This window comes from Pistacia vera, unplaced genomic scaffold (assembly GCF_008641045.1).
Source record: "Pistacia vera cultivar Batoury unplaced genomic scaffold, PisVer_v2 Contig174, whole genome shotgun sequence".
Lineage (NCBI taxonomy): Eukaryota > Viridiplantae > Streptophyta > Magnoliopsida > Sapindales > Anacardiaceae > Pistacia > Pistacia vera.
In genome coordinates, this window is record NW_022195833.1 from 1,305,352 (window position 1) to 1,449,530 (window position 144,179).

The window sequence follows — 144,179 nt, forward strand, 5'->3', positions numbered from 1 at the left end:
AAAATATTATGGCTTTGTCATCGACTAAGGCATAATATATGGCATTGACACATGTTGGCAAGGAAGCTATGTGGCTTCGAAGATTAAGTTTAGAGCTTGGTTTCAAGCTTGATGCTGTGAAGATAGGGTGTGACAATCAAGGGGCTATTTAGCTAGCCAAGAATCCTGCCTTTCATTCGTGATCAAAACACATTGACATACAATACCATTTCATCAGGCAAAAGGTGGAGGAAAAATTGGTGTTGTTAGAGAAGGTTGATACACTTGTTAATGCTGCAGATTTTCTTAACAAGACTGTGAGCTTAGCTAAGATTACATGGTGTGTTGATGAGGTAGGCCTTCATTGTGTGAAGTATTCGCCAAGTGGGAGAATGTTGGAGTTATCAACTATTTTAACATTATTGGGTTACGCAGACACATTCGGGGGTCCTGCTGAGCGGGCGGGGGTCGTGGGGGCAACGCCTCTCGACCCGTAGCCGCTTTGGGCATTTTCCATGTATAACCGCTGTAAGATTCCCTTAAGTTATTAATTCCTTATTCGGTTGGGCTTAAGAATATGAATCTTTGTAAACTAGGTTTTGTCATATAAACCTAGTATATAAACATGTTTTTCTCTTGTTATGAGTGTGTTAGCAAATCATAAGACAATTCATTCATTGTAAACGAGAGAGAGAGGTGAGGAAATATTGCAATAATATTGACTCTGTTGGACATAGCCTATATTGGGTGAACCAAGGTAAATTGCGCGTGTTATTTTCTCTGTGTTTATTATCTGTGATTTGCTTTATTGTTGTTTTGTTCTCGTTACTGTCTCTATATCGTTCATAAACTTCAAAGCTTTAGGCTACCATTGGATTTCCTTTACAGATTTCATCTGCGCTTCATGTTTGCCTCTCCATCCTTTTTTTTTTTTTTTTTTTTTTTTTTTTCATCTCCACTTATTTAAAAATAAAATTTTGTTTTCTTAGGTTTGATGATGAATGTGCTTAGTGTATGAACTAAAAGTTATGTAATCACTTCTTTTGGATGTAGGGAAGCAGGTGTGATTATCCAAAATGTGGATATTACCTTTGGAGATGTCACTGTGAGCTTGAATGAGGCGCTGCTTTCAAAAAAGAAGAGATCACCAGACGCTTTTGTTTGCACACAAAAAGTTATAGAGCCGACTAGTGATTTTGTGCCTCTGCAAAGCCTGACAAAAGTAAGCATCGCTTGCCGCACTTACAAAGTATGCTTCTATTTTTCCAAAAAAGGTTAAGGACCTTTAACATGCTCTATTTATATAGCTTACATATGCACTTTCAGCTCTATATATGTTTCTTATTGTTTTTCAAAATTGTCTATCCTGTTAGTTTTTCAATAACTGAGTTTTTCTTCTATCATATTTTCTTTCCAAAAAATTTCAGGATACTTCTTTTTCTTTATTCAGTGAAATTCGAATGTTGTTTTTTGTTTATGTACCTTTTCACCTCGATTTTCTATAACTCTACCACTTTTTATCTCTGACTAAATTGCATTCGTGATATCATGTCTACTATCACTTTGGCATAGTTAGGCATGGGGAAAATTGGATTTTTACTGTTCGAGACATGGTTTTTATTTGCAATTTCACATTTATGTAGTTTTAGCTTGCATATTTCTTGGTTTGTGGTTTTAGGCAATGTTTGTAAGTAGTTTACAACCTTTTCGAGGTATATGAAAATTTGTTGGTTGTAATTCGAATATTTGATGCCTAGTTGTGAACTTTTTGCCTTGGTTTAATTAAGTGTGCATACGAGCCGAGTAATGGCTGGCTTGAGCTCGGCTTGGTGAGACAAGGTGTGAGCTTGAGCTCGGCTCGGTTAATTAATTGTATGGGTTGAGCTCGGCTCGGCTCGGCTCGTCAAGTTTTGAGCGAGCCAAGCTCGTTTGCATAACTTTTGTCTGTAATTCACAACGTGTTGTAATGGGAAATTAAGATTAGTTTTCACAGCATTAAAATTTATTCTGGCAAAGCAATAACTAGGTCCTTGTTGAGTTTCACTTTGTACAATACAAAGAATGTACTCATAATCAAAACAATGTTGTAATTCCAAAAGTGTTAGTGAGTATTATTTTGCTATAAAATACCACATAGTTTTGTAACTTAATATAAAATCAATGGAAAATAAGAACAGTTTAGTAATTTGTTATAGATATAATTTATATGCTTGTCAATATCTATGTATCTTGATCTTAATCAAGCTTAAACCACTCAATCAGCAGTTCTGAAGTAAAAGTAAAAGAACCACAATCAGTTTCAGACTGTAAAAAAGTAGACAAAATTCCATCTTCCTTCTGGTGTTATGCCTTTAAGCTAGGCAAGTTGAACCTTAAAATATAACCCATATGGTGGAATTCAAAGTTGACCATAGGGTAAGCATATTACATTTTTATGTCTGCTCCGATTTTCCCTTGTGATGAGGTTGATCCAATTATCAAATAATCAGAAACTTTAGACAAAATACCTATCGGGAAACAAATTTTGTAGACCATATTCCTTCATCAACACCCTTCTTCAACATCCTGTGCACATGTAAAACATCCCAAATCATTGAAATTTGCATACAACAAATATATTATATTCAATTTTCAGAAATCGTAACACATTACTGCCTAACCCAGCAACCACAAAGTATGTTCAATCTAATTCAACAGATATATCCACCAATTAATCATCAAATGTCTAACAATGCACCAGAAAAAAACTTCCGTGATTAAACAATCAAGCCCCAACAACTTAACCAAGTACACACATTCTCAAACTGAAGCTAAACCCAGAATCCCATTTCACTTACCGACTCAAACACACAAAACCCAATTACAAAACCATCTCAAAACTCACAAAACTCAACACTAACCATAGACAAAATACAAAACCCTGCCATTTTCAACAATAAAAAACTGCTAGTTGAGATAAAAACAAACCTCAGTTGGTTGCCACTTGAGCTCCAATAACGTTGATTTGATTACAGGGAGAAAAAGAGAAACAAATCATATAACAACTGAAGCAAGCTAGCATCAACAAATAGACCCACAACCAAAGATATTGCAGTTCCATTTGGCTACCAAATAGAAAAAAAAAAAAANAAAAACTTCCGTGATTAAACAATCAAGCCCCAACAACTTAACCAAGTACACACATTCTCAAACTGAAGCTAAACCCAGAATCCCATTTCACTTACCAACTCAAACACACAAAACCCAATTACAAAACCATCTCAAAACCCACAAAACTCAACACTAACCATAAAAAAAATACAAAACCCTGCCATTTTCAACAATCAAACACACTCCACATTAAAAAACGACCAAAGCATGAACAACGGTCGCTGATGTTTCAAAAGCAAATGAAGTTGCAGATTGACATTTCCATGTGGTATGAGGGAGTGTTTCCCACAGCTGGCCTTCACCTGTTTGCCAAGAGTGAACACATGCTGTTATATATAGCATCAAAACACATCTAAAAATTGTTACCAAAAAGCAACGAGCATCATCTTTCAGCAAACAGGTCCACAAAAGAAAAAAAAAAAAAGGAAATACCTATAGACTGAAAATGTATCGAAGCAATAAAAAATTGCTAGCTGAGATAAAAACAAACCTCAGTTGGTTGCCTACTTGAGCTCCAGTTGACGTTGATCTGATTACATGGAGAAAAAGAGAAACAAATCATATAACAACTGAATCAAGCTAGCATCAACAAATAGACCCACAACCAAATATATTGCAGTTCCATTTGGCTACCAAATAGAAAAAAAAAAAAAAAAAAAAAAAAAAACAAAAGCAAAAATGAGAACCATTTGGCAGTAGCAAACCAAGCAATTCATAACTATTAACTTTTCATAATTATGTGCATAAGGCACTCACCATTAATTCATTTCCATGCTATTTATAACCATTAACTTTCTTTCCCTATTTAAACCCTCCACTCAAACCATCTCTTCACTCACCAGACTCCAACTCATTTCCAAGAAACAACACTCAACAATCACTTTAATGGTTTAACTCATTTCTCATAAAAAGTTCAATATTTACTATCACTAATTTGTCAAGATTCTACCAAAACTTCATAGGATCGAAAGCTGAAACTGCTCATTTGTCTTCTCTTTCTAAACAACAAAAAGGAAAAAAAATTGTTTTAGTTTCAATAATGTTAATAAATGACAAATTAATACATAATTTTAATAAAATGGATTATGGAAGTATGAAACTTACTTTGTAACTTTTCTTGACTCCATAGAGATTGTGACACCAATCACCACCACAGAGTAGCACTTGCACGGTATCGGGAGACAACAATGATCGATAAGTGTCAATAACTCGACTCCCCGCACTGAAAGTTGCCTTCGAAGCAACTGTGGTGATTGGAATGACAAGTATTTCATGAGCCATCATAGATAGAATGCGATAGTTCGTTTGATTTACCTTCCACCATTGTAACGCATCAAATGAAGTATCATCCTCTTCCCATAACAAACATTTCTCCTCTAGATAACGATCTAACTCAGATTTCTCATGTTGCACCGTTTGAGTTGTTCTAACAAACTGGCAGAACCGTGAACTAGTACGTTTAGGGCGTTGTACATTGTCTCGTTGAACTTTACTGATTTCTATAGGTGGTTCACTGTTGGAAGATTGAGTTTCCGCTGCATATTCCTCATAAATCTCATACAAGGCAGCTTGCACTTCATCAATTTTTTCTTGTGCTTCTTCATCAGGATACATTTGTGGGTAGGCAAATTGTAGTAACCTCATTTTCAACCTCGGATCCAATACAGCTGCAATTGCCATTACGAAATTGCGTTCCCCCCAATACTTGTCAAACTTTTCTTTCATCTTTCCCACCATTGATCGAATAAAATCATCATCATCATAACACTTTTCATCTAGCAACTCTTTTATGTCAACAATTTCTTGCAAAAATAAGTTAGAAGTGGGGTACTCACTCCCTGATATGACATTAGTTACCGAGTTGAAAGCTTCCAAAATCTCACACACTTTCTTAAGTTTTTCCCAATCTTCATCTATTGGGGCAAAATTAAAGTTATTATCCAATTGAACTAACATTGGAAACACATCTCTGTATTGAATTGCAAGTGTCAATATCTGATAAGTAGAATTCCACCTCGTTTTCCAATCAAGTATGAGTTTCCGCTTGGGCAACTGCAACATCTGAACAATCTCTAAAAACATAATTGCTCTAGTCTCTGATTGCTTGACATACAAAATACAGTCACGTAGGTCTTGAATGAAGGGCTTAATTTGGGAAAGCCCATCTTGAACCATGAGATTCAATATGTGTGTCGTGCACCGCACATGAAATAACCTCTTACCACACACTAGCTTCTTGTTTCTTCCTAAATTCTCCCTCAAAATCTTCATTGCTGCGTCATTACTTGAAACATTGTCAACCGAGATACTGAACACCTTGTTTTCAATTCCCCATTCAATTAAACACTTATGAATAGTAGCAGCAATCTCAACATCAGGTCGAGGAGCTGGTATATGAACAAAATTGAGCACACGCTTCTACAACTTCCAATCATTATCAATAAAATGTCTGGTGAGAACCATGTACTCAAGCTTCTGATTAGAAGAATTCCATAGATCAGTCGTCAAACTAGTCTTGTTAATACTCTTGAGCAAATTAACCAACTTCTTCTTTTGTATCTCATACACAGCCTCACAATGTTGTTTTAAAGTAGTATGCGTTATCTTTTCCCATAGTGGCATACCACATTTTTGCATCATGTTAAAACCCTCCTCCTCCATAATTGTAAATGGATGCTTGTGCATAAGCACTCAGTTTGCAGCTAGTTCCCGCATCTTGTTCATATCAAACTTGGAATCTGAAAATACAAGTGCAGATTGCATTGAGATTTCATCTGTTAAACTGGCTGGCCGAAAAAATAACTGTGTTTGCGTCTGACTGCCTATTCGCTTCAAACATGATTTCAAATATCTTGCAAACTAAGTTGTGCTCTTGGTCTCCGTTATTACGAGCTTTGCCTTACAATGAATACACTCTCCCTTTGTGGAACCATCCGGTAGAACTACCTCTTTAAATTTATTCCAAACCGCTGATGTCTTTGGTTGCTTTTTCCTTTGAAAGGGATTAACTTGCTCCTCTTTAGTACGAGGGGTAGAAACATCAACACCATCACCGGGTGTGCCTATGGGTGTGGCATCGTCATCAGACCAGGTTTCAAAGATATCTTCTACTGGTTGCATTCGTGAAGTGGAAGGGTGCGTTGGATTGGGGGTGAATGACAGATGCTCTATTGGAATAAACAAATCCCTTTGCAAAAATAATATAAAGTCTGAATGCAATGTTGTACCAATTAAAACTGATTTCATTCCATAACATTTCCTATAAAGCTGATTTGGCAGCAGTGAGTTAAGATATAAATTTAATAACAATAAGATATAAATTGATGAAGTTAAGCTTAATACCAAAACATTGAATTAATCTAAGCTTTTGTAACAATTGCTGAAAACTAGTACAATGCATGCATAATAACAATAGAAAATTGGGCCCAAAACTTTCTTTTTATTATAAGTCATATGTCTTTTATACACAAAGAGTATTGTTTACAAAAATTCATTTTAAAAGACAAAACAGGGGAAACAGTGTAGCTATTGCTCCTCGCTTGCCGACGTCCCTCCGACTGCATCATCACCTAGATCCTGCATCCACAAAGGAAAATAACGGGGTGAGCACAAAATAATGCTCAGTAAGTAAAACCCTCTATCTGTCTGTCCCCGTATATATTACACTTAATTCTTTCCTTATACTATTTCTGTGTCTATTTCTTGTTTCTACTGAACGTCATGGCCTCATCTTACCGGAGGTACGGCCGGATGGTGTTCACACAGTACCATCTCACTCTCCATGACTATCGGGTGGAATTCACACAGTACCAACCCATTCTCAGTGACTACCGAGTGGAGATCACGAAGCGCCTACTCGGTTTTCGTAACTATCGGGTAGAGACCACCTAGCACTTACCTGTTTCTCATGACTTTTGGGTAACGATCACCAAGCATTAACCCATCTCTAATCACTGTTGGGTGAGGATCACAAAGCATCAACCCACCTCTAATAAATGTCGGATGATGATCACAAAGCATCACCCCTTTCTCTAATGACTAACCGGGTGGGGATCACAAAGCATCCACCCGTTTCTACTACTTATTGGGTGACGATCACAAAGCATCGACCCATCTCTAAGGGCTATTCGGGCGGTGATCACAAAGCATCAACCCGACTCTAATAACTGTTGGGTGATGATCACAAAGCATCAACCCATCTCTACTCCTCTTCTAATTCACTCTATTCTAGCATTTTTCATTCTCTCTACCCTTAGAGGAGTTGCATCCACCAAGCTCTCTACTCATAGAGTGATTCCATACACAAAGTTTCCTACTCTTTCTTAGGTCACTTTTCAATGCACAACTAGTGCCTATGGATGGTTCATCTCCACTAATGCACTTATGAGATGCCAACTTGCAATGTTGCAAGAGTTAAAGTTCACTACTCATACTCAAATCTCTATTAGGCATTTCATCAAACAACTCAAGTGCATTATAAACCTCTACTATAGCAATGAATCTAAAACTTTTTCTAACCATCCAAAATGGGAAGAAACCCCTTCACATAACCACAAAACCTGTCAAATAAAACACTTCCAAAAAGGGATCCACAATACCCCTTCAATTCCATCTCAAACTACCTTTCCAACCCAACAACTCATTTCTCATATTTGCAAAGTATAAGCAATCACAAGGCATAGAAATCTCATTTTAAGCCTCCATACATGGCATATCACATGTATATCACATACATACATCATTTCTATCAAAACCCTAATCAAGAAAATTCTTAAATCTCAACTTGGGTTGGGATTTACTTACCTTGTTATGGAGAGACTTCACCAACTCTTCCTTTCACTTGGTTTGCTTGACTTTTTCTCTACTCTTAACCAAAAGAACAAAAACCCTCAATATTCAATATATACTAAAACTCACAAAGCTTCACAACCAAAGTAAGAATCCTTACCTTAGGATGCCTTAGGTTGATTTTCTACCCCAAATCACTTCAAAAACCCCTTGGAACTCCTTGATCAAAAGAAAGAGAAGTTGAGAGGAAACAAGAGAGGAGAGTTGCGTTTTTGAGAAGAAGAATGAGGGGTTTGCTAACTCTTAATTCCTTTTAATGAAATTTATACCCAAGCATTCCCATTTTACCCTTACTCTTCTTTGGGAATTCTATCTATATCCTTTGATTCATTACAAACACACCCCCATAGCAACATATTCTCCATGAAAAATCCTTACAATTTACTCCCCACTTTTCCTGCTAATTAGGGGTAGAATGGTCAAATAGCCCTTAGGGAAAAAAATATCTAAAACTTAACAAATATTTTAATCGGCCTGTCGCCGCGGCGAGGAAACTTATGTCGCCGCGGCGAAACTGTCCAGCAGCTTCCCCATGGCTTTAACACCTCTTCGCAGCGGCGAAGATTCTTCTTCGCCCCGGCGAAGACTGAAACACTAAACTTCTTCTATTTTCCACCAATTTCAGGGCAAGTATTCAACACAACACTCAATCAAACAATATTACCAAAAACCAACTCAAATAAGAGTGAAAGAAGAAACAACAACTACGTACCTCAAGTGGGGCGTTACAGCCTTTGACAATCAGACTAATCTAATGAATAGTGGTTGAATTTTGGACATGATTTATGGTATTTATTACTATGGTTTCTTTTTGACTTGTAATTTCTCCTAGTTTCTTGAAGAGGACAAGCACTGGGTATATGACGCACAAAACAAACAGCCCATGCTGCTTTAATCAATTGCTTTATTTTTCACATGGTTTAAATTGAACCCATTAAACACTTAAAATACACAAGTCATAACCCAGTCACTGTAAATGGTTGGTTGTAACTTTGAATGCGAAATCATGAATTCTATTGATTCTAATGGAGGTTAATTTGGTAGCTCTGATTCTGATGTATTCAGCTTTAATTTATCATGAACTAGCACTGACGATACTGTCATATTGAAACAAAGAAAGAAGGTTAATAGTGGGTGCGGTGCGGTATGGTGGGTACTTGATATATATATATAAAAGAAAAAAAAAAGGTGAAAATAAAGGCAAGACACACAGAGAGTGCAATTCAGTGCTACTTGTTAGTGCGGGGTGCATATGAAAGAGAAAGAATGACACTTTTACTTTGCTTTTGAGCCAACCAACAAACAATATTTTACCCTAAATTCTGGAGACCGTTAAAATTTTTGTTGAACCCTTTGTGTGTTGAGGAGAGAGTATCATTGTATCACCATCAAGTTTTTCCAAAATCTCAAGTTGCCAGAAAAAAACATATGATCTCCAAGGTAAATTTCAGCATAATATTGTTTAAAAGAATTTATCGAAGAGATTGGAGAAATAATGCAAAGAACATGTAAGGCAATTCACATCATGTATTATTGATGAATAATGATAAATTTGATTGACTACCCACCAAATCGTCATACTCCACGGCACCTATCTTTCTATTCTCAATCAATCAATTCCATTAATCTTTATGGAATTACACTACATTAATGGTTTATAACAAAATAAAGTGGGTTGTGTATACCACAAGATCTAGGCCCAATTACTATCTTTAGGGTTCCATAAGATAATTTATTGGTTGAGTAGGAGAAAACAACAAAACCAATGAGATAATTTCGTAATATGTATATGTGGCTGTGGTAGCAACTAGCAACTCCCTCAGACTCAGTATAGTCGCCTCTCAAATCTCTTTCTCCTCACTCCTCATTTACAACTTTACAGGTATCATGTTTCCATTCTTTGTTTTATTTAACTAATAAGACAATTTTCTTGGTTGAAAATATGAATAAAACTCCAATGCGCAGCTTCTTTCAAATTCCCATATTCAATTCATCGTAGCTAACTTCCAGAGGATGATGACGAGGTTGATATAAGTGGGGTTTATTTGCTAAAGAGTTTAACATTTTAATTTAATGGTCATACTATTCGAACACATAATTATAAGATTTTGCACTTGGGAACTGCTACATAAACATAGAACTAACCATAATCAAACAATCTTACCTACTTCTTTCCCTGCTTTGGAAGACCTAGCTTGCTTAGAAGTGAAGAAGGGAAGACGACGGTGGCTGATGTTGCAGCTTCGTCGGCGTCTAAGACCTTACGGTGTGAATAAGTGAAGACAATGGTGGTTGGCTGGCTAATGTGGTTTACAATTTAAGAAGTGTAGATGACGGTGAAGATGACGGTGGCTGATGTTTCAAAGCAATCTGAAGATGTGAAGACTAAGGTGGCTGATTAGGGATTTTGCGACTGAGTAGTGGTAGTTTTGGGGGTTTTGCGACTGCTGTAGTGAGTGTTGTGGTTTTGTTTTCATTTTAGGGTAAATGTTATTTGAGGTGAGATCCCACGAACGATCGATCGAGTAACGAGCTGAACAACTCGACTGACGATGCGAGCTTCAGTAAAGATCGCGAGCAGCTCGATTCGAGCCCCAATCTGCTTGACTATTTTTGCGAGCTTCAACTTGCGCTCAAACTCGTCATCTGCTCGACGATAATCGAATCGAGCTTCCGCTCGTCACGAATCAATCGACCTAGGTTTAATTGCTAACTGACAATAAATTGTATTTTTCTTTTATAGGTTTGCTTCATTTTACCAAAACTGGAAGTCAGGTTCTTACATCAAGAGCATGTTCTTGTTGTGGAGAAACTTGCAGTGGGCGATTGGGAATGGAAAGTGGTTGGTTGCTTCTCAAGTGCTAACGGTTGGCGTGAAGTATCGAACTGGCTTTGTTGAGTGGATGGTTTTTCTAAGAGCCTCTCAGCCTTTAGTGCCATGTTATGTGTTTGATCAATTGTTAAAATACTTTGCACGCCCATTCGGTCTTGGATCGAATTTATCAATCCATTGACGTACCTAGCTGGTTGTTGTTCCTAGGTTTCTGACAAGTCATTTTGCGAGGAAAGTCGAAGAAACTCCTCAGTATAAGCTGTGACAGTTCTAGTTCCTTGGATGCGGTTATGGAACTTTTGAAATAAGAGCTGTTGGTAATATGGGGGCAAAAATCTACCTTTTAGCTTCTGCTTCATCTTAGGCTATTGCTTGATAGGGGCTTTACCTTGACGATGAAAAGAATTTTGCAATTGCTCTCACCAAGAAGACGTTCCCCCTTTTAGCTTATAGGCCACAATTTTGACTTGTTTTTCTTCCGCTATCTCTGCTATGTCAAAAAATCTTTCAACCTCACAAAGCCAATCAAGAAAAGCTTCTATATCCAGGTTTCCAGAAAAAGTTGGAATATCAACTTTTAGTTTGTATTCATCAACCTGCCTATTATACCTCCTCATGCCTCCACCATTTCGCTCCGTATCTCTGTGCAACATGGGTTCATCATCAGATCCATCAGAGTTGTCCTCGTTGACATGTCGACGTTGGTTACGACCCCCAACATGGTTATTCCTTCCACCATCATGGCCTTGAAAAATTGCAAGGTTAGTGATTGTGTTAAATAATGAAGTTTGCGATGTCGTTTAAGCTAAGTAAAAACGGTGTCGTTTTTGCGTATTAGTCCAAGATGATCACAGCCATTCATTTAAGGGAGATCTAACGGCTCTAGCTCAATTTGCAGTCAACGGTATAAAAGAGAACATTTCACACACTGTTTGCGAGAGTTCACTTTTAGGTTTTCTTTATTTTCTCTGTAAAAACACGATTGTAAACCTTGGGTTAGGGTTAGCCATTCCAGTTTGATTCTTCTTTGTGTAATCTATCTATAGTCTTGATTGAGGGTTGGAAATTCCTTCAAGGGTTGTGAGTACTCTGGTGAGTGTGCAGATTTACTAGTATAAAGAGAAAAGGGGTGAATGAGTGTTTGTGTTGTTGATAGAAAGGGAAGTTGATTGTAATCTGTATTGGTTAAAGTGATTAATCAAAGTGCAGCGAGCTCCATATTCTGGAGTTCAACGTGGATGTAACTTGTTCTATATAGAACAAGCAAACCACGGTATATCTTGTGTGATTGTTGATTTCTTGTCTTGTTTGTTTTGATCTGAAATTGATGTGGTGATTTGAGAAGATTAGGATTAGTTTACAACTGTGGTATCAGAGCCTACACTCTAGGGTTTAGACATCCTTGAAATCGATCCAAATTAGGCAGAATCGCGAAATTAGGGTTTTGACAAATTTGGGGGTTTTTTTTATTAGGGTTTTCTTGATCTCTAGGGTCCTTAATCTTGAGTCTTCGGTTAAAATCTTGAACACTAGAGGTGGTTTCGTGTCACAAGAAGGTCAAATCAAACAGAGTTAGTCAAAGATCAAGAAACTGAATCTTAGGGTTTCTCACTGGAAAGATGATGAGCACTACTACATGTGTAGAAATATCCCAATACGATGGGAAGATGGACTTCAATACCTGGAAGAAGAAGATGAAGGCTCTTCTATCTCACAATAAGGTGGGAATAGCGCTGGAGAAAGATGGAACCAAGTGGTCCGAGGAAAAGATGAAAAAGAAAGTAGAGATAGACGAAGAAGCTTACAATCTGATAATCATGAATTTATCAGACAGTATTCTGCGGAAAGTGGATGGTATAGACACACCGATCAAGCTCTGGGGTAAACTCGAAACTTTATATGCATTGAAATCTGCTCCTAATTTAGCATTCTTGAAAGGTGCTATGTTTTCTTACAAAATGGATGCCTCTAAGTCATTAGAAGAAAATTTAGATGAATTTCTAAAAATGACCCTAGTGCTAAAAGGAACTGATCAGGAATTAGGGGATTCTAGTCTTACAATGATTTTGTTAAATTCTTTACCCGATGAATATTTAGTAGTAAAAAATGCATTGCAGTATACTGGAACAGTCCCTAGTGTAGATCTGATAACGGCTGACCTAAAATCCAGAGAACTAGAGTTGAAAATACAAAAAAGAAATGGGAATAACCTCTTTGTAAAAGGCAAACAAGAAACTGGACACTTAGGCAAAGAGAATGAAAAAACTGTCCAACAGAATTTGGGTTTAAAGAATAGGAAGAAAAGAAACCCTATAACAACAAACCTAAATCAGAGACAAGAAAATGCTTCCATTGTAACAAGTCCGGACACATTAAAAAGAATTGTTATGATTGGATTAGGAAGCAAAAACATACCAGTACTGAGAGTAACTTAGCATCCTCTAGTAATAGCATTGAAATCACTGAAGCCCTTACTGTGTCTAGTTCAGAAATTGCTAATGAATGGGTGCTAGACTCAGGATGTTTTTTTCACCTGAGTCCTAACAAAACCTGGTTCCAAAACCTTATAACTGGTGAACCTGAAATGGTGTTTATGGGAAACAATCACTCATGTAGGGTTCAAGGGATTGGTAATATCACCATTAAACTTAAAAGTGGCAAACACATAATGTTATATACTAGAGCTTAAGCGTAATATGATCTCATTAGGCACACTGGATGAAACTGGCTGTAGCTATAGGGTTGAAAATGGTTGCATTACCGTCTACAAGAATGATCAAATTCTGTTTGAAGGTGTTAAAAGGCATGGTCTGTACATATTGTGTGGTCAATACCATCAATTAAATGTTAACTTTGCTTTTTTATCTAATAACATTTCAATTGCAGAAAAATGGCACCTGAGGATGGGCCATATAGGCCAAACTGTTATGAGCTATCTTAAACAGTAGGGATACTTTGGTAATGAAAATGTGTCAGATTTAGGACTTTGTGAAACCTGTGTCATGGGTAAGCAGCATAGGTCGAGCTTCCCGAAAGGAACTCACTTGTCTGTGAATTGTTTAGAATACCTTCAAGCTGACCTTTGGGGTCTTGAAAGAGTCAAAACACATGGGGGGAATAGTTATTTTCTAGCTATAGTGGATGATTTCAGTAGGAAGGTGTGGGTTTATCTCCTTAGGTCCAAAGATGAGGCACTAAGTAAGTTTAAGGGTTGGAAGACTTTAGTAGAAAACCAACAGGAGAAAAAAGTAAAAGCACTCAGAACTGACAATGCTTTGGAGTTCTGTAATACTGAGTTTGATGCATACTGTTAGAATTTGAGTTGGGCCTAACTCCTCACTCAAAAGGCCTTATTGAGTGGGAGGATTGTCCACTCTTATAAACCCATTGGCTTGAGTGTGCCTAGTCGATATGGGATCTCCAACACTCCCCCTCACGGTCAAGCCCATATGGTCCACTTGCCTATGAATGGAGGTAGTTTGGCAGCCCACCGCTGGTCAATCACTCAGCTCAAATGGGGCTGGCTCTGATACCATGTTAGAATTTGAGTTGGGCCTAACTCCTCACTCAAAAGGCCTTATTGAGTGGGAGGATTGTCCACTCTTATAAACCCATTGGCTTGAGTGTGCCTAGTTGATATGGGATCTCCAACACATACTATAGAGACCGAGGTATTATGAGACATAGGACAGTTAGGAGAACTCCCCAGCAAAACGGAGTTGCTGAGAGGATGAACAGGACACTGTTAGAGAAGGTTAGGTGCCTCATTTTCACAGCTGGACTACCTAAGTCCTTTTGGGGGGAGGCTTTAACCACTGCTGCCTATTTAGTAAATAGGACTCCCTCTAGTGCAGCTGGTTTCATATGCCCTGAAGAAAAATGGACAGGAAGAAAACCCTCACTCAGCCACCTAAGAGTATTCGTATGTGCAGCCCATGCACACACAACAGATGGAAAATTAGAACCAAGGTCCCTAAGATGTGTGTTTTTGGGGTATCATGAAGGGACCAAGGGATATAGGCTGTGGGGGAGAGAAACTCTAGGGGTTAAGGTCATCATCGATAGAGATGTTGTATTTAAAAAATGTGTGTTCCCTTGTAGGGTTACTAACACCAATGCAGGTACCTCAAACTACCAAGTGGAGACTCCATAGCAAACCGAGAGTACTCAGTTTGAGGTGGAGTCAACCAACCACCAAGAACCTAAAATCAACAATCAAGGACCATAATTTGAACCTATGCACACTACAACTGATACTGAACATGATGATGAAGAGGAGAATAAGGAAAACATTGAGAATGCCCAACAAGAAGATATGGCACAGTACCAACTAGCCAAAGACAGAACAAGGAGGGAAATAAGACCACCTGCAAGGTTCAGTTATACAGATCTCATCTACACAGCCCTGCTTGCTGGAGTAGAGATTCAGAGGATAGAACCTGACTCTTATGAACAAGCCATAAACTCAAAAGATAGGAAAAATTGGCTCACTGCCATGAATAAGGAGATGGACTCCTTAAGGTAGAACAAAACTTGGATTTTGGTCCCAAAACCCAAGGATGTCAAGCTAGTGGACTGCAAGTGGCTGTACAAGCTAAAGGAGGGCATTGACAAGTCTGACCCACCAAGGTATAAGGCCAGATTAGTGGCCAAAGGCTACACCTAGCGGGCAGGTATAGACTTCACTGAAATTTTTTCCCCTGTTGTTAAATTCAAAACTATAAGATTGATGTTATCTATAGTAGCTCATTATGATTTAGAGTTAGAGTTAGAGCAGTTAGATGTAAAAACTGCATTTTTGCATGGGGAATTAGAAGAACAAATTTATATGAGCCAACCCATGGGGTTTAGGGATAAACAGTTTCGTAATCATGTATGTTTGCTGCATAAATCTATGTATGGACTCAAACAGTCACCTAGGCAGTGGTACAAGAGGTTTGACTCTTTTATAGTAGGTATAGGATTTACTAGAAGTGAGCATGATAACTGTTTTTATTTTGCACATGTGGATACAAATCCTGTATATTTGTTATTATACGTTGATGACATGTTATTAATTAGTAAATCCAAGGTCCAAATTGAGGAGTTGAAAGGAAAATTCCATGCTGAATTTGACATGAAGGATTTAGGCTATGCAAAGAAAATATTAGGAATGCTAATAGAAAGAAATAGAAAAAATTACAGTCTAAAACTTCACCAGATGCCTTATCTATAGAAACTTGTGTTAAAATTTGGAATGAATGACTCTAAATGTGCCTCAATGCCCCTAGCTAGTCACTTCATCCTTAGTAAAGCCCAAAGCCCGAAAACAGAACCTGAAAGATTAAAGATGGAATCCATACCATATGCAAATGCTATTGGCTCTGTTATGTATTCTATGATTAGTACAAGACCTGACTTATCATATTCAATATCACTTTTAAGTAGATTTATGTCGAATCCTGGATGTGATCATTGGAATGCTTTAAAATGGCTTCTTAGGTACATTAAAAGTACTGTGCATGTTGGTCTAAATTTCTGTAAAAGAAACTCCTCACTTGATCTGGTTGGGTATGTAGATTCTGATTTTGCAAGTGATAAAGAATCCCGAAAATCCATAACAGCTTACCAGTTTACCTTGGGAGGCAACTGCATTAGTTGGAAGTCCCAATTACAGCCACTGGTAGCACTGTCCACAACAGAAGTGGAATATGTGGCTGTAACCGATGCATTCAAAGAAGCCATATGGCTTCAAGGGTTCCTAAAAGAGGCCAAGCTGCTGGATGGAACTGTGACTGTCTATTCAGACAGTCAGAGTGCCATTCATCTGGGAAAGAACCCCGTGTACCATGAGAGAACTAAACACGTTGACGTAAGGTACCATTTTTTAAGAGATATGATCTCCAAAAGAGAATTGAACCTACTGAAGATCCCAACCGAAAACAACCCAGCAGACATGGGAACCAAGGTTGTAACACTTGCAAAGTTCAAGCACTGCTTGAACTTATTGCATGTGGGATAACCTATTAGAACCAATAAGGAATATGGAAACTGCTTGTTGCACAAAAAAAGATACTGCTAGAAGAGACCGCCACAGACTTCAAGGTGGAGATTGTTAAATAATGAAGTCTGCGACGTCGTTTAAGCTAAGTAAAAACGCTGTCGTCTTTGCGTATTAGTCCAAGATGATCACGACCATTCATTTAAGGGAGATCCAACGGCTCCAGCTCAATTTGCAGTCAACGGTATAAAAGAGAACATTTCANTGACCAATCACATTAGAGCAACAATGGAATAAATATTTACAAGATTTTAAGTGAGAGGATTCGGCCTTTTACACCCCAAGTGCATCATCTTCTTCTTCATCTCTCAAATCCACCATAAAAGCCACTAATTCAAGCATTTTATTCTCAAATTTTCATAGGATTTCAAGTTGGTTTTCAAAGGAGATCACCATCCACACTAAAAGAAATTCAATTTCAGGGTTAAAGGTGATTTTCAAAACCCTAGTTTTTCTGATCTTTTAGTTAAAAGAGAAATTCATAAGTGGTTATATGTGTAAGGTAGAAAGGTAAACCTTTGAAGCCAAGTAGGAGTGCCTTTTGCTTTGACTACTAAGGTAAGGAAANTTAGGTTTTCTTTCTTTTCTCTGTAAAAACACGATGGTAAACCTTGGGTTAGGGTTAGCCATTCTAGTTTGATTCTTCTTTGTGTAATCTATCTAGAGTCTTGATTGAGGGTTGGAAATTCCTTCAAGGGTTGTGAGTACTCTGGTGAGTGTGCAGATTTACTGGTATAAAGAGAATAGGGGTGAATGAGTGTTTGTGTTGTTGACAGAAAGGGAAGTTGATTGTAATCTGTATTCGTTGAAGTGATTAATCAAAGTGTAGTGAGCTCCATATTATGGAGTTCGACGTGGATGTAACTTGTTCTATATAGAACAAGCGAACCATGATATATCTTGTGTGATTGTTGATTTCTTGTCTTGTTTGTTTTGATCTGAAATTGATGTTGTGATTTGAGAAGATTAGGATTAGTTTACAACAGATTACATCACGAAGTTCTCGATATTGGCACTCGGATCTCTCCTCTTGAGCACAGACTGCCTCCCAAAGGGTCTGCATTTCACGATCATCCTCATTAGTGAGTGTTGCTTTGTTTCTGTTGTCTTCCATACCAGGATACTAAGAGCTCTGATACCATTGACACAGACGAAAGCAAAGATGGGTCAAATATCATTCTGACGCTAACGATAACTTTGGAATCCACCAAAACTCCTTGAATCCACAAGGGGAAGAAACTCTCAAAGAGATAAATTTTATATCTCATCAGAAGTGCTTACGAGGTTCATAGTAATCTTTTTTTTATAGATAAGAGCTTACGAACTGAAATAAGGAAAGGAATAAAATTATTCAAACTAGACTCCTTAAATTAAGACAATTAGCAACCTAACTTAAGCCTAAAATGATGATAATGAGAAAGGTCAAACATAAGCCTAAAATAAGGGAAATTACGGAACTTGTAATAGCTTAAACTTAGCAAGAAATTCTGCACTGATTGAGGACAGAATTTGCAATAGATCTTCAGAGATCCTATATCAGTGAGGGTTGTTCAATAAGAATAGAAAAGGCTCCAGATATATATAGAAATGGTAAGTTGAGTGATCAGCGTGAGGGTTGTATAATACGAATAGAAAGGCCGCCATATTTGTATAATAGTAGTAAGTTGGTGGGATATGTTGTGTGCTCTGTTTTTACTGTCCATAAGCATCTGCCTACACGTGGGGATAACTGCTCACATGAGGCTAGATGCGAGATGAAAGGATGGTTGGGTTCTGATTTTGAGGAGCAGTTTGGCCAAATTGATTCGGACCATCTTTGGCTACTATATTTTTCTAGGAAGAGTAGTAAATGGCTCCTTCGTAATAGATATGACCAGATGGAGATTTCATTTAGGCGGGGGCCAGCATTGGAGATGAGAAGTTATGGGATCCATCCAATATATGAGGAAGACTTGCAATTAAAATTTGTTGAATATTTCATTTGGAAACTGCTTGAAATTGACCGGATGCAGCAATATGGCATTTTCAATGTTGAAAGAACATCTTAATAAGGTCAGTCTCCTTTTCTCTGTATATTTATCTCCGTTTTTGAACGTTTATTCAACAGTATGACTTTTTTGTTCTTAATTTTTTTTTTCATTTTTTTGTGTACAGAAAGCGCCAAATTTGAGAGAGAGATCTGACATCCATGAGATAGCTTTACGAAATGACACTGTGTTTAGATTGGTAGTTCCAGGAAGTGAAATTCTTCAATGGTTTAGTCATCAAAGTGAGGGTTGTTCAATAAGAATAGAAAAGGCTCCAGATTTATATATAAATGGTAAGTTGAGTAATAAGCGTGAGGGTTGTAGAATAAGAATAGAAAGGCCTCCATATTTGTATAATAATAGTAAGTTGGTGGGATATGTTGTGTGCTCTGTTTTTACGGTCCATAAGCATCTGCCTACACGTGGGGATAACTGCTCACATGAGGCTAGATGCGAGATGAAAGGCTTCTATATTTTGAGGAGCAGTTTGGCCAAATTGAGTAGGACCATCTTTGGCCACTATATTTTTCTAGGAAAAGTAGTAAATGGCTCCTTCGTAATAGATATGACCAGATGGAGATTTCATGTAGGTGGGGGCCAGCATTGGAGATGAGAAGTTATGGGATCCATCCAATATATGAGGAAGACTTGCAAGAGTTTAACAGAATAACTAACGAATCAAGATTTTGGAATTTGAATGATACTGATTATGATGGAAGCGGCAATTTGTCCTAAGAATTGATGCACAGATGAGAAGTAATGATATAAGATCCTGAACTTGTAATACACATATTCCTCTTAACTTTACGATTTCGGGTCGCAGAAAGTTACACAACCTTCTATCCTCTATGTCGATGATAATCTTTTATGTTGTTTCATAATTTTAATGCTTTTAATTAAATTACAGAGTTCACCAAGCCAGGTGCAATGGTGCATTATGCCATGCATATTGAAAATGTTTACAATATTCCTTGTTAATTTTCAATAATTAAGCAGTTTTGGTAACACATTTTAGAGAAATTATATTATTTAGCTGTATTTTAGGTTGTGAAATGAAAACTAACCTTTAAATGGAAAGAATTTCGCAAAATAGCTTAACCCAAGTTTTCTAATTTTTGAAGGACAAAATTGCACCTATCCAAGGTTGAAGACGCAAAAAAACTCATCCCCTAAATTTAAAAACTTTTTCACTTACCTCCCCTTAAGGCCTAAGCTAACTCTATTAATATTTTTTTTGATGGATTTGGGGTTATTATCAAACAAAGGACACTTTTATCAAAATCTTACAGTTATAGGACACAAATATTATAAAATAAATGAGAGGACACTTAACGTTGTAAAACCCTTAACTTTAACTAGGGTTGTGGAAATCCAGTTAACCGAACTGGATTGCCCACTTTTCAAATCGAATAGGTTTTTTTTATTCAAAGGGTAATCAAAAAGAAAATCGGACCAGATTACCTCTTGAACCGGTTACTAACCAATCTGAATTATCGGTTTAGTTTCCAGTTAACCGATTTGTGAACCAGTTTTATAAAATTATCCCTAAATCTAAATCTAAATATAATTGTCCTAATCTGTAAATTGCCGTCATCACATTCTCCATAATCTCCTTGGTGCCCATCGAAACCCTCCCTACCTTCAAAACACTACAAGTCCCTGTCCTCAAATACAACAAAGCCGACCCGCAAACTTTCTCAATCTGCTCCTTCCGGTTCTTATGCTTCAAATTCACCAGAACAAGAATCTTCTTCTTCTTGAAAAAATGCATCTCCAACAACTTAGGCAATAGTGGGACCACCTTTACACACCTTCCATCGTGAAGCAAATCAACCCAAATTAAGACAAGCATAAACCTACAGCCTCAAATATACAACATAAATTTTATAAAAATAAATAAATGAGAAGGAAAGGAAAATGAAAATGGTGGTTGTAAAGGGTGAAATCTGCTTTAGGCGAGGCACCATTAGGGGTGAGCGGTTTCGGGTACCTTGCATTTTTCGGGGGAACCGGAACTGGAACTGAAACCGAAACCGCACAGTGCAGGTTCCCAAAAAAAGGAACCAGAATTGGAACCGCGCAGTGCAGGTTCTTAAATTCAAGGAATCGGAACCTAAAATTCAGGTTCCAGTTCCTTTCCCGGGTACCCTAGAAAAAATCAATTACCCCCCTATTAGTTTAAAAATGACAAAAATACCTTAAAAGTTTACAAATACACCCCTAAAAAATTTTGATTACTCATTCATTTGTGTCCAATGTAACTCATAAGTCCTCTAATCTCTAGGTAAAACTTGAATTCAATCAATTCGTCACAATTCACATAAAATTTCTTAATAAAAACCAAGACAAACAATTATTCATCTATAAATTGTTAATGTTTATAATGTAATATAATAATATTGTAATTAATTAAGTAATTATTTAATTATAATGTAATGTTATAATTAATTAAATTTCTAATTATTTAATTAAATATTGTACTAATATTTATAATGTAATGTTATAATTAATTAAATAATCATACTGTAAATTTATAATGTAATGTTACAATTAATTAGATTTTTTAACCATTTAATTAAGTAATGTACTAATGACTAATGTAGTAAATTAATAATGTTTATAATGTAATATTATAAATTTATAACTAATAATCATTTGACTATGTATTGCTATAATTAATTAAGTAATTATAATGTAATGTAATGTTATAATTAATTACGTAATAATTTAATTAAGTAATCATTTTTTTATAATGTGATGTTACAATTTATTAAGTAATCGTACTATAAATGTATAATGTAATGTTAATATGTTATAATTAATTAAATTTCTAATCATTTAATTAAGTATTTTGTTAATGTTTATGTAGTAAATTACTAATGTTTATAATATAATGTCATAATCAATTAAGTAATCATTTAATTATATAATGTTATAATTAATTATGTAATCATACTATAATGTAATGTTGTATTGAATTAAGTAATCATACTATAAATTTATAATTTAATATTGTAATTAATTAAATTTATAATCATTTAATTAATATACTAATGTTTATAATGAAATGTGATAATTAATTAAGTAATCATATTATAAATCTATAATTGAATATTATAACTGATTAAATAATCATACTATAACTCTATAATGTAATGTTATAATTAATTAAATTTTTAATCATTTAATTAAGTAAGGTAATAATGTAGTAAATTACTAATGTTTATAATGTAATGTTATAAATTTATAACTAATTATGTAATCATTTAACTATGTAATACTATAATTAATTAAGTGATCATAATATAATATAATGTAATGTAATAATGTTATAATTTAATTAAGTAATTATTTAATTATAATATAATGCTTAATTAATTAAATTTCTAATAATTTAATTAAGTAATCATTTGTTTATATTGTAATGTTATAATTAATATTTATAATATAATGTTATAATCAATTAAATAATCATGTAATCATGTAATGTTATAATTAATTACGTAATCATACTATAATGAATTAAGTAATCATATTATAAATTTTTAATATAATATTATAATTAATTTGTTTATAATAGAATGTTATAATTAATTAAGTAATCATTTAATTATGATATAATGTTACAATTAATTAAGTAATCGTACTATAAATTTATAATGTAATATTATAATTAATTAAATTTCTAATAATTTAATTAATTATTACGCTAATGTTTATATAGTAAATTAGTAATTACTAATGTTTATAATATAATGTCATAATCAATTAAGTAATTATTTAATTATGCAATGTTATAATTAATTATGTGATCATACTATAATGTAATGTTATAGTGAATTAAGTAATCAGACTATAAATCTTTAATGTAATATTATAATTAATTAAATTTTTAATCATTTAATTAAGTAATGTAATAATGTAGTAAATTACTAATATTTATAATGTAATGTTATAAATTTATAACTAATTAAGTAATCATTTAATTATGTAATACTATAATTAATTAAGTGATCATAATATAATGTAATGTAATAATGTAATAATTTAATTAAGTAATTATTTAACTATAATATAATGCTTAGTTAATTAAATTTCTAGAATTATGTGAAAAATGTGTGTTGGGAAAACAACACAGACTGAGTTTCTCAAAGGGAACTCACCTAGCCACAAACTGCCTTGAATATCTACACTCAGACCTTTGGGGGCTTGAAAAAGTTAAATCCCATGATGGGAATAGTTAGTTTCTATCAATACTAGATGACTACAGTAGAAAAGTCTGGACCTTCCTCCTGAAAACCAAAGATCAAGCCTTGGCCAAGTTTAAAGAGTGGAAAGTGTTAGTTGAGAGCCAGCTAAGCAAGAAAGTAAAAACCCTAAGAACTAACAATGGGTTAGAGTTTTGCAATACTAAGTTTGATAATTTCTGTAGAGAGCATGACATTTTAAGGCATAGGACTATTGCTAGGACTCCTCAACAGAATGGGGTGGCAGAAAGAATGAATAAAACCTTACTAGAAAAGGTTAGGTGCCTTCTATTCACCTCAGGGCTACCAAGCAGTTTTTGAGGGGAAACTTTAGCCACTACAACCTACCTAGTAAATAGAAGCCCATCCATTGCCAATAATGGGAAGTGTCCTGAAGAAATCTGGTCTGAGAGGAAACTAGACTTAAGTCGCCTAAGAATCTTTGGTCGTACAGCTTATGCACACATTGTGATGGGGGGTGGAAGCTTGAGCCTAGATCCACCAAATGCATATTCCTTGGATATCAAGAAGGCACAAAAGGGTATAGATTATGGGATATGGAATCTCTAGGGGTGAAAATCATTGTAAACTGAGATATGGTGTTTAATGAGAATGAATTCCCTTGTAAAGCCACTACCATTGACCAAGTAACACCAAGAAACATTGATACCTCATCCACACCTACTGAAAGTACACAAATTGAGGTGGAGCCTATACCACATCAACCTATCCAAATCCAACCAGACTTGGTCCCTCAAACTGAAGCAGAAACAGAACAACCAAAACCTGAACAACTAGAAGATGAAGTTGTAGAAGAAATCTTAGAACCCCAAACAATGGATTTACAGCAGTACCAACTAGCAAGAGACAGAGCCGGGAGAGAGGTAAGGCCACCTGCACGATATTCTTATGCAGATTTAATCTTTATTGCTTTGCTTGCAGGTACAGAATTCCAAAGGACAGAACCTGAAACATATGAAGAGGCCTTGAAGTCCAAAGACAAAGACAAGATGAAAACAACAATAAGGGAAGAGATGCACTCTTTAGAGGTAATAATACTTGGTCCTTGGTACCTAAACCCAAAGACCAGAAGCTTATACAGTGTTAATGGCTTTATAAGATAAAAGATGGAATTACAACCTCTGACCCCCTTAGGTATAAAGCTAGGCTGGTAGCTAAAGGCTATACCCAAAAAGAGGGAATAGACTTCAATGAAGTCTTTTCCCCAGTTATGAAATACAAAAGTATCAGACTTATGCTCTCCATTGCTGCCCACCAAAATTTGGAATTAGAGTAGCATGATGTCACCACTGCATTCCTACATGGCAGCTTAGATGAGCCGATTTATATGTGTCAGCTTTGGGACTTTGTTGATTATAGGGTGCCAAATCATGTATGCCTATTACATAAGTCTTTGTATGGCCTCAAACAGGCTCCTAGGCAATGGCACAAAAGATTTGATACTTTTATAGTTGGCTTGGGTTTTAAAAGAAGTAGATATGACAGTTGCTTCTATTTTGATTTAGATAAGGATCTGCCTTTATATCTCTTGTTGTATGTTGATGATATGTTACTAATTAGTAATTCTAAGTCCAAAATAGAAGGATTAAAGAATAAACTTAGTTCATAATTTGATATGAAGGACTTAGTAAGTGCAAAGAAATTCTAAGCATGGTTATATCTAGGGATAGGGGGAGTAATGAGTTAAAACTTTATCAGAAAGCATACTTGAGAAAACTAGTAAACAAATTTGGAATGGCTAACTCAAAACCTATCTCTATTCCCTTAGCAAACCATTTTATGTTAAGTAAAAACCAATGTCCTAAAACTGAAGCTAATATGATACAAATGGAAACTGTCCCTTATGCTAGTGTGATTGGCTCTATTATGTATGCAATGGTTAGTACTAGACTTGAGCTATCATGTGCTATATCATTGCTGAGTCGATTTATGTCCAACCCTGGGAGTGATCATTAGACTATCTTGAAATGGGTTGTAAGATACATTAATAGTTCCTTAAGTGTTGGTTTAAAATACTATAAAAGAAATACTATGTTTGATCTGGTGGGGTTCATAGATTCTGATTTTGTAGGTGACAAGGACACTAGAAAATCCACAACAGCCTACTATTTTACACTTGGTGGAAACTGTATAAGCTGGAAATCTCAGTTGCAACCCATTGTAGCATTGTCATCAATTGAGGCCGAGTACATAGCCATAGCTGATGTGTTTAAAGAGACTATATGGCTATAGAGATTGTTGTCAGAAGCAAATTTATCTAATGGGAAAGTCACAATCTACTCTGATAGCTAGAGTGCAATTCATGTTAGTAAAAACCCAGTCTATCATGAAAGAACCAAGCATGTAGATGTCCAATTTCATTTTGTGAGAGACCTAATTGCACAAGGAGTGGTTGAATTGAAGAAGGTAGCCACTGAAGAAAATCTAGCAGATATGGGGACAAAAATCATTACACCAGCAAAGTTCAAGCACTACTTAAAGTTGCTGTCAGTGGAGTAATCAGGAGTGACCTAGAGCTATAAGGGATATGGTTTAGAGTGAGCTGCACCACTTAGGTTTCAAGTCTTCAAGGTGGAGATTGTTGAAGTGAATACCAAAACGATGCAGTTTTAAAGCCTAAATGAAACACTGTACTTTGATATATGTCTCTTAATGGTTCCTGATCGTTGGATCAAATCTGATCTGATGGTTGAGAAGCTACATTAATTCAACATTATAAAAGGGGCACTGCACAGTAAAATGAAACGGTGTTTTCCTCTTATTGAAGAAGCTTTACATTAGCAATTTTTCTCTCTGTTATAGGTATAAGATTGATCTTTGTAACTAGTGTGATTGAATGATTTGTTAGTCAATCAGGGGGGCTTCTTTGCTCTTGTTCTTGGGGATTCCAGGTGAGTATTTCTAGGATTAGTTACTTTGAAGATTAACTTGTAATCGGTGAGAGTGTGATTCGGTTTGTACTTGTTCTTAGTTAAATCTTGATAATAAGTAGTGCAATGAGCTCTCCCATTTCCAGAGCTCAACGTGAACGTAGCTTATCCAATTTGGATAAGTGAACCATGGCAAAAATTTGTGTGTTGTGATTGATTCTTGCTTGTCTTTGTGGCGTGTGTGACATATTAGATCTGCGGTTTTTTGTAGTTTAGTTATAACAGAAGTTATAAAAGGAAACAAACTATATGTAAACTGAATTTCTTTGGTTCTTCCTGAAAATTAAAGTTTTTTCAAACCTGTTTAGAAAGAATTCAGAGAAAATCAAAAGAAAATAGAGAACTTGAAATTAAATTGTTATTTACTTAATAAGTTTTTCTTCTCTTGGCCATACTTTGACTCTCTTCAATTGTCTCTTTTGTCCTTCAAAGATATCTCTCAAGCATATTCCGACTCTCTTCAATAGCCTTTCTTGCCTTCTCAATTTTGATATGGTGTTAGAGTATATCTCTCGAACATACTTCGGCTCTTCTGACATAATTCACAAAATTATTAGTCTAGAGTTCTAAAGTAGAAGTGTTTTAAAAGTAAAATAAATAGCAAACAAAAGATGTCATTAAAATCATTCAATTTCTAAAAGAAAGAATAAAAAAAAAAAAAATTAGGAAAAAAGTTCCGTTAGTTAGATTAAGATGGTAAATCTGGCTCTTTGTCTTCTCTTGCCTCTAGTGGTAACGTCCCAATTTAAATTTAAATTTTTATAATTTTTATCAAAAAATCAAGAATAACCATGTTTGTTTAGTATCATACCTTAATTGGGATGCAGTTTTATTTAAACAGATGAAAATAATTTGATAATTATCGATGTGAAACATACTTCATGTTTTATTTATTTATCCTTTTCGATTTTATTCTTACTAATAAAATAAGTGGGGTTGGAAAATCACTTCCCAAAGCAGAGTTATAATGAGGTTGTTGAAATAAGTGTAAAGAGCACTGTATTGTTTATATATTTTGTTTGAGCGATGATGAGGAATAATGATGAGGAGTATACACTACCACGTCTCTTTTCCTTTAGAAAATGTTATGGAGGTCTTTAAAGTATATGATAATATGCATAGTGTAGATGTAAAAATCTACCTGTACGGAAAGAGGGTATGATCCCATGAGGTTGAGGCCACTAGCGATCTGTTATACCTACATAAGTAAAGAAACACACGTGAAGTGACAGAAAACACCAAGGTGGTGTTTGCCGTAGGCACTCTGACACTCAAGTCAGCAAGGCTGAAAGACTAATTTAGTGGGGGCTAGGGAGTAGAGAGGTTACTAGAAGTCTAGTCGGGGACTGTGACTACGGTTGTGATGTGGAGTTCTTAATCTAGAACTCCGGGGTCTATAGGTGTAGTGTAATCTGCCTTGTGAGAAGGCTGACCTTTATTTAAATAGTGACTGTCTAGTCTCCTAATCCCAATGGGATTGGGCGTTCTCATAGTAATCCGTTCCCTCTTCGGATATATCCTCTAGTCCCATTATCCCGACATGAAAATGAGTCTAGGTATGACTCTGACACAGATCTTGGAGGAGTTGGGGTTGTAGCGGGCTACTTTTACCTGTGTTTGAATAGGAATGTGATCTGTAGGTGACCATGGGCCCTGAATTCGTTCATGGATCTAGCGAGTGGACTAGAACTAGGAAGTTTGTGTCCGGATGTTTTAGGCCGACTGTACCTAGTATCAAATGGGCCTGATCTTGGTGAGTTTTAGATTGTACCGCATCAGGATTGGGCTTGGAATTTTCCCCATTGTCAATCCCGTTTCCATATTTGGGCCTAGGATGAATTTTGGCCCTAACAGTTTACCCCCCACTCTCTGATTTAAGGAGTGCTCAACTTAAAGAGTAGGCGTCGCCTGATAGGCATTAGGTTGACCAATTAGCCGCATGGCCAAGTATGCAGTTGGGTCGGTTCTTCAGCATGATTGTTTGGCTAGACGAGGGCAACTCGTGGTTGTGCTCAGTGCCCCTATCCAAGTCGGGAGGATTGATCAGTCCAGTGGGATTTAGTCGGTCAGTGTTCAGGGCTGAATGTGTGAACAGTCTAGCGCACACGTAATGGCTCAAGGTGTCTAACTAGATACAGAAATGGAGATTAACCTGGTGATGGTCCGTTCACTCTGTCCAGCCGAATGGATGATTGAATGAGTCATGAAGGTGCATTCAACCAGTGCCGCCAGTCGAGTGGGTTACACTAGTTCCTAATTGGTTATGGCACTTAGGGGATTGGTCGAGTATGAGTGAACCGTTCGTCATAGTCGCTCATCCGGTAGGGGTGACTGAGTAGCAAAGCTTATGCCTAGCCTGCATTTGGTATGATCCTGGATAACCATGAGCTAGGTGATTAGGTGCAGTGACGTCAATCCCAGTCGGTCGGGCGACCCGAACGAATGGTTGCGCCTCGAGGATGGAGTATAGCTGGCATGAACATCCCTTGACACGTGTACGATCAGGATGTCCTCTAACCTTGGGCAGGAAAATTGAAAAGTCGCTACTTTCGATATCCAATTGGGTAGTGACACGTGTTGCCTGACAGATTTTGCTGATATAATGTCTGGGTCGCGACCGTTCGTTTCATTCGCCATTTTCCTTTTCCTTTTCTCTCTTTTTGACAACGTTTCGCAGGAAAGAATTTTTCGCGTTTTCTGGACTTTTTCGGTCGCTTTTTCACGGTAAGCATCTCTTTTGATCTTCTTTTTCTGATTTTTTGAATCGTTTTTTGTTTTGGTTTGCTTCTAGAGTGGTTTTTGGCATTGATTTTGGGAGTCTTTTGGTGTGTGGAGAGGAATTGGAAAGGACAAGAAGGTTTTTTCTTTGTTGTGAAAAGGTTTTTTCTTTGTTTTGATGTGGTTTTGGCTAGATTTTGAGTTTCCAATAGGGCGAGGTTGTGGTTTGGTTAGATTTTTGTAGAGGATTGGGGAGTGATTTGGGAAAATATTGATTGATTTCTGCAATTTTGGAGTTTCTGGGGTTTTGGAAAGCAAAGGACGACGAAAACAAGTTTGGGGAGGTCTTGGATTGGTTCTCCCGACTGGGTCGAGTGGGTAAGTCAGGCTTAGATTTCAAATAGTTGAAATTTTAGGAGAGGCAGGTCACCCGGTCATACCGGTCGAGTAGTTGGGCAACTGTAGGGGTAGCAAGACTCAATAGGTGCACGGTCGGTCAGGAAGAGCGAGTCCACACTCGACTGTCAGCTGTCAGATTGTCCATGAGCAGTCAGTTGTTTAGGACGAGTGAAACTGTGGAAACGGTGGGGTTCTGAATTGGATTCGATCGGTTGGGGAGAGCATGTGCCAATTTGGGCAGAATTTTGGAGTAGGTCGGTCGGTTGCGAGGATCGATTAGGATTCTAACTTGGGTTATGGAAGGTTAGAAATGCGTCAACGGGGATAGGTTGGTTAGTGTCGAAGGTCGTGTGGTAGGTTAGAGTGGGCTCTTAAGGTATTGCTCGGTCGGTGGTACAGGGCGTGCGATAGTCCGATACTTAGGATTTTAAAGATTAGATTGTAGGGTTAACTCGGTCGGTAGGGTAGGACGAATAGGTTGACAATGTCAGATTCAGAATTGGGTAGTTCGAGCGGGGCTGTGGCGGATGTTGGAAACGAGTATGAACGTGCCCCGACCATAGTGATGATGCCTCAAGGCTCCTTTCCAACGGGTGTACCAAGCGGAGTTACTGTAGCTTTCCTAAGGACGAGTGCTGCTGGTCCAAGTAGTTCGGGTAGGCATGAGGGAAATGGGGAAGACTTCGAAGGTGTTGGCAGTTCACCCTCGTCCAGTAGTAACTCTGAGGAGGAGCCAAGCCGATAGGGTAATGGGATCTTGGCTAGGGATTATCCTCCCGTGCTCAACGATAGCGACGTGTGGCGAATCTGGACTATGTATCACATTTCGGGTTCGGTGGAGATTCGGGTGCCATGGTCGTACGAGCGAGTTGATTGGGAGGCAAAAGGCTGGGTTAGTGTTTATGAGAAGTGGTTTCATGATGGGCTGAGGTTGCCTATTCCTCGCCTCATTTGGGAGGTGCTGAACAATTTCATGATTACCCCCTTGCAGATCATGCCGAGCGATTGGAGGTTGCTTATAGCCTTGGAGGATCTCTGTGTGCAGAACCAAGTGATGTTTAGGCTGCATGAGCTGTTGTACTTGTATTTTCTGAAGGAGAACGACAGAGAGGAGGGTCGATATCTGATTAATCTCAAGCATGATCAGTCTCACTTGGTGACCGACCTCCGTTCCAGTGACAAGAACTGGAAGGATCGGTACTTCTTTGTGCAGGGTCAAGCTATCTTTGGGGAGAGAGGCCAGGGCAATATTCCAAGCAGTTGGCGAGCCACTGGTGAGAACCTTTGTCTTTCTTCGTACTTTGATTACTAAATCTTATTGTGTTTTTTATTTGCAGAGCTTGAGTACAATTAAGCTGGGCAGAGCGGAGACGGTTTGGACGTGCACACCCAGAAGGTGCTAGCCATTTCAAAGGCGCAAAGGGATTGACGAGTAGTATTGGCAGAGGCCAACCTTAGGACCAGCCATCTCTAGGCCAAGGTAGAGGCGATTCAGCGAGGTAATCCTTTCCTTTCGTTGAAGCAGACTTGGGATGTGTTTTTGACCCGGTACTGCAATCTTATCATTTATGGTGAGTCCCGGCTGAACCCATTAATCGTTGAAGAGTTTGCGCTTGTAAAGACATTGATGAAGAAGTTGACCGTCCCCAGTGCAAGTAAGTCCATCGCTCGGCGTCGAGAGAAGAGGAGGAGGGAATCCTCGACCAGAGAGGATAGGAGAGCGGAGGATGTAGTGGTGACTGGTGACACCGCCGAGCCGTCAGCCCATCGCTGGAGCAGGTCATTCTAGACAGTGATCTTGGATGAAGAGACTGAAATGATCACCTTCCGTATTCCGGCTTCTGCTTTAACCTACTCTGACACAGCTTCCATGAGCAAATAGGATGACTCCTTTCTGTTCCCGACAAACGAGACCCGTTTGAACCAGATGGGGGTGGTCGCGACCGCTGATTGAGGGGTGTCCTGCGCTTTTCAGGTAGGGCAGTAGTTTTATTTATCTTGTTCATCACGGTTTGTACTAATGATATTGTTTTGTTGTGTAGACATTCACGAGCAGTCTACATTTGAGGAAGTTCGTAGTGGCGCAGGAGAAGAGGATACAAGATATGTCCAAGGCGAACTCTCGTTTGCGTTAAAGGGAGGCGGCAGCCCAAAAGGCCGAGCAGGAGAGCTAGCAGCGTCTAAAGGCGGCTGAAGGTGAGTTGGAGAGGCTGAAGAGAGAGTTAGTTGAGAAGACTGCAGAGATTGAGTCCCTCAAGGAGCAGTGCCTCACCATTGTTGATGATGTCATCATTAGGGCCTGGGGGAAGCTCATGGTTGAGTATAAAGCTGGGAACACTTCCCACTAGAATCTAGATGAGGACGTCTAGCTCATGCAGGAGATGCTGGAGGAGTGGGCTGAGCATACGGAGGAGTAGATTGATGAGAAAAAGCTCGATTTTGCTAGTCAGCCGAGACCATCGGTTATTGGGGATGTAAACGACCAGGTTGCAGGGACGGGTACTGGTACTAGCGATGGAGTGACCGAGTCGGAGATGGGAGAGACGACTCGCATCGATGACACTTAGCTTTATTTTTGTTTGCTCATTGTATTTTGGGGCCTGCGATGCCCTTTCTTGGCGTGTAAGCCTTTTATTGTATTTCTGAACTAAGTCGCCAGAGGCTGTTTATATGTTAAAACCTGCTATTCTGTTTTTGATGTTTTCTTTATGGGTGAATAAGTTGTTGATTGCTTCTTTGTTCGTAGATGCACTAGGGGTTGAACTCTTATGCTTGTGATGTGACCTTGGTGCGGCCTAGTGGCTGAGTTGTGTAGACTCTCTGCTAGGCTGGGTCGATGACTTATCGATTTTTGAGGTGTAAAAACCCTTCACTCGGTCTGGCTGTCTGGATGGGTAGCTTCATGAATCGAGCAAGGTCGGTCGATGACAGGTAGGCCGATTCGAAGGTGTGATTCCATGGATCGAGCAGGGACAATCCGCAGGTGTAAATCTGTGGATTAAGCAGGGTCGATCCGAAGGTGTAATTCCGTGGATCGAGCAGGGTTGATCCGAAGGTGTAATTCCGTTGATCGAGCAGGGTCGATCCGAAGGTTTAAATCCGTGGATTGAGTAGGGTCGATCCGAAGGTGTAATTCCATGGATTAAGCAGAGTCAATCCTAAGGTTTAATTCCATGGATTGAGCAGGGTCAATCCGTGGATCGAGCAGGGTCGATCCGAAGGTGTAATTCCGTGGATTGAGCAGGGTCAATCCGAAGGTGTAAATCCATGGATCGAGCAAGGTCAATCCGAATGTGTAAATCCGTAGATTGAGCAGGGTCGATCCGAAGGTGTAAAAATAATTTGATCGAGCAAGGTCGATCTGAAGATGTGAAATTCTGAATAATACTTTATTAAATTCGGGCCATAAGGCTGACTGTCTATGGGGAGGTGGATAGGCCCACTCATCCCTTTAAAAATAAAAGAAAAATAAAAAACAAACATTTAAACGAATGAGTTCACCTAAAAGTAGTAGCTTTTGAGATGGACTGCATTCCAACTGTTACTGATGTCTTTGCCTTCCAGAGTCTGAAGTCGGTAGGCACCCTTCCCCGCTTTTTTGATTATCTTGTAGGGACCTTTCCAAGTGGGTCTGAGTTTGCCAGAATTGATCTCCTTGGTGTTTTGAAAGACCTTGCGGAGGACCTAGTCACTGATTTTGAAAGTTCTGATTCTGATGCTGTTATTGTGGTGTCGGGTAGCTTGCTATTGGTCGATAGCGTTGCGGATGCTCTCCTGCTCGCAGAGCTCATCGACGGTGTCTAAGTTCTGGCAAAGGTTCTGGCTATTGATTTCCTCGTCCGCCCATTAGAGTCTTGTGGACGGAACTGATACTTTGGCCAGGATGACCGCTTTAGAACCTATGTTAGGGAGAAAGGGGTTTCGCCTATTGACGAGCGAGCTATAGTTCGGTAGGACCAAAGGACTCCAGGTAGCTCATCTGCCCATGCACCCTTCGCTTTCTACAATCGCTTTTTCAAAGTCTACATGATGGTTTTATTTGATGACTCGGCCTGGCCGTTGGACTGGGGGTTGCGGTGGGTGGAGAAGCTAAGCTTGATCCCCTACATGTCACAAAAATCCCTGAAGCCTGAGCTGATAAATTGGGATCTGTTGTCGGTGACGATTTCCTTCGGTATCCCAAACCTGCAGATGACATGTTTCCATATAAAAGCTTTTGCCTCTCTGTCCCTGACTTATGCGAAAGCTTCGGCTTTGATCCACTTGGTGAAGTAATCCGTCACAGCCAACATGAAGACTCGTTGTCTGGGTACGATCGATAGATTCCCCACTATATCCATCCCCCACTTCGTGAAGGGCCAAAGTGTGAGGATGGAGTGGAGTCGCTCAGGTGGGAGGTGTGAGACATGAGCAAATCTTTGACAACTGTCGCACTTCTTAACGTAAGCAGCTGAATTAGTGCGTATGGTTGGCCAATAATATCTAGCGGTGATCACCCAGTGTGCAAGGTTGCATCCCCTAGCATGGTTTCCACATTCGCCTTCATGGAATTCGGCGAGAACACGTTTGGCCTCCTCTGGGCTTGCGCACTTGATATAGGGACCCGAGAATGATTTCTGGAGGAGTTGGCCCTCATAGATGGTGAATCTGGTAGCTCTTACTCTTAGTCGGCGTGCTTCGTTCTTGTCAGTCGGGAGTTCGTTGTGCTCTAAGTACTTCACTATCGGGGTTATCCAACAGTCGGCTAGCTTAATATCCATTGTTTCCTCGGGCGACTTGTTTGGTGGTTGCTTCTTCCAGTTAGCTGGCCATTGCAGGAATAACAGAGGGATGGATGACTGGGAATAACATTGGAGTGTTGAGCCGAGGTTGGTAAGGGCGTCAGCGTGAGAGTTCTCCGCTCTTGGGATCTGGGTGATGGAGAACTCTTCGAATTAGGCCTGAAGTTCTTTGACCAGGTTCAAGTATGCTGTCATTTTCGAGTCGCATGCCTGGTAAGTACCTTGCAGCTGGTTGACTACGAGTTGGGAGTTGGACTTCATTTCCAGTCTCTTCGCTCCCATTTCTTTGGCTAGGGAAAGTCCAGCGATGAGAGCCTCATATTTAGCTTCGTTATTTGTGCACTTGAACCCACATCATATTGCCCGCTGGATGAAGTCTCCCTCTAGTGTAGTCAGTACTAGCCCGAGTCTGCTTCCATTCACGTTACTTGATCCATCCACTGAAAGAGTCCACTTGGAGGGTGACCCACTATCCATGCATAATATTTCTTCCTCTGCTCGCATGGTGGTGCTCGGGGTGAAATCAGCAATAAAGTCTACCAATGCTTGGGACTTGACGGCAGTGCGAGGCTGGTATGATATGTCGAACTCACTAAGCTCCACTGTCCATTGTGTGAGTCAGCCTGATAGCTCTGGTTTGTGTAGTATCTTCTTTAGTGGGAAGGAGGTGAGTACGACTATGGAGTGGCACTAAAAGTATGGCATGAGCTTCCTAGATGCATGAATGAGCGCGAGGGCCAATTTCTCCAAATAACTGTACCGTGTTTCTGCTTCGAGGAGTGACTTGCTGACATAGTAGACCGGTAGCTGCTTCGCATCCTCTTCCCGAACTAACACTACTGAGATTGCTGTCTCTAAGACCGCCAGATAGGTGTAAAGCTTCTCCCTGTCCACAGGTTTGGAAAGGAGCGGAGGGGAGGTCCAGTACCTTTTCAGCTATTGCAAGGCTTCTTCGCAGGAGGGGGTCTACTCAAACTTGTCAGACTTCTTGAGTGCATGGAAGAAAATGTGGCACTTGTCGACAAATCTGGAGATGAATCGGCTCAAGACGGCTACTTGTCCTACAAGGCGCTGGACATCTTTTATGCAAGCTAGAGATGGTATATTGAGGACCACTTTGATTTGGTCAGGGTTAGCTTCTATCCCTCGCTGAGTTACGATGTAGCCTAAGAATTTACCCGATGAGATGATGTATGAGCATTTGACCGGATTCAACTTTATGTTATACTTCCTTAGGACAGTGAATGCCTAGCTAAGGTGGTCAAGGTGCTAGTCGGCTATCAGGGACTTGACTAGCATGTCGTCGATGTAAACCTCCATAGTATCCCCGAGGTGTTCGGCAAACATCCTATTGACTAGCCGCTGATAGGTAGCCCCGGTATTCTTCAGACTGAATGGCATCACTTTGTAGCAGTAGGTTCCCCTCTCCGTGATAAAGGCTGTCTTCTCTTCATCGTCCGAGTGCATCAAGATTTGGTTGTAACCTGAGAAAGCATCCATGAAACTAAGGAGCTCGTGGCCTGCGATCGCATCAACCATCATGTCGATATGTAGGAGCGGGAAGGAATCTTTAGGGCACGCTTTGTTTAAGTCCGTGAAGTCGATGCAGACTCTCCACTTTCCATTCTTTTTCTTTACAACCATGACGTTTGCCATCCATTCGGGGTAGTGGACCTCTCTGATCATACCGTTGCTCAATAGCTTTTTAACCTCTTCATTGATGATTCGGTTGCGCTCTGGTGCGAATTTCCTTCTCCTCTGCTTCACTGGTTGGTGATTCGGATCTACTTTGAGGTGGTGGACCATGGCCTCTAGATTATTCCTATCATGTTGGCGTGGGACCAGGCGAAACAATCTTGATTCTGTCTGAGGAATTCTATCAGCTTCTCTCTTGTTTCGGGCCCTATGCGGGAACCTATCTGTGTCTTTCTCTCAGGATCATCCAGGTGTATCTGTATTTCATCCAACTCTTCCATAAATGGTTAATCTGGCTTGGTCGGAAGGGTTGGATGGGACTGTAATTGCTATGAAGCGTTACCTTTTCCCTTGAAAGCGTTCTTGTAACAATCTTTGGAAGCTTTCGGGTCGCCCTTGATTTCTCGTACTCCCCATTTGCTAGGAAACCTAATTGTTTGGTGGGAAGTGGATGCAACCGCTCGCATGTCGTGGATCCAGGGTCGGCCCAAGATGACATTGTAGGGTGAAAGGGCGTCGATCACTAGGAAGACAATTTGTTTGTTTACTCCACTGGCATAGATAGGAAGGACGATCTCTTCGATGGTGTACTTTTGCTCAAAACTAAAACCAACCAGTAGGGTCGGCCTTCTGTTGATGTTTTCTTCTTCCAGACCCATAGCCTTCACTGTTGCAAGGAACAGAATGTTCGGTGATGACCCCCCGTCTATGAATACCCTCTTGACAAGGATGTTAGCGATCTAGAGAGAGACGACTAGAGCATCATGATGAGAGGCAGCCAGGGTGACCGGCTTATCGTCTTCAAACTGAATTACCTGATATGAGTGTGACCAAGAAACCGGGTGGATGGACTGGATATCATGGTGGTTGTTGGCCCTAGCGTATCATTTGGCTGATGAGTAACTGACCCCGCTGATTTCTGACCCCCCGGAGATGAGTGAGCAGAATCCTTTTGGTGTGGGCTCTCGCGGGGGTGGAGATGTTTCTTTAGTGCTTTTCTGGCTGATGGTGTGCTTCCCTTTGTCTATCAGCAAATCTCAGAGGTGTCCCATTTTCAATAATGCGGCGACCTCTAAATGCAAGGCAATACAGTTTGGGGTGTCATGTCCATGGTCGCCATGGAACTCGCATCACTTGGTCTTGTCTCTCCTTGCTTCGGCATTGAGCTTACCTAGCCACTTAACACTAGATACCATTCCTTTCATAATCGCCACCACTTGGGTTGGTTTGGCATTGAGGTTGTATTATGGTGCTTTGTATCTGCTCAGTCCGACCTGTCTGTTGTTGGCTCTAGGTGGCTGGCGGTGGTATTGTGGTCGACGGTCATATTGTGTCTGGCGGTCATATGGTTTTCTTACTCTGTTCTGGTTACGAGGAGGGGGCTGGTGATGGGGTTCAATTGACTTAAATTCTGGCCTTCTATCATTCCGTCTTGGGTCATACCTAGCATGTATTGTCCGATTCATCTCATCTTCTTCCCATCTTATCTGAATCACTATTCTGGCCAAGGCGTCCTCCATCGTGGTGCAGCCAAGCTTCTTCAGCTCTTTGTATAACTCTCCATCTAGGAGGAGACCCTTCCTGAAGGCATCTACGGTTGTCTCGGGGTTACAAAAAGGGATGGAAATCTTTTCGTTGTTGAATCTGTTGACATACTCTCTAGTGGTTCCCCCCTTCTCTGGTATACTCTGTATAGGTCAGCCGATAGTTTCTCGAGTTTTTTACTACTAGCGAACTGCTACACGAAGGTGTCAGTGAGCTGTGCAAATGAGTCAATGGAACCGTTTGGGAGATTTGTGTACCACTGAAGTGTTGGACCAGACAAGCTTGAACTGAAACTCTTACACATGCAGGCTTCCCTTAGTGCTTGAGGTATCAAAACAGTGAACATTCGCTGCTTGTACGAGGCTATGTGATCATTTGGGTTAGTTGTGCCGTCATAGGGCTTCATGCCAGGGATGGTAAATTTGTGGGGCATATCGGCTAGGGCGATCACATCTACAAAAGGTGAATCGACGTAGTAGTGGGGCCTGCTCTTCTTAGTGGGGATCAGCATCCCTGGTATGCGCCTCATCACTACCTCTACATCGGCCAGCTTCTTGGCCAAAATCTGTTCCATGGGAGAAGGTGGTACAACTAGGTCGTCCCGTTTGACTCGGTCGGTCATTATATTCAGCAAATTTTGTTGGTTCATTCCGCGTGGTGTTGCCTGGTGGATCATTCCTTCATGTATCGCCTGGTAGATTGGATCACCATTCATTCCCTCTGGTTGGATGACTCCTATTGTAACTGATCGAGTGTTTTGCCCTACATAGATAGTTAGGGGGGTTGTTTGGTACTCGCTCGGTCCGTCAGGATGGATGTACTCGAGTGGGATGGTTTGATGTGGGTGGCCGTTCGACCCGCGAGGGTGAGCCGAGCTAAATGGATTTGGTGTAGGGATGGTTGATTGGAGGTGAGGTGGGATGGCTAGGATGGGTGGTTCTTGTTGGAGTGGGCTTTCTATCGCTTGGACACCTTGATCTTGTGATGGTTCGGCCGAGCAAGGTTCCGCTGGCAAATCTTTTTCCTCATGGGTCAGGACCGAATCATCGACCACTAATGAACATAGTTGACACGACCTTTTATTTAAGGCTACGAGTCTGGGCTCTAGGGTTTGGAAAGGTTGCATAGATGAAACCGAGGTGCGAAATCGATTGGGTGGTACCTGAGAAGGCAGAAGCTCAAGGTCATAAAATTGGCTTACCTTCTCTTTCAAAGACTGGTTTTTGGCCTTGATGGAGGCGTTTTGGGTCCGGATTGCAGTGTTCTCAGCTTCTAGTGCAGCCACCTTATTTGAGTTCTACTGCATAAGGGCAGTCAGAGCTTCCAGTTTGGCCTGGAGGCCGGGGTTAGCGTTGTCAGAATTGTCAGCCATGGAAAGTTCCTATACGTAGCAGGGTTTGTTGAACCGAATGATTGCTAGAGGCCTCACGGTGGGCGCCAAACTGTAGACGTGAAAATCTACCTATATGGAAAGAGGGTCTGATCCCATAAGGTTGAAGCCACTAGCGATCTGCTGTACCTGCATAAGTAAAGAAACACACATGAAGCGACGAAAAACACCAGGGTGGTGTTTGCTGTAGGCACTCCGACGCTCAAGTCAGCAAGGCTGAAAGGCTGATTTAGTGAGGGCTAGGGAGTAGAGAGGTTACCAGAAGTCTAGTTGGGGACTATGACTACGGTTGTGATGTGGAGTTCTCAAGCTAGAACTTCGGGGTCTGTAGGTGTAGTATAATCTGCCTTGTGAGAGGGCTGGCCTATATTTAAATAGTGACTGTCTGGTCTCCCAATTCCACTAGGATTGAGCGTTCTTGTAGTAATCCGTTCCCTCTCGGGACATATCCTCTAGTCCCATTATCCCGGCATGAAAAAGAGTCTAGGTATGACCCTGACACGGACCTTGGAGGAGTTGGGGTTGTAGTGGGCTACTTTTACTTGTGTTTGAATAGGAATGTGATCTGTAGGTGACCATGGGCTCTGAATTCATTCATGGATCCAGGGAGTGGACCTGAACTAGGAAGCTTGTATCTGAATGGTTTGGGCTGACTGTACCTAGTATCAAATGGGCCTGATCCTGGTGAGTTTTAGATTGGGCCGCATCAGGATTGGGCCTAGAATTTTCCCCACTGTCAGTCCCGTTTCCATATTTGGGCCAAGGATAAATTTTGGCCCTAACACATAGATAATCTAAAAAAAAACTAAACATTAAACTAAAAAATTAAATATGTGTCACCAAGAATGCTTTACATACAGAGAAAGTCTTTTCACATTGTGAAGCCTTATAAATAAAGGCAAAATGAAAAAGGAGGATCATGGAGTGTACATAATTTTGAATAAATTATGAAAGAGATATGATTTCCCCCATATAGTGCCCGTGTGGTCCTGCACTGTGGCGTAATTAACTTAACATTAAAAAGTCTTATTGAGAAAAAGGATTTCTTCTTTTCAAGTAGAAGTCAATTAGACTAGAATCAAAGAAGTCATAAGTTAAAGCTGAAAAATCTCAATTAGACTATGAATTTTTATAAGTACAGTAAAACCTCTGTATAGTGATATTGTATATAAGAATAACTTTTATATAGTTATAACAAATTTTAGTCTCAACTTGGGGTAGTTATAAATAAGAATAAACTTACATTGTAATAATTTATAGTTTTTCTGATTCCCGTCTTAAGAAAATTACCTCCACATAGTAATAATTATTTACGAATTGCCAAAAAAAAAAAAAAAATACAAAAACAAAAAAATATATGCTATGTTATATCAAAAGTTTAAGATGAAATAAAATATTTATCTAAAATTGTTTGAGACAATGATTTATGCTTTAAAGTTGTTACCATATCTTTTAACTTACGGATACGTAATAACTCATTAGCATAGACACTTTTTTGTTGAAGCCAAAATACTTTTAGCTTCTTGGCATGTTTAGAGCTTCTTACCACGAAATTTTTTGTATTTCTGCATTATCATCCTCATGATTATTTCCTTTCTCTTCTTGTCTGATTGCAGTAGTGACTACTAAAATAATGAATTGAAATCCTAATACATACTACTAAAACGTGAATTATAAAATAAGAAATCAAATTTGTCATTTCTGTAATTACATCTATACTAAGTTATAACCTCCTTATAATAATAAATTAGTTGTATCCCACCATTATGATTATAGAGAGATTTTATTGTAATAATTCACTGTTTTGAAACTCAGCCTGGCCCAGCTCGGCCGGTTTAACCGATCGGACCATAACTCGGGGCCTTCTCCATTATTACATCACTTGAATTTTGCTCGTTGAAATAAGGCAAAATTTGTTCTAGAAAAGCAAAACCTTTACGGTTAGATCACAAGGGTGTGTTTGTTGGATTTTAAACCTATAGGGACTGATGATATTTCTCAAGGGTGTGTTTACTAGATTTCAAACTTGCTGGATCACCGATTAGACTTCTAGTTTAACTGGTCAAACCGGCGAACCTGGGACCCAACCCCTTGGCCAATGACACCTTGGTTCGGGTTTCAGAACACTGAGTAATATGTTAGAAAAAGTAAAGATCTAAGTAATATATTTCAAATATATATCCAAATATTAAAGGCCCCTCCACAGTAATATTTAGCTTTTCTTCTTACTGGCACTCACCAAACTTGAGAACACACATACCTTTTGGTAAACTTGCTATTTTTACGTGAAAAAATTATAGAACTAACCTAAAATAGTAAATGAATCAAGAAGGTGAAAAGGTGAGACATAAATGAATCAAGGGGAAAAAGGATAAATATGAGTTGTACTTACTTTATAATACAGAGAAGTCCTCTTCCTTCCCATTAGAAACAGTTATCAGTTCAAGGTCAATCAATCGGTTGCTGCAAAACACTCAAAGCGGTAAGCTTTAACAACAGTTGCATTTTCATTGATCTATGATATCATATAGGTGTTCAGCAAGAAATTATGACAAAAAGAAGGAAATTGCTACATATATTTTCTCTATAGAGTCTCTCTTCAAAGAAACAAATTTTTATTTTTGTGTTAAGAAGCCAATGTATCTAATTTATTTGTTCTAGAGTAAAATAGACCAATTTTTACAAGGTAGGAGTTTGATGACAAATACTTTTACCAAATATATTAAATTTTTTTATCTATTTTTTTTTTTTTTTGTCACTTAAATTTGTCTACTATTTGCTCTGTGATCTTTGTACACTACTCTAAGGGACAGACATAAAGAGAGAAAATATTTACTCAACAGGAAGTTTGAAGCTCATTGCAGAAACTCATATTTCGCTCACATCTTTACTTTGGTAAATTACTCGGATTTCTTAAATCTATTATTTTTTTCTTTTTTAATTTCATACGTTCAAGAAGCTTATGCATATATGTTTTAAGAAAAATGCTACGGACACCGATGCTTTGCACCAAATTTTTACATTGAACGACGTGTCCACTAAATCAGATGAGTCACGCATCATGTTAACAAATATTCTGCGAATGAATGGTTGTCCATCAAATATGAACGATCGTCCATTGTTATTGGATGGCCGTTCATTTGAAATGGACTCCCGTCCATATTATATGGACAGCCGTCCATCTAGAATAGACACTCATTCATAGTTTAAACTAAAAAAATTTGGCCTAAATTGTTTATGGACATCCGTCCTCTTATGAGGATGACCATCCATAACTAAAAGGACAGGCGTCCATCTTTTAATTTTAACAAATTTTAAGGGATGACTGTTCACCATTTTTGAATGGCTGTTCCTTAATTTTGGACCTCGTGATATTACTTGCTTTTACTAGATGGATACTGTTAGAGTAGATGCCCTAGAGCCAATCAATTATTGTAGAATTGACTCTTTGTAATAATGTTCATTAATCAATAAAAGGCATTTTATTCTATATCGCGTAAATCATTATTATTGCAATATGTATTGATATATGTCCTTAGAATGGTAGANTTTTTTTAACGTAATTCTTCGTTGTAATTTTGAACACTTTGGATTGAATACTCTTTTAGTGAGATGAACACTAGCACTTTATCTTATCAGTTTCTCTGCTTTTCCTAGGTCAGTTTTCTGTTTCTGGGCCAGTTCGGTTTTACTTGAGATTACCTTACTTATTTCTCAGATAACCCCAGTAAAATTCCATCTGAGCTGAGCTCATCCTCATGCCTAAATATCTTTTAGGAATCTAGTTCCCACAGTCAAGTGGTTATTGATGCCATAATACATCAACTTATAATTAATGTGCTTATTTTAGTATGCTCTCTCTGCTCTCTCCTCTCTCTTAAATCTTTATAAAGTACAAGCTTTTCTTTGTACATGCATTGACATTACTCAAAAGATGAACAACTCAGTTATTGGTAACTAATATTAACATTAATTTCATGTTGTAGGTAGGCATGTCAAGCGCGAATTCGACTATGTCTGGACAAGCATTTGGGGCAAAACAATACCACATGTTGGGAATTTACTTGCAAAGATCATGGATCATCAACTTTACTACTGCTACATTATTGACGCCTGTGTTTATCTTCTCAACTCCTATATTCAAACCAATTGGTCAGGAAGAAGATATAGCAAGTAAAGCAGGAAATATCTCCCCCTGGTTCATACCTATCATCTACTCTTATGCCTTTATGTTTAACATGCAACAGTTTTTACAATCCCAGCACAAAAATATGATAATTGGATGGCTATCCGCCGCCTCATTTGCACTTCATGTTCTTCTTTCATGGATCTTCGTCACCAAATTGAACTTGGGGATTTCTGGCGCAATGGGTGCCATGATCATAGCAAGTTGGTTAGTGACAATCGCACTGTTCTTGTACATCTTCGGCGGCTGGTGCCCTGATACATGGAGAGGATTTACATTAGCTGCTTTCACTGATTTGTTTCCCGCAGTAAGACTCTCAATATCCTCAGGATTGATGATATGGTTAGTACGTATATATGCATCAAAATTTAATTCCTTCATACAAATAAATTCTCAATTAATTAAATACATATATCTAAACCCTTATATGATGTTTTTGCATTTTATGCTCAATAGCTTAGAATTATGGTACAACGCTGTTATAGTCCTACTGGCAGGATATCTGAAAAATGCCACAATTGAGATTTCTGCCTTCTCCATATGGTAAGTTATTTCCATATATTCAATTACAAATTCTGAATGTTATACAAATTTTTTAATTTTCAAGTAATGTTTCATGAAATTGCCACATTAGAAAACGCATTGAGTTTGGGATATGACTTGATATTACTCGTTCCATGTATGTTTACTTGTGTTTAAGATATAAATTAATATGATGAAATTATACTAAATCAAGTTGACTTAATTTGTAGCGTCAATATCATAGCTTGGGAACTAATGCTATGTATGGGCTTCGTTGTAGCTTGTGGGTGAGGCTTCAATTTTACTAAAATCCCAGTTATCATAGCTTTTTAAACTCATACTTATATATAAATATTGATGGTTACTTGATAATTACAGTGTTCGTGTTTCAAATGAATTGGGGAGTGGAAATGCTAAGGCGGCAACATTTTCCATCAGAGTCAACTTAACTACTGCAATTTTGATGGGAGTATTTTTTTGGATAATGTGTTTAGTGTTTGGTAATAGAATTGGCTACATATTTACAAGTGATGAACTAGTAGCAGAAACCGTTTCAAGTCTCTCTGCCCTACTGGCTTTCTCGGTTTTTTTAAACGGTGGTCAGGCAATATTAACAGGTATGTTCTATAATAATTTGATTTTAGTACAACAATAACTGATTTCCTGACCTTCTTTCCCCAGCCCTGGAACGACACCAAAAACGTTGTCGGTAAATGTATGTAGTTAGTGACGCTGTGTTGTCTTCTCCGACGCCCGCTGGTGCGTCTCTGAAGACAGGTTTTTAAGTAATGGTATTTCCAATTTTTTCTAAGCATTCTGTTTAATTTGTTAATGCAGGGGCTGCTGTAGGTTCCGGCCGCCAAACTATGGTTGCTTATATTAACATTTGTAGCTATTATTTTATTGGCGTGCCTGTAGGAGTTCTTCTTGGATATGTAGGTAATCTGAAAATAAAGGTAAGAAGCTCTCTTATCTTTTTCAAATTGCTCTTACTATTAAGTCCATATGAGAGAATTCTACAATATCTTCACTTTAAAATGATGGTTTACTTGGACAGTTGATAATACGCTAAAGAAAGTTGTTGATTCATTGACAGGGTATATGGATTGGGATGATTGTGGGTGTTGTGATTCAATCACTTGCTCTTGGCTACATAACCTCAACAACTGATTGGAATGAGCAGGTAAGATTAACTCACCAAAAAAAAAAAAAAAAAACTCAATTCTAATAACATTTCTAAATAAATGAATAAATGTGTGTAGGTTTTCTGGCAAATGATAAGACAACAAAGAAGAAATTATCGACGAATTTGTAAAATATATATATATATATATATATATATACAAAAAGAAATTACTGACGACAGTTTGTAATTTTGAACACTTTGGATTGAATACTCTTTTAGTGAGATGAACACTAGCACTTTATCTTATCAGTTTCTCTGCTTTTGCTAGGTCAGTTTTCTCTTTCTCGACCAGTTGGGTTTTACTTGAGATTACCTTAGGTGTGCTTGGTAGTTTTACGGTACGGATTATAAAAGTAAATCATCATAATGGTTTTGAGGGTAAATTACTGTAACGGTTTTGAGAGATTTTAGTAACGGTTTTTAAAACATTTAACCTATGTTTGAAAGTTTATTTTTCAATTATTCTAATAGTTTTTTAAAATGATAAATTTATATATATATACGCCCATAATAAAAACCTAACAAAAAGTGCAAAATATCAACTCTGAGTGTTTTTTCAGCTTTCGTAATCTTTTCTCTAATGAGATTAAGAAAGAAAATTACAAGTCTGATTCTTCACAAGACGCACCACTACCACCTGCTCCTGCTCCGTTACCACCACAGTTGAAACCCCACCTTGAAAGATCTGATTCATTGCTTGCTAAACATAAACAATCTACTCCCATTATTGTCTGTCGTAAACGCAGTTCTGTTTCTACTAAACCTTCCACTTCTTCTACATTTGCTCGACAACAACAACAACAAACTGATGACAAGAAGCCGCCTGCTGATATAAAGCAGCCCTCTGTAGAAAGAAGCAGCAGCTTGTTGAAGGTCAAAACAGAAGAGAAAGCTGTAACGACTGGTCCAAGAAGCTCCAGAAGAAGCAACATAAATCCAACAACCAATACTAATAATACCACTCTCCTCCTAGTAACAAAAAACAAAACGCCACCTCAGGTTCAAAAGCTGGTTCAGGTTCAGGTTCTGTTGATAAACAAGAAACTCCGATAGCAGATAAGAAGAAGAGTGAGGGATCAAGCACATTTATTCTGTGACCTTTTTTTTAGCAGCAAAAGGATTATTAATCGTGGAAAGGGGTTTTTTTGAGATAAAAATTAAAAACCAGTCAAAACACCCCAATTATAAACCCTTAAAAAATACATTATACTGGTTTTAAGGGGTTTTTAAACCAGTCAAAATCAGTCTATAAAAAATCTGGTAAGTAATGGTTTTTAAACACCTCAAAACCAGTCTAATTAAAAACTCTCCAAACCAGTGGAAAAAACACTCCCAAGAAGAACCTAAGGGTTATTTCTCAGTTAACCCCAGTAAAATTCCATCCGAGCTGAACTCATCCTCCTGCCTAAATATCTTTTAGGAATCTAGTTCCCACACTCAAGTGGTTATTGATGCAATAATACATCAACTTATAATTAATGTGCTTATTTTAGTATGCTCTCTCTTTTCTGTCCTCTCTCTTAAAACTTTATAAAGTACAAGCTTTTCTTTGTACATGCATTGACATTACTCAAATGATGAACAACTCAGTTATTGGTAACTAATATTAACATTAATTTCATGTTGTAGGTAGGCATGTCAAGCGCGAATTCGACTATGTCTGGACAAGCATTTGGGGCAAAACAATACCACATGTTGGGAATTTACTTGCAAAGATCATGGATCATCAACTTTACTACTGCTACATTATTGACGCCTGTGTTTATCTTTTCAACTCCTATATTCAACTAATTGTCAGGAAGAAGATATAGCAAGTAAAGCAGGAAATATCCCCCTGGTTCATACCTATCATCTACTCTTATGCCTTTATGTTTAACATGCAACAGTTTTTACAATCCCAGCACAAAAATATGATAATTGGATGGCTATCCGCCGCCTCATTTGCATCATGTTCTTCTTTCATGGATCTTCGTCACCAAATTGAACTTGGGGATTTCTGCGCAATGGGTGCCATGATCATAGCAAGTGGTTAGTGACATAGCACTGTTCTTGTATATCTTCGGCGGCTGGTGCCCTGATACATGGAGAGGATTTACATTAGCTGCTTTCACTGATTGTTTCCCGCAGTAAGACTCTCAATATCCTCAGAGTTGATGATATGGTTAGTACGTATATATGCATCAAAATAATTCTTCATACAAATAAATTCTCAATTAATTAAATACCATATCTAAACCCTTATATGATGTTTTTGCTTTTAGCTCAATAGCTTAGAATTAGGTACAACGCTGTTATAGTCCTACTGGCAGGATATCTGAAAAATGCCACATTGAGATTTTCTGCCTTCTCCATATGGTAAGTTATTTCCATATATTCAATTACAATCGGAATGTTATCCATTTTTTAATTTTCAGTAATGTTTCATGAAATTGCCACATTAGAAAAACGCATTTAGGTTGGGATATGAAAAGTATTACTCGTTCCTGTTGTTACTTTTGTTAAGATATAAATTAATATGATGAAATATACTAAATCAAGTTGACTTAATTTGTAGCGTCAATATCATAGCTTGGGAACTAATGCTATGTATGGGCTCGTTGTAGCTTGTGGTGAGGCGGTTCAATTTTACTAAAATCCAGTTATCCTAGCTTTTAAACTCATACTTATATAAAATATTGATGGTTACTTGATAATTACAGTGTTCGTGTTTCAAATGAATTGGGGAGTGGAAATGCTAAGGCGCAACATTTTCCATCAGAGTCAACTTAACTACTGCAATTTTGATGGGAGTATTTTTTTGGATAATGTGGTTAGTGTTTGGTAATAGAATTGGCTACATATATTACAAGTGATGAACTAGTAGCAGAAAACGTTTCAAGTCTTTCTGTCCTATGGCTTTCTCGGTTTTTTTAAACAGTGGTCAGGCAATATTAACAGGTATGTTCTACAAAATTTCATTTAGTACAACAATAACTGATTTACTTCTCTTCTTTCCCAGCCCTGGAACGACACCAAAAACGTTGTCGGTGAAGTATGTAGTTAGTGACGCTGTGTTGTGCTTCTCCGACGCCCGCTGGTGCGTTCTGAAGACAGGTTTTAAGTAATGGTATTTCCAATTTTCTAAGCATTCTGTTTAATTTGTTAATGCAGGGGCTGCTGTAGGTTCCGGCCGCCAAACTATGGTTGCTTATATTAACAATTGTAGCTATTATTTTATGGCGTGCCGTGTGGAGTCTTCTTGGATATGTAGGTAATCTGAAAAAAAGGTAAGAAGCTCTCTTATCTTTTTCAAATTGCTCTATATTAAGGCATATGAGAGAATCTATAATCTTCACTTAAAATGATGGTTTACTTGGACAGTTGATAATACGCTAAAGAAAGTGTTGATTCATTACAGGGTATATGGATTGGGATGATTGTGGGTGTTGTGATTCAATCACTTGCTTTGGCTACATAACCTCAACAACTGATTGGAATAGCGTGGTAAGATGAACTCACCAAAAAAAAAAAAGATAACTCAATTCTAATACATTTCAATAAATGAATAAATGTGTGTAGGTTTTCTGGCAAATGATAAGACAACAAAGAAGAAATTATCGACGAATTTGTAAATATATATATTATATATATAAAAGAAATTACTGACGAAATTGTGAAAGAAAACTAAACTGTTTTAACGAGAGAGACAAAATATGATGAAAGTTAAGATTGGTGATGAAAGAAATCAAATAGGGAAGCATTAAAAGTGCTTTCAAAAGATAAAAAGGTTCTTATATTCTGATTTAATTTTTTAATTTTTTTTTGCTATTTGGTTGCAATTTAAGGGGGGATTAAAATAATAGCAGTAAAAGTTGTTTAAAGTGGCAGAACAATTTATTTATTTGTAATTTTAAAAAGTTTTCTAACAGCAAAAATAACTCGTATTAATTACTTTGTTATTACACTCTTTTCTGTCATTATTATAATATCTTTTTGGTAATCTAAATAACTAACAGCACTTAAAAGATTTTATGATTAATGTTATTTCTTTCTCCAGGTGAACAAAGCATCAGAACGACTCAATATATTCAAAAGACCTTTGGAGGAATCAAATGGTGATTACAATATTGTTAATGAATAGGGTTTTACTACAATTTTAAACAAGGATGTTTAAAGTAGCCCACCTAACCTGTGTTTCTGTAAGGTAGTTGTGTTTGGTTAAAAGAACAAAATGTATAAGAGGCTCAGTTTTGATTTATGGTAAAATTTTAGTCAGCTTGTTCTGAAAGACAAAGCTTAAAAGAGGCTGTTTACGTCTTAGTTTATCTAGATTATTATTACATTATACATATAGAGCTTAACACTCAATTTATTTACATTGATGACTTTGGCATCCTGTATTTTGTACATCAGTCATCAGCTCTATTAATGATTGGACTTGACATGTCATGTAAATAAATTAAGTCAATGTTCCTCCACGTTTCTGGTCTCATGCAACTTGCAGAGCTTCAAATACATATTCAATTATGATTTATGGGTGAGAGGAAATTGGTGCCAAGTGCCAACGAAGAAATAGGTGAGGCCCCAAGATTTTTGTTTCCTCAATTAACCTTCACTTTTTTTAATTTTTTTTTTTTAATAGTCGGAGGTGTCCGGGTTAATTTGCATGTTCCTTGACTAGTCTCTTGGGATCTTAGAATTACCGACTTAGTATAAACTCTAATAGTCACCCTTATTAGCAGTCATGATTACTCAAACTTGGGTGATCATGTAAATTAGATCTTCATTTACTCTTTTACTATCAAATCACTTAATAGTGATTAACATTCCTCCGCTTCCTTATTCGTGAGAACTCAAACATTTCTACTTTTGTTTTGATTGAAAAGGTATAATTTTATTTATACTCACTCAAGCACGCAAATGACATTAAGATTAATTTGATTCATAATATACACCTAAAATTGAGGTGATTATTTGTGTTGGGTGTCTGTCGCACTAGTCAGTATATTATAGTCACCAAGTGATGTTAAGATTTTATTGTGTCAAGATTCCAAATTTATAAGAAAGATAAGGGTCAATTTTGTAAAAGAATTTTTACCCTTTAAAAAATTACTTCCTTTTTGTCTTTAAACTTTTTTCCGCTTTAGACACGAGCCTTTTCTTGCAAAGCATCAATTGATTTAATTACCGACGTTAATCCTATGTTTTGATCATCTAGAGAACTTCTTATGAAATACTTTTCATTAGAAAATAACATAGAATTAATCTCTAAGTTTCTCCCCCTTAAGCACAATGACGCCTATATGAAAGCCTTTCTCTAAACTACTTTCTAGAATTCTAAGATAGAGTAAACGACATTTTCTCACCCAAGATTTCGCGAATCTACAGTTTCCACCCCTGGTTTTATAAATTCCATTTCTCACCCTTATATGGACAGAAATCGTTTAATATGACAGTCGAAGGGTCAAATAGTCATTTGCACAACATCAAATCCGAAATAAAAAAGAAAATTCCAAATAAACCTCCACGTCTCAAATTTCTCTGCAAGTACCCTCCCCATCTCAAATTTCTTTCACTTCTCTCTTCTGAACCTTCATTTCTTTCCTGTAAACTCCTTCCTTTCTTTCTTCTCTCCTTCTCATCAAATCACTGTTACTCTTAACATCAATGCCAAATTGCCAATCACAAAAGCTAGAATAGGAACAAAACACTATCAACATTGGCCCAAATATCAATATCAATCAAAACATTGATGAATCCCTAGCACATACCCATAATTTCATCTGAATGAAACCATCAAACACATTAAAATGAGGTAATATAATGTTTCAAAGGAAAAATCATTTTTGGAGAAACCACGAATATTAACCATCCATATTAAAGCCCAAACAACACAAAATTCATATTTCTGAGAACCCACCTTAACAATTCAATCAACAATCTCTTTTCTAGCCACCAAGTCCAAATCAGGCCGCCGCGATTTGGCCAAAATTCAATCGTGACGAGGCCCTCATGCGGCGACCTAAACCCACGCGAGGGCCAATCAACCATAGAGAGAAGGAGCGAAGAAAGAAAGGAAAGACTGAAGAAGAAAAAAGAAAGGAAGAAGAGAAGAAAGAAAGGAAAGAGGAGGAGAAAGGAAGGAGTTGATCGGAAAGAAAGGAAGGTTCAGTAGAGAGAGAAAAATTGAAAGAAAGAGTGGCAAATAAAAGAAATAATAATGTGAGGGGAAAAAGGAAATTTAACTTTAGTGGATTGGTGGTTAAAAAAGTAATTTATTAATTTATTTTAAGGGCAGTTTGGTAATATCATTTTCTATATTTCATTAGAGTTCAAAAATTAGTAATGGTATTGATATAAGGGTGGGAATCTGAAATTTATAAAACCAGGGGTGGGGACTTGTGATTTTACTTTACCTTGGGTGGGAACATGTTCTTTGCTCTTCTAAGATATGCAAAACCTAGGTTAAAAGTATGTATTTATTAGCATGCATTACATGTAACCCTAAGTCACTAACATGTTTAATGACGATTCTAACATTTTCTTAATGAATAAGAATAAGAAATAAACCCTAAAACGTCTATTGTTTTTTGTCTTCTCTACGATGAGTTCAATTCTCTCCAGCAAATGAATAGAAAACTAAGATTCACTACGGCAAATATATTTTCACTATAGTGAAAAAGCTTCAGGAATTTGATAATTTATAGTAAAATTATTCAATAGAATGAATTTCTCTATACTTAAACAGCTTGACAACAATTGGCTTTAATCAATCAATTTTAGAAATTCTTCTAGAGCATATGCTTTATTTACATTATTTATAACTCTACATATACTTTTATTTAGGCCAAAATTCGATTGCCCACCCTAGGTTTTGTGAAATTACATTCCCACCCCTTGAATTGTAAACTACAATTTAATACCCAAAACTTGACATCGTTAAAGATTTGACCGTTAAATATAAACGAAAGAAGGGCATAATAGACATTTTAGTGCTTTGAAACCTTAACATGTTAAAGTTGTCAGGCCTAAGGGAATGTTGTGAATTATCTATATCGTACATTTTTAAATAATGATGGTTACTTAATAATTAATGTTCGTGTTTCAAATGAATTAGGGACTGGAAATGCTACGGTTGAGACATGTTCCATCAAAGACGTTGTTTACGTCTTAATTTTTATGGATGACACTTTGTTGACGAGAACTTAGACCAAACGAAATGTTTCCACTCAAGGTTTAGCGAAATGACAAATTCCCAACCCTGTTTCATATACATATTTCATATTCTTACCTTTAAATTAACAAAAAATTGTTTAATATAATGATTAAATGGTAAAATGATCATTCCAAATCCTAGATCACACTCCTCTATGAATGACCACCATTGCCAATGTGGCCGCCATCAATTTTTCATGGATCCCTGTCGGATTTCTCACCCAAATCGACAGGATTCATCACCCTCGACTAAACAATCAAACTTCGTTACACAACCAAACAATCAATCAATGAAATCAAAAGAAAAAAAAACCCAGAAAAATCACAAACGAAATCACCCAAATTGACAAGATTCATCACCCTCAACTAAACAGTTAAACTTCCTCACACAACCAAACAATCAATCAACGAAATCAAAAGAAGAACCTAGAAAAATCGCAAATAGTAGTCGTGCACAGGTGGATTGTGGGGCATCGACGGTGAGTGATGATGGCTGGATTGGGGTGTATGGAGGTGAGGAGATGAGGGGCTGGGTAGTTGTAGCAATGTGTGCGTGGTGAGGTCGTGTGACAATCATGATCGATTGTGTAAGGACGACTGAAGTTTGGCTTTTGCGACGAACAACGTTCGACGAGCTACTAGACGTCGAGGTGATGGGGGGCCAGTGATGCTGGGGTGGTGAGAGGTAGGATTTTGGGCGTCGGAATCGGTTGGAATTTGGCTTGAAAAGGAATAATCCTAAACATAGCGACGACCAGTGATTAGTGGGAGCAATGTAGCTGAGCTGGTGTAATGTAGCAGTAAGGTATTATGTGACTTATGCAAAATGAAGTTTGTGAACCAGAATTGTAGTTACTGTAACAGTTGTCCTGTAAAAGTTGTAGTTGAGTTGGTGTAATACAACAGTAAGGTTTTATGTGAGCTATGCAAAATGAAGATTGACAAACTGGAATTGTTGTTGTTATGAATAATTGCAGTTGAGTTGATGTAATGCAATTGTAAGAGTTAATGTGAGCTGAGAAGTTGTAGTTGTTTTGTGTGAGGAAGTTTGGACTGTAAAAAACTATAAGTTAAAGACAGTAAAGTCAAGTTGTAGGTTGTAAGAAGAGGTAGAAACATAAAGTGTTTATTTTAAGGGGAAATGCTGAGATGAGAACAACAAGTTGACAAGGTGTATGTGAATAATGGAGTAGAAATTTAGGATGAAGAAGTGTTTAGTTTAAGGGGAAATATTAAGCAAAGGACAATATCTGAATTCTAGACTTTATATGCAAAGTTGGAGAGTCATCTGAGTATAGTTGTAAGTACAGGTATAAGTCGAGTTGAGCTTAAGCTTGAGTGGCTTGTATCAACAGGCAAGCTGAGTTCGAACAGCCAATGCTTAGCTCGTCAGGCTCGTGAGCTTTAGGGAGCTCGAGGGTATATTTGAACTAATAGGAGGCTATATAATTTATAGTTTTTAAAATGAGCAATGCTAGTTTTACAAAGACACATACAAAGGGGGTATACAAAGACAATCTTCATCCTTGATTTTCATGATTTCTCTCTCTCTCTCTCTCTTTTTTTTCTGTTTTTTCTTTGTTTTTTTTCTTCTGGATGATGTCACTTTGTAACTCTCTTTGTATGGGTCTTTGTAAGGATAGCATTTTTCTTTTAAAATTGACGAACACACCCTAAAAAACTCTAAAACCCAAACCCACCATTCTTTTGTGCAAAGCCATCGCCCCAACACTATTCTCCTTCACGTTGCAAAGCCTCACGACTGTGTGACTAGCCACACCTAGCCACTCCACCATCTACCGCCACCTCTATCTAGCTCCCATCATCCCTCAAGTCAGATTACAACCGACTGCCACCAACAAAAGATTCACTTACCTCCCCTCTTTAAAAGCTCCAACAACCTATTCCGCCAATTTACAACCTTGTTTTGACTCTGTTATGGCGTCACTCTCGGAGAACATTCAACTTGACCAAGTCAAAGTTGTTCACTACTATGCTGCTGTGGCTCTCCTTTGTTGTTTGCAGTTTGCCGTCTCCTTCATTGCTTGCCCTCTTATTCGCCATTTGCCATTCACTTTGCTGGTCACCGTTCTGCTTGGTCTCGTCTTAGATACTATGAAAACAAACTCTACAATCTGTTTGAGTGATTGTTTGAGATATTCTGTTTGAGACATTGAGCGATCTTTTTATGGTCATAATAATTAATAAATACAAACCTTCTGACTTGTCAAGGTCAAATTTTGGGTTGTGATTTCCAGTTTGGAAATGTGTTAATGATTCTGTGGGTTTTCGTTGTTTTCGCCTCGAATAATTTTTATCATTCCATAATTTAGGTTCTTGCTTTGGTTTTAGCTCTGTGACTTGTAGGTAAGCTTTTGATTATGAACTGATTAGTGATTATTTCTTTGTTCTTTCAGTTAATTATGGTTCTAGACTTGTAGTGTTCAATTCGATTCTGGATTGTTTCAATGTAATTTGATTTTTTTTTTTTTCAGTTAATTTTGGTTGTAGTGTTCAATTCTATTCTGGATTATTTCAATGTAATTTGATTTTTTTTCAATTAATTTTGGTTGTAGTGTTCAATTTTATTCTAGATTGTTTCAATATAATTTGATTTTTTTTTTCGATTTTGAAGGTCTCGATTAACGCTTGACAAACAATTGCTTTACTTGAGCATCTGTCGAGCTTGAGCTTGAGCTTGAGTACCGCTTTATGGTGTCAAGCTCGAGTTTGATTTCAATTCCTCAAGTTTGACCAAGCTCGACCTCGAAGTCGAGTTCAATACTGTAGCAACCGAGCCGAGCTCGAGTAGCTACATACTCGGCTCGGCTCGATTACACCCCTAGTTGTAAGTTTGCTTTGGGTTGAATTGTAAAATTAGAAACTAATATAAAAACAGTGTGTTTTGTATCCAACAATTTAATCGGCTCGACTACACCCCTAGTTGTAAGTTTGCTTTGGGTTGAATTGTAAAATTAGAAACTAATGTAAAAACAGTGTGTTTTGTATCCAACAATTAAAAAAAAAAAAAAAAACCAACAGTAGTGCGCATTTTCTAATGAAAAATCCTCAAATTTTCTTTGATTTGTTTTTCTTCTCTGTTCGTTCTATACTCTAAAATTCTTGAGAATACCTTCAAGACCTCTTAAACAAGAACCAAGAAACCTTTGGAAATCATTTAAACTGACATTTGGGGACCTCCCTCTTTACCCTCCAACAATAGAGACAGGTATTATATCAGCTTTTTTGGTTGTTCCATTTTGTGGTCAATCTTGTATTCCAAGAAACCTAATTTAAAGGTTTTGGAAACAAAAAATAAATAAATAAATAAAAAAGGAAAGAAGAGAAAAATGATAGGGAAATAGAGAAATAATTTGTTGTAATTTTTTTTTTCAAAGCTTCATATTAGCTCTTTTTACACTATCTAACATTTTGATATTATAGAGGTTTTACGTCACCCATACTGTTAATAAATAAATTATTATCACGTAATTTTTTAAAATAATAAATATTAGTCATATTCATAATAAAAATTAATAAGAGAAAAAATACTTATAAATATGTTGATTGGTGGTATGGATAGCGTGATATCTGAAAATATTCTAAAGTTCTTTTTTTTCCCCTAAAAGAGCTGTAAAGGAAGAGAGAGAATGGTTATTTGTATGATTGGTCTCTTTTTTATTCGTTTGAAATTTTTGAGGTGAGCGCATGTCCATGAGAGATTTCAACTAGTTCAAAACTGTCAGTCTCTTCATATGTTTATGCTTAATGCAGAAGATCTCAATGAGTTGTACTTCTAATGATTTTTTTTTTTCTGTTTGTCCCATCTTTGTTTTTAAATCTTCCCAGAGAATGAGCAGGCATCTATGACAAGGAGACCATTTTTTATTTCTTAATTTCTAAAGCTTTTGCATTAATTAGCATGAAGCCACATAAATGGTTCCTAGTCAAGTTAAAAAAAAAAAAAAAAAAACTAAAGTACTCTTCTTCTATCACCCTGGATCTCTCCTTTGGGTTCTGATTCTCTGCATATTTATGTTTCTGTATGTGCTTCAAATACATAAAATAATGAAGTCAGTACTTTGCTAAACTTCCAAGGTGATAAAAAAACTGTTTATATAAACGCACATGCACTATATTTCACCCCCTTTCGATGAAAATCATCTGCAGATCTTTGAATGGTCGTTACAAAGGGGATATAGTATTATTTTAGTCTTAGATAAAAACCTGTTAAGTGCGTCTGGAAAGACATAAAGACACAGCTTCCCATGTTTCATGGCAGATTAATTAGGGCATGAATTAAAAATAAGGAAAATATATTCAAGATCGCTATTGTTCGGTCTGAATTTATAAAAATATAATTTTTTGAGATCTAAACAAATAAAAAAAGAAAACATATACTATAGGACCACTTGGAAAAATTAGTTGATCCTCTAAAACGAAACTAATAAAGTATCCTTCATGTTTTAATTTCTACAAGCCTTCTTGCACCGGAAACAAAAGATATAAGCGATTTGAAAGGAAGAGTTTGAGTGGAATAAAAAAAGATATGGAAGGTGGCTTTTCCTGCAATGTTAGCAAGGGTGACTCAATATGGAATGCTTGTGGTGATACAGGCATTTATCGGACGTATTGGCAAACTTGAACTCGCAACTTATGGACTCATTCAGAACATCATTGTCCGATTCGCTAATGGGATACTGGTAAAGTATTTCTTATAACAATATTTACTTTGATTTTTTGTATCATTTTTAGTAAGTTAGACCTTAAATTTCATGTCATAGTCAGGCATGTCAAACGCGAATTCGACAATGTGCGGGCAAGCGTTTGGGCAAAACAATAGCACATGTTGGGAATTTACTTGCAAAGATCATGGATCATCGACTTCATTACTGTTACAATATTGCTGCTTGTTGAAATAAAGAGAGTTTTGAGGAATCATATGATTGTATATTTCTGTGTGTAAAAACTATACAAAGGAGACTTCTATATATAATGGAGAAGGCCAAAGTTAATAAGGAAATACACTATATAGAAAGATTCTAACCTAGCATAATTACAGGAAATTATAGCTTAATTACATGAATAATCATATATTCTAGGGATATTATAAGATACTAATATATATACTAACATCGTCCCTCAAACTCTTGGTGGCGAAGTCAACTGGAGTTTGAAAACAAGAGATCACCAAGTCAACCAGGTGGATGGGATTTCGTAAAAATATCAGCAAGATTATCTTCAGAAGAAACTGAATGTAACTGGAGGACACCCTGCTGAAGATGATGGCAGATGAAGTGACAGTCAATCTCAATATGTTTAGTACGTTCATGAAACACATCATTATGCGCAATCTAGATGGCACTACGATTATCACAGTGAAGAGGAGAACTTATTGATTGAGGAACACCCATATCTTTCAGAAGCTAGCGTAACCACAAAAGTTCAGATGTCTTATCAGCAAGAGCACGATACTCAGCCTCAGTGCTAGAACGGGCAACAACAGAATGTTTCTTACTATGCCATGAAATCAAAGAAGTACCGAGTAAGAAATAATAACCAGTGGTGGAGCGACGATCAGTAGGATCACCAGCCCAATATGCATCAGAATAGGCCTGTAGCTTTAGAGAGGAGTGGGATGAGAAGTGCAGACCATGAAACAGAGTACCCTTGATGTAGCGTAGAATTTGAAGAACCGCAGCAAAATGGGTAGATCGAGGTACACTCATAAATTGACTGACCAGATGAACAGCATATGAAATGTCAGGCTTGGTGACAGTAAGATAAATGAGACTGCCAACTAACTGTCAATAAAAAGTTACATCTGCAAGTGGAGAACCGTTAGTGGCCAGAAGCTTAGTATTATACTCAAGTGGACTAGTGGCTATCTTGCTGTCTGTCAACCCAGCTTTGGAAAGTAAATCAAAGGCATATTTTGCTTGAGTGAGATAATATCCATCCTGATTTGAAGTAACTTCAAGGCCAAGGAAGTAGTTAAGATGTCCCAAATCCTTCATCTCAAAATTCTGACTAAGAAAAGTTTGAAGATCACGAATACCAACAATATCATTACCAGTAATAATCATATCGTCTACATAGAGAAGAAGAAGGATAGTACCTACCCAGTAGTGCGAAGAAAGAGTGCATAATCATATGGGCTAGAAAGAAAGCCTTGTTGAGAAACCACTGACTAAAATTTCTCAAACCAAGCTCGAGGAGCCTATTTGAGTCCATAAAGTGTGCGACGAAGATGAAAAACTTTATGTGGAGGATGCTCATGGCCAGGTGGAGGCTGCATGTAAACTTCTTCAGTAAGATCACTATTAAGGAAGGCGTTTTTAACATCCATTTGAAAAAGTTCCCAACGCCGGACAGTAGCAACTGCAAATAAAGATCTGACAGATGTACATCTAGCAACGGGAGCAAAAATCTCCTCATAGTCAATCCCATACTCCTGGGTGAACCCCTTAACAACAAGTCAAGCCTTGTAGCGTTCAACTGATCCATCTGCTCGAGTCTTGATTTTATAAATCCACTTGCATCCCACTGTAGCTTTACCACAAGGCAAGTCCACTAGATCCCAAGTATGTGTTTTGACAAGAGCATTCAATTCATCAGACATAGCTTGCTGCCAAAGAGGGTCAATACGAGCCTCACGATAATTGTGGGGTTCGTGGAGGGTGGCAAGGTTAGAGAAACAGTGATAATCACGAAGATGAGTAAGAGGAACACTTACCCGACTGGAACGACGAGGTTTAGGGAGTGGAGAAGACTGAGGAATGGGTGGTGTGGCAGGTGGTCCATCAAACACATCAACTGGATTGGATGCAGCAGTGGAAGAACAGTTTGAGGAGCTCAGAATCTCTGCAAAAGAGTCAGAAAATAGAGCAATAGAGGGATCAATGAATATGAGTGAGTGGTTAGAGGAGGAAGGGGAGAACGTGGATATGCTAGTAAATGGTTTGTGTTCCCAAAACTCCACATGACGAGAGACTCGAAGATGTTTGGAGATAGGATCATAACAACGATAACCTTTTTGAGTTAAGCCATAACCAAGAAAATAGCATAACCGAGAATGGGTTTCCAGTTTGGTCCGTTCATGAAGAGGAAGAGTAATAAAACAAGCACAACCAAAGACACGAAGTAAGGAATAGTTAGGAACCATACCATAAAGAAGCTCATAAGGAGATTTGTTGTGGACTATAGGTGAGGGTACCAGATTGATTGTGTACACAACAGTAAGAGCAGCTTCACCCCAAAACTTTTCAGGTAAAGAAGCAGAAAGTACAAGAGCTCTTACAATATCAAGGATATGACGATGTTTTGGTTCGGCACGACCATTTTGTTGAGAGGTATAGGGACAAGAATGATATGACATTCTGCCTTGTTGACAGGAACTCAAGGAGAGTTTTGTCATTGTATTCCATGGCATTATCTGAACGAAAAACTTTAATGGTACGAGAAAATTGAGTTTGTACCATTTTGTGAAAAGTTTGGTAAACAAGAACAAGCTCAGATCGATGTTGTAACAAGTATAGCCATGTATAACGAGAATAGTCATCAACAAAGATAAAAAAATAACGAGACCCCCCCCCCCCCCTCAGTAGGAGTGGGGGCAGGACCCCAAAAATCAGAGTGAATCAAATCAAAAGGTGCAGTCGAAAAAGAGTCACTTATATTAAAAGATAAATGAGTTTGTTTGCCAAGTTGACAGGAAACACAATCAAAAGACTCAAAACCTATAGAACCTAGGTGACCTTGGGAGGCCAAAAGACGAACACGAGGTATAGAGGCATGACCCAGCCAAGAATGCCATAATTGGGAAGAGATGGCATGAGCAACAATGAAGCGAGACAGATGGGATGGAAGTTGCAAAGAAGTGAGCTCGAACAAAAGTCCAATCTCACGGCTTGTCCCAATGAGTTGACCTGCCTGTGGATCCTGCACATCAACACCAGCATTAGAAAAGCTAAGCTGAAGACCTAATTCACAAAGTTGACCAACTGAAAGAAGATTTAAGGATAACTTGGGAACAAGATAGGTGTTGTCAACATATAAGGTAGGGGAGAAAATAGACCCAATTTGACTAATAGATAAATGAGAACCATCAGCAGTATATATGATAGGATTGGGTGACAAAGTAGATTTTTGTGAAAAAAGGGTGGAATCAGAGGTCATGTGATTACAACATGCAGAATCAAAAAACCAAGGAGATGTACCTAAGGTGACAGACAAAGCACTAGAAGACTAGGATAAAACCTGATGAATTAATGCCTCAATGTCAGTAGCAATAAGAGTAGTGGACACTGAAGAAGGCTCAACAGCAAAGTCAAGAGCAGAAGAAGCAGTTGGAGCCACAATAGCAGCTTGCAACAAGAGGGCCTGAGACTGATTTTTGTTCTTTAAATTTTGACATTCCGTAACAGAGTGACCTGGACGTTTGCAATATTTGGAGAAGACAGTCTTTGAGGACTGAGAAGGGAAACAGCTCAAGGCTGGAGAAGATCCAAAGGTAGTCTGAGGGATGGCAGCAACAACTGAATCTGGAGTTTGCATCTTCATGGTTGAATGACGATTTTCTTTGGAAATAAGTTCAGCAACTGCAATCTCAAGAGTAGGAAGAGGTGTGTAAAGCAAAAGAGAGGCCCAAGTAAATTCAAAATCCTCACGAAGTGCCATCATAAAATTCATAAACTTACGACGATCACAGTAGGTTGCAAACAACGCAATGTTATCAAAACATTTGAGGTGAGGATCTGCAGCAGACAACTATTCCCAAAAATTATCAACTTGAGAATAGAAATCAACAATGGACTAACCTGATTCCTGACGCATTTGATAAAGCTTAGTCTTAAGCTAGAACTGCAACGAAGCATCATGAGTGCAGTTGTATCGTTTAGCAAGAAAATCCCAAGCAGCTTCAACATTACCAAGCTTGGGAAGCAGGCTACGGATGGATGTAACATAAGTATTGATAAACGAAGACAATATTTTATAATGAATACTATGCCAATCTTCAAGCCGACATGCAAACTTATCAAGACTCTCACCATCTTGTTGCTTGGGGGCAAGAATATCACCAGAAACATAACACCACAATTTTCGTCTTCTAAGAAATACTTCCATATTTTGAGCCATCTAAAATGTTATCAATAGGACGAACAATGGTATCAAGGTTGGGAGAGGAGTGAGACATACCTTTTTTTTTTTTGGTCAATGGTCAACGAGTCAACGGTCAACGGGTGGACTTGGGCTAGACTTTAAACCAAATGGGTTGATTTATAGAAGAGAGAAAAATGGGCTGGGAAGGCTTACTTGGATTGGGCTTGAAGTTGGCTGTAATAGGCTTGAAATTTCTACTGGAGATGTGTGGCGCGTGGTCAGATGTGCAAAATATTTAGGAGGCACGTAGCGGCGCGTGCGGAAGCGTATCGGGAAAATTTTCAGTGTAGGGAAAGCCAAGGTTGGTGCAGAAGGAAACATCAATGAAACGACTTGCACGGACAGGAAGATCAGAGTAGTGGCTCTGATACCATGTTGAAATAAAGAGAGTTTTGAGGAATCATATGATTGTATATTTCTGTGTGTCAAAACTATACAAAGGAGGCCTCTATATATAGTGGAGAAGGCCAAAGTTAATAAGGAAATACACTATATGGAAAGATTCTAACCTAGCATAATTACAGGAAATTATAGCTTAATTACGGGAATAATCATATATTCTAGGGATATTATAAGATACTAATATATATACTAACAATATTCTAGGGATATTATAAGATACTAATATATATACTAACACTGCTTGTGTTTATCTTCGCAACGCCGATATTTAAACTACTTGGTCAGGAAGAGGACGTATCAAATAAAGCAGAAGATATTTCCCTTTGGTTCATACCGATCATCTATGCATACATTTTTATGTTTACAATCCAACAATTTTTACAATTGCAGCTCAAAAACATGATTATCGGATGGCTATATATCTGTCATCTCATTCGTTTTTCATGTTCGTTTGTCATGGTTGTTTGTCGCCAAACTGAACTTGGAGATTCCTGGTGCAATGGCTGCCCAAATAATAGCAACTTGGTTACTGATATTTGGAGAGTTCGTTTATATTTTCGGCTGTTGGTGCTCAAATACATGGAGAGGATTCACATTAGCTTCTTTTTCTGATTTGATTCCTGTAGTAAACTCTCATTGTCGTCATTAGGTGTGATGATATGGTAAGTATATATGTGCATATACTAGTTTCATTCATAAAAAGTAAATCTTATATTATTTTATTTAGTTTACTTCTAAATGCTTATATAAAATTATTATTTTGGTTTGTTATTTTCAATAGCTTAGAGTTATGGTACAATGCTGTTTTAGTCCTACTAGCAGGATGTTTGAATAATGCCACAATTCAGATTGTTGCCTTCTTCGTATGGTAAGTTATGTCCAAATTTTCCTTTTAAGTAATGTTTTATCAATTCTATCTATCATTATCAGATCATTGATCATCTATCTTCATCATTTATACACCACTGGATATGCATGTTCCTAATGCAAAAGTCTCACCGGAACAATGTCTTGCCGGGTAGGGTAATCTCTACACATCTTCTGCACCAATCACTGTAGATGGTAAAATCTATGGTTGATTCAAAAGGGATGGATCTTGTGAGAACCGAGCCACTGATAATCGTATGGACCTGCACAAGAGAAAGAACGAACATGAAAGCTTGGTGGACATTGGTGTGGTGTCTGTCATAGGCACTCTGACGCTCAAGTTAGCACAGTTGAAGGCATGTTTAGTGAGAGTTGAGAGCGAGAAAGGGTTTACCGTAATGTGGATAGGGTAGGACTAACACAAAGTGGTCAGAGCACAACTTTAAAGTTAGTCGGAACTCAGCTTTACGGCGAGGAAAGACGATGATTCTTGAGAGCAAGAATTTAGGAGCTAAAGCTTTAGGCTATCTTTTGCATGCATAATGAGAGACTTGACCTTTGTTTATATAGGAGCTCAAGAGAGCTTGAGTCTTGGTAGAACTTTGAGTCCTACTTGGTATGAGAGTCCGAATTAGGAAGGAACTTTTGTTTCTTGCCTCTATCAGTTCAAGAGTACTAATTCATGTAAGATACTGGATCTTGAATGAATTAGGAAAGGTGATAGGATTTTGATTCCTATTTTGGGACGAAAGTGGGCTAAGGGGTTAGAGCCCGATTTAGCTTAATCTTATAGAGAAACCCAACCCTTAGAGTGGCCCAAAGAGTAAGTTGGCCCAGTTTGTAGAGTGGCCCTGCTCGTAGAGAGACCCAACTCATAAAGTAGCCCAACTCATGGAGAGGGCTGACTCATGGTGTGGTCTAGCTCGTAGAATGGGTAGGCCCATAGAATGTTCTATCTCACAAATTGGGTCATCCCACAGGATGGTCAATTGACAAGATAAATTTAAGCGTAGGCCCAACCAAAATTGGGCTATAATATTTTTATTTTGTTATTAGGCGTAACGAGGTCCAGTACGGTTTTTGCCCAAACAATCACTAACAAATAATGTAATTTTAGTTCATTCTCATTTTCTTTTCTTTCTCAATCACATTCCATTCCTTTTGCCATCCAATCCATGAACCAACATGCCCAAAAAATTTTGCTTACATAAAGCCTTCATTGAGAAGAATGGCCCATAGTTTTTTTCTTTCTTCTCTGATTTTCTTTCTTTTATAACCTGAATCCATTTTATAGAATAAATTCTATAATAGTTATATATTGAAATCATTTTATGTTAGAACTCAAGCCCAAATGAGAGTTCAACCTAAAAGATCGGTCTGATAGGTGAGAGAGCCCCTAGACTTAAATACCACACTTGGTGGGTGTGAGATCCCGATGTGGGATCTTAACATTGCACCCCCTTCAAGAGCCAATGTCCACGACGGCTTTTACTCTATCGACATTGACCCGACTGTAGCCCTTTCCCTCTTTGGGTGGCTTCACTCACCTATCAGTTATTCGATGTATCACTTTCTCTTAACAAGAGCACACTACACCTTAATCGAGCGGGTATAGGCTGGGGTGGAATTTATGAATATCTAGCGAGTATAGGTTGGGGTGGAATTTATGATTATCCAGTGGGTATAGGCTAGGTGGAAATTGTGGACATTTGGTGGGCATTCTTGTGAGTAAGAGTGGGTTTTGTGTTGGGAAATGCCTACTCAGCTTTGATGATGGGCATATTGATTGTCGTGAAAATAATTCAATGATCCATGGAAAATGGGGAAGTTTGTACAAGGATACATATGTTAATTCGATGATCTTTTGAAAATTTTTATATTATTTTTTAACCCCATGCATATGTTAATTTAAATAAACACCACCACCCCCCCTAAAATTTTTTTTTATAAATTACTAGAAACACCCCACCCACCCAACTATTGCTAATAGCCGGCCACTATTGCCAGACGATGGCCGAAAGTCACCTAAATGGTGCACGACCGGTTGGATCTGGCCGATCATGCCCCGATCTGGCAAAAAACAACTAGATCTATGGGCAAAGATCTTGCCATTGACAGTGACCATATCTTGGCCATCAACGATGGCCTAATGATTAGACCTGGCAAAACGGGTGGGTGGGCTGGGTATGGGCCAGGTCAAACGGGTACGGGCCCTTATACGGGTCGATATATACGGGTCTAATATTTTGGACCCGTGCCCTACCCTATACGCGTATGGGTGGACCCGTTTTTTCTCTCTCTAGATTTTAGTTTTTTTTCACCCCTAATAGTTTTCAATTATGACAATTACACCCCCAAAATTCCTACAGTTTTAATTTTTTACATTTACACCCCCTAAATCAACTACTCTAAATTCAATTCAATTAAGAATATAAACAAATAGGAACCAAAATAAACAAATAACACATAAACAAACAATAACATATAATACAAAACTATAAATACCACCAAAATAAACAAATACAAAATAAAATACACAATTACACATAAACAAATAAAATAAGTCAATAAACTATAAATACCAACTAAATAAACAAATACATAATCCAATATTCAACAAAAACATTCTTAGGACAGCAAATGTTCATCCCACAGTGGGCGTGATAGAGTCTCTTAATTCCACAGTCTCGAGATCAGTCATGGCACATCAAGATCATCATCTGAATCATCATTCACCTCTCATCTACAAACAATGATCAACTAAAAATATTAATAAATGTAATATAAAATATAAGAATATTATGTTAACATGTTAGTTAGAAGAATTGAACTTTTTTTATTTCTGAAATGGCCACACTTATTTAGATATTCAACATCCAGTGCCTTGTCTAAAATACTTTGAGGACCATTGTTTTTCTCAAGTTTATTCAATGTCTATACACTCACTTCATTGAACCCCAAACACCAATTTAATTAAATCCAAAACCCAAGCTCTATATCCATCAATTAACACTACAATAACATGTCAAACTCTAATTTGATCACATATGCAGATATAAATCAAAGTTATATATATATATATATATTATATATATATTATTATATATATATATATATATATATATATATATATATATATAATATATATATATATATATATATCAAAAAGTAATGAATTATGTTATGCATCGAAAATGTGTATCTCATGGAAATAAAAGGGGCCACTGAATATTTAAAATGCAGTACTCAAGAACTCAATACAATTTCCACTCAAATTACCTTAACTTCCAGCATTTTAAAACACCATGAAATCAATTTTCTCAAAGACATTCCAGCTGGGAGCATGCAAGTGTATTCAACCAACCCCCCTTAAATCAAATACATAACTCAAGCATCTCCCAAATGCTGTCCAGCCGAGTGCATGCAATTAAAGTATCCAGCCAACATCACAATTTATGAAACAACCAAATGCATGCAAAATCAATTAGCAAGCAAATACATTCTCATTTTAAAACTCAAATTCAACATGCAGCAGCATAAACTAGCAAAATTTCATGCTTACAAAAAGATTCCAGTAGCCAAACATAATTCAACCAACTTCCCACTATATCCTAGCCGAGTGTAAGCAAATAGGATGTCCAACAAAACATTGAATTAAAAACACTATTAAGTCATTTTCTAATATAACCTCCAGCAAGCTTAACAATTAAGAAGATGAACCAACTCAAGCATTTTCTAATATCTTGTCCAACCGAAAATATATTTATGCACACAAAAATTTCCAACAACATCACCAAGAGACAGAGTAGCCGAAAGCAATGGAACTAACATCCCACAACATCATGTTTAATATCAATTTCTTTGCACAACACATGAAAAGCAAATCAAAACTTTAACATGCAAGGATCATTAACATGCAAAGACATCAGTCAACATTTTTAAGGAAAAACAGTTTTGGAAATATAAATTTCAGTGACTAGCAAATACATATAACCGATAATAATTGATTCCAGTATACATCCTTATACATTTAAGTAAACCCCACTTGCAAAACCCATCAACTAGGGGAACCCAACACAAACACACTCAACAACACAGATCGACGTACAAGGAAAACTCACACAAAATCTATCAAAAAAACAAAAACAAACACACAAAATCAGGGGTTAGGTATTCATTACCAGCCGATGAGGATGAGTGATGGCGACCGGCGACTGTGGTACTGCCGAACTAGGAATGGGAATGACTGACAAAGTGACGATTAATCGAAGAGGGAGACACCAAGACAGGGAGTTGAACTTTAGGCATGAAGAAGACTGATGACTGATGAGAGATTGAGAGGTAGGAGAGATTTGAGTTACTGAGAGTCTGAGAGATGAGATGCGGCCGCGATCTGAGACTGAGAGATCAGAGATGAGATGAGAGTGAGAGGCGTGAATGCGTGATAAAAACTTAGGGATTCAAATTCATTAGTGAACTGAATAGTGAATAGTGACCAGCAAATACGGGTGCCTGCGGGTGCCCGCGGGTTCACCCGTATAAATCATGAGTTATTGGACTAGGTACGGGTATGGGTCTAAAAAAAATGGGTTTAATATATTGGACCAGGACCCTATATTTTTTACCCGGGTACGGGCCGACCCGCGGGTCTAGACCCGTTTTGCCAGGTTTAGTAATGATGGCCAAGATATGGTCGTTGTCAACGGCCAGATCTTTAGCCGTTTCCGGTTAGATCCATGGTGGATCTGGCTAGCAACAGCCAGTCGGCACATGACCGACTAGATCTAGCAGGTCATGTGCCATTCCGACAATTTCTGGCTATTGTCCGATGATGGTGGCCAACTGCCAGCAGTAGTTGGGTGGGTGGGGGTGCTTTTGTTAATTTATAAACTTTTATTAAGAAAGGTAATTATTAAATGTTTTTAGTTGAATAGAATATAATTGGATTTTGAATTGAATAGTTAATATTAAAACAAATATGTATTTCACTGGATTGAATAGGCCAGTAGGATATGATAGAGTTTAAAAAGTGTACCAAACAGATGGTTAATATTTTTGTATACAATTATTTATTAATCATATTATATTTCATTGTTTAATTAATAACGTTTGGGTCTGGTTTTTATGGGTCAGGTTTAGGTAACACGATAAGAATAAAGATACGTTGACAGATACTTCTCACAATTTTCTCTCACAAACGCTAATGTGGCAGCTCATAATTGGCTTGGTAAGGCGGAACCCATTATTGGGTAGGTGGGACCCATGCGAGCTAACCAATTGTAAGCTGACACGTCGCGTTTGTGAGAGAAAGTTAGTGAGAAGAATTTGTGAGTATTAATGAACACGATAAATAATGTTTCAGTTTGGGTTTTCATACTTAGACCCAATAAACTAACGGATCAAGTTTGGTTTAGGAAAATTTAACTTGACACAAATACCACATAATACAAAACCATTTTAACACGACCTGATTGTCAAGTCTATACACAAGTCTCCAACCCCAAATTCAATACTTCAAAATGTGGGAAAATTCCCCAACTCAGACAAGTTGCATAATCCAATGGATCTACCTCAAAAGGGTGAAATCGTCATCTTCATATTGCTATTGTGAAACATAATCTACCAAATATGTCAAAACTAATTTATCTCGTTCCTTGAATCAACCAAACATTTGCTAAAAAATTTTAATATTACCCAACATTTTAATGTTTGCAATACCTTAAGGGTGTGTTTGGTTGTGGGTTATTTTACATTATTGAGGTAATATCATCTTATATTACTTAGATTACCATGTTTGGTTGTCAAGTAATATAAGATTATGGTAATCTTCCAAAACCGATATTAATTATTGTTAGTTATATAAGTGGTAATTTGATTACCTCTATTTTCTTAGACATTTTAAGATTGCTTGGTAATCTTAATTTTATTACAATTTTACCCTTAACTGTTAAAATTTTTGGACTATAATGCCCTTATTTTGAAATTAATTTACATGAACTCTACCATTAAAATTTTACCCCTAAATAATTAAAATTTTGGATTGTAATGCCCTTGTTTTTAAAACAATTTACAAGCCACCCAAGAGGATTGCCGACAACCAGCCACCACCGGCCAATGTCACCGGAATGGTGCACGACCTGCCGAATCTAGTGGGTCATGCACTGATCTGGCTAGAAAGATGGTCATGGATTTGGGCTTTTTTGGTCGGATCTAGACTTTTTCCTCTACGCAGTTGTCAGTATTAAGCCCGATTTGGGTTGATTTCGGCATCACCGTCAGCCCCAACCACCACCATCTTACTCCTCTCGTTTTCCTCTTCAAATCCCACTAAACCCCATCAGTGGAGCTACCCCTAATCGTCGGCGAAGCCCACTACTTTTCCGCGCGATTTCCTTTTTTCTTGACACTTTTCTAGCCGTGTTTTCCACTAGAAATCACCCCCATTTGCACTGATTGACTCCCATTCACTCTTCTTCAAAACCCCTTAAAGAACATTTCCGTTGCACTTTTCGATCGACGGCCGAAGGTGGTTTAGGCGACCGATAGTGGCTTGGCTGGGTGAGGGTGTTTTTGTTAAAAAATAAACTTTTATATGGCTGATGTGTTTTAGCAAAATCTCAAATGTAGGGGGTTAAAAGAATGATTAAAATAATAATAATAATAATAATAATAATAATAAATATTATATTAATATTTGAAAATGAGGATAATTTAGTAATCTAAATAATATACTCACCAATTTATTCCTCCCAACCAAACATATCAATAACATATCTACCAATTTATTCCAACCTAACCAAATACGTTTTTCTAAATATTTTTAATAATCTTTAAGGCAACCTATTTTTTCATTTATATAATATTCCCAGTAATACAATATTTTCTGAATCAAACACACTCTAAAACAAATGTGCTTTTAAACTTATCTATGGAATTAAACAATAGGCCTAGTTAGTAAATACGCGTATAAAACGAGTATTTACGCATTTTATAAAGGACTGCCGAATTATTCTCAAATTATTGGAGTATCCGTATAATTCGCGAATTTAAAAAAAAAAATAATAATAATTGAAACGACGTCGTTTTAAAAGGGGGGGAATAAAAAAACTAACCCGCCCAAAGACATCCACTTTCCCGCCCATTCCCCCACACCTGACACCTTTACATTTTAAACTCAAAAGTAATATGTAGAGTTCACGTTTTCACTTACCTCTTTGTATTCATTTTGTGATGAATAATTTTCTTGAATTAAATAGTAATTTGCTTAATTATGATATTGAGTCAAAACACATTTCATATTTTAAATTATTTCCATGCTATCTAATAAATTAGATTGGATTAATGAAATTAAAATAATAATTTATTATGAAAAAAAAAANAAAAAAAAAAAAAAAAAAAAAAATTATATTAATATTTGAAAATGAGGATAATTTAGTAATCTAAATAATATACTCACCAATTTATTCTTTTCAAACAAACATATCAATAACATACCCACCAATTTATTACAACCTAACCAAATACGTTTTTCTAAATATTTTTAATAATCTTTAAGGTAACCTATTTTTTCATTAATATAATATTCCCAGTAATACAATATTCTCTGAATCAAACAAACTCTAAAATAAATGTGCTTTTAAACTTGAGTAATGCTATAGTCACTGAAGTAGTGCGCCAAATTCATGCACCGAATGACGTGACAAAATCCTAACTATTGATTAATTTTGACTTAATATTAATCGATGGTCAGGATTTTGCTACGTCATTTGGTGCATGAATTCGGTGTATAACCTTCGGTGGCTGTATCTTTTCTGTTTAAACTTATCTATGGAATTAAACAATAGGTAGAATTTTGATAGTTTTTGAAACTTATTGGATCTGGGGAGTTTCACAAAAAAACTTCAGGTATGTTTAAAAATAACCTCTTTAGAAATTTTAAAACAAAAAAACAAAATAAAAAAATTACAGAGGCATTAGTAAAAACTAAAAAGGGCAAAAGGCGAAATGTGAGCCGGAATGTCGGTGGATGGTAGGGTTTCGGTTCCCGCCATAAAATTCCGGCAAATCGTCACCATAGACGACCCTCACTCTCTTACACTTAACTAAAAACTTCTCCTTTCAGTCTGGTTAAACCTCTACTCAACCCTCCAGCGCCTACAGTTCCAATGGCTTACGTCAATCACAACCCCACAAGTAAGTTCCTTCTTCCTTTCCCTCATTTCCTGGTAGTTTCCCGAGAAAATGTTGAGTTAACCACAGATTGTGTCAATTTATATCTTGTGGTCCCTGGCTGAGTTACTTCACTTCAATGTGCTATTTTGCTATGGTCATTTGGTTAACTAATTACTTTAAATTTCTTAAATTTCCATGTTTTTGGACCTCAAGGATTTTGACTTTGCTTCATTTTACCTTGCACTTGGTTATTTTGCTTGTTTTATTATCTGTTTGTTTCCGGATAAAATGTACTATGAGAGGCATAGAGAATGAACTGAAGTTTTGGTGCTAAACTTTATTGTGCTATGCAAAGTGTTTTGCTTTCTGTAAGTGAAAGCCAGAGAAAACTTAGATTATTCAGTGCTATTTTGGGGTTTTGAGATGTGGAATTAGCGAGGTCATAGTGAAATAATTTGTCCTCACAGGTGGCTTTTTTGGGATCTTGGGAAAGTAATTTCTGTGGTTTTTAGTTTCCTTTTTTTATTTTAGTATACACCACAGTAGAGTGTGTTTATATGCGTGAAGTGGGAATATTAAAATAAAGAATATAATATGAAAGAAAGAGAAAGAGAGTGGCCATTTATGTATATGGTTTGTCTGGGATTTTCGTGGCAGCTGTGACCCACTTTTATGTAGCACTTGTAATGGTTGTTAACTTAATAATCATGAACTTGGTTTGGCATTTGACTTGCTGTTTAAGAATTTCTTAGTCTTCAATAGATACTAGTAATGATTAAAAAATTATAACGGGACACATGCGCACACACACATTTTCTAGCATTACCGGACTGAAAGAAAGAAAGAAAGGAATGTAAAGAGTTTTAAAAATTCACATACAATTAAAAAGAAGCTACTCAGATTTGAAAAGCATATATTAAAGAAAACGCTTGGATTCTACTTTAAAAGGTTTTGCTGCAAAGAGTTGAGCTTTGCCTTCATAATATAATACCTTCTTGTGGGTCAATTTTTAAGTCTAAAACATCTTGAAACAAGAACTTCCATTTAATTCCTTTTCTTTGTCTCTTTATTTTTGGTAAAAAGCATAAATAAAAGAGTGATATCCATGTCTCTTTATTCTTTGGGCAGGATGGAAAAAAATTCTGTTTACTTTTTTTTTCCTTATCAGCAACTGAAACAGAGATGTAATTTCTATAAGTCTGACTGCTGTTGCTTTTTTTTTTTTTTTTTACAGAAGAGTACCCGAACCTCTTTTTATATTTTTTCCCTTGACTATAGTGGGGTGGGTATGAGTTTCTGTAATATTGAATGATTAGATGATGGTTACATCAGAACTTGTGTGAAGATATTTTGGTGCTGAAAAAATACATCGCCTTTTCTATGCTTATGCTAGTGAAATTTTTCAGTGGCAGAACTTGGTGGAATGGATGAAGACATAAAGCTTCAAATTCACTGTATGGAGAAAGAGGCATACAGTTATGTTTTGAGGGCTTTCATTGCCCAATCTGATCTTCTGTCGTGGGTATGCTATTGTGGTTTTGACCCATTATTTTTCCCTACAGTACATCTTTTAGTTGTATGAATTGCCTTCATCTTGCATGTTATATTTTGAATTTATCGTCATTGGTCCGTCATAATCACCCCCAAAAAAAAAAATAAAAAATCCTTGTCACTGCACAGGGCAAGGAAGGGCTTATTACTGAATTGAGAAAGGAACTTAATGTTACCGATACAGAACATGGAGAACTTCTTTTGCAAATCAACTCTGACAAGTCAATCAAAATGATAAGGTGTTTGCAATTCTTTTCTTATTCATCTTATTATGCTGTAGTATGTTTTTCTTATTTTTGATTATTATATTAACTCAATTTGTGGGTGATCTTCTTACACTTTGCTGATGGCACATTTGATGTAGGGAATGGCGGAAAGGTTCTCACCATGCTCAAGAACCACTTTATGGAAAAGTGAATGCTTCCAGCTTTCATCCAGGCTTTGCTCCTGATTCAGTTTGCAACACTGTCCCAAAAAGAATGAAAATTTCTCATGCTTCAGTCGCAAAATCTCAGAAATATGTTCCATATAGTCTACCTACTGCAGGAATGCAATCTCGGAAATGTGTGTCACACATTCAACCTTCGTCTGGAACTCTTCCTTCTCCAGTGCCTGTAAGTAGTAGTACAAGCTGAGATGGTTAATTATTTTTCATTTGTTCTCTGTTTCACTGTATTACAATGCAATCCTTTGTAAAAAAATGTGTCAAATATTAATTTTGAAAGGATATCTGACCCCACCAAATCCTTAAAAAAATGAACCTATTGCTGAATACAATGGACAGAAAACTGGAGACACATTTGGAGAAATTTTTTTAACTAAAAGAGGAGCCATGTATTAAGCATTAATGTTCATACATAGTTATCAGATTTTTTTCCTCATCTAATTAAGTCTAACCTATAATTTAGTATACTGCTCTGAAATGTGTCAAACTAAGTTCAATGAAGTTAATTAATGAGGTCCAAGTTTTTCAATTAAGGCCAAAATTTTACCATATAATATTCTTAGTATTATTATTATTATTTTAATCTTGTTTTGCCTGGTGAGACTTGAACTTAAGAACTGAACTACCAAAAATAATCTTGAATTTGCTGATTTAAATTTAGTTCCTATTAATCTAAATTTTGCTTCCTGTGACAAGAATTGGAAGTGTTAGGGTTATTTTTGGCAATGCAACCAATGAGATGGTTTGTGGATTTCATTGAATTGTCAACTGTTTGTTTTGTGCAAGATTGTTTTATCTTTGAACTTTGGATTTAAGACCACGATAATATAATAATTTGTTCTTTCTGTGTGTGAGGTATGGTTTATGTGGTATAGAGGATTTGAGAAATTGTATTCTTGATTGAATTTATGTTTACTTTGGAAATTTAAATGTTAGTGCGCAAGTTTTAGTGGAAGGTGACATTATAATTGGCAAAAGTTGATCTATCTAATCTTTTTCCCTGTTGGTGAATTAATAACTTTCTGAGAGAACTATAACTTTGTTAGTTCCAGTTTCAGTTAGCAAGTCAAGAGATATGATTCAGAATGATGATTATTATTTTTCTCTTTTCATAAAAATGATCGTTTGAATGATATTTGTTAGATAATTGTCCATTTTTACAGATTTACTGAGTTGTTACATATGATTCCAATTTAAATTTTTAGATATTTATTTATTTCCTTCATTATTTGTCTCTGATTATTAGATGAGTTTAATAATTTAGAATCTGGGCTCCATAGTTATGATATTTGCATGCATGGTGTCAATGTCTTCACTATGTCCAGGTGCAATTCAGGGATGATCAACCTAACCGTGAATTGGCTATGATCTCCTCTGGGAATCCTGAGCAGTCTATGAAAATAGTAAATCATAATAATCAGGCACCATCTGATGGCAAACGAAAAGTACTGGGGAAATCTCAATCAAAGAAAGGTATTGAAATTGATGCACCTCATGTTAAGAAAAGTTCGGATGTAATTGAGATCCATGCAACAGATAAGCTTATTCACAAGGTGAGGCTGAAAGCTTAGTGTTTGATTTTATGAGTTACTGATATATTAAAATTTCAATAGAGTTGGTCTCTAATTTAACAAAAAAATCTTGGATGTCAAAAAAGTAATCAGTAATAATCTATTTTGCCATGTCATATATGAATAGTGATCTACCGGATTTGGACCTTGGACCATTTTCTGAGAGCTTGGTAAAGTTAATACTGTTCATGTGCAGTCTATTCTGATTATTATGAATAGTGATAAACCAATATATCATAATCTATAAACCAACGAAAACATGCAGCTAAACCAATATATTAGTATGATATATAGAAAAACCGTGTTCACACGATTTTGAGGAATGCAATTGGTAAAAGTATAAAAGTTGAATTCATTAGAATTATGGAAATAGGCTATGAAAATTTGACATCTATGTGAAATAGGACGAACTTCGAGAGATTTGAGTAGGATTGAAACTTTAGTTGTCTTTAAGATTGGCATTTAGAAAATGTAGTTGTTATAGTGTTTCCCGGTATTTTACAGTTAGTTCTGATATTTGGATTATACCAATCTTAGTAGTGCAGCTTGGGTTGATTTATACTGATGCTATATAACTTTGTTTAACATAAGGCATGCTAGGAGCATGAATTGGTAAAATGTTATCTGGGTTAGTTTGATACAGTTGAGATCTGTAAAATACTGGCCAGTATTGATACCGTTTGATGCTACGAGTTTTACATTTCATGTTACGAGTTTTCTGTGTTGAACCCTTTTATGGGCATGAATACCTACCAATCTATTATTTTGCTCATTGCATCCTTTATGTTACAAGTTTCACATTCTATATTAGTTGTCTTTCTTTTTCCAATATCAATACTAGTATTGGAGGAAAATCCCTTTAATAATTTTGTAAATATTCCTTCAAAGCCACATAGGGAAGTTATTGGGGTTCTCATCTCCATAGAACAAGGCTTGGGTTTTTTTTTTTTTTTTAAATATGCCTAGGAATTAAAAAATTCACACACTCTTTTTCTCATTGTGTGCAAGTCTTAGTTATGAGCTTGATGCTTATTCCAAGTATTAGACTTTGTCACCTTATCTGGCAGCTCCAGCTTCTATAGAACCTGGTCCCAGTTGTGGTGTTATTACTGTTGAAGGAGCTGCTATGATGTGCAGAGACAAGACTTGAAGATAATTTTTTTATTTTTTTTATTTATTTTATTTTATTTTTTTTGGGGTGAGAAGAAACAAGAATTTCTTTTTTCTGTTTTTTAAGATTATGGATGATAATAGGCTAAGAAAACATATGGCAGCAGCATAATGGGTAAAGTAGAAGTTCACAACTTGAGTATGATGTTTTGTGGATTCTATTTTGTTTCTAGCTCAATTCACCCTTTGTAGCTTTTTTATTAGAGGTGGGCAAAAGTTGGGCCTGACGGTCCCAGGCCTGGGCTCGGGTGCAACTAGGACCAGTCCCAATTTGGGCCTGGTCCCTCAAATTGGTTGGGACCGGCCTGGGCCTGTCACTTTTGTGAGGGCCCGGACCAGTCCCAGGCCCTAGCCTGGTCTGTTTAGGACCAGTCCTATGGGCCTAAAAATCACAATTTAGCCCCTCATTGTAAAATTATTTTCAACCCCTAAATTTATTATGCATTTCATATATTATAAGGGGGTTTTGGTAATTGGGTCAGGGGGTTTTTGAAATTATCTGGGCTCGGGCCCTGGAGGAGGGACCGATCACCCTCCCCAAGGACCCGTTTTTGGGAAAGCTGGATTTTTTATAATCAATTAACTCTCCTGCTTAGAGTTGGAAAAGTAATCCGCTTGGTCCTACCTGACCCGGCCCGCGGCGGGTTGGTCCTAACTCGCCCGCCAACAAAGGCAGGCCGGGTTAGGCCCGCCATTTTTGGGGGAATGGTTGGCCCAGCCCGGCTTGCCAACCCTAACCCCTCGGGTTAGGCTGTGGGTCGGGCTGGGTTAACCCCCTTTTTTGATTTTGTTTTATTTAGTTAACTTTTCAAATAAATAATTAACGATTTATAAATAAATAAATGTAATTGTTTTTAGTTAACTTTTCAAATATCAATAATTCAATTAAATTAATTTTTTTTTATTAACATTTCAAATATTAATTCAATTTTAATACAATAAAATTGTAATATAATGAAACTTTAGTATAAGAATGAATTATATTTTATACAAGACATGGAAATTTGAGAATAAGACTTCAGTATTTAATTTTTTTATATTTTACGTACCATAAAAAATAATAATAGCAATGTGTCAAATATTACGAAGTTTTATACATTTTAATATTTATGATTTAGAAATATAGTTTAATATTATTGTGTAAAATTATTTGTAAGAGTTCAATCATAGTAGTTTAATTAAAAGAATTAAAAAAATGGGGGACACTTGAAAAAAATAATTAATTTTTTATTTTTTTTAGTTTTTTTTGGGCCAACCCGCCGGGTTGGCTATTGCAAACAAATAGCAACCTGCCGGGTTGGCGGGTTGCCATATAGCAACCTGGCCCGCACGGGGGTTGCTGGCGGGTTGGGTTCAACCCGGCCCGCCATATACCTGGACCACCAATATGGTGGTCCAGGTTGAACTCTCTTCATTGCGGGCCGGGTTAGGGTTGACCCGCCTAACCCGGCCCATTTGTTCCACCTCTACTCCTGCTCATATGCTGTGGCCAATAATGTTGTCCTATGTATGGGTAGAAGATTGCTTTGGTCGTCGCCATCTGTCACCTTATAGTGCATATCCGTGTATGTCACACAACCATATGCAGCAGCTGCGTAAATGGATTCCTACTTCCATGTTTATAGCACATGCCCATGCAGCAGTGTTGTCCACCTTGTCTAGTGCAGGACTCTATATTGCCAACATTTCTTGTAAAGAGTATTATTATGCTAAAGCTTGTATAGAGAAACAAATTTGGTGAAGTTAAAGTATACAATCTATGATCTCTTGTTTATTGTATGCAGAACCGAGGATGTTCTGTACATGGTTGCTTGATTTTAATAGTATGTTTGATCTCGTGACTCCTTTTGAAAAGCTATCCTCTACTTGGACTATATATCACTTGAATTTGTGCTGAAATTAATTAGTTTTAGCCTAGTCATTTTAGTTACTCAAGGTACTTGAAGACTCTTTAATTGCACCTTTTAACAGATACTGATTTTGGACACATGAATATGTGGTAGAAAATTTAATTTTGTTACTGCCTACTGTCTAAGTAAAGGTGCTCAACTTTCTGAAAGACTTCTGTCACTTCTATAAAATGTCATCTGTTTCAACCCATGGCTTACATTGGACTAACAACAGAAGAAGTTAGCGCCTAAGGCTGCACAGTCCGTGCAGGGAAATAGTTGGGCTATGACACTAGGCAATGCCTTAAATGAACCTGGTAAAGAGCCAGTCATTATTGGATACTAAACAAATGAAAGCCAAATTCTCTAGAAATTATGGTTTCATCTTAGCCACAGAGCTCTGTTATGCACTAAGATTCTTCTGTATTGGATTATGCCCATCCAGTAAAATTCTCACGAGTTTTGATTGGCAGAGGATCACTTTGATTAACTTTTTCTCTTTAGTGTGTGTATGTTGAGCGTTTTAGCATACTTTACACATTGATTATCTTTAGAAGTTCTTTTCTGTTGAAATCTCTGAACTCTTTGCATTTGGCAGGTGGAGAGGACAATTTATGGTACTAAAAACCCTAACCCAGTTCAAATTGAGAAGGCAAAGTTAACCCTAAGAGTATCCTCGATCCCCTCTTTATACAATCCATATGATGTTATTCTTTTTGCATATTGTTATCTGGTTGATAAGAGCTTGCTTGGATTTTCTATTTGTCACAATTAGTGATACTGTAAATTTAAAATTGTTTGTAGGAGCATGAAAGAACTCTCTTAGATGCGCTTGATAAACTTGCTGATGTGTCAGATGGTGGGAGTCACTTTTTCTCTATAACCTTGTTGTTTATTCTCTTTGACTTGTTTGTATCTGAAGTTCATGGACATATTTAAATTTCCAGATGAGCCTCCCTACGAAACGCAGCATCACTACTCCCACAAGAAGCATCCTGGAAATGGACAGGGAATGGAAGCACACTGCAACTTGTATAGACAGATAGGCGGGTTTCATGGCTATCATAGTGAGGCTTTTGGTCAGACGCAATCTGTCAGAATGGGGGCCCCTTTCCTGGGTGTGCAAGGTGATGAAGATACGCCTTGACCAGGCCTTGTACTTAAATGATGTAGATATGACACTGACCTCAGGCAGGGTTCATCATATGGGTTGTTCACAAACTAGTCATTGAATGGTGATTTTAGTATTTTGCTGTCGTTCTAGGCCTTTTCATTCAGAGTATACTTTTATTCTATATGACAGTGGCATCTAGGTCTCCAACTTAATAGCCGCTGATTTCAATTGAACACCAACTGCATGTGTACTTTTAACCATATACTTGAATGTGTTCATCACTTTTTGCAGATAGTGAGTCATATCTTGAGATTTTTCGTCTCTGCAGGTTCTTGACTCTTGGTTAAGTTCTAAAGCATTTCGTATAAACTTAATTGATTAAGGGCTTTCACTGGCTCCTCTATTAGCTGTGAGCACAATCAGAGATCAGAGTGCTATTGTCAACGGGACTGAGTGCCTCCTCACCTCAATCAGAGCTGCAGGATTCCTTTATTGTATGCATTGAGAATCCCCGTATAGAATGTGTTAATCTGGACTTTGTACATGCCTTTATTGCTGAGTGTTTATAATTGATAGATAAGAAGGTCCTCTAAGCCATGGAGTGTCTCTAAGTACAGGCCACCCGTATATCGGAGGTTGGAAAACAGAATTCATTTTCATTGCCAGAACTAGTTCTAGCAATTGTGACAAATTTATGAACCTAAACTATACAGCAAAACATGTTTCTACATGTTTTTCAGAACATTGTTTATTTAGTTATTTACTACCAAAAGAGTTTTCATTATTATTGTTTTTTGAAGAAGTGTTTCAAATATTTGATGCCAAATTTATTAGGAGAAACGAAAATGAGATGCTGGCAGATATGGGCAAGGGTGGAGGATAAAAGGTGTTGCTTTGAATTTGATAGTAACAGAGTTTTGTCATCGAAATGTACAGCCCTCTAACTATACATTGCACAGCCTAATTCTTCTATGAGCAATTCAGCTTCTCCAGGAAATTAACTCAATGTTAAACATTTAATTAAATGCAAATGCTTGAGAATTAGGTGTTTGAAAAGAAATCATGAGATTGGCCCGATGGTTAAAAAAGTTTACTTTTGATTTTATGGGTTTAAACCACCTAGGAGTCACCTACCTTATTTGTGGTTTATTTGAAACATTAGGTTTGTAGGGTGTTCGATGGGTCTCAGATATTAATTGAGGTATGCACAAATTGATTCGGACACCCGAGTAAAAAAAAAAAAAATTATGAGCAAATTGTAGTGTTGTGAGAGTTTTAAGCCCAAAATAAAAGTCATAATTATTTATATTGGACAAGATTGCCAGTGTGTGTTGGATAATTTCCATCATTACCAGTTAGCTAACAACTGATAATAAAATTAAGCGGGCATCTGTTTAGATAGTTAATTTGTAACATCCAATGAACATTATAAATTGACCTCTCTTCCTCAAGAATTTATATTCTCTTTGGTGAGTGGAAGTTTCGTCGAGTTAACTTATTAGAGGTACAAACAAATGAAGGTTGAAAAATTGTAATGATGAACAGAAATGAAGATTTCCATTTGAGATTGAAGCATACAAAACATACCCAGATGTCAATGGAACTTCATTATTGTCTTCCAGAAAACTTAAAACAATGAACAAACAATCAACCCTCCTTCCCATTTCTCCATTCTTCTAAACATAATCATCTTTCTTAATGTAGGCCCTCCATAATATCACATCCATAGCTAAAATCTACCCCCACTCCATTAGCTTTATTCTTTCCCATTTTACTAATATTCTGATTTTAGTTCAGCTACAATATTTACACACTTATATCAAAGCATTTTATATAATTATATAGAGTAAACAACTTTTTCCCACCCAAGGTTTGCCTTAATGACACTTTCCCACCCAAAGTTTATATTCCATTAATACCCAAAATATATTTTCCGATTCGGTGGTCAATAGAGAGAAAACTCAGTCCAAGCTATTGGGGTTTTTTAAGAGGGGATTCCGATGAGTCTTTTGGTGATGAAAGTTTGGATTCTGGTGGTTCGGATTTGTCGGAATCCGACTTGGGATAGACGGTTGCGCATTCCATAAATTGCTCGATTTTCAACGATTGATAGGGTCATCAAGAACAAGGTTTGAGGAGGTTTTAGTGAGTGATAATCGGAAAAGAGAATGGTGGTAGTTTGGGATCGCAAAGATGCTGGAATCAGGTGGCAATTGGTAGGAATATAAACTTTGGGTGGAAAAGTGATATTTTGAAACTTGTTGGGTGGGAAAGTTATTAAGGAAAACCTTGGGTGGGAAAAGTGTTTACTCAATTATATATTGTTATGGATGTGCTTCAAGCCTTCAACGTTACATATAAATCTATATTACGTATATTTTGTCAAAACTTTCTAACTTTACTGTTAATTAGTCATGGTGAATAGCGATCAATTTAAAAATAAATAAATAAAAATTAAGATTTTTTTACCTAATTTTTGACATTTGTGAATTTTGATTTTGAATAAGGATACCCTCTTGGTATGAGCTTCACATAAACTAAATACACTGTTGTGATGGGTGGTTAATAAAAAGAGTAAACGACTTTTTCTCACCCAAGGTTTGCCTTAATGACACTTTTTCACTCAAAAAGTTTCAAAATACTATTTTCTCACCCAAGATTTATATCTCGTTAATATCCAAAATACACTTCACTTTCTCAACCAGTGTTCTACAAGTTATCAAAAGCTTGGATGAGAGGGGTTTTGTAGAGTGGATGCCGGTGGACTGAATGGTAGTGACTGATTGAATATTTGCAGTCAAAATTAGCCGAAAATCAACTAAAAATAAGAAACTCTAGCTGTGCGATGACCAACAATCAACGAGAAATCAGGTGCTAGAGTGAAAAGAATTTTGTAGAGAGGAGACCGAAGGTTCAAATGGTGATGACGGAAAGAATTTTCGCTGCTGGAATCGGCTTTGGGTAGTAACAAAATATAAACTTTGAGTGGGAAAGAGTCATTAAGGCAAACCTTGGGTGAGAAAATTTCGTTTATTCTAATAAAAATAGGAAACTCAAATCTTAATTCTTTCATTTATTTATAATTTATATTTTTTAGTCTATTATAAAACTATTAATTACATTACAAGTCCTTGAAAAAGCTCGGATTAAAAGAGAATCTTGTTCTTAAAGAAACTGAACTCATGTATCATAGCGAAACTGTTTATACTTGTTGTATTTACTAAGAAATGTTATATATACGCTAAAGAAAGTATGTGTGACTCGTATTTAATTTTAGGTCGTCCTTACCACTCTTATGAGCATGTATGCTGCTTAAAACTTGTTAATCAATATTGCAATGTATTTTTTTCCTCAGATTAGGAAGTCTACCCATGTCAACGTCACTTCACCGCACTGAAAATTTTGTAACATTATTGTAGGCCAATAATACAGTAAAATATAAACGGTTCATTTACTCTTATTGTCTTATTGATTCATCCTTTCAAAAGTTTCTTCTTCTGATAATATACATTTTTTACTTATATACTTATCCAAGAAGACAACTCATTACTCCCCGGCAAAGTCTTACTCGTTCAGCACTATGGAATTCTCTTCTAAAAATTATCTCCATTAACCTCTCCCCCTTCAATCTTTTTTCAATGGCAATCCTCAGCTCCAACTTTCATTCCAAAAAGCTCTTACTTTTCCTCAACATCTCCTTCCTCTTCCTCCTCTCTCTCTTTCTCAAATCTTCAGTCTTTCCCCACCAATCCATTCAACTCAATTCTTTACTCCCCCGGCGAGAACTTGTCGCCGACGGTTGCGCCGGCCTCCATGACTACAGTGATTACAAATCTCAGTGTACGTACGTCAAGTCTCAAGTGGGTTGCGAGCCAAAAGGTTATATAAACTATCTCAGAATCTTTTACTGCACTTGTGGCCAATTTCCCATTCTTGGTCACTTTCTTCTTCTTCTATGGCTTCTTGTTTTGTTCTATTTAATGGGCGACACAGCTGCCAATTACTTCTGTTCATCTTTAGAGAGTTTATCCAGAATCCTGAAACTCCCTCCAACTATAGCGGGAATCACTCTCCTTTCTCTCGGAAATGGAGCTTCTGATGTTTTCGCTAGCATTGTTTCCTTCACGAGATCTAACGATGGAGATGTTGGCTTGAATAGTATTTTGGGTGGTGCCTTTTTCATCTCCAGTGTTGTCGTTGGAGTTATAAGTATTTTCACGAGTCCTCAGGAGATTTCAGTTGATAAGCATAGCTTCATCAGAGATGCTCTCTTCTTTTTATCAGCTCTTCTGGCTCTTGTCTTGATACTTCTTATCGGAAAAATCAGCTTGTTGGGCGCAATTCTTTTTGTTTCTATTTACTTCGTCTATATTTCAGCTGTTTCTGGTTCATATTTCTATCAGAAAAGAAAAGAGAGAAACATGAACCACCTGTTTGATGTTCCAAGGAGTACTTTCTTTGTAAACAGCGAGGATGAATTTGCAGAAAGAGGCATACCATTACTCGGTTATGTAGATGACGAAAAACCAATTTTAATAGAGATCAAAAACAGCAGCCTGCAAAATCAACATCATCATGAGCACGATTTATCCTTTTCTTATTACTTTCTCAAGCTTTTAAATGTTTTGGAGTTACCTCTATACTTGCCAAGAAGACTCACAATTCCAGTTGTTAGTGAGGAGAAATGGTCAAAAACATATGCAGTAATTTCAGTAACACTGGCGCCACTTCTCTTGGCAGCAATCTACAACACCCAAAGGGAAAAACACACGGGCTCCAGGATCAGCCTGGTGACTTTCATGGCTGCAGGAGTGATTGCAGTAATTCTCGGGAATCTTGCCTATGTCACTACAAAAAACTCAAGTCCTCCAAAAAACTGCTTGCTTCCTTGGCTGGCTGGTGGGTTTCTGATGAGTGTAACATGGACATATATTACTGCGGAGGAATTGGTGTCTTTACTAGTTTCAATTGGGAATATTCTCGGAATAAGCCCTTCAGTTCTTGGACTTACTGTTTTAGCTTGGGGAAATTCACTTGGGGATTTGATATCAAATGTTGCAATGGCGATGAATGGTGGGGCAGACGGGGCACAAATTGCGATAACAGGCTGCTATGCGGGGCCAATGTTCAACACACTAGTGGGTCTTGGGATGTCACTTGTTTTTTCATCAGCTTCAGAATATCCAGCGGCTTATCAAATTCCTAAAGATCCTTCTCTCTATGAGACTTTAGCGTTTTTGATTGGAGGTTTGCTCTGGGCACTGGTAATTTTGCCCAGAAAAAGTATGAGGCTGGATAGGTCTCTAGGGTGTGGACTTTTGGCCATTTATTCTTGTTTTCTTTCTCTGAGGGTGGCTAGAGCTCTTGGTATTCTAAAACTTCACTGATTAATTTTGTATTTTTGTCATTATACATATTTTATAGTGATTTTACTATCATAAAAATCAACACGTAAACCAAGCTACTTGGTTTCTTTGTTTATTGTCTTATAGCTACAAGCTTATAATATTATATTAGAATTCTCTCTATTGATTATCACATCTTATTATAAGGCAAACTATTTCAAAGATTAGAAGCAATTTGTTGGCCCACATATTAAAAGGGTATCAAGAAACTTCTTAATTATCACAATTGTTCCTATTTGTAAAAGAGGAACTTATTTTATTAATTAATTAGTAGGAGTAATTGGAATCCTGAAAAATACTTTTGATATCATGTTTGTTATAAGAGTAGACGACTTTTCCCACTGAAGGTTTGCCTTAATGACACTTTTTTCACCCAAAAAGTTTTAAAATACCACTTTTCCATCCAAAGTTTATATTTCGTTTACTACCCTAAATAGATTTTCTAATTCGGTGGCTAACGGAGAGAAAACTCGATCCAGGTTGTTGGGGCTTTTGAAGAGAGGATGCTGGTAAGTCTTTTGGTAGTGGTAGGTTGGATTTTGATGGTCAGGATTGGTTGGAATCTGAGTTGGGAGGAGCGATTGTGTGTTTTGCAAACCGCTCGGTTGCCGGCAATTGGCAGGGCATACGGGAGCAAAGTTTGAGTGGTTTTGATGAATGATGATTGGGAAAGAGAATGGTGGTGGTTTGAGGTCGCAAAGATGTCAGAATTGGCTGGTGATTGGTCGAAATATAAACTTTGGGTGGGAAAGTGGTATTTTGAAACTTTTTGGGTGCAAAAGTGTCATTAAGGCAAACCTTGGGTGGGAAACAGTCGTTTACTCTTTGTTATAATTTTTGGTTTTTATTGTAAAAAAGTAATAAAAAAAAAAAAAAGATTAATAGTATAATAAGAACAACTCAAATAAGTTAAGCTAAATTGTTGGATAAGTTCACCTAATTAATTTGTTAACAAGAGTGAGAGTCACTGTCTTGGTGGATATGAATTGGGTATTGAAAAGAGGACCACTCAATATGTATAAATAAAAAAATTTTGGTTAGCAATTCTCAGCCGTATTCTCTCCATTCTCTTGAGCAACATCAATTTGACTTATCCTCATAATCACACTTGTCTTTTAGTATATTATGTGAACTTTGTACAACACTTACAGAAAGAAGGCTTCTCTTCCAGCCTCCACCTTCAAGGAGAGTTTCAAGCTCTGGCCTATTGATAACTTGTTCAAAATTTTGAACTTTTAGAAACTTAATAACCTCCAAGATTAAGTTGTAAATTTGGGTTTAAATTAATTTAATAATAATTACCTACTTGATAACGGAACCGATTTACGAATCCTAAATCATAAAAACAAAAGGTGTACCAAATTCATAAATAAACATGTCTTTGATAAACCACACTAAATGACCGAGTAATCAACTAGAACTCTAAAATGTATTACTCAAAAGTCATGAGTTTGAATAGGGGTGATCATTGAGCTTTTACTCGGTTTATAGTTCTATGGCCTAAGAGAATTAATTGAAGTACGTGTAAGTTGGCAAGATTCCTCTGATCATAAAAGAAAAAAATGCCTTGAAAACCTGAAAGATTAATTATTTTCATGATTGTTAAATTTGGGTTTAGATTAACTTAGTAGTAATTACCTGCTTGATAATATTATAGGATTAATGATAATTTATGAAGCTGTTAATTGTGACATTGAAGCTAAACATGAAGCGAAATAGGGGAAGTAAAAGGTGAGCCCAAGAAGAACGTGACATCAAAGTTTGGACGATTCTAGCAAATTGGTGAAGCCAATGGTGCATGAACCACGTGCCAAATTAGCTAAATGCCTCCTGCTCTAGACTACCAATAATTGTTTTTCAACGCCACATCTATTCAAAATAGGACAAAACATATGTAAAAACAATATCATAAAGAAGATTAAGTTATAAAACAAGTAGATAGCACTTTATTATCTACTCATGATTTAAAATATTAAGGTTAAACTCTTACCTAATTTAATTTTCTGGGGAGAGTTAAAATTTAATGTTTGAATAATCGAATCCTTTAATTATTGTTTAATATTCTAATAATTATATCACAACTTTTTTTTTTTTTTTTTTATACCAAGAGTGTCCGGGCCAGCTTGCTACACCTCGACTAATCCTTGAGAGCCTTGAAGTTAACGGCCGAGAAACCTTCAGTAGTTACCCTTATTAGCAATAAGGGAATCGAATTCAAAACATTGAGAATACACTCAACAATCCCTATCGCTTCACCCAGTCACCTTAATCTTGGATTAGCCTTTCATTGAATCCATTGTAATTTAAAATCATTATCAACCAATCATCACCTAATCTTAGATTGATCTCATTAATTATATGTCTTTAGACCTTAAATAGGTTAGTATATCTCATAGATCCATTAATTCTTGAAACGAGTTGGTACTTTAATCGGGTTGGTATCTCATGGGAGTCATTAGACCTTAAAACATATCAATCTCTCGTCCTAATCTATAGTTGGTTTCTTATTGAATTTATCAGACCTTAAAATGGAATTTACATTTTTCATAAGGGGACGTGTTAGACTAAATAATAGTTGGTCTTCCCTAATAGCTTAAAACTTTTGGAGCAAAAGTTACTTAAATATTTATCTTAATTTATTAACTTTATTAACTAAATATGTAAAATCTCTAAAATTATCCCTTTTTCAATTATATTTTATTCAATTTCGTAATTATCTTTATTAAAATATGTTGAGATAATCTGCACTACTATCACTCAAATCATCCACCAAATTCACACACAACACAAAACAAAGAATGTAAAGAAATCAAGAACAAGGACACACGAATTTTTACCGTGGTTCGCTATTCCTATATGGGATAAACTACATCCACGTTGAGCTCAAGAAACTCAGGAGCTCGCTGCACTAAAGATTAATACAACCTGATACAAACAGATTCTAACCCAAAATCACTCCAAAGACAAACGTATCTCACTCTCACAAAACCTGAAATTTTCTATGGAACTCTAAATCAAAGCCTCAAGACTCAAGGGAAACACAACCCTTACAAGTGATTCAACCAACCACTCAAAAATTCCAGCCAAGAAGAAAGAAACGAAACAGAGCAGATGTTCTTACACAGAATACACAAAAACTGAAAAAAATAAAACCCAGCAGCCAAACTGAAAAAAAAACGCAGCAGCAAGATAAAGTCCTTTGCATTCTGTTTTTGGGTAGAATGGATCCTGGCCGTCAGATTTTAATGTCCTTCAGGTCTGGTTTGTTTGTGATGGCAAGAGTAAAACGACAGTGTTCCACTAAATGCTAACGGCAGCGTTTTGTGGCTTCACTCTAAAAAATACATCATGGTGTGTCTCATTTTACCAAGGGGCCTAAGTGGATCGGAAATTAGGAATAATAATATATGGATGAATTAACGAATATAAAAAACTTAAAAGCTTATTTCAACATTTCTAAAACTTGAGAGTAATGTATGTTCTAGAAAATTTAAGTATATTCAAATAGTATTAATTCGAAATTAAAATATATATAACCTATTTTGAAAGATAAGTTATCCGAAAATATTTGTACTGGACAACTTACTGAAGAGTGGGCTCAAGCAATTTGGTTCTTGCTAAATGATGCTCTGACATTGTAATTATATCATGGTCTATAGGCATGGCCCATTAAACTTTTCAACGACAAAGATAAATAGTATTAAACCTCGTATTTTGCCGTCTTCGATTTAGAATCTCTAGTTTGGAATATTTTAAGAATAATTATGGGCGTTTCTGGCCTTTTTAATTCCATGTATCATTTGTTTATTTTAACTAAAATGTATTGTAAATTTCAAAAGCTAAGGATACGCTCGTAACAGGCATTAAGAAATTGATATTTTACTATCACAAAATAAACTAGTTTTTTAGGTGGTAACCGAACATTGGAAACGTAACAACTACAAGTGGTATTAGAGTAAGTCACGTACTTTATATAGGAGTGATTAGTTTTGAGTATTCTATTTTTTTAAGAAACCAGAACTGGAACTAGAATCGATTAGTTCTGATTCCTAGAAACTTGAAATCGGAACTTGAGACATAGGTTTTGATTCCTATTCTGGGTACCTTGGTAATTTAATTACCCCATACTTTAAAAAAAAAAAATTACAAATACATTCTAATATTTTACAAAAATACAATTCAGTCTGATTTCTACACGGGTACCCGGACCTCTATTTTGGTTTCGATTTCGGTATCGGTTTCAATTTCGGTTTCGGTTCTGAGTTCTAGCACTGTAAGAATCGGAACCGGACCTAAGATTCCAGTCCAATTTTTCAGAACCAGAGCTGGACCTAATGGGGTTGGTTCTAGTTTTGGTTCCCATTATCCATGCTCACCCCTACTATATCATTCCCCAATTAATAAAGGCAGTGATTTGGTTCGATAATATGGGTCTCATAAACTTATCATAAGAGTAAATCGAGGTTAGAGATAATGTTGGGGGTTAATTGGATTGAAAGTACGCCCTTAAAAACCCAACCAAGCAATGTGTTAAACAAATCAGTAATAATTTCGAACATGACAAGGTCATCACGAATTGGGTGGAGAGAAGTTACTATCCCACATCGGATAAACATAGATTGTGTTTTGCATATTTCTTGTATACATAATATCACCTAATGGGTTAGTCTTTTGGATACTTAATAAGTATTTAACTCATAATAAGGGTATAGAGAAGACACATTGATTCTCTTGACAATTCAAGAACATTGTTGTTTTAATAGCAAAATAGTCTCTCGTCTCCTAATGAATTCAAGACACATTGATTTTTCAGTAGCAAATCATTCCTCACATAAACAAGCGTTATTAAATTTTGTGTATGAATAAAATATTTCTGTGAAAGTCTAAATTACCCTCAAATTAATATTATTAAATTTTGTGTATGGATATAATATGTTTTAGTAAACAAACACCTTTTATTGATAAACAAACATTTTTAATCACACATTTTTTTATTAAAAAGTTCATCTGATGACAAAGGGTCTTATTTAATACAATGAAACTTCTGTTATTTCCTTTAATTTTTTAAAATAGTGTCTCCATTTAAAAATAACCCTTTCTTTTAAAAAAATTAGGAAATACTAAATAAAAAAATAAAATAACAAATTATATTATGTAGAGTAGAAAGCCTTTTCTTTCCATTACAAACAAAAACTTAATTTTAAAAAATCAAAGATTATTAAAAAAAGAAACGTAGGCAAGTTCAAAAGTCAATTGTTCGTGTTTGAAACAATAAATCATTGGTTTGCTGTGCAATTTAATGACAATACAAACAATTAAACTGATAAGAGTAGGTTGATGAAAGTTGATACTGGTAAATAGGGTTATAAAAAATTATACATCGAATGACGTGATAAATCTTGATCATCGATTAATATTAATTTTAATAAATTAATGGTCAAGATTACGCCACATCATTTAGTGTACATGTTCGATAACTGTAACATATATAAATATATATATTATATATATATATATATATATAAACCTCATGATACCAAAATAGCCCTTAAACTTAATTAAGTTTTTTTTTTTTTTTTTGGTTTATCACATTTCTCCCATTTGTAAATTAATCTTGGTACTTTTTTTTTTTTTTTCCCTTCATATTCATGTATAATTACTTTGTTCATAATCTAATATTATATTTTCATCAACAATAAAAAGAATGAAACTAAGATGGACCAATTAGGGCATGCATGGGCTCGGGACAAAGAGTTGGATTGAACCAATTGTTTAAAAATATTTCACACAAATAATTAGCCAATCCCATGCGGGTTACTCTTTTGCAGAATGGGCCTTGCCGAAATTAACATAGTCTTTTTTTTCTTTTTTCTTTTCTTTTTATATGATATATAAAGTATATTAAATAAATTAATGTTAATGTTTTATTTTATTGCTAAAATGTTATAAATGCCATTATTGATAATATCATATTGTTCTTATATAATGATCTATTCTTAAATAATTTATATATTTAAAATGATAATATCAGTAGAAATTTTTTAATAAATTTTGAATATTTAATTTAACTTTATTATCCAAAAATAAAAAATATTATATTCAATAATACTAAAATTTGTATTCATGCGATGAAAATAATTATGTAAAATGATAAATTGTTAATTAATATATATTTTCCATTCAATTTTATTAAAAAAATATAATAATTGTTAGTATAAATTACTTAAGATAATTATTATTGAAAATAAGATGATAGAATTGAGATGATTAATACCAATATAAAAAATTATTATTATTTAAATAAACTTATATATTCATTATTTTATTTTATTAATATTATAAGGTAGAATTTTCAATTTTAAGTCATAACATAAATATAAATATTGTTAGCTATGTAATATTGTTTTAATTTAATATATAATTATAACTGAAAATTTATTTACTTATATTATAAAGAGAATTTTAAAGAGAATTTTAATAATTGAAAAATAAATATTAAATTAGTTTTAAATATTTTTAATTAATCTTTTTGATATATACATTTTTATCCAGTCCCATGTTATGCCAAATATAACATACACTAAAACAAAAATGACTTATGGTAACATACAAAAAATGTTGTCAAAGGTAAATGGTAGCATTAATGAGTATGCTATTACAACTTATGTTACTAAAAAATGAGGTTTTGATAACACTTAAAAACTGTTATTATTAATTATTTTGTTGCACTTATTGAAAGTTATAAATGAACTTTCAATAAGTGCAATAAAGGCTATTGTTGAGTATATTATAACACTTATTTATAGCTGCAAATTATTTTAGCTTACACTCTATAAATTAGATTTTTGTAACATTCTTAAACTGTTATAGGTTAATTTTTTGTAACATCCTTAAAATGTTATAGATAACAAATCTATAACATTTTTTAAATGTTGTAGATAGGTTTTTCCTAACATTGTTAAAATGCTATAGAAAAGTTTTTAATAACATTTTAAAAGTGCTACTAAAGCTTTTAAAAATGCTGTAGATAGGTATTCTTTGCATTTTCTAATCTTGGTTGAAATAGTTTTACAACTCTAATGATAAATTTTTAAAAGCACATTTCATTGATAAACGTTCATATATGCCTAACAAACAGTCATTCATCGTATCTAATACCTAGATGATTGGAAAATTAACTATGAATAATAGTTCATACTTTCCGATCATTCAAAAAATCTATCAACAAAAACCACCATATATATCATCTTCAATTCCCATGTGCCACTAATTTTTACCAAAAAAGTCTTCGATTTTCTCAACCTACAAAACTATTGAAACAAAAATCATCTGAATTCCCATGTTATTCTCAAGGATGACATTACATATATTGCAAATTTAAGAAAAGATAAAAACAAAAGCACGCCAAACATTTATTGCAAAACAAGGAGGAAAAGAACATATTTAAATCTCTAACTTCACAATGACCAATCCTAAAAATTTCCACCAAGCAAGTTTAAATGATCTATCAATATTACATGTTTCTTCAAAATGAAGTGTTATTCATGTTTCCCGCCCATTTTTCATAATCATGTTACAAGAAGCATGAAAGTATCAATAAGAATGCAGAATCAACAAAACTTATCTCCAAATCATATTATTACCAACAACTCTAAAAGCGAAGAGATAATGGAAAAGAAGTTACCTAAAATTAGTTTGGAAAATCCATGACAACTTTGTTAGAAGGTTAAGCAATTGTACTACCCACACAATCTTCAATATAAACCATTTCCGATGCAAGCCTCCACAAAAATGCAGTAGGTACCTTGGCTATATCAATTCAAAACCGTTGTTACAGGTTCTGGTTCTAGGTACCTAGGAACCAGAATTGTCAGTTTCGGTTCTGGTTTCGGTTCCTTCAAAAAGTGCAGGGTACCTGGAACCGAACACACCTAATAAATCTAATGCCTTTTTCTATTTTCAGGAGATTAGGGATTGGTGAAGTGAAGCCAACGACCATATCTTTGCAGCTTGCAGATAGATCCATCAAGCATTCGAGGGGCATAGTTGAAGATGTTTTGGTGAAGGTGGACAAAGTTATCTTTCCTACAGACTTTGTTATGTTGGACATGGAAGAGGGCAAAGAAATGCCTCTCATTTTGGGGCGACCATTTCTGGCCACCGAAAAAGCCCTCATTGATGTGCAAGAAGGAAAATTGCTGTTAAGAGTCCAAGATGAAACAGTGAAGTTCAATGTTTTTGAGGCTATGAAATTCCCATCAGAGTCAGATTCATGTTTTAGTGTAGATGTGGTGGATAGACTAGTAACAGAGGCTATTGAAGAGAACACCCCTCAACTACCTCTAGAAGCTTGTATTGCCCAATAAAAAATAATAGAGGTAGATGAGCCAGCGAAGAATGAGTGTGCTAGATATTTGGAAGCACTTGAGCCGATAAATGCAAGCCAAGATCCAGAATTTGAAGAGTTTGATATTGAGAAAGAGAAGGAAAAGGCAAGAAAGGAAGAACCTCCAAAATGTGAACTGAAGCCTTTACCTTCTCACCTCAAATATGTGTATCTTGGTGAAGCAGAAACCTTCCCAGTGATCATCAATTCAAGGTTAAGTAAATTGGAAGAAGAGCGGTTGATTTAGGTGCTTAGGGAACATAGATTAGCAATTGGATGGACTATTTCGGACATTAGAGGCATCTCTCCATCGTTTTGTATGCATAAGATACTCATGGAAGATGATGTCAAGCCTAGGGTACAACCACAACGGAGATTGAATCTTTCTATGAAGGAAGTGGTGAGAAAAGAGGTGGTGAAACTTTTAGATGCGGACATAATTTATCCTATTTCAGATAGTCCATGGGTAAGCCCGGTGCAAGTGGTTCCAAAGAAAGGAGGAATCACAGTGATAAAGAATGAAAGTAATGAATTGATACCCACTAGGACACTCATGGGTTGGAAGGTGTGCATTGATTACCGAAAATTGAATAAAGCAACAAGGAAGGATCATTTCTCACTTCCTTTCATCGATCAAATGTTGGAGAGATTGGTGGGGCATGCTTACTATTGTTTCTTGGATGGTTTTTCAGGTCATAATCAGATTGCCATTGCTCCTGAAGATCAAGAGAAGACGACATTCACTTGTCCCTATGACACCTTTGCGTATAGAAGGATGCCCTTCGGGTGGTGCAATGCACCGACCACATTTCAGCGATGCATGATGTCGATCTTTGGTGACATGGTGGAGCGGTTTATAGAAGTCTTCATGGATTACTTCTCTGTTTTTGGTTTTTCTTTTGACAATTGTTTATCTAATCTTTCATTTGTTTTGTAGCGATGTCAAGAGATGAGTTTGGTGCTCAATTGGGAGAAATGCCATTTCATGGTACATGAAGGAATAGTACCCGGTCACAAAATTTCAAAGGATGGCATCGAAGTGGATCGGGCAAAAACTGAAGTGATTGAGAAGCTGCCACCACCTGCAAACGTTAAGGCAGTTCAGAGTTTCTTGGGGCATGCGGGGTTCTATAGACGATTTATTAAGGAATTTTCTAAAATCTCTAAACCCCTTTGCAATTTACTGATTAAGGATGTTCCTTTTGATTTTGATGATGAATGCATGCATGCTTTTCAAACTCTTAAGAAATTGTTAATGTCTGCACCTATTATTGCAGTTCTCAATTAGGGACTACCGTTTGAATTGATGTGTGATGCTAGTGATTTTGCACTAGGAGTAGTTTTAGGACAAAGAAAGAACAAAGTTTTGCATGTAATTCAGTATGCTAGCAAGACAGTCATTGATGTACAGTTGAATTACACCACTACTAAAAAAGAGTTGTTAGCCATGGTTTTTGCATTTGATAAATTTCATTCTTATTTGGTAGGTGCTAAGGTGATGGTCTACACGGATCATTCAACACTCAAGTATCTGTTGGCAAAGCAAGAAGCAAAACCTCGATTGATAAGATGGATCCTATTACTACAAGAGTTTGAGTTGGAGATCCGAGATAAAAAAGGGTTAGAAAATGTGGTGGCGGATCATTTGTCAAGGGTTGAATGACCAACCTAGGAAAGTGAAGAGGAAACCCAAATCAAGGAAACATTCCCGGATGAGAAATTGATAAGAGTTGAAGAAGCACCTTGGTATGCAGATATTGCAAACTACTTGTCATCGAGAGTGCTTCCAAATGGCATGACCTTCCAACAAAAGAGGAAGTTTTTCTCTGACTTGAAGTATTATTTCTAGGAAGAACCATTTCTGTATAGACACTATGCTGATCAGATGATACGTAGGTGTGTCCCGAAAGAGGAGACGGAGAGTATTCTACGACATTGTCATGAAAGGGAAGTGGGTGGTCATTTTGGAGCAACTAGGACAGCAGCCAAGGTCCTTCAATCTGGATTTTATTGGCCAACTATATTCAAGGATGCCTTCCGGGTAGTATAGGAATGTGTTCAATGTCAACGGAGTGGAAATATTTCAAGGAGAGATGAGATGTCATTGAATAACATCCTAGTTGTTGAGCTGTTTGATGTGTGGGGAATTGACTTCATGGATCCTTTCCCAAATTCTTATGGAAATGTGTACATTTTGGTAGCAGTGGATTATGTTTCAAAATGGGTGGAAGCAGTTGCATTGCCATCCAATGATGCCAGGGTAGTGGTTAACTTTGTGAGAAAGAACATTTTCTCAAGATTTGGGGTACCACGGGCAATCATCAGTGATGGGGGGTCTCATTTTTGCAATAGGCAATTAGACGCCTTGTTAGGAAAATATGGAGTGAAACATAGAGTGACCACACCATACCATCCTCAGACTAGCGGGCAAGTGGAACTGTCGAACAGAGAGTTGAAAAGGATTTTAGAGAAGACAGTTAATGCATCCAGGAAGGATTGGTCACGGAAGTTGGATGATGCATTATGGGCATACCGCACTGCAGTCAAGACTCTGATTGGTATGTCTCCATTTAGGTTGGTATATGGGAAGGCATGTCATTTGCTAGTGGAACTCGAGCATAAGGCATATTGGGCCGTCAAGCAGCTAAACATGGATTTACAAGCTGCTGGGGAGGAAAGGATGCTGAAATTGAATGAACTTGACGAATTCTATCATGAAGCGTATGAGAATGCTCGGATATACAAAGAAAAGACCAAGAAGTGGCATGACAAGCATATCAGGAAGAAGAACTTTGAAGTGGGTCAGAAAGTGTTTTTGTATAATTCTAGACTTAGGCTCTTCCCTAGAAAACTTAAGTCTAGATGGTCCGGACCCTTCATAGTTACAAAAGTTTACCCATATGGGGCGGTGGAGGTTTCACATGAAGAAAATGGCACATTTAAGGTCAATGGACAGAGATTGAAGCCATACATTGATGGGGTGATGAGTTGCAAGTCACTTCCCGTCCAACTTGACATCCCAACATGATGACTTGAGAAAGTCGAGCTTTCGACTATAAACAAGTGCTTCTTGGGAGACAACCCAAGTGTTTTCATTTGTTGTTTGTTTGTTTGTTGTTCTGAATTTGTTTAGTTATTTTATGATTTAGAATAATGTTAATTTCGTATGTTTTTGGGTGTTTCAGATGAATGATTGAATTAAGGCGAGAAGCGAAAAATTTCCAGTTTTCGCCGCGGCGATGTACGCTTTGCACAAAATGGAATTTGAAAAGTTCCAGACTTCGCCACGGCGAAGTATGCTCTTCACCGCAGTGATGTTTTCTCTGGAATTTTTTTCTGTGGCGAGACAATTTTCTTCGCCGCGGAATAGAAGGTATTGCGGAGTTGTACTAAGGAAATTTCACAATGGCGACGTTTTCTTTGGAATTTTTCACACGGCGAGAATTTTTCTTTGCCGCGACATCGACTAGATTTGCAAATGAATGAAGAACTTCACCGCGGCGAAGTCTGTTTTCTATAAATACTCGCTTCATTTTCATTTTTTCGCAAAAAAATCTCAAAACACACCTAAGAGCCAAACACTTCTACCTTCAATCCAGAGCTTCTCCAATGAATTTTCATCCCTATACCTTACTCCTTAACCCTTACAAACACTAAATCAACTCATTTTGGCAAAGATTTTTCGCAAAATTTTGAACAAAATTTTGGAAACCCTTGGTTTCAAAAATTGGGGATCTTGCAATCTGGGCCGCAATTGGTGAGATTGGTGGTGCATTCATCTTGGGATTGGTAAGATTTCGAGTTCTCTAGCATTTAAATTGATCAATTTCGATTATTAGAGTGTTGATTTTGAGATATTGATTGATTGCGTTGAGTTGTGATTTTTGGTGAAGTTTGTGGTTTGATTTTGATTAAAGAAGTGTGGATTTTGATTTGTGTGGTGTTGAGGAAGTTGGGTTTTCGATTTGGGAGTGTTTTGTTGAGTTTGGGGGTGTTGGTGCAAAATTTTGAAACTTTGGTATATATTCAGGAGTGTTTGTGGTCAGTAGTAAGAGCACTTAGCGTTGAACTGTCTGGTTGAATTCTTAGTTTGGGGGTACATTTGAGTATTCACAGTGAAAACCAAACATGCCAATCAAAATAGCTTCCAAGGGTAAAGGAAAAAGGAAACAAGTAGACAATAGGTTTGTTAGTGAAAAGGCTCGGCAACGTTATGAAGGTGCAATCAAAAGAAAAGATAAGGGGTTTATTGCCGAGTGTGGATTGAGAACTGTCCGTGCAGAAGAGTGGAGTCAAGGGAGAAAGTGGAACAGCTTCATGAGTGACCCCGAACATTTAGCCATAGAGCCGATAGTGAGAGAGTTTTATGCCAACTTCCCTGAGTGTAATCTTGGGCATGTATATGTGAGGGGTATTGATGTGCCAATCGATGCGAAGGTGATCAATGATTTCTATGAACTACCTCCAATTGACCGTGATGAGTGTCAGGAATTTAAGAAGTGACAGTTTAAGGAGGAAGAGATTCTTAAGGTCATAGCAAAGCCGGAGACCCTTTGGGAGATTCTGAAGAAGGGAAGAAAGAGCATTAGGGGAATGAATTTGATTCCTATGGCTAGATTATGGCAGTAATTTGTGTGTACGAGGATGATGCTGGAGACACATTATAGTACAGTGACTTTTGAAAAGGCATTGTTGCTTTATTCCATTGCCACCGGAAAGAAAATGGATGTGGGGAATATTATCATGAGGAGTATATAGCACGTAGCCAAACCAGGGCGAGGGAGCTTCCCCTTCCCACATCTTATCACTGAGCTGTGCACTCGAGCGGGAGTCGAGAAGGTGGATGATGAACCACTTATCCATCCTGCCCTAATCCTTGACACCAACTAGTATAACAAGCATCTTAAGCGTCCACCCAGAGAAGGACCCAGATCCGAAACAAAAAGACAAAGAACCATAGGAGCTGCCACATCATCCAGTTCAACATTCACAACAAAGGAGCTGCTGCAGCAGATTTTGGGTAAGATGAAACAGGTGGAACGACGTCAAGGTTGGCTGGCAGAGCAGACCTAGATGCTGTATGATATGCAACATAGCTGTTGCACCAAGCTAGACATTGATACTTCAAGCTTCCAATGGGAAGATTGGGATTCCGAGGAATGGAATGATTCCGAAGTAGAAGATGACGACACCGAAGGAGAGGAGGAGGCCGAAGAATGAAACCTGAGCACCTGTTTTGTAGTTTTCATTTTCAATTGTTATTGTCTTTTGTTTTGTACATTGAACCTAATTTTATTTTTGTTTTTTATTGTTAATTTTTGTTTGAACTTCCTAGTAGTTGTAAAGGCGAGATTAGGTTGTAATATTTTCATATTAGTCAATGAAATTTTCTAACACAGTGGACACCACAGAATTTCAATTGTTTTACAAATTATGGTGATGAGAAAGCCAAGGAATGGGTGTACATGCTGTTGAACGAAACTCTGACTTCATGGATTAATCAGGGAACTATCTCGTACCTTTGTAAATTTTGTTTTTCTATTCCTAAATTGTGCATAATGTGACATTGGGGACAATGTCATCTTTAGTTTGGGGGTAGGAAAAATTTGAAATTTTGATTTGTGTTTAGTGTTTTCATGTTTTGTTTTGTTGCGCCAATGATGAATTGCATAAGTCTATGATGAGAATAGGATTGTTGGGATTTTATTGTTGAAAAATGTTAAGAATTGCTTCAAGTTTAGGTTTGTTACCTTGATTTAGCTTGAGTTTTGTTGAGTGGTCAACCACCATTTTCATTATTTTGGCATGCTTAGATTCATTTTATGTGGTTAGGCGAATTCTTGATAATGTTGGTGGACTCTAGAACCTAGTTGAGAAGTGCTTGAAGTGAAATTCTAGGAATAGACATTATTGAGGAACTGATTTAGGCATTTTTCGAAACGTTTGAGCCTTTCCAGCTGATTATGAAAGTTATCTGATGCGTGTTTCCTACAACATGCAAATGTAGCAAGTATACTAATCGCACAAGTAATATACTGATGAGTAGAGTATCGTTCCCACGAGGATTGTAAGCAAAGCAAAGAGTTTCCTAATGTTTTCTAGTTGAAGCAATCGAATTCTTTGGATTGGTGGGAGCAAATTCTAATTAAAAACAACAAAATGAAATTTAAACTAAGATTAAAACTTAATTAAGAAAGCAATATGAAAACACGGAATATCAATTCAAGTAAAACGGGTAGGGTTTTGACTTCATTTGGATTTTTATGGGTTAAACCTAAAATTACACTACACTCACATTCATACGCAATGGTTGTAAATCGAACTCACTAGTATGTTAGACATACCCTCTCAGGCTATGCCTTCCTATTCTTCCTTATTAACCTTCCGCACCCAACAAAATGAAGATTAATAATTCCAAACTCATTAAGCAAAAGAATCCTATAATGATTTCATTAATTCTTGAATCTATCTCTAGCATCCAATACTATAATGGTAATTACCTAAGAAGCCTAACATGATTCATTTCTCAATCTCATCATGTTCATCACATACAACATTAAAAAATCAGAGTAACACACAACCAAGGCATATTCATATGAAAATAACACAATCAAACCCTTAACCCATTTAAAATCCAAACTACCATCAAAACCCTAACCCAAAATAGATTAGTTCATAACTAAATCAATAATACAAAAACGAAAATAGGAAATAAACATGTTCAACATAATAAAAATGAGATAAAGGATTAGAAATCTCCCCAAAAGATGAATCCTCAAGTTAGAAATCGAAACTTCTTCCTTTTACAAATCAAATTGCTCAAAGTTCTTAGAAAAGTGCAAAAGTGGCTAAACCTAAAACAAAAACGAAGACCCTGGGCAAAAAGACTAAGTTTTTCTTTTATACTTTGTCCAAATAACCTAGCCAAACACACCCAACACGAAACTGTGCGTTTAACAAAACTGAAATAAGTGACTGTCGCCGCGGCGAAGAATGAAGCAGACATGCTCGTCCCTGGCTTACTTCGCCATGACGAAGAAAATTCCTTCGCCGGGGCGAAGCTTCTTGAAGAGTTCTGAATTTACAGAACTGCCGCTCTGCTTGCTTCTCCGTTGATTCTTCGATTCTCGGTGCTCTCCCTTGGAAACGAGCTTCATCGTGCTTTATCCTGCTCCGAAACTCTCCTATCTTCTGAGATCCGCTAATTTCTGAGTCAAAACTATCCAATTTTGTAATTATTTGCTCAAAAAGACCATTTAAACCTGAAAAAAGAAAAGTAAAGAATTAAGTAACAATTCAGGTCAAAATGCACTAGAAAGTACCTGAAATCCGACAAAAAGGTAATATGAAAAGTGTATAATTCACGGATTATCATTATCCCTAGTCATCCATTTGAGCCTTATAAAATCATCATTGTCCTATTTTTCTTGTGCAACCAATAATTCCTAAACCCTTCACCCTAAACACGTTTCACAACCCTTAAGAGAATTCTGAACCTAATGCAAACACAAAGAGCTTGGATAGTTGTGTGAATCATTAATGAACTAAACGAATAGTTTGAGGGTCGTAAGAAGGGAAAACAAAAAAAAAAAAAAAAAGAATTCGAGAGTTGCATTTCAGAAGCAAAAATAAGAAGTGCACATGTTTGAGGGTTATAAAATGGTTGACATCTTGAGCGGTGGTTGAGGAAGAAAGTGGAAGTTGATGTAGGTCTTAGTGTTTGCTTAAAGGAAACCAAGTTCTCTTGCTTTGTTTATCTTTTCCTTTTCTTTGGAGCCAACTGATTGAGCCTAACGTTACAAGCCTGTAAAGACCTTTTGATCCTTAGTGATGTCTAATCCTCATTAGTGGAGAGTAGTTCGATACTTAGGCTTATGGAGTCTGCTGCCATTTGATAAATTTTGCATTTCTGCATAAAATAATCCAAGAAGTTAGAATGGGGACTGAAGTGGGGATCACCTACTCAGGTGACCAATAGAGAAAGATAGTCAAAGCAACTTATAACTTCTTGGAGTGTTGAGCATTTTCCAGTAATAATTTTTCAACAATTTTTGAGACTTGTATAAATTCTAGGCAGTTCGTTGTGTTTGAGTCTAAGTCTAATTTTTCTCATTTCATTTTCAATTTTGTTGTTTTGTGTTTTTGTTGGTTAGTTGTTTTTCTTTTAGTCGTGTTTTGTACCTGATGCTCGGGGACGAGCATGTCTTAAGTTTGGGGGTATTTGATAATCTAAGGATTATACTATTTTATTTAGGCTTTTTGGCCAGATTTTGAATACTTCTTATGTCGTTTTTGCCTGAATTGCAACTTAATTGCACATGTTTTATGTTTCAGGCCAAAACATGCACTTTGAGCAAATAATGAGCAAAATCGAGTTTCTAGACCCAGAAGCAAGCGAATCTCAGAATTCAGGGAAGTTCTGAAGCGAACTTGAAGCACTATAAAGCTTGTTCCCATTGGAGAGCATCAAAGATTGAAGATTCGAGCAAGGAAACAAGTGGAGGGCAATTCCATAAATTAAGAATTGTTCTGGAAGGTTCACCGCAGAGAAGTTTATTCTTCACCGCAGCGATAAACTCTCCGGAATTCGTTGCCGGGCGAAGTTTGTTCTTCGCCACGACAAAGTCTGTGATTTTCTTTTTTTGTTAAAACACACAGTTTTTATTTTAGTTAAGTTTTTAGGTTTTTGGACCGACTATATAAGAAAAACCTTGACATTTTAAGGAGGTTCATCTTTGTTTAGAGCAGCTTTGACATTTTGGGAGAAAAAGAGAGAAGATTTGAGATTTAACCTTGTGGATTCATCAATTAGGGGAGATCTTTTACTCTCTTTTCTTTGTTTCAACATGTTGAATAGTGTGTTTACTGTTTTTCTTGCTATTTATGTTAATTTCGTTATAAACTAACTCACTTTGGGTTAGCGTTTTGATGTAATTCGGATTTCTATGGGTAATCAATAGATTATTGTTGCTTTTACATTCTATTGCATGGATTGTGTGATTATTTTGATTTTTATTGAATTTATTTGTTGAACATGATGAGATTGAGAAATTAATCATGTATGAGCTTCTTGAGTAATCACCATTGTTGTATTGAACATTAGAGATAGGTTTGAGAATCAATGAAATCAACCTAGGATTCCATTAGCATAATGAACTTGGATCTATTAATCTTCAATTTGTTGGGTGCAGAAGCTTAGTAGGGAAAAATAGGAATTCATAGCCTGAGAAGGTATGTTTTACACATTAGGGAGTTCGATTCACAATCCGTGCATGTGAGTGTAGAAGTAGCATAATTCGTAGAATTAATTCATAAAGTCCTAATGAAGTCAAAACCCTAACCGTTTGTTTTACTTGATATTACTCTTGCTTTAATCTTGCTTTCATTAATTAGCTTTTTAATTACATAGTAAATTTTGGTTTCATTTGAGTTTAAGTTTCTCCCGTAAATCCAACACTTTTTTATTTCTCCAACTTGATGACAATTAGGAAAATTAATGTTTAACAACCAATCCTTGTGGGAAAGATACTTTTCTTATCACTTTATTACTTTTTGCGACTAGTGCAGTTGCTATATTGCATGTTGTAGTTACGACGCAATAGTATATTTGCAATATGAAAATATGTATGCGAACTAGCAAAGAGGCGAAATACCCGAGGAAGTAGCATCAGAAGAAACAAATGAAGACTTCAACTCTTAGAGTGCACTTAATAGGCCGAAAAGGACCCGAACCCGAAGCACAACCTCCTCTTCAGAAGCATCAACAATGAATGCACTGTCCTCCATGTAGCTATAGAGTAATGAGCTTCACCAATATTTGGGAACCCCCGACATGCTACCAGCAGATCCACAACAAAGAGCCAACTTTGATGTCTTAGAATATTGGAAAACCAGAAAATGTATTTTTCTAGTATTATCAAGATTTGCCCTGGATGTTTTCTCAGTTCCTGTCTCAACAGTCTCATTCGAACAAACATTTAGTGTAAGTGGAAGAATTTTAAATGAAAGGAGGACTAAACTTTCACAAAAAATGATTAAAGTCCTCACATGTCTTCGAGATTGGGAATAGTCGCGCCATCAGGATTAATACGAGGTTGTCAACGATACTTTAATAGAATCATTTCAATTTTGTAATATAGATGATACAGATGAGGGAGGTCCTAGTCAACCCCCAAATTAATTGTTTTATAAATTGTAACTTTGTAATTTGTAAATTAATTGTCAATTATTGCACTTTTTTTTCCTTACCAAGTTTTTGTCCCAATTGGGTTTTTTTTTGGTAAGGTTTTTAACGAGGCAATAATTGTTGTAATTTCTTATTTTATTTTTTGATAAATGAATAAATTTGATTTTTCTTATATTACAATTTAATTGTATTAAAATCAAATTAATAATTGAGATGTTAAAAAAAAAATTAATTGAATTATTGATATTTGAAAAGTTATCTAAAAAAATTATACAAAAAAGTAAAAAATAAAAAAATTTCGGGCCAACCCACACCAAAACCCGCCAGGTTAGGGTTGGCGGGCCGGGCCCGGCCAACCCTTTTGGCCAAGAGGGCAGGCCGCGTTAGGCTCGGCCCACCAATTTTCTTAACCCGCCACAGGCCGAGCAGGTTATTTTTCCACCTTTACCTAGGATACCAAAGTGATGCCTACACGTTGTGGGAAGACTTCTGGAGAAAGTTTCAAAGTATCATCCCTTCTTCTGATTAATTAACTTATAAAAACCCTAAATCAAGTATCTTTCACTGCGATTCATGTGGGATGTAAAAAAATCCCAACATAAGGTGCATTAGTTCTACAGGGAAAGAGTTGTACCTTAAAACCTTCCTTATTCTTATATATTCTATTGAAACAATAAGATGGGTAGAATTTTCTATTAAAAGAATAAGTTACAACCATTTTTTGTATTTTATCCCGCCCTTACCAAATCTCTCCCATAATTAGAGTTTCGTATAATCTCCTTTCTTCTTCATATAAATGCGCTCTTTACTCTCTTGTAGAGCATCCAAAACTTCATTAGTTAAGTTTAAGAAGCAATGGAGAGGCAAAAAGTTTTGGATGTACTAATTTTTAACAATAATATTTGTCTCTATAACTGTATAATATTATAAATCATAATTATATTGTAATAAATATCGAAATTATATATATATATTTCATGCACAATAAACCTTGGTGGGGTTGTGGTGAAAGGATGAATCAACTAGCCTAGTCAAATTTGTTTGGTTTAAATATCAGTCATTCATAACTTGTCTTTAGGCTATTATTAAAATTAAATTTTTTATATTTATGTAGTTGACATGAATTTTTCAGACGTTAATACCAAATACGTAGTCATAAAGTTGTTGATTTGACAATTGCCATACAATTAACTCTTCCCCAGCAAGCGATCCAAGAAAATAACCCTGACCTGAGCAGTGGCGGACTTAGGATTTTTGCCCAGGGGGGCCCCCCTCGCTCTGCCACTACTTGCCAATCAACTAGTGAAAACATAAGAAAATAACATACAATTCACAAGGAAACACAAGAAAATTGTTACGTGGAAAAACCTCTTCAATGTGAAGAGATAAAAACACCACGGGAATCTAACGATCCACTTAAATCTAATATAATCAAAAGAGTTTACTAATGCGTATTTTTGACAAACATGCAAATGTAGCAAGTGCATTAGTCGCAAAAAGTAATAAAATGATAAGTAGAGTATCGTTTCCACGAGGATAGTATTACTAAGTACCGATTTCTCTAGTTTAAGTCCTAATTGAAGCAACAATAAATTGGATTGATGGAAAATTAACGAACTAAATACAATTTAAGAAAATATAAATGAATTATAATGAAATTAAAGCAAAACCCAACAACTTAACTAATTAAACAAAATGCTAAAAAAAATGCTAGGGTGTTGATTTCACCTAGATACGCTAACCCAAATCATAGAATCTATTACCCAAGTTCTAATTCTTTGATTGAAAATCGAATTCTCTAAGTTGTAAAACATATATTCTCAGGCTATATTTTCCTACTTATCTCTATTAAGCTTCCGCACCCAACAAAATGAAGATTAATAGTTCAAAGTTTTTTAAGCTTTATGGAATTCTATCTAGATTTCATAAATCGGTAAACCTATCTCTAGCATTTGCTTAATCTACAGTATTTATCCCAAGAGGCATAATCACAAATCACTTCTTAGTCTCATTGTGAACAACACACATTTGAATGGTGATCAAGCATCCAAAAGTCATTAAGCAAAGAGATAAACACTCAATTATAAAATTAAAACTCAAAGTAAATCAATTCATATAAATTTGAATCATTGTATCAAGGTTACATCAAACCCTAGCTAAACAACTCAATTCATACTCAAAAACAAAATAAAATAAAATAAAAAACAAGCTGAATCAAGATTCATCATTGAAAAACAAGCAAAAGATGGAGAAATCTTCTCTAATTTGAAGCCCAAATCTTCAATAATCTTCTCCTTCCAAATGACGAACCAAGACCCTTTTCTTTCATTTTCGTGCTAATTTATACCTCTTTCACTTAAGGACCAAGCCCTAGTAAGGCAAAACGCGTTGTTTTATTTTTCACAAGCCCTAGTAAGGCAAAACGCGTTGTTTTATTTTTCACATCTGACGCAGTTTCGCCGCGGCAAAACTTTTTTCTTACCATGGTGAGAATCTTTTGAGCCCAATTTTAGCATGAAAGAGTCTGAATCTGGAAAAGTGTTAAACATATGAATTGTAGCCCTTTAAATTATATTTCTACTCGTTCAAGAATCAGCGCAATCCGAGGTCTAAAGCTCAAGTTATGGCAGAAATACTGAAGCATATCCAAAGATGTTTTTCTTCAGTTTCCAACATTCTGTTCACGACTTCAAGCCAAGTTTTCACCCTTGTCCAGTCAGAATTAGGAAAAACCCAAAACATGAAAGTTGTAGCTCTGGTTCTTAGATTTCCAAAGGTTCTAAAATCAGGTCATTCTAAGTTTCCAAGCTCAAGTTACGTAATTTACGCTCAAAACTGTCATTTATGCTTAAAATCATCGTTTAGGCCTGCAAAGACAAATTAATAGAATTAGGTAACAATTATGGCCCAAATTGTATGAGAAATATCCTAAATCCTATCGAAATTTAATGCAAAATCATAAAAAAAAATATGATTATCATTTACAACAACCACAAATCTACAAAAAATATTCTACACAAATTTAGAACTAAATCACAACTCTAATAAAAATAAAATACATAACGGTTTACAAAAAGATGAATTACAATCACTCTAAATCCAAATCCGCATGTAAAAGGAAAGTTGAGAATTGGGGAAGAAAAACTTGAATATGACAAAACCTAAGTTTTTAATTTTTTAACTTTTAACTTTTCTTTTTTACCTTTCAATAAAACTTTTCAATTTATTTTTTATAGTTGAGGGCAGGCCTGGGCCTACCCTCAAGTCAATGTCAAAACGTATAGTTATGGATCTGACTCACCCATGCTTCCTCATGTCACATTTTAGTTTCCCATACATCACCTTCCAAAATTAAAGGCAAAATCAAGACTTTTGTTCCTTTAAACAAAATCTTCAAATACTTTTCCATTTATTTATTAATATTTAATCAAACATCTTTTTCCTAATTGCGTCTGTTGGTGGACTTTGATTCTTTGTTTAAAAAACAAATAAATAATTTTTGTTTAAAATAGAAGGCTCCAATGATTATAAAAATTTAGGCTTACGGTTTATGTAAGAATCGAAGATTAAAAATTTAGTTAGAACTTATAATATCATTTACAGTAATTTCCATTTTGACTAAATTTGTCAAAACCTAAATAAATTTAAAATTTGTGGATACTGATAAATTAGATGGGGTTGAAAATCACTTCCTTGCATCTTGGGTGAAGAACGTTTGCATAAAACTAGAAAACAAATCTATACGGACTAAACTCAAAGTAAATAATATCTACTCGGTTGGACTTAAAATCTGACAATTGGAATTAGATCATATTTGAGATATATCACTAGCGAATGGAGAAATTCAATTTCTAAGACTTTTAGTTCTCTTAATTACTAAATGTATTTACATACCATATCGCTATCCTACCTTTTAAAATTTTTTAAAAGAACATAAGGGTGTATTTGTTCTAGTACTTTGAGTAATATTTTTGAAATATTATTGTTAAGTTGAGTTGGGCTATTATTACGGGGTAAGATTTGAAACTTAACAAGAAAACCCTTAGATTTATTAATTTAGATAAACACCCCCAATAATAAAGAGTTCATAAATTGACAAAAACAACCCACCCACCCACAGTTGCTAGATTCCGACCGCCACCACTGGAATCTGGTCGGAATCTTGTTTTATTGCGCACGATTGGCCAGATCTGGCCGATAATGCGCCGCTATGGCCTTTTTCGGCCAAATCCACCACATATTTGGCTGAAAAAGGCTACATCTACGGCCGGATTTGGTCGTTGATGACTAGATTTGGTTGTCAATGACGGGCAAAGATATGGTCGTCGTTGACTGTCAACGACGACCATACATTAGTCATCATTGATGGCCAGATGTGGCCAAAGATCTAGCCATCACTAGATCTTTGGCCGTGGATTTGGCCTTTTTCGGAAAAGGCTAGATTGATGCACTATTGGCCAGATCTAGCCTGTAGTGCACCATTACGCCAAATTTCGGCCACCTTCTGGCAGTAGTTGTCGGAATCTAACAAATTTGGGTGGGTGAGGGTATTTTTGTCAATTTATAAAACTTTTTTATTGGGGGTGTTTCGTTAAATTAACAAAGCTATGGGGGTTTAAAATAGTTGAATATTATAGGATATGATTTTGAGAATAGGGAAACAAACATGCATTTTTTTCAGAATAGGAATATAGTATTTTGAAAATAGCCAAACAAACCCAGCCTTAATCTCTTACTGATTTAATATTTTTTTTCTTCTTGTACTCATTACAATCATCTTGTTTGCATTTAGTTTTTGCAATACAATGTCAATAAAAATCATAAAAAATTAAAGACCTAAAATTGATATTATATTAACGAAGTTGAGCTAAATGATATAAATATAATTCATATGAGATTTTCATTAATACATTAGATCATTCTTTTCGAACGAGATACCATATCAGCATTATAATATACATGTTATAATTTGAGTAGTATAATTGCAAGAAAATGAACTAAGAAGGACTGAAAAGAAAAAGAGCATAATAAAAGGGGAAGAATAAAAGAAGCTGAAATGAGAAAACTTTTATTAACTCTTCTCTCAACTTGTGTTGTGTACGAATACAAGGAATAGGGTTGTATTTATAGGTGAGTAATGCTAGATGTACAAACAAATCTTACAAAGATTTGTGTACAACCTGATGTGGCAGAAAATGAATTGAAAAGTGAAAATATGATGAGTTTGATTTTTTGTATTCACTTTCCATTCATTTTTTGCCACATCAGTTTGTACACAAATATTGTAAGATTTGTTTGTACATCCAGCATTATTGATTTATAGGCACTCATGACCAACCAACCTCCCCAATATCCAATAAGAGCAAGCTAAAGAGTAAAGCATGTGTTAATCACTCATGTTGACACATATTCATAATAACATGTGGAATGTGGTGGATAAGCCACCATTTATAACTCACCTTAGATTTTCAACCCTTTCACATAATTGTGCTTAACCTTACTTAAGAAAAACCCACTGGGATAAAAATCTAAGTAAAGAAACACAATTCTATGATGAATTGTAAAGTGGTGTTAGACGTGCTTAATACTGCCTTATTAAAAACCTTGCTAGAAAAACCCAGTGGGACAAAACCTGGTCAAGGGAAAAAGAGTACAATGCACATATGTGAAACAGTCCAAGAATCGAGCAGGAAAGTTGTTAAACTTTCCAAGGAAACAAACAGAAAAAATAACCAAAAAACAAAGTATATGAGTTTGTTATTTCTAGAAAAGTGTTTATAATTTTTCATACATTGAGCGTGAAGGCAAAATGCCTTTTTATACTAATCCTAGGTGACTAACAGCAGGTGGCAGTCTTCTACACAATACACGTGAGATGTTAGGATTATAAGTGTTCAAGAAAGTTGCATTTATAAACTATACATCTTGACCATTCATTTAATCTTGAAAGTGAGTGATCTTGATTGCTAAGGATTGTTCTGCTCGTGATCATAACATCCTCCCTCAAGCTGAGCAACCTTGTTATAAAAGCTCGGATGAACAAAAGCAGAACAATCAATTGCAGTATAATGTCCTAATCAGTTTTGATTAGACAACATTCTTTTTCAGGTCAGACAGTAAGCTGTGACAAACACCAATTGATAGAGAGATAGAAAAACTAGAAGAAGGGTGTGGAGACAGAATGTCCTCCTTTAGACCTGCAATATAATTAGCTTTAGACTACAGGTCCTTCCTGGTCTATAGATCCTCTCTGGACTATAGGTAATTCCTGACTTGTAAGTCCTCCCTGAAGTTGGCAAGAGAAATTAAATGAAGTTTGTCACACAACATTTGGAAACGTGTGATAGGTAAGGGTTTAGTTAGGAAATCAACCAACTGGAACTCTGAGGCAATGTACTGGACAATCAACTTTTTTGAAAGAACTAAATCTTGAACATAATGCACATCAATTTTGACATGTTTAGTTCGAGCATGAAATGAAAAACAAGATTTGCAACAAGTGCATTTGCACTTTTGTTGTCACACTATAAGACAAATTGAGTGGGGACAGAACTTGCAATTCTTGCAGCAGCTTTTTTGTTTGCGAGAAACCGAGCTAACTAAGTTGCCAAAGAGACATATACAAAATCCACTAGTGGACTTCTGTCATCAAGATCATTAGCCAAATCCGTATCTGCAAAGCCTTCTAATACCAAGTTTTTAGAATTATGAAACTTTAAGCCAACATCAAGAGTTGCTTTGATATAGCCTAACACTCTTTTGCAAGAAACCCAATGAGAGACTGAAGGATTTTGAAGGAATTGACTCAACCTATTCAAAACAAAGGATAAGTCTGGTCTAGTCATGGTTAGATACTGCAAACTACCAATAACACTTTTATAGAGGGTTGGATTTTCAAATAAGGCACCTTCATCTTTGACTAGTTTAGTGTCAGCAGCTATAAGAGTTGAACTAGCATCAGCATCAAACATTATGACCTTTTTAGTAAGTCAGCCGCATATTTAGATTGATTTAGGTGAAGACCAGCAACAGTTCGTAATACCTTAAAGCCAAGAAAGTAACTTAATTCTCCTAAGTCTTTCAAGGCAAAGGTTTGATGCAATTCATGAACTAGCTGCTGAATATAGGTAAAATCATTACCTGTAACCAAGATGCCATCCACATAAACCATTAAGTAAACAACTTTTGCAGATGAGTGATGAATGTACAAACTGCTGTCTGAAGTAGAGTTATGAAAATTGTTATCTAGTAAGGCTCCTTCGAGCTTCTCAAACCATGCCCAAGGAGCCTGTTTAAGGCCATAAAGAGCCTTATTTAACTTACACACATGAGCAGGTCCGTTAGTGTTAATAAATCCAGCCAGTTGTGTCATGTAAACTACCTCTGTAAGATCACCATTCAAGAAGGCATTGTTGATGTTTATTTGCTTGATTTTCCAATTGAATTGGATAGGTAGAGATAGAATGATTTGAATAGTGCAAGGCTTTACTATTGGAGCAAAAGTTTCAAAGTAATTGACTTCAGGAGTTTTCTGAAATCCCTTTGCAACTAATCTAGCTTTGTACTTCCGAATGCTACCATCCATATTGTATTTAATGTGAAACACCCACTTGTTGTCCACTAATGTCATTTGATTATCATAAGGGACTAATGTCCTGGTGTTCTTGTCTTGCAAGGCATCATATTCCTTTTTCATGGCTAAAAACCAATCTGGTGAACTTAGTGATTCATGAATATTGGAAGGTTCACTGACAGTAGAAGGTTTGCTAACAGGGGTAGTTGCCATTAGAGCATCTGTATTTCTTGCTCTGAAGTAGTGTCTTAGACTTGGTGAGCATAGGATGAGTATTGGCAGTTGTTGACTGTGAAACTGATGGAATTTTGTTTAGAGGCAACTGAACTTCCAAGTGAATAGTAGGAATTGAAATGCCATCTTGTATAACTTTGTACATTCCCTGAGATTGGTTTTCAGACTAATTTTTTTATGATACTGTAGCATCATTCGAGGCAGATAAGGTACCTACACTTGCTACTTTCGGAGATTGATTAGAAGCTGGTACTGGAGATTCATTCATGAGGTGATTTTCTGATTGATTTTTAGAATGGCTCTTTTGTGATGTTGCAAAATTATTGACTGCTACACTTGAAATATCATAAAAGGATTCAATAGAAAAAGTATAAGTAGGTAAAGCATAGGGAATCTGCTAGTTGGAAGAGTATATTATTGGTTCTCTTGATTACTGCGATGAGCTGAAATTGTTCTCCGGTTCCTTGGCTAGAAAATTTGTTTCATCAAAATCTACATGTCTTGAAATATATACTTTTCCTGTCTCACTTAAACACAAATAACCCTTATGAGAAGCACTATATCCAATAAAGATACATGGCTTAGTGTGATAGTTATATGGCCTTAAATAGGGAAAGCACTTGCAGCCAAATACTTTCAACAGATTGTAATCAGGTGCTTTATGAAATAATTTCTCAAAGGGGGACACATACTGAAGTACTAGAGTTGGCAATCTGTTTATTAAGTAAACAACAGTGTGAAATGCATACCACCAAAATTGAAAGGGCATAGAAGATTGAGCCAACATAGTTAAACCAATTTCTATGATGTGATGGTGCTTCCTTTCAACTTTCCCATTCTACTAGTGAATATGAGGACATGGATGCTAAAATTTAATGCCATGGGAGTTTAGGTGGTAGCATGCCGAATGCACCAAATTAATTAACCTTACTAACCTAACTACTAAATTGTATATAGGGTGAGCAAGGGTTGATCCCACAAGGAATGATTTGATTAAATTCTATATTCTATGCCAATAGCCACAATGAAAACAACACAATACAACCCTAAACAGTGAACAGGACAACACAATAGAGAAATAAAAGGGGGTGTGATCAATGCAATCTAAACTGAAAACAAATAATGGTAGAAAATATCAGATTTTCACACCAGTTCTCGGTTCAAGATCCACCTAAACATGCATTGGATATACTAACTGTAACAGTATTCTATCTCGTTATTATGGAACTATTGACCCTAGGAAACAACAAGCTCTGTTACACGAATTTTCCCTTAATTGTCACTACTGAAATAAGCTCTTCAAGTAGATCCTAGCCCTTGAACAACCTAGAATAAGCTCTCTAAGTTTAATTCAATGGCAGCCTTAAGAAATAGGAAAATAGATCAATCTAAGCAACAATCACGCAAGCTCGGATTATTTAACTTAGGCTATGCTATTCAAGATGACAGAATGAAAACTTGTCCATAATCATCTATCATCATGTGTTACTCATTGAATAGAAAAAGGACAATTACGGATCACAATTCCTAATTCTAATAGATAAAATTTCAATTAAACAACTCAGCAGGTCATTACTAAATCACTCAAACAGAAAATTATAAACAATTAAAACAGAATAACATAAACAATTCCAATAAAAACGAGATTGAGAACAATGTTACTGAAGTTAGGCTACACCAATGACATGAATTTAGGCTTCAAAATCCCCTTGAACTGAAGAAGAAAGATCAGCCTCACATCTTGACGTAGAAAGTAAAAGAAAACCGAAAAAACTAAAAACTACTGTTGTCTCTTCTCCCCTCTTTTTAACCTAACAACTCATCAATAAATAACATGTGTTTTCCTTAATTCTACCCCAAGAATCATGGAATTTCTTTCCTAGACGTTTCCTAGAAGATAGACTTCTAGATTTGTCAAAATCTTATCAGATATGGAAAACAGAATTCGTCTCCAGCTTGCACCAAGATTATCGCAATGTAAAAGATCTTTTATGGGCTTAGTCACCTCATAAAAATTGTAGTCCAGGATGTGTAGATGAATCTGGGCTTTTGAATCACCCGCTTTCGATATCTGACACTCCAGTTAGGCCCGTTCGAAGATTCAATACTTAGCCAGGAAATCCTTCCGCGACTAGGATTCCAGGTCCAGTTTTACAACAACTAATGAAGACCCAAACGAACTCGGATTCTCGCCCATAATACCGTCCTGGAAAGTTTAATTTGTCAACTTTACTTTTTCTGAAGAACACTTTTGCAATTGAGAAATCTGACTCCATGAAAAACCTGAAAAACACAGCACTGGTCAGAATAACAAAAATCTGGAATTTCCTAATCTTTTATCACTTATTTCCTAAAGTCTATCCAACTATGCCAAACTCACAAAATAAACTCTAATCAACTCAAATAGGCATAAAACATAACAAAAAACATAATATGCAAGGAATAAAAATATGTAAATTACACTCTTATCATTAGGTAAGGAAGAAAGATGTGGAATTCTCCTCCCCAATCTGTTTGCATACATTTCAGTTTAGTTTCAAGTTGTCTTTCAATAAACACATGGAATTGTGTAAATATAGGAAAAGCTTATGATTTTTACTTTAGTGGATAAATCCAAGAATATCTAGTAAAATCATCCAAAAACACAATGTAGTATTTGTATCCTTCCTTTGAAATGACTAGTGAAAGACCCCACAAATCAGCAAAAACTAATTCTAATGGCTTTGTACTTATTGTTGCAGATTAAGGAAAAGTTTGCTGATGCAACTTTCCAAATTTACACGCAGAGCTTTTTTGTAATATTGACTCTGAAGAGGCAAACTATTTATTCAAAGTAGTATGTACAATAGCCTGAAGAATCTTAAAATGGGGGTGGCCAACCCTCATATGCCATACAACTGAATTAGAACTATCTTTAATAGTAGTAGCAGCATTTGTTGAAAGCAAGCTTTGAGAACTTGAGTTATTAGATGAAGAAGCAATATTTGTAAAATTAAATGAAGCTGATGTGATTATTGTTGAAGTAAAATCCACAGGTTTGAGTGCTGAAGTTTTGGAGTGTTGCTCCGAGAGACATGTGAGTGTAAAATCAACTAATATAGTTCACTGCTAAGCTTGCCATGTAGCAGAACTGCTTGTGTCACCTTGTCCTTGACAATGCACAGATCTGCAAAAAACTCAACAACAATTGCATTGTCTTTGGTGAATTTTGATATGGTGATTAAATTTTTTGTAATTTGAGGAACAACTAAGACATTATTCATTGGTATTTTGTTAGAAGACATTAAGGTAGGAAAAGAAAAGTCACCAATATAAGTAATAGGAAGACATTGATCATTTCCAACTTGCAGCTTTTCTGTTCCACAATAAGGATTGTTGTTGTCAAGATGCTGAATAGTTGAGTTAATGTGGCTAGTAGCTCCTAAATCAAGATACCATTGAGAGTCTGCTACTGAAATTGGTTAAGCAAAATAGGACATTGGTGTAACATTCAGAGTAACTTGCTCGGAAATTGGCTGTGATGATTGAGTTGAATTGAGCCAAGGCACATATGGTGATCTGACTTCTTTTGAGAATCTGCAGAACCAGGATCTTTTTGCAAGAAATACGCTTGATTAGCTTGTTTTGAAGATCAAGATTAGTTAGATTCGACGACAAGAGTTGCTATTGAGTAACTCGTGGATGCTACGGCTGTTGAAATTGATTTTGATTTTGAGGAACATTATAAGAAAGTTCGAGCCTATGGTAACACTGGACAACTATGTGACCACGCTTTCCACACACTTGATAGAAAATTCTAGGCTTAAGGAAATTCCTGCCTCTTCGTCGTCCAGAGTTTAACTTGACTCTTCTTATGTCTTAGGCTATTAATGTGGTGTAAGGGTAGAGAGAAGAAGGTGATATGTGGTTGGATGAGGTTTGAGTATAATTTTGGATAGGAAAGGTGTTATTTGAGGGATTAATGGCCGATACTAGTGAGTTATAGTGAGTTAGTACTGAATATGATGTAGGTGAAACATATTGTGCTGGTGTTCGTGTAAGCATTGGTGCAGGATATTGTGGAATTGTGTTGGTGTATGGTAACTGTCCAGAACTGATATTGTGGTAAGGATAAATAGAATTATGTTTTTGGACTATCAGGGCAGAATTATCATGGTACAAGCTACGTGCACTATTGTACCTTTCTAATATGATTTCATGTTTATGAAGCAAAAATTGTGCTTCCTAAAGGTAAGGTCATCACCTCTTGCTGATAGATGCACTAATACGGTATCATAATCAGGGCCTCAGTCATCTAAGATATAGGCTATTCAAAACAACTCCACTAGCTGAAAGAGAATCAACATAACCTTTCATCTTTAGCACAAACTCATTAATACTTAATGATTCCTTCTTTGTGTTTTGTAACAAGTTCCTAAGGTGCATTGTTCTAGCCTTTGATTCAGCAATGAAGTGATTTTCTAATGTTTTCCAGATTTCAAAGGAACTTGAGCACTTAGCAACATATCCAAACATTGATTCAGAAATCGAAGAGTACAACCAGCTCATAAGGAATTGATCAATTCTCTTCCATAAAAAGTAATCAGAGTTAGGCTTCCTTACCAGATCTCTAGTTTCATAAGATTTACTCAGTATAAAAGGTTCAGGACAAGGCCGCTCAACATTGAAAAAACCTTCAAGCTGAAACGATGCAAGAGCTGGCAGCACTTGAGACCTCTAGTAATTGTGATTCTTTTCTCCCAGTTTTACAACAACAATAGGTAAGGAGTTCGGAAAGCTAAAATTCTTTAATTGATCGTTGCTGTGAACTATCTATTCTAGGTTCGTCACCTTAGGCCTTCTCTTAGAGCTAGAGAGACTGTTGTCATCCATATCAGTAGTAATCGAGTAGCTCTGATACCATGAAACAGTCCAAGAATCAAAGCAGGAAAGTTGTTAAACTTTCCAAGGAAACAACTAGAAAAAATAACCAAAAAAGAGAGAATATGAATTTGTTATTTCTGGAAAAGTGTTTATAATTTTTCATACATTGAGCGTGAAGGCAAAATGCCTTTTTATAATAATCCTAGGTGACTAACAGCAGGTGGCAGTCTTCTACACAATACACGTGAGATGCTAGGATTACAAGTGTTCAAGAAAGTTGCATTTATAAACTATACATCTTGACCATTCATTTAATCTTGAAAGTGAGTGATCTTGATTGTTGAGGATTGTTCTACTCATGATCATAACAGTCCACTACAATAATCCTTTCCAAACTCCCCCTAATCGATGCTTACCCTAGTCAATGCTCCTTTTCATAATGACAGAATTAACGTAGTTGCTTACTGAGTCGTTGCATACTAATGTCAAACACTAACTTCTCAAACGTTGATGTCGGTAAGGTCTTAGTGAATAAATCTACAAGATTATCACTAGAGTGTATTAGCTTGACATCAGTCTCTCGACTTTGCTAGAGTTTGATTATAAAAGGACTTCGATGAAATATGCTTAGTTCTATCTTTTTTGATATATCATCCTCTTACTTGAGGAATACATGATGCATTGTCTTCATTTATAATTGCAGAAGTATCTGAGGTACATGGTAACACTACAACCAAAAGGGCTTTTAGCTACGATTTTGTTAGCAATGATATTGAAATTCGTCGCCAAAGGTAACTATTAGCGACAAAATATGAAATTGGTTGCTAATAGTTTTGCGGACTTTCCAATCCTCATACAAGATGGCGGGAAGCAAATTGGTGACGGGCTTAGCGATCACATAATTCGTCACATAATTTTTTACGACGAAAATACAAAAAGTGACCCTCAAGTTGGTTTCGCGACTAACCATATTTCACCGTGGATACTTTTTAGAGACGAAAATATACAAAACGTAGCCAAAATTATTTAGCAACGCAAATGCATAGCGCGATAAAATGTGTTGGGCGACAAAAATATAGAAAGCGATGCCAAAGAGACTTTGCTACGCGACAAAAGGCCTGTCATAACACCTTTTGGTGATGAAAATATAAAAAAACAACACAAATCTATTTGGCTACACAACAAATAGTTTGTCGGGAAACATTTTTGACGACGCATATATAAAAAACAACGCCAAAAACGTATTGCGAGGCAATCTATATTTCATCGTGAAAACATTTTGTTGTCGATTTTCTTAAAATTGTTGCCATTGGTATGTTAGAATTTAATTTTTAATGAAATTTTATATTTATTTGACAATAACTAAAAGTGTAAAGCCAATCAGTAATAAAAGAAATCAAAATTAAAAACAATGTCAATATAAAAAATAATGTTGTAGAAGTTTGGCTCTTGAATTTGATATTCGAACATGTGCTTCACTTTAAGAATGTTGCCAATATTATATGATTTAGCTTTAATTCTTAATAAAGATTTATTATTTCACTTAATTGTTTGGGTTGGTTGTTATATAGTACTTATTCAAAGCCTTGATATATAAACATATTTAAATTTTTATGAAAAGCTAAAGACAATGCTCTTATTATTATTATTATTATTATTATTATTATGTAAATACGAAAAGCACCATGGGGTAAATTGTTTATCAAGTTTCCAGAGTTGGTAGCTTATGTTTGGCACTTGTTTGTTGCTGTTTATTATTATTATTATTATTATTATTATTATTTTATTTTATTATAATATTGTTATAATATATATTATAATAAATTTATAATATTATTTAATATTTATATTTAAATGTTAAATTTAGTACATTAAATAATATTTATTAATATTAAAGCAAACAAATTAAAATTAATGCACAAAGAAAAATCACATCACAATTATACAAATTAAATTTGAATAACTATAATAATTATTATTAATTCTCAATATCATCTTCAACTTATACATCTTCACTTTCAGTGGTACAATTTTCATCACTCATCTCATTTTCACTATCATCATTTATGAAACCGACACCAACATCACTAACTCTACCACTTGGCTCCACAAATTAAACAACCTCTGGTTCCAAATCCACCCTGCAAAGTTCTTCTTGTTCATTAACTTCCGCATCAACATGAAAACTAATTAATTCATCTGAATTATCAGCTAGATATACATCGTGTGTTGTCGATTGATCGTCCTCAACTTTATCGGGAATGTCGTAAAAATGCCTATGTTGCACCTTCTGTATAACTTTCCGATCGGCCCCTAACTCAGGATCATCAATGTAGAAAACTTGTTTAGCTTGATATGCCAGTACATAAGGATCATCGCCATACCATTTGTGACTCACATTGATGCTTGTAAAGTGAAAGTCCCTTCACACCCATTTCTTTTTAGGGCCAGTGTCAAACCAAGTGCATTTAAACAAAATCACGCTTCTGTCATAAATATAATTCACTTCAACAACTGAATCAAGAATTCCAGAAAATTCCATCATCTCATCACCACCACCACCATTATCGTCATCTTTAAGTTCCTCATACACTAAGACACCACTATTTTGGGTTGTGAGTCGATCATCATGATCTTTCACAATAAATTGTATTCCATCAACAATACAAGCAGTATATTTAGACATTTGTGTTGTAACTACTCGTAACAGATCAACCATAAAGCAAACACAAAATCACAAAAGGATTCACACACACACACACAACAACAACAAGATTTACCATGGTTCACTTGCTCGGATATGAGCAAGCTACGTCCATGTTAAGGTCGGGAAACCAGCGAGCTCACTGCACTATATTGATCAAGATTACAGAACACAACTCGACCAAGAATCAAACCCTTACACAGACTTTCCAAAACCCGTAACACCCTAGAGAAACAGATCTAACACCCAAGAGACACTACAAACCAGCCACTCAAACACCCTGCAAACCAGCCACTCAAACACCCTGTTACAAGATTCAAGATCAAGACTATACCCAAACCCTAATGGAGGCTATTCGTTTTACAGGAAAAAGAGAAAAACATGAAAAAAGGGTTTCAACTGTTGAGAGGAGACTGTTGCTATGCTTTTATACTGTTGACTATCAGCCTGATTTGCCACTGTTGGATACTCAGCTAGCCAACGAACAGGATTAATCTTTGCTTGGCTCAAAATGACGTCATCTCACTTAATGATAAAACGTCACCATATGAAGCCAACACTCTAACAATCTCCACCTTGATGGGTTCATTCGTGACTGTAGTGCAGCTTACTCTTTATGGAATCCTTCATTGCTCTGTCACTCTGGTTTACTGAATGAATAACAAATTCAAGCAGTGCTTGAACTTGGTATGAGTGATTGTCTTGGTACCTATGTCTGCTAGATTTTCTTCGGTTGAAACCTTTAGAAATGCTATCTCATCTCTTGAGATCAAGTCCCTTACGAAGTGATATCTCACATCTAGGTGTTTCGTACTTCATGGTACACTGGATTCTTGCTCAAATGTATTGCACTCTGACTATCAGAGAAGATGACAGGCCTCTAATTTGTTATCTTGGCTTCACTTAGAATTCCTTATAGCCAGATAGCTTCTTTGAATATGTCAGCAACAGCCACATATTCAGCCTCAGTAGTGGATAATGCAACTATCGACTGTAATTGGGATTTCTAGCTAATGCAGTTGCCTCCTAAAGTAAAGTAGTATGCAGTTGTTGATTTTCTGGTGTCTCTATCACCTGCAAAATCTGCATCTACAAAACCTAACCAACTCAAGTGAAGCAGTTCTTTTACAGTAATGTAGTCCAACATTTAAGGTAGCATTTATATATTTCAGAACCCATTTTAAAGCAATCCAGTGATCCATACCAGGGTTAGACATGTACCTACTGAGTAAGGAAATTACAAAGGCTAAGTCAGGCCTTGTGCTAATCATAGCATACATAAGAGATCCTATCACATTTGCATATGGGATATGTTCCATCTTAATCATTTCAGGTTCAGTTCTAGGACATTGTGATTTACTCAGTGTGAAGTGGCTAGCCAGTGGGATTGTGATAGGTTTTGCATCTGCCATTCCAAATTTTTCTACTAGTTTGTGCAGATATGAACACTGGTGCACTCTCAGCTCACATTTGTGCCTATTTTTGTCAATTTGCATTCCTAGGATCTTTTTAGCATTTCCTAAATCTTTCATTTCGAACTCAGCACTCAATTTTTCCTTTAATCTACAAATCAGGGACTTAGACTTGCTAATTATTAGCATGTTATCCACATACAATAGTAAGTACACAGGCAGGTTATCACTTAGGGAAAAATAAAAGTAGTTATCATATTTACTCCTACTGAAACCTATACTCACAATGAATGTGTCAAATCTTTTGTACCACTGTCTGGGGGATTGTTTTAAGCCGTATAACAATTTTAGAAGAAGGCAGGCATGGTCAGGGGTCTTTGGGTCTATAAATCCTACAGGCTGGTTCATATAGATCTCTTCCTTAAGATCCCCATGGAGGAAGGCAATAGTCACATCTAATTGCTCAAGTTCTAAATCTAGGCGGGCCACAATGGAGAGCATTAATCTAATTGTTTTATACTTAACCATTGGGGAAAAGACTTCATTGAAGTCTATTCCCTCTCTTTGGGTGAAGCCCCTGGCTACCAGTCTAGCCTTATACGTGAGTGGTTCTCTGGTTGTTGCTCCATCCTTCAGTTTGAACAGCCACTTACATTAGATTACCTTCTGCCCTTTTGGCTTTGGTACAAGAGCCCAGGTTTTGTTCACCTTCAGAGACGTCATCTCAGCTTCCATGGCAGCCTTCCATTTATCCCTTTCCTTAGAGTTTACTGCTTCCTCATAAGTCTCTGGTTCAATTCTCTGCAGTTCTGTACCTATAAGAAGAGCAGTATAGATAAGGTCAACATATGAAAACCTTGTGGGGATCCTTACCTGTCTCTTGGCCCTATCTCTTGCAAGTTGGTAATCTTGCAAGTTTTCAGGCTGAGTTTTTGTATCTTTAGCTGTTTCTGTCTCATCCTCTTGTTTTGGATCATAATATCCAGCTTCTCCTCCAGGTTCAGGAACAGCTTCAGTCTCCTGGGTGTTTTCAGGATCTTACAGTGGTTGAGGTTGGGCAGGAAGCTCCACCTCAATTTGTGTATTCTTAGGCTGATTGGAACTCTCCCTTACACTTGGATTTGGACCTACATTAGAGTTAGTACTTTTACAAGGGAAAATACTCTCATTAAAGATTACATCTCGGCTTACTACAACTTTAACCCTAGGGAACTCCTTGTCCCACAGTCTGTACCCTTTTGTTCCTTCTTGGTATCCCAGAAAAACACACTTTGTTGACCTTGGTTCCAATTTTCCACCAACAGTGTGTGCATATGCAGCACAACCAAAAACTCTCAAGTGTCCCAGATCAGGTTTTCTTCTAGTCCACATCTCTTCTGGACATTTTAGGTTGATAGTAGTGGAGGGGCTTCTGTTTATCAAGTAGGCAGAGGTGGTAAGGGCTTCTCCCCAAAAAGAGGTGGGGAGTTTTGAGGTGATAAGCATGCATCTCACTTTATCCAAGAGTGTTTTGTTCATTCTCTCAGCCACCCCATTCTGTTGAGGGGTGTGTTTCACAGTCCTATGCCTCAGAATCCCTTCATCCCTGCAGAACTTATCAAACTCTTGGTTGCAGTATTCTAACCCGTTGTCAGTTCTGAGAACCTTAACCCTCTTATTCATCTGGTTTTCAACTAAGAGTTTCCACTCCCTAAACTTTTCTAAGGCTTGATCCTTAGTCTTTAAAAGTTAAACCCAAACCTTTCTACTGTAATAATCTACTAGGGACATAAAGTAGCTGTTTCCCCCATAGGTTCTAATCCTCCCAGGTCCCCACAAGTCAGAGTGGATGTACTCAAGTGGACTAGTGGCTTGGTGTACCCCCTTTTGGAAACTGTTTATATGTTGTTTTCCTAGTATACAGTTCTCACAAAAATCCAGAGAAGATATCTTATCCTTACCAAACTGACCTTGACTGTTTAGGGTGTCCATGCCTCTTTGGCTTATGTGACCTAGTCTAAGGTGCCATTTTTCAGTGTTGGATAGGTTGACAAGCTTAGTCACAGAATTCAAACAATTAGAGGATATGTTCCCATAGAGTATATAGAGCCCAATCTTTTTCTCTCCTGTCAGGATAAGGTTCCTATTTTTGTATATGTTCAAGCTTCCATTCTCAACCTTATAACTACAGCCTGTTTCATCTAGGGTGCCTAGAGATATCAGGTTTCTTTTTAGTTCAGGGATATACCTGACTCTTATGAGTTTGACCAGCTTTCTAGTGTTAAGACTTAGAGTTATAGAGCCAATACCTCTAACCCTACATGCATTATTGTTCCCCATGTAAACAGTTTCAGAGTCAGTATCCTCAAACTCCTTGAACCAATTTTTGTTTGGACTCATATGGAAAGAGCATCCTAAGTCCAGTACCCATTTATTGGCAGTGTCAGACATTGACACTGTAAATACCTCAGGTTTATGTACTAGGTTTGTATTGGTGGCTAGGTTTGTCTCTGTGTTCCCTTGTTTTTGTTTCTTGATCCATTCAAAATAGTTCTTCTTAATATGGCCAGCCTTATTACAGAAAAAGCATTTTCTAGTTTCTTTACTCTTGTAATTACCCTTCCATTTTTTCTTGTTCTTATTCCCCTAATTCACAGAATTGTTTCTCCCTGTCTGACTAGACTCCACTTTTGTTTTAACAAACAAGTTAGACCCACTCCTTTTCTGGACTTTCAACTCTAACTCCCTAGCCTTAATACCTGCAACTATTAGATCTAGGGTTGGTACAGTACTAGTGTACTGTAACGCAATTTTGACTACTTGGTAGTCATCAGGCAATGAGTTCAAGAGGATCATAGCAAGGCTAGTACTACCTAATTCTTGATCTGTTCCTTTAAGGACCAGAGTCATTTTAATAAACTCGTCTAAGTTGTCCTCTATACTTCTAGAACTATCCATTTTGTAAGAAAATAAAGTACCCTTCAAGAAAGCTAAATTAGGAGCTGATTGTAAAGCATACAAAGTATTGAGTTTATTCCACAATTCTAGTGGTGATTCGATACCATCTACCTTTCTGAGGACACTGTCTGACAAATTCAGAACAATCAGATTGTAAGCCTCTTCATTGACCTCCTCCTTCTTCGTCAGTTTTTCCTCTGGCCATTTCTTGGTGTCTTCTTCCAGTGCAATTGCAACCTTGTTGTGTGAGAGGAGATCTTTCATTTTCTTCTTCCAACTCCCGAAATCGATCTTCCCATCATATTGGGAGATCTCCATGCGAGTAGTACTCATTTTTCTAAAATGATAGGAAAGAAAAGGGCTAAGAGGTACGTGGCGTTGTTACACCAGATGTTGCCAAATACTACCAGGCAGTTTTTAAGGCGGTTACTGGTTTCCAGCCTTTATACCTTTACACTTAGCCTAAATTTGACTCTTTAAATCCTATTGGAGACTCAATGAATCACAGATTCGAAAAAACCCCAAATTTTTCAGAAACCCTAATTTCGTAAAGAAACCCTAGCCTTCGAGAAATGGCTCTGATACCACTGTTGTAACTACTCGTAACAAATCAACCAGAAAGCAAACACAAAATCACAAAAGGATTCACACACACACACACAACAACAACAAGATTTACCGTGGTTCACTTGCTCGGATATGAGCAAGCTATGTCCACATTGAGCTCGAGAAACTAGCGAGCTCGCTGCACTATATTGATCAAGATTACAGAACACAACTCGACCAAGAATCAAACCCTTACACAGATCTTTCCAGAACCCGTAACACCTTAGAGAAACATATCTAACACCCAAGATACACTGCAAACTCTAGTACCCTCAAATGGCCTGCAAACCAGCCACTCAAACACCCTGCTACAAGATTCAAGATCAAGACTATACCTAAACCCTAATGGAGGCTATTCGTTTTACAGAGAAAAAGAGAAAAACACGAAAAAAGGGTTTCAACTATTGAGAGGAGACTGTTGCTATGCTTTTATACTGTTGACAATCAACCTGATTTGCCACCATTGGATGCTCAACCAGCCAACGGACAGGATTAATCTTTGCTTGGCTCAAAACTATGTCATCTCACTTAATGATAAAACGTCACCATATGAAGCCAACACTCTAACAATTTGTCTATCAAGCTTACATGCTAATGAATACAAATATTACTTAAGAAAAACCCAGTGGGATAAAAATCTAAGTAAAGAAACTCATTTCTATGATGAATTGTAAAGTGGTGTTAGACGTGCTTAATACTGTCTTATTAAAAACCTTGCTAAAAAAACCCAGTGGGACAAAACCTGGTCATGGGAAAAAGAGTACAATGCAAATGTGTCAATTACAATAATCCTTTCCAAACTCCCCCTAACCAATGCTTCCCTTAGTCAATGCTCCCTTTCGTAATGACAAAATTTACTTAGTTGCTTACTGAGTTGTCACATACTAATGTCAAACACTAACTTCTAAAATTTTGTTGTCGATAAGGTCTTAGTGAATAAATCTACAAGATCATCACTAGGGTGTATTAGCTTGACATTAGTCTCTCGACTCTGCTAGAGTTTGATTATAAAAGGACTTCGATGAAATATGCTTAGTTTTGTCTCATTTGATATATCATTCTCTTACTTGAGGAATACATGATGCATTATCTTCATTTATAATTGCAGAAGTATCTGAGGTACATGGTAACTTGCATGTACTCTTGATATGATGGATGACAAATCTTATACACGTTCTCGGTTGACTTCATGAAGTGCAAGAATCTTAGAGTGATTGAAAGATGCATAAACCAATGTATGTTTTCTAGAGTGCCATGATATTGTTGTGCCATTGTAAGTAAAAACATATCTTGTCTACGAGTGGGTTTTATAGGGATTAGAAAGGTATCCAACATCTACATAGCCAACTAATTTAGGATCATGAACAATTTCTTTAGATAGAGTCATCCGAAGTCTTTTGTTCCACTAAGGTAATAAAAGATATGTTTGACCTCATTCCAATGTCGGTGAGTTGGTGCATAACTAAATCTTGCCAACAAATTTACTGCAAATGCTATATTCAGTCTCATACATTGTACCAATTACAGTAGTGCACCAATTGTGTTAAGATATGGTACTTCAAGACCAAGTATCTCTTTGTCATCTTAGGACGAAGTGGATCCTTCTTGGGAACAAGAGACCTAACCATCATAAGGGTACTCAAGAGGTGAGCCTTATCTATATTAAAATGTTTTATGATTTGTTTAGTATAATTTGAAAGATGGATCAGTAATTTATTTGGCAACCCAGAGATATTGAATCAATTTCTAAATATTTTGCAAGTTTGGTCTTATTATACCACTACTACCGGAGAAGGTTTGATATATATATACTATTACAACAAGAGCATATCTTGAGGTTTAGGGAGAATATATCCTTTTAATGGTCATTCCATTCTTTTATAGGATACACAAATCCTATATCCTGAGAAATTCAACTCCCAGAATTCATTTAATGTGGTAGAAATAAATTAAGGATTTTACTTTATCCTACAAGGATAGGTAATTTTCTTTCCTGAATCTGCATCTTCTGGATGCTGTCATAGGATGCATTTCGGCATCCAAAAACAATAATAAAATGGGATAATTATAAAGGAACGATAAATTGCATAAAAAATAAATAATAACGATAAATTGTGTACTAATGAAAAATAAAAGAAAGCAATAATTGTGTATAAAAGAATAATAAATCAGTAAATAGAGTTAGAACTTTAGATTCTAATATAAAGCTTTGAAACTTAGAACTTCCAGTTCTAAATTTTAAGTTCTTTTAGCTTCAGGCATTTTATTATTATCATTTGTAAACTTCAGGTTCGCAATTATATAAGATCCGAACATCATGTTCTAAAGTTTGGAAAATTAATTCTTATTAGTTAAACTTTAGTGTTTAGGACTTTAGGTTCTAAATCCATATATTGAAATCACAACACGGAACTTCAAGTTTTGACATTTAGAACTTCAGATTCTAAAGTAAAGTTTTAAATTTAAATTTACAGGTTCAGGTTGATGATTAGAGACTTATTCTTAGAACTCTAGGTTCATTTACCATTTCTATATACAAGCTTCTGGTTGCCATAATGTCTTCGTATCTCCAATAATATAATACAATAAAAAAATATAAATACATAATGCAATTAATACATTAGTGACAACATTACCAATATGTATTAAGAAATAAAGTCAATTGGTTAGTTCAGGAAACAATTATTACAAATATAGTATTGTTAGGAACTAACAATATTTTCTTATATGAAAGATCCATTTTATGGAAACCATAGAACATATTCATAACGGTAGTTTTATCATATAATATATAATAAATGAATGAATAAAACGTTATACTTACTAAGTGTGTCGTGCTAATAATGTATTAGAATTTTAGTGGTGTGACTGCCTAAAAATAAATTATGGACTTAAAAGGAAAAGAGCATAATAAAAGGGACTGAAATGAGAAATCTTTTACAAACTCCTCTCAAATTGTGTTGTGTACAAATACAAGGAGAAGGGCAGTATTTATAGACATTCATGACTGGCCAACCTCCCCAGTATCAAATAAGAGCAAGCCAAAGAGTAAAGCATGCGTTAATCACACATATTGACACATTCATAATAACATGTGGAAAGCCACACCATTTATAACGTATGTGGCACAGAAATATTTAGTCAAGATTTTCATTATTGTAGTGTTTTACGAACTATTTACCATAGATCTTAAATTTAATTATTTAAAAAGCTTTTGTTAATTATAGAGATTTTAAAGTGGTTGAATCATATTTCCCACCCAAAGTTTGACGAATGTACATTTTCCCGCCCATGAACTCTGAAGAAAACATCTTCCCACCCATTGTCAATCTTTGTCAATGGAATTCGTTACCTAACAAAGGTAAAACTACAATAAGACTATCATACTCTACACTATTTCACTTTATAATTTTTAACGGGCTAAATAACATTTTTCCACCCAAACTCTAGTTTGTTAGGATTAGTAAATTAAAAAGGAATAAAAATAAAGTCAGTTATTGAAATAAAAAATTTGATAAAAAAACAATGCAATTCGCCATAATCGCACCTAATAATTCCAGTCGAATCACACTTGGCCGAATGCGATTCATGATGAATTGCACTTGGACGGATGCGATTCAGGCCAAATCATACTAGGCTGGTTGTGATTTTAATCAAATTGCATCAGACCAGTAGCGATTCAGGCCAAATTGCACCTAGGTGGGTCGATAGGCCGAATGGAACCTAGGTGGGTCGATAGGCCGAATTGAACCTAGGTGGGTGCGATACCAGCCAAATCACACCTGTTTAGGTGTGATTCCGGCCAACTAATTTTTTTTTCTGATATTTTTCTTTTTTCTACAATTTTTCAGTTGTTTTCCTTTTTTGGGGAAATTTTATTTTTTATAATTTCATAAAATACATAAAATTTTAATGAAATATTACTGTGTAATTTTATAAATATTTAATTGAAAAATATAAATATTATTATAATTTTAAAAAATAATATATACAATTTTAAACTTATTTAGAAGCACACACACTTTAAAAGTGAAATCTCCATTGCAATTATAGGAAATGAAGATAGTGGGTTTAAAAGCTAATTCCCAAGTTGGTGAAGGTAATGTTGTCCCTTTGAGCTATAAGAGTTACACCTTTTCTTAGTCCTTTCATGTGTCCATCTTTGGCAGGACCTAGTACCTTTGTTATAGCATCTTCTCTCAAATTACTTGGAGTAGGCAAATATGAATCATTATCAATTTCTTGTAACTTTTCCTATAAATGCAAATAACAAAACATTAGAATGTTCTAATGAGAGAGAGAGAGAGAGAGAGAGAGAGAGAGAGAGAGAGAGAGAGAGAGAGAGAGACTGACTCATTTTTCAAAGTAGAAGAAAATTCTTACAATTGTTTTTGCAACCTTTGTGTTGACTGTGTCACCATTCCTTTTCTTATGAGCTTTAATCCAAACCTCAACTCTAGATATGGTGAGTTTTCCTGTTTTATTTTTTCTAACCAAAAATTAAAATGATTATAAATGTTTAAACTCTTATTCATTTTAATCTTGAAATCATATAAAAACAATGAGACATTACAATATCCTCAATCATGTGAGCATAACTCCTTTGACCACCTGTTAATGGAGTTTAATTTTTCCTCATTTTTTTTATTTAATCACTTTTATCATGGAATAATTCAGTGATTTTATATCTAAAATAAAGTAACATTACTCATATGCATATATAATATGAAAGAGTCCTAGAATCGTGAAAGGAAAGTTGCAAAACTTTCCAGAGAAGTAGAAACGAAAAACTGACAGAAAAATAGAGCAAGCAAAACTTGCTGAAGAAATATTCTTTTATAAGCTGATTTTAAAAGAGAAAAAGTTACAATTTGCTATACATGCAATGCTTATTTATACAAGTTCTAAATCGTAACTGAATCAAGCTAAAACATAACGTAATCAGGTTGCAGAATTAGCAACGACTGTAACAAGAATTCGTCAAGTTGCAGAATTAGTTTCAACAACGGCTGTAACAGAATTCATCAAGTTGCAGAATTAGTTTCAGCAACAGCTGTAACAATAATCTGGTTGTAACAGATTCAAGTTGATAGTATCAGTTGTAACTGATCAGTTTGCCAATGTACGTGGTGAGATGAGTAGCTGTTACTACTTATGCCATGTTGTACATGCACGTACCTTTGCACTGTAATATCCTCCCTCAAACTGAGCAGCAGTAAGCTGGGAAAGTTTGAAGAAACTAGCACTATAATATCCTCCCTCAAACTGATCAGCAGTAAGCTGGGAAAGTTTGAAGAACAAATGACTTACAAGTTTAGTTGTGATCTGAGGTATTACTCGAAGGGGTTAACTCGTTGTAGAAGAAAGTAGGAGACAGACTGTCCTCCCTGAAACTCATAGGACAGTTGATATTTGATTGTGTGTCCTCCCTAACGAATGAGAGAGATCAAGCGTAGTTTATCACACAACATTTGAAAACGTGTGATAGGTAGAGGTTTTGTAAGAATGTCTGCAATCTGAAATTCACTGGCTATGTACTAAACAGCTAACCTCTTTGAGAGAACCAAGTCTCGGACGTAATGCACATCAATTTCAATGTGCTTAGTCCGAGCATGAAATACAGGATTTGTAGCCAAGGCGTTTGCACTCTTATTATCACACCATAATACTGATTGATTGGGAATAGAAATCTTTAATTCTTGCAACAATTGCTGAACCCAAACAAGTTTAGTAGAGGCTTGAGTAAGTGATCTGTATTCAGCTTCTGTAGAACTCAAAGCCACCACCTTTTGTTTGCGAGATACCCAGCTAATAAGATTGCCAAAGAGACAAATATAGAAGCCGCTGGTTGATTTTCTATCATTCAGATCATTGGCCCAATCTGCATCAGCAAAGCCTTCTAATACTGGATTTTGGGAAAGCTGAAACTGAATACCAACATTAAGAGTACCTTTGATATAACGAAGGACTCTTTTATAGGCAACCCAATGGGACATAGATGGACTTTGCAGAAACTGACTTAATCTATTCACAACAAATGCCAAATCCGGTCGTGTCATTGTCAAATATTGCAGACTGCCAATAACACTTCTGTACAGGACTGGGTTGTCAAATAAGACACTATCATCTTTAATCAATTTAGTGTTTGCAGCTATAGGAGTTGAACTAGCATTAGCATCAAACATACTAACCTTTTTTAGTAGATCAGCAGCATACTTGGATTGATTTAGGTGAATACCGGCATTGGTTCGCACTACTTCAAAACCAAGGAAGTAACTTAATTCTCCCAAATCTTTCAAGGCAAAGGTGTTATGTAATTCGACAACTAACTGCTGAATATAATCAAAGTCTACCCGTAATTAGAATGTCATCCACAATACTAACAAGTAAACAACCTTTGTGAAGGAATGATGAATGAACAAGCTGCTGTCTGAGGAAGAATTCTGAAAATCCTTTTCCAACAGTACTCCTCTAGCTTTTCAAAACAGGCGCGAGGGGCCTGCTAGGCCATACAAAGCTTTGTTCAACTTACAGACATGGGCAGGCTTACTGTGTCAATGAATCCAACTGGTTGTGTCATGTAAACAACTTCAGTGAGATCACCGTTTAAGAAGGCGTTGTTGATGTCAATTTGCTTTATTTTCCGTTGAATTGGACAGCCAAAGCAAGGATGACTCTGATGGTACATGGCTTGACGACTGGAGCAAGGTTTCAAAGTAGTTGATTCCAGGAGTTTCTGAAACCCCCTTAGCCACCAACCGTGCCTTGTACCTGGAAACACTACCATCCTGTTATACTTAAACGGAATACCCATTTATTATCCACCAGAGTCATTTGATTTCATATGGAACTAACTCCAGGTGTTTTTGTTCTGCAGTGCATCAAATCTTGTTTCACATGGCTGAAAACCATTCTGGAAAGCTTAAGGCTGCATGTACATTTGTAGGTTCATGAGCTAGTGTTGCAGAAGATGTCTCGGCAATTTCAGCAACCAAAGCATTTGTTTTACGTTGAGATCTAGTTATCATAGGATGTTTGTTGGCTTTCAACTGTTGTAAGGTTGATGAATTTTGAGATAAAGGAAGTTCAACCTCTAGATGAATTGTAGGGATTGATGAGGATATTTTATTATCCAACTTTGTACAATCCTAGAGGCTGATGCTCTGCCGAGGTTGGGATATTTTCAGTGACATTTTCATCTGGAGTCTGACTTTGATGTTGTGTTAAGTAGTGGATGCTATCAAATTGTCATCTAAGGATGCAGTTGCTGATTTTGGTGAGTTGGCATCAACGGTAGATATGAGTGGAGCTGCAAGTTTTTGTGGTGAAAAATCAATTGGTAGTGCATATGGAAGTTGCCAATTACAGGTTACTATCTCAGTTGTTGTTGTTGTTGATGCAGAAGTGACACGTTGCACATCCTTGGATGGAAAGTTTGTTTCATCAAAATCAACATGTCTGGAGATGTAGACCCGGCCTGTTTCACTCAAACATAAGTAGCCCTTGTGAGAAGAGCTATAACCATAAAAATGCATGGTTTTGTATGATGTCCATTTTGTGACTGTTGTATGGTCTTAGGTAGGGAAAACACCTACAGCCAAAACCTTTAGCATGGTATAATCAGGGACTGATGAAACAACTTCTCAAACGGGGATAAGGACTGAAGAGTTGGAGTTGGTAACCTGTTTATCGATAAACTGTTGTATGGAAGGCATGCCACCAGAATTGAAAGGGCAGTGAGGATTGGGCCAGTAAGGTCAGGCCAATTTCTGTAATTGTCGGTGCTTTCTTTCAATTTTGCCATTTTGTTGGTGGATATGAGGGCATGGATGCCTGACTTAATGCCATGAGAATTAAATAAGGTAGAAACACCGAAACTCACCCCCCCAATCAGTCTGAATACATTTTAATTGGCTTCAAGCTGTCTTTCCACAAACACATGAAATTGTTTGAAGATGGCAAAGGCTTCTGATTTTTGCTTTAGTGGATATACCCAAGAATAACGGCTGAAATCATCAAGAAAGGCAATGTAACTATATATCCTTCCTTTGAAACTACGGGTTATGGTCCCCATAGGTCAGCAAAAATTAACTCCAAGGGCTTTGTGCTTACTGATGTTGACAGAGAGAAGGTTGCTGATGCAACTTCCCAAATTTGCAGGCTGAACAATTGATAACACAGATTCTGGAACAGAAAATCTTTATTTAATGCATTATGTAATACTGCTTGAAGAGTTTTATAGTGAGGGTGGCCAAGTCTCATATGCCATACAACTGAATCATGTTTATTGATAGCAGTAGCTACATTCGAAACATGTAAATTTTGGGGTCTTGAGTTGTCAACTGTGGAGGCAACTTCTTATCAGTTGGAGACTTTATTTTTGAAACAACTTATCAGAAACAGGTGCTGCTGATCTTTTATGAAGCTTTGAGGCAACGTAGCAGATGAAGATAGCTGATACAATCCATTGCTAAGTTTCCCTTCCAACAGAACGTTTGCATTCCTTGTCCTTTTAACACACAGGTTAGCAAGAAACTCAACACTACTGCATTATCTTGAGTTAGTTTTGATATGCTAATCAGATTCTTTGTAATTTGTGGTACAACTAGCACATTTTTAACTAGAAGTTTATGCGAAGATGATAATGTACAAAGATGAAGATTACCAATATAGTGATAGTGAGACACTGACCATTTCCAACCTGCAGTTTTTCTGGACCTTGTAATGTGTAACAGTCTCCAGAGATTGAGTGTTGGCTGATGTGACTGGTGGCTCCAGAATCAAGGTACCATTGCGGATCAGCTACTAAAATGGGTTGGCAAAGTAGGACATTGGACCTGTATCTGAGGGATTTGTTGCTGATGTTGCTGTGGTTGTGATAGATTAGGTTGTGGTGTAAGAATTTCTTTGATTGACTAGTAGAGCCATGATCTTTTTGCAGATAAAACACTTGATTTGCTTGTTCTAAAAATTCAGTTTGATTGGGTGAAAAGGACTGTGTGTTGAATGGTTTGGTGATATTGAGACTGTTGAGGTTGGTTTTGGTTTTGAGGACCATTATAGGATAAGTCAAGCTATGGTAGCATTGTACAGCCGTGTGGCCTGGTTTCCCACAAACTTGATAGAAAATTTTTGGTTTGAAGAAGTTTCTACCTCTCCCTCGTCCAGAATTTGGATTTATTCTTCTTGTGTCTTGCACCATTAAGGCATTGTGTGGTAAGAAGGTGTTGTTTGAGTTGCTAAAGTCTGAGGCTGGTGGTGGATCGTGGTGTAATGTAGACACATAATATTGTGGTGAAGGAATGTATGATACTGTATTGTGCAGAATGCTGAGTGGTGTTTATGTATGGTGAGTGACCTGTATTAACAACATGATAAGGAGAAGACTGTTTCTGTGCTATTAAGGTTGAGTTATCATGATATAGACTATGTGCACTATTGTATCTCTCCAGTCGAATCTCATGTTTATAGAGCAAGAATTGTGCCTCCTGAAGAGTGATATCATCTCCTCTAGCTGATAAATGTACTGATACAGCATCATACTCAGAACCTAATCCATCTAGAATATAGGCTATCAATTCTTCAGTGGTTAAGATTACTCCACTTGCAGAAGGGAATCAGCATATCCTTTCATTTTAAGCACAAATTCATTGATACTTAGGATTCTTTCTTTGATTCTGCAATAAGTTCCTAGATGCATTGTTCTAGCTTTTGATTCGGTAATGAAATGATTCTCTAAGATTTTCCAAATTTCAAAAGAGCTTGAACTTTTGCAACATATCCAATCATTGTTTTAGAGATTGAGGAATAACCACTCATAAGAATTGATCAATCCTTTTCCACAGAAAATAGTCAGAGTTAGTTTTTCTCACCGGTCTCCTGTTTCGTCATCTTTGCTCAAGATAAAAGGCCAGGACAGAGGCGTTCACCATTGACAAAGTGATGAAATCCTACCCATCATGCCCATCACAAATGCTAGGGATTTCAATGAAGACTCAAGGACACATGAAGATCACTTCGGCCCAAGCATCCCAAGCACTCAAGGAAGTTCACAAAATTGTCCAGAGGTCTTAGGTTCCAAGCACGGCTCAAGCCCAATTTTGTGACCAAAAACGTGAACAAGAAGTGGGAGCAAGTTCATTGGCCCAAGCCCAAGTTTTGGGTGTCATTTGATTCAAATTGGGAGGAAAACCCTAAAAGTGGGTTAAGGACATAGGTCCTTAAATGGGGAAAAGTTGTCCACTTGACATAAATGGTTATGCCTTGTTTTGACATGTGTGGTGGACTTTTGTTTATTAATTTGAATGTAATATTTTAATGTTTCCACATGTAATATTTGCTAGGGTAAATCCCTAATTTTTGTAAAGCCTATTTAAAGGCCACTTGATCATTTGTAAGGGACTTGAATATTGAATGAATAGTGCTTTGTCTTGAGAATTGTTTCTCTTGTTTCCTTTACCCAAGTTCGGCCAAACTGGTGGTGGAGTGTTTAATCATGGTGGAGTTTCCTTTAGGCTTGATTAATTCCTTGGTCATCTCTTATAGTAATTGTTTTTCCTTTGTTTCAAGTTAACTCATTTTCCGGATTTTGTTTTGCAGGTGGTGTATGAATCCATTTGTGGTGCATTTGAACATAAATGACTTTGTGAATGACTGGAGTTTATAAAGGAGTTGTTTTTAGTTATTTGATGGTTGTGAATGTGTATGGAGTGTGATAGTCGAATGGTCATAAGGAGTTGGAAGAAAACCTAGCCTAGGTTGAGTCAAAAGTGGTTGTTTTGGGGTAGTATATGAATTGAGGTTAAGAATTCATATCACAAAGCCTTCAAGCTGAAATGATGTGAGAGCTGGTAGTACTTGGGATCTCCGAGTTGTGGTTCTTTTCTCCTAATTTGACAGCAACATTGTAAGGAACTTGGAAAGCTGAAGTTCTTCAGCTGATCATCGCATGGACTAATTTCTCCAAATCTGCCATTTTAACCTTGCTTTTGGAGTTGGATAAGTCTTCAGATTATCCATGTAACTGAATAGCTCTGATACCTGAAGAGTCCAGAATCGTGAAAGGAAATTTGCAAAACTTTCCAGAAAGTGAAACAAAAAACTGACAGAAAACAGAGCAGCAAAACTTGCTGAAGAATATTCTTTTATAAGCTGATTTAAAAGAGAAAAGTTACAATTTGCTATACATGCAATGCTTATTTATACAAGTTCTAAATCGTAACTGAATCAAGCTAAAACTAACGAATCGGTTACAGAATTAGCAACGACTATAACAAGAATTCGTCAAGTTGCAGAATTAGTTTTCAGCAACGGCTGTAACAATAATCTGGTTGTAACGATTCAAGTTGCGAGTCAAGTTGATAGGATCAGTTGTAACTGATCAGTTTGCCAATGTACGTGGTGAGATGAGTAGCTGTTACTACTTATGCCATGTTGTACATGCACGTACCTTTGCACTGTAATATAATATAATGACCAAATATGTGTAGTGATATAATTACCTTAAACTTTGAACCTATTTTTTCTTCCACAAACTTTTTCCATGCATTAATATTATTGATGCTTATTTCTTCTTCATTTTTTATCTTGATTTTGCTAACCAGCCTTGACTTTGAAGCTCTCCAAAGTGCACCTATCTCCATAAACACATAGTGTTTCTGCCATTCTTCTTCCAACTTACATGTTGCCTAAGCTGTATAAGTAAATTGTTAGAACGAGCACCAATATATATATATATACATACATACACACAGTAAGGAACTTGGAAATTCATACATAAACTGAACACATTTCCATAATATATCTCTCATGTCAGAAGCAACCTTTCTCCTATTAGAAAATGTGTAAGGTACAATTTCTCACCCAAGAGGTCCCAGGAATGAAGACAACTTGATAGATTCTTCTTCAATCGGCTAACCTTTGTCTTTGAATTTGACTTCAATCTAATTATCAACATTCAAAGCAATGTTCTTCATTTTAGTTGGACCTCTTTTTTTTCTTAGGCACACTTGTGGAATCCATAAGTACTTATCTTTTCTACAGAACCTACTAAACAAACAAAAGAAAGTTAATATGATATTTAGCTCACAATTAATTCTTAAGAAATTAATAAATTCCAAAAACCCTATTACTTGTAAACAAGGCATAACTAAAGTTGGAATAACAATTGAAATCAGTACAGTTGGAACATAATAGGCAAAATACTCATTATCAAAATCCTTAATACTCAACTTCATAATCCATTCTACCATTATCAAAATACTCATTATCAAAATATAATCCAAAACCCAGTGAGAGAAACCTCATATATATGCCAATAAATAAATAAATAAATATCAACAAAAGAGAAATTTGAAGGATCCACAAACCGCATCATCCCACAACATGAACTGCCAAGCTTATTATCTCACAATGAGTGGCCATTGCTCAACAATTCATACATTCATCATCCATGAAAATAAATAAATAAATAAATGTTAAACAACTGTCTTTGGGTCTCATATATTGTAACCCAATAAATAAAAATCAATTGGCATTCTGTGTGAAAACATAGGTTGGTAGCCAAGTTTCTTGATTGACCATCAAAGTTTCTTATAGAAGCTTCATTTGGCTTCTAGAAGCAAGGATTTCATGGATTCAAATTCACAAACAAGCAAAACAATGAATTTAAAAAAACAATTCGCATGTATGTGCAATCAGAAGCGATTGATTAACAATTGGATTGCATAATGATTCAATTCAAGATTGAAAATTTTATAAAATTACATACCTGAATCTGAGCCAAGGCCTAAAATTGCCAAATTTGAGCTAAAATAGCAAGAATAGAGTTGGCTAAAATGGAGTGAAGATTCAAACCCTAAATAGAAATCACACTTTCAAGATGAAATTTGAGTGAAGATTGAGAAAATCTAATGTAGAATATGACTAAACTAAGATAAGGAACAATGGAAAAGGAAGTTTGCAGCTGAAATTTGGGTGAAGAACTGAATATTGCGAAAATGGAGTGAAGAAGATTCAAAGAAGACAAGTGAAATTCTGGGAAATTTTGGGTTGGCCGGTATTAGTGTTAGTGAATAAAATTTAGAGAAATTTTGGGTGGGTAGGTATTAGGTGTTTTTTTCCCGATTAATAATTAGGTATATGGTAACATTTTTAAGGTGTTATTGTATTTTTATTATATTGTAACAAAATAAAAAAAAATAAAAAAACTATTGTTTAAAGTGCTATTGTAGATATATATTAATAACATTTTAGAAAATAAAGTTACCATTAATAGATAATAAGTTATAAAAAGATAAATTTTACTTATCAAAATTACTATCATAACATTTTCACAGCAAATGTTATCATAGATACGTATTTAATAACATATTTAAAGAAAAGTGTTACTGCCCAGGGTTACCGTAGGTCTTTTTTTTTTTTTTTTTTTTTTTTTTTTTTTTTCTGTAGTGATAGTTTAGTTCATTTCAATCTCAAGAAGTAAACCTAGTCTAACCCTAACTACCAAACACTACCTTAGTGGCATATCATTTGCCTATTGTAGTTATGGTTTTTAACACTATTTTCTACAACATTATTGAAATTAAGCATTTGTCCATATTGTAGTTACGGAGTTGATCTGATGGTGCGAGTTGCAAAGAGGTCAATGGTGGACAAGCTTGAAGCAATGCTCGATGTGGTGGATCCTCAACCAGCAGGAAGATCTCTTTCAATGAGGAGAAGGATCTTTGACATGCCTCATGGTGTTATTCAGAAAGAAATTACAGCAGGCATTTGATGAGTGATGAAATGATATTTATATTCTGTGATTCTATAGGTAGATTGTTTGAAATTCATTGACTTTAAGGATTATTTTTATGCAAGTTTCTTTATATATTTCCATTTTTAAGAATCACAGGTATCTATATGACTTTCAGGTTTTTAGGTAGAAAAATGATGACTTTATACTCACACGATGGTTGGAGGCTTTGGATGTGCTAAAGAGAGAAACTAGATCGTCAAGCAAAAGAAATAATGTGAAATTGCTAGATGGCATCGCGACATGGTCTCTTTGTGTCGCGGTATGGTATTTCTATGCTACAGCATGGTTCTTCTGCGCTGCGGCATGGTTTTTCTGCGCCATGGCATGAAAAGATGATTTGGAGTAGAAAGTTTAAGCTGCGGCATGAAAAAGTTGGTGCCGTAGCATGACAAAGCTTTAGGGAATTTTGTGCCGCAACGCCAGAAAATCACACCGCAGCATGGATCGCGAGAAAAATAATAACCTCTTTTTTTCCAACTCCGACTTGAACTTGTATTTTCCTAAAAACACCCTTAGCAAAAGAAACGTATAAATAATACATTGTAATTTATTTTAGGGTCACTCTTTAACCTAAATTGAGAGACGTTTTGAAGTAAGAAAGAGAAGGAGATTCTTCCTAGGGTTTTGGATTTTTCATGCTTTCAGGGGAATTGAGGTTTGTTTTCTTGATGTCAATGTGTAACTAAATTCTTCTCTAGGGATCCAATGTAGCCTAATTGGAAGGCTCTTTGTAAAACAGATGTTATTGCTATTAATTCAATTAGAAATCTTGATTCATTCATGTTATTAATCTAATCTTTAATTTTCATTACTGTGTGATGACACTTAGTGTGAATTATTAGGTTTATGTGTTAAGATTAGATATGTATTATGTTTTAATATCAAAGAACTAATGTGAATGAATGTTTAATACTCTATGCATACGCCCTGATAGAGTATTAGTAGGTTCATGATTTCTTGAATAATTAGTGTATGTGAATACGCCCTAACAGATGCGCCTTTGATCTTGATTTCAAGTATTCTTGTGTTGAATGGGTTTTTAATTCATAGGCTAGACTATACGCCCTAGCTAGTCTTGTGTTAAAAATACTAGGTTAATCCCAAACTCCTTACGGTAATACCTTGATTCAAAGAATGCGAACCCTAGAGACTAAATTGATAAACCATAGAGAGATGTTTGACATAGAGCTGGATAATTATGGTGAAATTAGAGCCCTAGGTTTTGGTCAATTGGGTTTTAGATAATTTTAATAGTTGTTTAATTTTAGTTTTATTCAGTTGTTGCTTTTAAAGTGATTTTTCTTAATTCTAGTTATTAGTTTTAATTGAAGCATAGTTATTAGGACTAGTAAATTGCTTACAAATCTCTGTGGGATCGACCCTTGCTTTTGCACACTAGACTACGAGATCGATTCATGCACTTGCAAGGAATTAGAATTTGTTCATCAACGTTGCACAAGTTGTACAAAGGACTGACAAAAAGAAGGCTGCCAGCACTTTTGAGGCAATGTATGAGCCAAAAATCATATTGGACCTTGTCAGGCCCAATAACAAAATAAAGGATTCACGACCCAATGCCATAACCCAATTCTGGTTGGGCCCACTCTTAAATTTATCTTATAGATTGACCATCCAATGGGATGGCCCATCTTGTAAGAAGGTCCATTCTATGAGTTGGACCACACCACGAGTCAGCCCTCTCCATGAGTTAGGCTACTTAACGAGTTGGATCACTCTATGATCAAGACCGCCCTATGAACTAGGCCAACTTATACTTTGGGTCATTCCACGAGTTAGGCATTTTCTTCAAGTTGAGCAAAGTTTGCCTCTAGCCCATTAGCCCATATTGGTTCCAAAATAGGACTCAAAGTCTTACTTATTTCCTAGTTCATCCAAGATTCCTAATCTTTCATGAACTAGTACTTCTACTTCTACATGGATTATCACTATGAGTTTCCTCTTTATGAGAACACCTAATTCTACAAGGACTCAATCTTCCTCAGCTCACTATATAAACAGACGTCAAACCTCTCATTATTCATTCAGACACAACACCTCTCTTTAGCTCTTGAATTCTTGCTCTCAAGGATCGCCACCTTTCCCCACCGTAAAGCTTAGTTCCGACTAACTTTACTTCCCATAGTCACCGTAAAGTCATGCTCCAAGTCCAACCACTTTACGCCAATAGTCTTGCCCTAGCCTAACACTCTTGGTAAGCCCTTTCCCGCTCTTGGCCTTACTTATATATTCCCTTCAATCATGCTGACTTGAGCTTAGAGTGCCTACGGCAGACAACACATCGGTGTCCCTTAACCCTTCATGTTTGCATTCTTTATCCTTGCAGTTCTATATGATTGTCAATGGCCTCATCCTCACAGGATCATCCTTGTCCGAATCACTATACGTAGATTTCACCGTTTACAGGCATGCACATAGAATAAGGTTGTGTAATTAATAAACCACCCCCTTTTGGGCTATTTGTTTTTATATGTTGTTATTTAAGTGTTTACCATTACCTCTTTAAATTGCCTGAGGCAAAGGATTGTTCTTGATCGTGCTTAGTCTTGTATTTGTGTTGTTTTAACTAGAGATTGGCTATTTATTTTTGAAACCTAAGTGAACTCTAGTTTGTTACCTCATTTTCTGGTAATTTTTATTGTGAATGTTGTATAGTTGTTAAGCCTATTTTTGCCTTGGATTTTATGGGACTGAAGTCTCACAAGTTCTCCTGGCAGGTTCAATAACACAAGCCCATTGGCCTTAAAACCCGAAGATCATAAAATCCAAGTTGATACTACTATAAAGAATTCAATCAAATGTTGAAATCAAAAAATAAAAAGTTAGGGCATTTTCATTAATATCTCATCTTTTACGTAAGTATTAGCGCAAATTGTAAGTTTTAAACGTATATTTTGAATGATAAAAATTAATCTTAATATGCTTGATTTCTAAGGTGTCAGGAATATGTTTTAGATGCAAGATGTTTTTTTAATGATAAACATGTATTTTATTCATGATAAACCATACAATGTAATAAATTATTTGATAACTTAATCAACATAATGTTTAATGCTCCTGGACTTAGATCGTTGTAAAGAACTATTTATATGAAGTGTACCTATATGGGAGAGATATATTTTTTTTTAAGTCCAAAACTGGTTCACAGCCTTAAATAAAGCTCGAAGCTTTCTTTAGTTAAATGTTGTTATGTTGTATGCCTTAATGGGAGATGACGAGTCTCAAGTTATTAAGTGGAAGAGATACTTGTGCATTTAGAATGTATTGAATGGACCATGTCAATTTAATGTTTAGTATAAATACCGTGACTAAACATAAATTTCACACTCTGACAGTTAAGGACGTGCCTATCTAAATCTTGAGTGGATAGAATAACTTTTGTTTATAGTATGTTTTATTTGATTAGAATAAAAGGTGAGACCACATTTATATGGTCAATACCCTGATTAGTTGGAGGATTGTACTCATAAACGAGACCACATTCATGACTCCTAAGTGAGATAAAAATATCACCTTGAGGATTTTTCAAGGACTTTGGGATAATAATTTTGGCCAAGTATTAGGTGATTAGACTCATCAAATTGAGACTACGTTTATATTTGTAGAAACTGTGACAATCTTAATTATCCATTAGATGAAAAATGGTCTCAACAGATTCAGATGTAATTGGAAGGGTAAACGATCGATTCTCCCAGCTCCAATTATTGATATTCTACGAGGTTACAATGCATATATTAATTGCCATATAGATAGGATTTTAAAGTAAAATTAATTTAATGAAGCTTTCTTAATAGAGTATTTAATTAAAGAGTTCAATTTTTGGTTTTCAATGAATAGCCAAGAATTAAAAGATCAAGATCTATTGTATTTAAGAGTTAAATAGATAATGAACCCGTTCATTGGAGCTTTAATTAAATATGTCCATATTAGTCTTTTGTGTAACTCTATGTTAATTCCTGAATTAAAAATATAATTGTGGTTATAAAGTTTTGAACCTAACACCACAAGCTCTAGTAAGCCCAAACTTATAAGTCATGAGTTTTAAGTGGAAGTGGTATAAAATAATTACTGTAGGATTTAGAATTAATTATTAAAAGGGATTTCCTACTCACCTAGGGTTTAGTGTCTATGTAAGCGTACTTAACTTAGGTTTAAAAATGAGATTCTCCCAAAATACAATATACGATATTGAGTATTTGAAAGTATGAGGAAATCGATGACTTAGGATACCAAAGCGATGCCTACACATTGCGGGAAGACTTTTGGAGAAAGTTTCAAAGTATCATCCCGACTTAGGATACCAAAGCGATGCCTACACATTGCGGGAAGACTTTTGGAGAAAGTTTCAAAGTATCATCCCTTTTTCTGATTAATTAACTTTTAAAAACCCTAAATCAAGTATCTTTCACTGCGATTCATGTGGGATGTAAAAAAATCCCAACATAAGGTGCATTAGTTCTACAAGGAAAGAGTTGTACCTTAAAACTTACCTTATTCCTATATATTCTATTGAAAGAATAAGATGGGTAGAATTTTCTATTAAAAGAATAAGTTAAAACCATTTTTTGTATTTTATCCTGCCCTTACCAAATCTCTCCCATAATTAGAGCTTTGTATAATCTCCTTTCTTCTTTATATAAAGGCGCTCTTTACTCTCTTGTGGAGCATCCAAAACTTCATTAGTTAAGTTGAAGAAGCAATGGAGAGGCATTGGCTACTTTGCCTTCTAATAACCACTTTGGTGGCTTCCACCATGGCTGCTGATGAAGAAGCTCAACAAAGGGCCGCTGATAGAGTCACAAACTTGCCGGGACAACCACCGGTGCCATTCCAGCACTATTCTGGCTATATTCAACTTCAAACTCAAAATGAAAAGTCAATGTTCTACTGGTTCTTTGAAGCTCAAACTGAACCTGCTCTTAAGCCTCTTGTAATTTGGCTACATGGAGGACCTGGCTGCTCATCCGTGGCCTTTGGAGCTGCACAAGAAATCGGACCATTTTTGGTACGGCGCCCGAGCTATTTTACAAATCGACTCACTTTCAATGAATACTCTTGGAATAAAGGTAATGACGATCTTGAATTTGCCATCTTCCTCTATATTTATTATTAGTTTTTCATATTCTAACCTTCGCTTCTTATTGTTAAAATTGAATTAGTTGCAAATGTTCTATTCCTGGAGTCACCGGTGAGCGTAGGCTTTTCGTACACCAACAATTCTAATGATTTACTTGAGATCGGTGACCAAGTTGTAGCCAATGACACTCTTGCATTTTTACTTGGATGGTTCAAAAGGTTTCCCGACTTCAAATCTCATGATTTTTATATCATTGGAGAAAGTTATGGTGGTATGGTTTTACTCACATAAATCATTTTCTTATTATTTATACTGTACTTTCATTATTACAAGATATTTTTGAAAATAAAAATATTACTAAGTTTATTTTTTTTCATATAAATTATTATAGTTCATGGTTAACACTCCTTTGTTTTTGGAATTTATTATAATAATAATAAATTGATATGTTAATTTCCTTTATAATATCTTAGTGATGTAGAAATAATTTTTAATATCATTCTCTTTATTATTTAGGACACTACGCTCCTCAACTTGCTGATCTTATTTATGAAACAAACCAAGGAGCTACCCAAGACTCGTTTATCAATCTCAAAGGATTCATGGTAAGTAACCCTAACTATTATATATTTCTTGTTACCTAATTATTACATGATTCTTCATCCTACTTCTTAAACTTGTTTTCCTACACTCCACATAAATTACTAATAATTGAAATTTAATGTTGATTAAAAAAAAAAAATTCAGATGGGAAATGCTGTGATTAACGATCAAACAGATACCCTTGGGATTGTGGATTATGCATGGAGTCACGGAATCATATCAGACAAACTCTACCAAAGCTTAAAGGCGGACTGTGAAGATTTTAAGCTTCCTCATACAAGTAGTCAATGCAACAATCAACTCAAAGCTTTCTTCGATGCTTTTTCCGGCATTGATATATTCAACGTCTACTCTCCCGTTTGCGTCCTTAACTTTTCTTCCACCACCACTTCTTCAAACCTTGAAGTAATTAAGTGAAATACTTTAAGAGAATTATAAATTTGCAGTACAATAGATATAAATGTGTTTAACTTAATTTAATTTAATATTTTTGTTTTAGGACGTTGGATTTGAGATACCATCAACGTTTGATCCATGTGTAAGCAATTATGTGAGAAAGTATTTCAACCAAAAAGAGGTTCAAAGGGCACTTCATGCCAACGTGACCAATTTGCCCTATCCTTACACTCTATGCAGGTACATTTAATTTGTAAAATAAATATGAGACTCAATTGGTATCAATTTTTTTTCTCATATTGTTTTTCATGTAATTATTCAGTTCTCAGCTCACCAAATGGACTGACTCTCCAATGACTGTGTTGCCCACCATTTCGAAGCTTTTAGATGCAGGAATGCGCATCTGGACCTATAGGTACTACATTTTCAAACATTAATGTTCTTATAGTAATTTTTTTCTTTAATAATTATTCAACCTCGTCTATTGGTTTATCATAAAATTAATAAATGATTAATATTACAGTGGTGACGCGGATGCAAGGGTACCGGTGACATCTACAAGATATAGTATAACCAAATTAGGGTTACCAGTAATGGAAGAATGGAGACCGTGGTTTTACAAACGTCAAGTAGCTGGCTGGGTGGAGACTTATGGTAAAGGACTCACCTTGGCCACCATACGCGGCGGAGGTCACGAAGCTGCATTATCGGCACGAGATTGGTCACTTTCTCTGTTCACCAATTTTCTGTCTAACAGTAGCTTGCCATCTTCCAGTTTCTGATTTGCGGTAAAAAGTTTTGGATGTACTAATTTTTAACAATAATATTTGTCTCTATGACTATGTAATATTATAAATCATAATTATATTGTAATAAATATCAAAATATATATATATATATCATGCATGGTTTAAGTATCAGTCATTTATAACTTATATTTAGGCTATTATTAAAATTAAAATGTTTATATTTATGTAATTAACATGAATTTTTCAAACATTAATACCAAATACAAAGTCATAAAGTTGTTGATTTGACAATTGCCATACAATTAACTCTTCGCCGGCAAGCAATCCAAGAAAATAACCCTGACCCTGAGTATTGGGGTAACTAAAGTCAAAGTCAAAACGTATAGTTATGGATCTGACTCACCCATGCTTGCTCATGTCACATTTTAGTTTCCCATACATCACCTTCCAAAATTAAACGCAAAATCAAGACTTTTGTTCCTTTAAACAAAATCTTCAAATATTTTTCCATTTATTTATTAATATTTAATCGAACTTCTTTTTCCTAATTGCGTCTGTTGGTGGACTTTGATTCTTTGTTTAAAAAACAAATAAATAATTTTTGTTTAAAAGAAAAGGTTCCAATGATTATAAAAATTTAGACTTAGGGTTTATGTAAGAATCGAAGGTTAAAAATTTAGTTAGAACTTATAATATCATTTACAGTAATTTCCGTTTTGACTAAATTTGTCAAAACCTAAATAAATTTAAAATTTGTGGATACTGATATATTAGATGGGGTTAAAAATCACTTCCTTGCATCTAGGGTGAAGAATGTTTGCATAAAACTAGAAAACAAATCAGTACAGACTAAACTCAAAGTAAATAATATCTACTTAGTTGGACCTGAAATCTGACAACTGGAATTAGATCATATTTGAGATATATCACTAGCGAATGGGGAAATCCAATTTCTAAGACTTTTAGTTCTCTTAATTACTAAATGTATTTACAAACCATATCACTATCGTACCTTTTAAAATTGCTTAAAAGAACATTTTAATCTCGTATTGATTTAATATTGTTTTCCTCTTATACTTATTACAAGTAAATATCATCTTGTTTGCATTTAGTTTTTGCATTACAATATCAATAAAAATCATAAAAATTAAAGACCTAATAATTGATATTATATTAAAGAAGTTGAGCTAAATGA

The 144,179-nt window shown here is 36.1% G+C and overlaps 7 protein-coding genes and 2 pseudogenes across 10 annotated transcripts in view; 8 read left to right on the plus strand and 1 right to left on the minus strand.

Moving 5' to 3' along the window:
• Positions 1–35, plus strand: part of LOC116126022 (secreted RxLR effector protein 161-like) — a 459-nt gene extending 424 nt beyond the window's left edge. The window contains exon 1 of the mRNA XM_031411717.1: positions 1–35. This exon is cut by the window's left edge and continues 424 nt beyond it. Coding sequence (XP_031267577.1) covers positions 1–35 — 35 coding nt within the window.
• Positions 36–2,486: 2,451 nt separating this feature from the next.
• LOC116126023 (zinc finger BED domain-containing protein RICESLEEPER 2-like) lies at positions 2,487–6,249 on the minus strand. Its single transcript, XM_031411718.1, has 5 exons — positions 6,076–6,249; positions 4,234–5,547; positions 3,620–3,658; positions 2,992–3,083; positions 2,487–2,544 (listed from the first exon to the last, which is right to left on the minus strand). Exons 1-5 carry the CDS (start codon positions 6,247–6,249, stop codon positions 2,487–2,489), a joined length of 1,677 nt encoding a protein of 558 aa, XP_031267578.1.
• A 6,180-nt stretch (positions 6,250–12,429) lies between these two features.
• Positions 12,430–14,124, plus strand: LOC116126025. The gene is made up of 4 exons (XM_031411719.1): positions 12,430–12,926; positions 13,211–13,440; positions 13,520–13,618; positions 13,787–14,124. The coding sequence occupies exons 1-4, from the start codon at positions 12,430–12,432 to the stop codon at positions 14,122–14,124; spliced, it is 1,164 nt and encodes a 387-aa protein (XP_031267579.1).
• A 26,798-nt stretch (positions 14,125–40,922) lies between these two features.
• Positions 40,923–44,024, plus strand: LOC116126026 (annotated as a pseudogene).
• On the plus strand, positions 44,025–48,775 carry LOC116126027 (protein DETOXIFICATION 38-like). The gene is made up of 4 exons (XM_031411721.1): positions 44,025–44,088; positions 44,149–44,267; positions 44,408–44,494; positions 48,534–48,775. Exons 1-4 carry the CDS (start codon positions 44,025–44,027, stop codon positions 48,615–48,617), a joined length of 354 nt encoding a protein of 117 aa, XP_031267581.1. The 3' UTR covers positions 48,618–48,775.
• A 4,854-nt stretch (positions 48,776–53,629) lies between these two features.
• LOC116126028 lies at positions 53,630–62,535 on the plus strand (annotated as a pseudogene).
• A 7,567-nt stretch (positions 62,536–70,102) lies between these two features.
• LOC116125954 (protein EMSY-LIKE 4-like) lies at positions 70,103–78,782 on the plus strand. 4 transcript variants are annotated; one of them, XM_031411664.1, is made up of 8 exons: positions 70,103–70,315; positions 71,701–71,816; positions 71,975–72,084; positions 72,210–72,459; positions 73,616–73,843; positions 77,519–77,590; positions 77,725–77,779; positions 77,868–78,780. In XM_031411664.1, exons 1-8 carry the CDS (start codon positions 70,288–70,290, stop codon positions 78,065–78,067), a joined length of 1,059 nt encoding a protein of 352 aa, XP_031267524.1. In that variant the 5' UTR covers positions 70,103–70,287; the 3' UTR covers positions 78,068–78,780. The 4 variants fall into 4 exon arrangements, with proteins under 4 accessions (XP_031267524.1, XP_031267525.1, XP_031267523.1 ...); XM_031411665.1 differs by lacking the exon at positions 70,103–70,315 and adding an exon at positions 71,161–71,242; XM_031411663.1 differs by lacking the exon at positions 70,103–70,315 and adding an exon at positions 71,317–71,478 and having other exon boundaries at positions 77,868–78,782.
• Positions 78,783–81,549: 2,767 nt separating this feature from the next.
• LOC116125953 (cation/calcium exchanger 1-like) lies at positions 81,550–83,492 on the plus strand. The gene has a single exon (XM_031411662.1). It carries the CDS (start codon positions 81,673–81,675, stop codon positions 83,419–83,421), a length of 1,749 nt encoding a protein of 582 aa, XP_031267522.1. The 5' UTR covers positions 81,550–81,672; the 3' UTR covers positions 83,422–83,492.
• Positions 83,493–140,858: 57,366 nt separating this feature from the next.
• LOC116126029 (serine carboxypeptidase-like 35) lies at positions 140,859–143,017 on the plus strand. The gene is made up of 7 exons (XM_031411722.1): positions 140,859–141,225; positions 141,319–141,507; positions 141,753–141,841; positions 141,984–142,244; positions 142,339–142,475; positions 142,558–142,650; positions 142,759–143,017. The coding sequence occupies exons 1-7, from the start codon at positions 140,859–140,861 to the stop codon at positions 143,015–143,017; spliced, it is 1,395 nt and encodes a 464-aa protein (XP_031267582.1).
• Positions 143,018–144,179: the final 1,162 nt, after the last annotated feature.

What these genes read in the sequence shown, in the direction of transcription:
- LOC116126023 (XM_031411718.1), bottom strand. Translation starts at nt 6,249, where the DNA reads ATGCAACCAGTAGAAGATATCTTTGAAACCTGGTCTGATGACGATGCC. An exon ending in TTTGGAATAAATTTAAAGAG is followed by an intron (nt 5,548 to 6,075) that starts GTAGTTCTACCG and finishes TGGAAGTTGTAG; the next exon opens with AAGCGTGTGCTCAATTTTGT. An exon ending in CAAGTAGGCAACCAACTGAG is followed by an intron (nt 3,084 to 3,619) that starts GTTTGTTTTTAT and finishes TCTATTTGGTAG; the next exon opens with CCAAATGGAACTGCAATATC.
- LOC116126025 (XM_031411719.1), top strand. Translation starts at nt 12,430, where the DNA reads ATGATGAGCACTACTACATGTGTAGAAATATCCCAATACGATGGGAAG. An exon ending in GTAGTAAAAAATGCATTGCA is followed by an intron (nt 12,927 to 13,210) that starts GTATACTGGAAC and finishes TGATTGGATTAG; the next exon opens with GAAGCAAAAACATACCAGTA. An exon ending in TGAAGGTGTTAAAAGGCATG is followed by an intron (nt 13,619 to 13,786) that starts GTCTGTACATAT and finishes AAAATGTGTCAG; the next exon opens with ATTTAGGACTTTGTGAAACC.
- LOC116126027 (XM_031411721.1), top strand. Translation starts at nt 44,025, where the DNA reads ATGTATGTAGTTAGTGACGCTGTGTTGTCTTCTCCGACGCCCGCTGGT. An exon ending in TGGTGCGTCTCTGAAGACAG is followed by an intron (nt 44,089 to 44,148) that starts GTTTTTAAGTAA and finishes TTGTTAATGCAG; the next exon opens with GGGCTGCTGTAGGTTCCGGC. An exon ending in TAGGTAATCTGAAAATAAAG is followed by an intron (nt 44,268 to 44,407) that starts GTAAGAAGCTCT and finishes ATTCATTGACAG; the next exon opens with GGTATATGGATTGGGATGAT.
- LOC116125954 (XM_031411663.1), top strand. Translation starts at nt 71,400, where the DNA reads ATGTCTCTTTATTCTTTGGGCAGGATGGAAAAAAATTCTGTTTACTTT. An exon ending in TCAGCAACTGAAACAGAGAT is followed by an intron (nt 71,479 to 71,700) that starts GTAATTTCTATA and finishes GAAATTTTTCAG; the next exon opens with TGGCAGAACTTGGTGGAATG. An exon ending in AGGCAAAGTTAACCCTAAGA is followed by an intron (nt 77,591 to 77,724) that starts GTATCCTCGATC and finishes AATTGTTTGTAG; the next exon opens with GAGCATGAAAGAACTCTCTT.
- LOC116125953 (XM_031411662.1), top strand. Translation starts at nt 81,673, where the DNA reads ATGGCAATCCTCAGCTCCAACTTTCATTCCAAAAAGCTCTTACTTTTC.
- LOC116126029 (XM_031411722.1), top strand. Translation starts at nt 140,859, where the DNA reads ATGGAGAGGCATTGGCTACTTTGCCTTCTAATAACCACTTTGGTGGCT. An exon ending in CCACTTCTTCAAACCTTGAA is followed by an intron (nt 142,245 to 142,338) that starts GTAATTAAGTGA and finishes TTTTTGTTTTAG; the next exon opens with GACGTTGGATTTGAGATACC. An exon ending in ATGCGCATCTGGACCTATAG is followed by an intron (nt 142,651 to 142,758) that starts GTACTACATTTT and finishes TTAATATTACAG; the next exon opens with TGGTGACGCGGATGCAAGGG.